Raw genomic sequence first — 144,179 nt, 5'->3', positions numbered from 1 at the left:
GCCATCTGTTTACACTCTGGATGGAGGGCTATATGTCAGCAGGGGAGTAATTCATTACACATCTCTATGCATCATACTGTGCACGTGCCTCTAGGGTCACCATGAGGGTCCGTCATGCTCTGCTTGGGCTTATTAGACCTATTTTGTCCAGCTGTAGTGTCTGATGTGAATGTGTTACAGACAATGGAAGACACTATATCCAAGTGCGTGAAACAGTTGGGTAACAACTGTGGATGTAAAGAATAATCTGAGCTAGCATCTGTGCGTCTTCAAAACTCTGTTCATTAGTTTTCTTGCTCTCCTCCTTCCATTAGCTTGTGCTGAGTCACATTGAAGTTGTGTAATTAAAGTGCAGCCTAATGGGCGACTGAGGCAGTTTCTTTTATGTGAACTGACACTAATAGAGATGTTGCAGTGGGTCGAGTTTGCAGTTTAAAGGGTGTGGACATCCACACCTAGCTTAGGCAAAGGAGGGTCATGCAGCAGTTCAATCCAGCTCGTGTTCCTAATGATAGGCCTTTGCTTTCTATTATGTCCCCATCATCAGTGAAGCCCCCAGGGAGGGAAAACAAATCTAATCCAGGGGTTTTAAGTCCTGTGTAGCATTTAGCTTTATTAAATAAAGACTTTAAGGCAAATTTGGCAACTCAATAGCACAGGAACTCTAAAGAAATTCATAGATGGGAAAGAAAAAAAAAACATTTCAGCTTTTAATAAAGAATACAGTGCTATGTCTAATTATTCAGCATCAAGGAAATGTCGGATTCAAGGTATATCTAATATTTGTTTGGGTACACTAGTGTCCCGATGTGAAATGTATTTATTTTTAGGGACACAGCCAGTATTGAGCATTTTAAAGAGTGAAATGGTAATGTCTCTTAGTAAACACAATACATAATACGACTTTATATAATATTTAGTTAACCTGACAAACAGCACTAAACAAACACATTACTTTGCAATATTATGTACAACAAAAACTCAACTGTTGTCATTCGAACTGATTCCAATGGAGTCTGCATGCGTTAGCATGTTGCTAAGCTAACTAGCCTATACGTAGTACTCTGATAGCATTGAAAATGCATAACACACGTGTCCCTTGGGAAAAATAATCCGTTTTTATTTAGACTGCTTTTGTTTTTCAGAAATAATGAAATAAAGGACTATGTATTTTTATGCTGTCTCAAGTGCACCTGTGAAACTTGTATCTTTCAGATGGGCAATCATTATTACGGTGTCAAACATTGAAGTTGGAAACCCCTTATGAAAATTAACCATGGTTTTATTGTAGTAAAAGTGTAGTACCAATTAATTTTGGCATATTGATTGTCATTTGTTTAACCACAATTTTTCTACAAATACCATGGTTAAACTATGTTTAGTGCATAAAATCTTTGCTTTTTTGTTGTTGTTTTTTTTGTTTGTTGTTTTTTTTTTGTAGTAAAACAATTATTTTGTGAAAAATAAGCGTAAATTACGAAATGATGAAATGTATGAATTTATATGACTTATATAATATAGTATTTACATTGTGTTACATAAAGCAAACAGTGGATGTCGAGTTATTAACCTCAACAACAAAACCATTGATTATAAATCACTACAGACTTTCTACTCACTGATCTCTATATAAATTACGCATATGTATATTATATGATATTATAGCTCAATATTTTCACAGCTTTTGCACTTCCCTGTCAAACCTGAGTAAATGTGAGTTCCTTCTCAGTGACACATATGTGATTTGAAATGGCCAATATGAAGTAACTTATCTTTTGGAACTTTTTTTGTTGTTGTTGAAGTTTTATAACAAAGGAAATGTCTGTAATCTGTTTCTGATCAGGGGTTTTTTTAAGTCTTAGAAATATATAAAAGTATAGGAGATATGATACAGTTATGTTCTCTTACTGAGCATTTGATATATATATATATATATATATATATATATATATATATATATATATATATATACATCATTCCCTTTCCTTTCATTATATAATTGATCATTTTATTTCTTTTTTCATTTCATTTTTATTTTAATTAAGTGTGAGGCTGTTGAGAAACATGCATGTATAATAAAACTTTAAATAACCTGCATTGTAGGAGATGATGATAAATAAATAATAAAATACAAATAATTAAACAATGTAAAATAATCTAATATAATAAACAGCATATTATGTTTCAATTAATATCTAAATTCTGCAAAATCATTGCTGTGAGGGTTAATTTCAAGTTAAAGAGAAAAAAATCATTTCCTTAGTATTAAAACAACAGAAGTCAAAGGAAAGCCCACCATGATAGAAGCACAAATGTATTGCATGTGAGTGTGTGTGTGTGTGTGTGTGTGTGTGTGTGTGTGTGTGTGTGTGTGTGTGTGTGTGTGTGTGTGTGTGTGTGTGTGTGTGTGTGTGTGTGTGTGTGTGTGTGGAAGTGCAGGTGTGTAACGTCTGTGTGGATTAACGGACAGCACCATTCCTCACAGTCACTGACATCATCCTGACATCACTAAAGGCTATAATGTTCCCATTTGTCCTGATTCATGCTGCAACAAGCTGCAGTGGAGATCTGTGATCTCTGTTTATGCTACTGAGTTGAAACCCAAGCATGTATGACCCAGGTGCATACTAACAAACATAAACTACATTACACCCAACCGTCTGCAAGCATTAGTATCAACAAACGATGGTGGTCTAGAAAGGATCTTTAAACTTTTCCTGTATCTTCTGTCAAAGACACCCCCTCCACTTCCCCTGCCAACCTTTAGGGTACGTGCAGCTTGCGGAGCATCTGTACAGCATGTTGTGCACGTAGCTGTCAGAGCAGTTGAGCAATCTGTTGAGAGATGTGTTACATTAGATTTCACATCACCGTCCATATGTGCCAGATAATAAATGTTAGAAGTGAAAGAAATGCACTTTAAAAAGAACTCCTCTGCAATCCGACGTGAATGTTGGAGCGTCGGCGCTCTGTTTTGATACATCCTTTAATTTGGGTTACTTGCAACACAATCTCTTCTTCTTCATAATTCCGGACATTTCCTGATGACATCACTCAAAGATTCCTCAACATGCTGCATCTAGTCGACTTTTGGTAACATCAGATTGCAGAACATTTGACAGATTTGATTGCTGATTTGTGTTGTTTCCAAAGACTATATGACAGTTTCCATAGTTAATATCTTGAAACTATTCTTGTGCGTTTTGGAAAATGAATATGCATGGGCATAAATCGCTCAGATGGCTTATATTTTGCAGTTGTTTTACAGTGTGCTCATGTTTCTCTGTCTATTGTTGACTTGTGGAGCTGTTGACAGTGCAGGAGAGGACTGGAGTGATAAGAGAAACGCACTGTCATCAGTCTAGTGGCCCTTCCTTTAGTCAGTCTCTTCCTCTTCTTTTGTGTTCTCAAGTGTAGTTTGTTTTCAGAGCTTTTTTTGGCACAAAATACAATGGAAGAAAATCAATTTCTGTCATTACCATACCTTTCTCCGTGCAAAGTGTTTTCAAATAAATAGTCTGTAATCATCTACTCACCATCTTGTTTTTCCAAACATAGCTTTTATGAGTTGGAATATAACACGCATCATTGGTTGTATATATTTAGGTATATATACATATTAATGCAATGCTTTAAAGTTCAATAAAAACATGTCATGTGCAAAGTGATGATGCAATATTAACATTAAGTTGCATGTTCATTTTTTTATTATTATAATTTACACTACTGTAAAAAAAGAGATTTATAATGTTACTAAAGATTTCCATCTTTAGTACAGCCAAAAATGCTGTAGTTTTTAAGTGTATAATTATCAAAGAAACACGTATCATGCTAAACAACATTAATAATAATCAATGTTATTAATAATCAACGTTTCATAATAAGAAATGTTTCTTGAGCAGCAAATCATATTAGAATGATTTCTGAAGGATCCTGAAACACTGAAGACTGGAGTTATGATGCTTTAAATTCAGCTGTGCATCACCGAAATAAATTGTGTTTTAAAATTAAAATAGAAAACAATTATTTTAAAGTGAAACTTGTTTTTGTTATTTCAAAAACATTCAAAAAAAATTCAAACCCCAAACTTTTATTACTGAAAATAATATAAGATAAAATATAATACCTAAACAAATAATGATTAAATTATTTTAGCATTTTAACAAAGGAATTATCGGCAAATAACTATAACTATTTAAAGGCTGATTAAAAAAAAAAAAAAAAAAAAGAGTGAATCAAAATTCATGAATAAAGATTTTTCTGTAGCACTGATTTTGCATATTAGTCTCAAACATTTACTTTAATCTTTCTTTCTTTCTTTTTTTACAAATTGCACTGTGTGTAGAACATATAAATATTGTAATATGATATAATGTTGGTATAACTTAATGTAAGGAATGATTTTAATTGAAGAGGTAGAACTCATGTTGTTATTTTCATAAATATCAGGTCTAGGCAAACTGTCAAAAGTCTTGGTCACACTTTTATAAAAAGAATTAAACCAATATATTGATATTTTTAAATGTTAACTTTCATATTAATTGCTTGTTCATGAATTGTTTGGTGCATAAATGTTTTTCCATTCATATTCATCTGAAAAGCATATAATAGCCTTGTCTCTTCACCTAATTTATGTATGCACACTTCCTCTTTTCACCCTTGGCTCATTTCCCTTTGTTTACTAAATCAGGAAAATCCATGTGAATAACTCCGAATGACTTGGCGGCGTGTTTGCAAAGCACTTGAAAAGCAGTAAGAAGCAGTAGCCAAAACATCTCCCAGGATGTATCTTTATATCCGTTCTCCCACTCTTGCTTCACAAGGCAGTGGAGCATGTCCCGCTGCAGACAGATAGCAGAGCAGCGAGCGAGCGAGTGTGTGTGTTTGGGGCTTTTGGGGGTTACACCGCTTCCAGCCATTAGCTCACTGCTGGTCACAGAAGGTCAGATAAAGATCAGAAACTGGCAGGAGGTCGAAGTGCTCTTTCCAAGTGGACATGTCTCGACGAGTTCCCCGGTCCTGACCCATCATCCCAGCTCCTCCAGGGCCCAGTTCACCCTTGTTGGCTTCTCCACACATAAACAACACACACAGCCGTGACGTTTGATCAGCCTGTTTCAGTTTGTTGAAGCCGAGACCCCTGAAGCTTGGCCATTGGGCGTTTGGACATCTGGTTACAATGTCATTTTCCATTTGAAACAAATTGGCTTCTTGTCAAAGTGAATCTGTGAGCAGTTAATAGATAACACTCCGTTCTTAAGCCTAAACAGGCATATAATTCAGGTTTTATTGACTTCCAGTGGCGGCCTGTAATGCTCAGCTTCATTTTAGTGTATATTGAGAACATGAACTTATAACAGTAGTATTTGTTGTCGTTGTTCTCTTTTTGAATAATTTTAATTGTAAACAAATACTGCTTATATCATCTCTCGGCACCCTTCACTGTAAGTAAATAAAAAAAGACCATAATCATAATGTAAAAATATAGTAGAATATTGTTAAATGTAAAGTCTTGGAAGTGAAAAAGAACAAGTCATCTTAAAATTTCAATTGAAAACCCATGAATTGACATTTCCAGAATCCCTTGAGGTTTTTTTTTTTTCTTCTTCCTATCAGTTATGTATACAGTATATTATAATTTTATGCTACGGCTTATGTTACATTAATAATTACTGCATTATTTTAGTGTCATGTGTCAACTTATACTTTTATTTATTAATCTGTGAAAGGCTGCTGCTGTATTTTTACAGACAGAACCAAAGGAGACAGGATCACATTTTGAGATAATTTCAGCTGATTTACACAGAAAAACGCATAATTTACCAAATTTAAAAAACTGTGACGGAAAATTATTTTAAATTATCAAATTGCATTAAAATAAAAAGTAGCGTTCGTTCTCTTAAGAAAAACTCTTATTTATGATTGTGCCCTTCTAGCCAATTTTTTTTTTTTACCAACACTGTCAGCATTGTGACTATGGTTTGTGCAGCTTTCTGTTGGTCCAAGTAACTAATACCAGAGCCATAAATTAATTTTAATGCATCTTCCTCTTTAACACAACCATCATGAATGTTTTTGTGTTTATTTAAGCCCGCCTGAAGGGCCTTGGTAAGACAAATGTCTTGAATAGATTTCATATACTGCATTATCTGTTCTTGCCCTTTTCCTTGGAATACAATAGGTCAAATGTATTTGTGCTATTTTTGCAAGAGAATACAACTGCATGAAATCGTTCCTTTAAAAGCACTCTTGTATTTAAGTCTCTAAAAACTGACCACAGAAAGTGTTAAAACAAACACACACACATGCCCTAAGATGGATTTATTCATGCATCTGCCCACCATGTCTATTTTAACCCTTCTCTTTCTTCTGTACTGAATAAAAAGAAGGATGTTGTAAAGAATACTTTGCATTTCAGGTCATTTATTGAGACGATAGCCTGAGGATAACTTATCAATGCTGGACCAACAATGCAGGTCTATAGAGGGAACCAGTACATGAAAATCACTCAGGAAAAAAGCAGCGACCATGTTTCTTTACTATGCTATAGCTCTTAACATGCAGAGACAGCTATAATTAGGCCATTTACAAACAGATTGGCAAATCAGTGGAGATTTCAATGCAGGAGTTTGAGGTGGTTTTATGTATGGCCATTCGATGGCTTATAAAGAAGTGTTCGCAAAACAGAGTCATGCACTATTTTGGCAAGTCTGTTCAGTTACTTAAGCTATAAGGGAGCCTTAAATATCTCCATCCATACTTATGTATTGTGCTCATGTAGGGAGAATTTGCTAAACAAAGAATCATTGTAACTTGACTCTAGAAGGAACTCGTTATCATGTGGGAAAGTTTGGTGTTTCAGACTCTCAAGTGTGCACTGTAGCACTGACTCATGTTTTATCACTGAAGAGTTCACTAGTATACAGTTATGTTATTTTTCCTTGGATACACTGAATACTGGGGGGATTCATTTTATACAGGCCTAAACTCTGCCCCCTAATGGCAAAGCCAATAGATTCGAACTGATGTGGCCACGCCCACGGAATGTTGAATTGGAATTTAAATGACAGAGTGAAATATTTTCAAAAAAATTGACACTCAAGCACACAGAATAATGTAATTATTGTTAAATAGCTTAAAATGTTTTGCAACACAAATAAATTAAAGAATACATTAAATAAATTAAATGCATTAGATAAATGTAATTAAAAACATAAAATATCATGCCTGGAAAAATATTTTCTTCAGAAACAGAACTAAGGATCCCTGCACATGATATGCAAGGAAGAAAAAAAAATGTGTACACAATTTACTAATTCGTTCCCTTGATATAGCTACAAAAACGTGCACACATTTATTATTTTGTTCCCTTGATTTATATAAGTTGTGTGCACAATTTAGCAAATCAAAGAAACAAATTAGTAAATCATGCGCACAATTTATAAATTGAGGGAATGAAATAATAAATTGTGCACATGATTTAGCCTACAATATATATATTTTTTTTTTCTGCATGCCATGAACGTATGGGGCTCCGTTCAAAACTATGTATTCACTGTAGTTTCCATCTTAAATGAACACTAGTGGCAGTAAAACACCACTGTTTAGCAATGTGTGTTCATGCTCATCTGTAATTAAATAACTGTTTGTCATTGTTATAGAGTTAGCTCATGTGATTTATGGTTTGCATATTTTTCTGACATGGAAAACTTGCTCGGTAGCTCACCTGGTGAAGCACTGCATCTCTTGTGAGCCCAGAAAACACAACTCATGATACATGAACAAAGAACTCAAAGATATATAAAGGTATAAAAGCTAAATTGAAATGACACAGTAGCTTTAGCAAATGCTTTTTTTTAATCTCGCGTTTGCTTTTGTTAATACTATCGCTTAGGTTTAATGTAGGTGTTAGATTATTTTCAAACGCAACAGAGCATTATTAGCGCCACTCACCGGATATTTCTTTTTCCGAACACAACCATAATTACAATAACCAATGTAATAAAATTTCATATTCATCTGTTTTAACTAGCTTTTAGTGCCACTCTCTGGATTTTTCACTTTCAATGTGCCCCAATATACAAAACATAATTAAACAAGGAATGGAAAAAAGTTCAATAATTATATATATAAATATATATAATTTATATATATAAAACTATAACTAGTAAAACTATAATTCCATGTTGCTGCTGTTTTTTAAAAACATATTTTGGGAAATAAAAACCTGAGAGAGATTTCACTTTTATCTACCTAGGACGCACATTTCTGGCTCTGTTTATTGCTGCTTGCAGGCAGCTATACGGCTAATTTAGGGTCTACAGTTTTCACCCCTCCAGCACATGTCCTGACATGTCTCTTTATTAAAACACACAAACGCCAGAACAGGCTGACTGACCTCGTCCTAATCTTGTGCTACTAACAGGTTTGTCCAAGGTCATAAACAGGGAAGAGGACTCATAGTCTAAACAATGAAAGTGTAATGGTGTTACAGCCTAGTACGAATATGGCAGAGATTTCAGATCATAAAGCATTGGGGTCCAAAATACAACCTCTTTTCTGCCTCTTTCATTCAAAGTTTAGACAATTAGAAGAAAACATCCGTGCTCCATACGGCAGGCTCGCCCCGCTCCCTTTAATCTCTGGCAGAAAAAGACCTTTCAAAAGTGTGCTGGGGAATCTGTCACGGGAGAACAAAGGCAGGGAGGAAATCATGCAGATAGTGGCACAGGGATCTGTAATTTATCACCTGTGGGCCCTGGGCAGTCTGCCGTGACAAGGGCTTTGAAGATGTGTGCACTGGGCCCCTCGAAGTGTGCATGAAGGAATGTGTGGCCAGAAGAACTTCAGAAAGAATGGAATCGACAAAGACATGCAACAAACTCTTTTATTAAGTTTTATTGAGAAAGGAAACTCTAACATCTTAATACGACACTCATCCAATACAGCAGTGATCCTCGGCTGATAAATGCATAAATTAAACATATATCAAATATACAAATAGAGCTAAATAAATTAATAAAATGTAGCCAATATTTTAATCTTTGATCAAAAATATTTATACCATGATGAAGTACAGTATGTCACTGAACCATGAACAGTTTTGATCACGTGGAGTTAGACTGCCACCGTGTGTTCATATTGCTACACTGGAGTAAGTTTTTCTAAACATCTAAACCATGTCCTGTTCATAAGAAAAAAACATAAAACATTCTCAAAATTATAATTTTTTTTTTCATTGTGACTCCCCAAATTTACACATAAAACATTTTTATTTATTGTAACAGTATGTGTAATGTATTATGGTAAATAGATAGATGCGTATATGAACTCTAGATACGTAAAAATAATAATAATAATAATAATAATAATAATAATAATAATTTCCTTATTTTGATTGTGCGGTGTATCATGACAGGATTCTTGAGACGCGTCATGACATCAGCTCAGTGTCGCGAGCACGTTGTGCACGCGCAGGTTTGTGTTGTAAAACAGGAAGCTGTGAGAGGCGTTAGCAGCAGTTAGCCTGTTGGCTACAAGTACTTCGCACAGAAACGAAACCAGAGCATAGCGTTTCTCTGAAGAAGGGGATAAAGAGTATCTTCTGCCCGGTTGATAGGTTTAATCGGTGGGACCGACATGTCAGAGACGTACGGTAATGACAGCTCATTTTTGTTGTTGTTAGCGCGTTTACAGCCAGCGAGAGGCGCGTGCGTGTGAGTGAGCGCGCGTGCTGGATCAACATCACCATCATCAGGCAGTCGGTTTCTGACTACAAATCTTAAGTAGTTAAGCAAAAAGCTGTAATTAGTGCGTGATATTACAATCATATACCTTTAGAGTCATTACTGTAATTCTGGCCTGCGCAGGTTGTGTGTAAATATGTGTGTTTTGGGTAATTTCAACACTCTCAGATGGGCCTGTCAAAACAGCATGTACTGGTGATGATGATGATATCTGAATTAATATGTGTACATAAATATGTTTGTGTATGCCGGGCAAGAGCTGCTAAACTGGTATGATAATTGATAAATATTCCATAAACTAATATATACATCGCTGTAAAACTCATTTCCTGTCTACTTAGAACTGCTGTAATTTATTTTTTTTGAATATCAACACTACACAAATAGTGTCCTTACTATAGGACTGAGAAATCACACGTTTGTTTGACAGTTCTGGGCTCTGCAGACAGCAGGAAAGATGAAAACCTTCTCTGCCTGTCAGTCATTTAAAGTGAACTGTGATTTATTTCTTTTTTTTCAGTATTGTGAGAAATAAACTCGCAATTGCAAGTTATGTCCGTATTGTAAAATATATATATATATAAATATATATATATATGTATATAAGTTATGTCGGAGTTGCGAGATATTGGCTTAGTTTAGTTTATATCTCAAAAAATGCATAATTTATAACAAATGCGAGTTATAAAGTCGGAATTGTGAGTTAAATCTCACAATTCTGAGAAAAGAATTTAGAATTCTGAGATATAAAATCGCAACTGTGAGAAATAAAGTCAGATTTGTGAGATACAAATTTAAATTTTCAAAAAGTTTAGGCCTACGTCTTGCAATTGTGAGAAGAAAGGTCATAATTGAGATATGTTAACTTGCTTTTGCAAGAAAAATAGTCAGAATTGGGAGATAAAAAGTCAGTTACCTTTTTATTTCATATTCAGTAACGGAAACAGACTTCCATACTTGAGCAACTTTTTTTCCCTCCATTTTGTCCACTCTTGGAAATGACTTCTTAATAACAATATCGTTGTGTCGTTTTATTTGTTTGGACATTAGTCATTTTAACACAATCCTAATCCCTTCTTCTCTTTCTTATTTCAAATGAGATTCGATTTCTTTTGTTCAGTCAGAAGATCCTTGTTTATCTGCAGTTTGGCTGTTTGTGTAGTTAGTTCGTGATTGACTGGTTTAGTTTGTTCAGGTTGTTCACGAATAAGTCGTTTTGTTAGCAGATCGGGTGGTTTTTGAACCGTGTGGTTGAATGGATGACTGGTGAGTTAAGTTAGCTGAAATCTCTTACAGCAGATTTAATAGAAACTTGACGCCTGTGGTTTAAGGTTAGTTTGTTTCATTGCACTGACTTTGTGCATGTGATTTCCGTCATCGACATCATGCATCTTTGCTCTGCATGAACTGTCTTGGTTTCATTTTTACACACTGAGAGAAAATCACTTCTTCTAACAAGTACCACTTGTCCTTGCTGTGGTGAGCACTGATCAGTTGAAAAGGGTATGATTACTAGAAGAGGTATTGTTTTTTTTCTTCTTCTTCTTTAATGTTAGTGTAACCACCACTACTACTAATTATTTTATTACTGATATTAATGTTTTTATGCATTTTTTGCAGTATAGCGGCAGTATTATGCACTATCCTGCATAAAATCTAATTACATTCTTAATACACTTTCCTGCTCTAATTGTTAGTTCACCAAAAAAGGAATATTTTGTCAAAATTCGATTACAAGGAAATGCCAGTGTGAGCTTTTTCAAACTGTAAAATGTTTAGTATATGTGCGAGGGGGAAAATGGTCCTTAAAGTAGGGGTGGGCGATATGGAAAAAGAATCATATCACTGTTTTTTTTTATTTTTTTAGAAATATCACAATTAAGATTTTATCACAATTCTTTGTCATGTTGATTTAACTATTTTGCAAATTGTCTGAGTATTATAGCCACACTAATTTCCCTATTATAAAGACAATGCATTTCAAGATAACAAAAAATGAATGGCAGATATTTAAAGCAACTCAATTAAATTTCTTCAGTCAAGAGCAGTGAGTGTTTTTTTTCTCTTTAATTGTTTTGTTGTTTTATTAACGTTAAAGGAATAGTTACCCCAAAATAAAAAATTCTGTCAGCTGTTTGTCAATTCTGTCAAAGTGTTTTATTTTTATACCACCATTTACTGACTCAAAAGTGGGTTTAAACCTGAATGAGTTTCTTTCTTCTCCTGAATATAAATGCTATTTTGAGGAACGTGGAAAAAGTTTCTGGTCCACAGTGACTTCCAGAGTATTTTTTTTGCTACTATCAAATTCAGTGTGGACCAGCAAATGTTTGGTTACCCACATTCTTTAAAATATCTTATTTTGTCGCTAGATTTTGCACTTTCACACTGCCAGTGACTACCAGGAATATGTGCGTGCGTTCACACACAACCCGTAAAGGTTCCGTAAAGACACGTGACATCAGGCCGTGACATGTAATGCACGAGTCGAAAATGACAAAATTTTTGTCGCAATTTTCCAGGTCTGACGTGTAGTGTGAAAGGGGCTTAATATATATGTTTTTCTCTCAACTGTTTACTTTCATTTTAGACATAACCAACTGAGTCTACATGTAAACCTTGTGTGTTTTGACAGTTTTAGCGCAAAAGGTAACTTAGTTCAATAATCAGGCGCTGTTTGACAGGCTTTAGCGCACACGCTTTGCCTATGCGGCGCTCAGAAAAAGCACAGGTCAGACCAGCACGCAAATTGAACATTTAAAAGCACATGCAAATAATGAGACCGTAACTCCTTAAAAGTTACTGAAAAAAAAATAAAAAAAGGAAGTTTTGTGAAATTTAAGTTGATCCATTGATGGATGTTCTTGCAAAGAAAACAAACGTCTGTCTTCATAAACAATGGGTCATATCTTGTCTCGTTTCTGAAACTTAGCTTTTAGGTTGATGTCACCAAGACTTTCACAGAAACAGCGCTTTTTATGATACAATCAGTTCACAATCGATAAAATCAAGTTTCTTTTGAATAGTTTCACTCAGAAATGTCACATTGTACTAAATTAAAATGTCTTGTGAAAGCAGTTGCACGTTGACTTTTTTTTCAGTGCCCTAAAGTCTGTGTTATGAATAGCATTCTGCTCTTACTGTTATCAACAGTGTATATCATTCACAGTATGCAAATGCGGTATGCAAATTCTGTACGGCATTTGCCGAAATATACAGTATAAAATGGAGCATACTGCAAGCAATAGGCCTGCTTTATCCCAGTTCATTCCAAATGATTTTCCATGTCTAGTATGATGTATAAATCAGAAATATTGTCAACCATGACTTTTAACTTCTCTTTCTCAACATGCAAATAGCAGAACAGTATATACTGTGCAGTAAGCAATAAAATGTGAATATAGCCATAAAACATGAGTGGCCCCTTTAAATCACTGGTTGAAGTCTACAGACATGTCTTTTTATCGACTGATGTATTTGTGCTGTAGATACTAAAATATTCATGTAGTTAATGTGGATAGTAGTTTCATGTTGCAGAAATCTCCCCTTCACCCTCATCTCTTCTTTCTCTCCTCCAACCCCCATCAATCCCCTGAGAAACTGAGCCCGTTCCAGTGCACATGGCCTACAAATCACTTTTCCATGCCAATAGAGAAAGAATGACCATCTTGCCCTGGCACTGTAATTGCTTTACTATGGCTCATTGATATCCTTAGCCAATCTCCAGGGGCACACTTAACGATAGTCAATCACTCGTTCAGGACACCCTACTAGACTACTGATTATCTTTTTAACATGACTTCACTCTAGCATTTGTCATGAGTGACATACAGTATGATTCATCTGTCACACAGTAGCAGATCAGGCCCCAAAGAGACTGTAAAAATCTCTTAGACTTGTTTTTCCCCCTAAATACTGCATATATTTTTTTAGATGGTAGCTGGCACATTATGTGTTATGCAACAATAAACATGGCAAACAGTAGGGCTGTAAAATCGATTAATCGTGAATAATCACTTCCAAAACAAAACAAAAATCAGGATTGCTGTTCATTTTTGTAGGGCTGCACAACTTGGCCATAAAGACAATTGTTAATATTGATATTTACTAAATAAAAATCTAAATGACTAAATCAAAACACAATACTATTATAACTATTATAGTATTTCACTGTAAAACAGAAAAAGCAAGTATAATAATACAAGAAAAAAGTTGTTTTGCATTACATTATTAATATTGTTAGTATTATTTTGCATACTAATGTATGGAAAATAATATAATGTCTTCATTTTCAAGTATTAAACCATGAAGCATTTAGTTTTAAAACTTTATATATATACATATCACGATTCCAGTTTTATTAGATTAATAGTTTTCCAGTTTTATAGATGAATTGTTGCAGTCCTGTAATGACAGATATGGTATTTCATTAATTCAGCATAGACTTTTAAAGGAAGTGAAATATGAAAGTCATTTGTTAATCACATGATCTTTTGACTTGCGTTTGCCTTGTAGCTGAGTATGGACTAACCATTATTTGGAAGTACTTCGGTCTGGCTGTCTTACTTGTGGTGTTGTGTGTCTAAACCACAGTTACATTGGTAAACATGGGCCTGAAATTTAGGCTTCAGTCCTCTTTCAGTCCACTTTTCAACACCCTTTTACTTCCCTTTAAAGATCATTAAAGGGAACTGATACATCTTGCACATGTCAGGTACAAGTAATTTAGTCTTAAACATTCGAAAACTGATGTTTAAGCTGTTTCTGTACAGTGAACATTTAGTCACCAACTGCTTTTCCATGAACACGAGCTCAAGGTCATGTTGTCAGAGTACACACACTCACATCAGAAATAGCACCCATTAGCTGACTGTCTGAGTCTCAGCCACTTCATTAAATATGATTTATTATGCCTAAATGTCATGTTGGAGTGATTGCAAAGTCATTTATCCATTGAAGGTCCTTGGCTTTTTACCCTTTTTCATTATGACAGAGTATTCATGATAGATCTGTTTGAAAACCTAGTCGTCTATCTAAACTGAATTTTCAGGCATCGTTTATTCAATGGGAAACTTATACCCTATTGTTTAAGAATTCAGAATTTTTTTTTTCTTTCATTTTTCAAAATCATTGAATTAATCATGTCAAACACTGTAGCGCGCAGCGCCACAATGCTAGCGTTTAGCTTAGCACCATTTATTCCTTACTTATCCCATCCATTCACTACTCATAACCATCTTTAAATAGGGAAAACATGGAAGTGTTTGGGGGCTTCTAAATCCATCCCTGTTTGGATCCTAAGGAATGAATGGTGCTAAGCTAAATGCTAACATAGTAGTGCTGTGTGCTACAGCGATTAAGTGCACGCACTGAGACGGGAGAGGTACGTATCAACTCGTCTAAGTTGAGGGAAAAATACGGTGGAATGTGGAAAAACGGTGGTGTTTTCCTTTAACTGCTTTCATTGATTCAACGTAACTAGGGATGTTCATTTTAACCGGATAACCGTTAACCGACCGTTAAGAATTTTGGCCGATTAATACAATGTTAAATGGTTTAAAAAGTAATTTATTTATTTATTTTCAACAGCTTATCAAAATATTTTAAAATGTTTTGCTGCATGGTTAAAATAGGGTATGCTACGCGTTTTTGCTGTTGTTTTTTTTGCTTTCCAAAACGTGACTAATAAACACACGACTACTACAATATATGGTTGATCTGAGTTTGTTTTATTATAATTTTTATTATAATAATGCAATGCTAATCGACAGCCTTTATCACTGCTTAGAATACTATGAAATATGTTATGTAAGATTCTGTGTAAGAAGCCACATTATCTCAGAGAAGGATTTATTTCAAACACTCGACTGACATTATAAAGTGAGTTTGGAGTAAAAACATGTTATTAAATGTAGTATTTTCACGTCCTTTCAGATGGAGCAGCATTTACTACACAGAGCCATCGTTTCACTGACAAGCTACGCAAACAGCTTTGATAATCGCAGAATGATTTCTTCAATTTCACAATCGCACAATTAAATTGTCAGCGATTGTTAATGCGATTTTGCGTAGCTTGTCAGTGAATTACGGCTCTGAGTAGTAAATGCTGCTTCATCTGAAAGCACGTGCTGGAGATTTACTACTAATCACAGAACCAGCTTTACTGACAAGATGCGCATGACAATCACATTAAATTAATTGTGCAGCCCTATAAATTATATTATAAAATATATAAAGTGTATAACAATTATTGGTGCTTTAAAGTGCCCCTGTTATGGGTAATGAAAGGTTCATGTTCATGATTGGTCTCATTTTCATTTTGTCATGCCTTATAAAACTGGGGAAACCGCTATTTTACCGCTTCAAAAGTGGTATCCAGTGGCACAGAATGAACTTACATTTTCATTCGGACCTACTGAAAAAGATCAACAAGTGGGCATGCAATATGCTAATGTTTCATGTTGATGTCAACATGAAACGGCTTGAGATTCATTTTAAAAGTGACTTGTTTCAATTATTCAGTCGACTCTTTCTTTGAGAGACAATACATTTATACAAGGTGCACTTTCAGATTTAAAACTTTGCAAGATGTTTTCATTCACTTAGAGCTGTGTTACACACTGCATCAAAGGTGGTAGTAATAAAAAAAATCCATAATAGGTGCACTTTAAATTCTAGTAATCTTTCATATTTATTATATATTTTTTTTTGTTACTGTTTTTACTGAATTTTTTGATCAAATAAGTGCAGCTTTGGTGAGCATATGTGAAAAACTTTCTGCTGGATTTACCTTTGGCAGAATCGGGCTTGCCGCATAATAGCATTGATATGAGCAATCTTCAGTTTAATGCATGTTTCGTCAGTTACTTGGCAACCCTTCTTGGAAGAACATTGCTTTTCAGGATGGATTTAATTGTTCAAAGAATACACTCTTCACTGACATGAGAATGGAGATCTGTAGTTCAGATCAGGATGGCCCAGTGCTCTGAACGGCATCCAAACAGACTTTAAACATGTCCTCTGTGCAATGCAACAGCGATATTGATTCTGTTTCCTTTTTCTCTCCCTCTTGGTTTCAGATTTCCTGTTTAAGTTCCTGGTGATTGGCAGCGCTGGGACTGGGAAATCATGCCTCCTTCACCAGTTCATAGAAAACAAGTGTAAGCCCATATTAATGTCACACACTCACAAAGACTTGAATTAAAACCTGACCTTTAATTCTCAGAACATTCAGCAGAGAGAATGTTAAATCTTTGTGAACTAGAGGAGCTTTATATGCTTTTGAAACATGAATAAAGGTATGTTAAGCAATGAATGCAAATCATGTTGCCAGTGAGCTTAGAAAATCCAATGCCAATCTCAATTTACAGAGAACAAATAAATAAAAGCGGTTTAATTTTTTTACATTGAATGGATTTTGAATGACTCTGTGCATTGACTTAAGGAAGTCTACATGAGTCATATGATTAAACAAATCAGATTTTATGTGGTATTTTGAAGTTCTGTGAGTGACAAAACACACTGGACTTTTGAGAACTCATTCTTTTTATATTTATTATTAGCTTATGTTGTTGGCCTGGTTCATCTTGTAAGCTTAAATACACATAAAACACAATGTTCAGTATCTGAAAAGTAGTCAGTTGCACACAATTTTCTGATGCTCCCTCATTGACTGAAAGCATGAAGTGTGACATGTAACTGTTGTGCAGGGTAAATGCATTTTGGGAATTCATATTTTTAATTTGATTGTTAATATACAACTGTTCATGAGCATTGATTGAGTCACCAGTGCACACAAATATTTATTTCAGTTTTCAGAGTAAACAAAAGGGAACTGGAGCGCTGCTGGTATCCCTTGTATCCTCTGGTGCTCATGGAAGGGTAAACTGTTCATGAAAAATCCAGGTCTAGGCACTCAGTAGGATGCAAAAGTTAAAAAGCCTTTATTATTTAAATGGGCTAAAGCATAAAACACCAACGCATATCAGCCCACTGGCCTTCATCAGGGTGAATCTAGTTGTTACCAATTGTTTCAGTGTAAAATTGAAACTGAAATAAAAATAAATTAAACCTAAACAATAATATTTAAAAAGAACAAAACTAATAATTACTCACCCTCCTGTCATTGCAAACCTCTTCAGAAGACAAATTAAGATATTTTTGATTAAATCTGTGATCTCTCTGACCCTCCATAGATATACCCTCCACGATCAATGCACAGAAACAATGACGCGCTCTCTCAATGAAGACGCGGAAATTTCAGCAAAGGATAAATGGATTTGCAGCACAAAAAAATCGCTTTCAGTAGCTCTGCTACTAAATTTATTTAAAAATGGCAATCCATATACAGCTATGACCAGCTGTTCCTGCATCTTAGCTGAGCTTTCAACGTTGTTACGGGAAAGGAGGAAGCTGAAAGTTTAGTTCTTGTCACATGACCTGCGGTGCGCTTGCGGCATTCTGAAAAGTTGAGATGTTTTTAACTCGATGCGGTGCGGACGTGCTTGGAAAAAATGGGCGCTTCCATTATGAGCGCGCATACCATGCGCCTACATTGGAAATAATGAACTTGAGCACGCAAAAGACACGATATGTGAACGGACCTTTACTCAGCAATTCTTCTCCCCAAGATTCCGTCTTTCTCCATTTTGGAGAATACCCCAGAATGTAATCAATGCAATCAGCGTCGTTTACGTTCAGTAGACAGCATGCGCATGCTGATTACGTTGATTACGTTCTGGGGTATTCTCCAAAATGGCGGAAGATGGAAACTTGGGGAGAAGAATTGCTGAATAAATTGTTTTTATTGTTTTCTTTGATCGTGGTAATATTCTTGCTGTCTATGGGAGGGTCAGAGAGCTCTCGGAATGCATCAGAAATATCTTAATTTGTGTTCCGAAGATGAACAGAGGTCTTTTTTTGGTGAATTATCCATTCAACTAAAATTAAAATTAAAACTAAAAATGTAAAAATTAATTCTGATTAATCTTTAAAAAAAAAAACTGTAATAGTTCAAAGAATACAAAAACAACACTGCTGGCATCAGACATCAATGAAACAATCTCTTTAAGCAGTTTTTCAGTTCCGCTTCTAACCAATCATCTTCTTTCACAGTCAAACAGGACTCCAACCACACCATCGGCGTTGAGTTTGGCTCCAGGGTTGTTAACGTTGGCGGCAAAACGGTCAAATTGCAGATCTGGGACACAGCTGGACAGGAGCGCTTTAGGTACTTGCCTGTGATTGGCTCGTTAGCACATCCTCACTGCTCTTGTGCTTACTCTGATTGGTTGAGGTAATTCTCCGCTTGTGTCTTCCAGGTCGGTGACCCGCAGTTACTACCGGGGAGCAGCAGGGGCTCTTCTCGTGTATGACATCACAAGGTAAGGCAGCTGTGGGGTCACCCGACCGCAAAGATACATTTTGTTATGAAATGGAAAAAAATTAATCTTTTAGCTGCAGGGAATGAACTAAAACAGAGGCACATGGAGAGAATGACTGCCGCATTGAATTGAATGAGCTCCAGGTTGCCATGCAGCTGTCCTGGTAATAGAGACAAAGACAATGGAATAATAAAGACTGACAGCGCTGTAATAAAATGTCATCTTCTGACGAGCGGCAACTATCGGTCCATTAGATGGGATGTGAGCACAGTGAGCGAGAAACATGAACAGAGTGATGGATTGTGTGTGTGTGTGTGTGTGATGAGAGTCGTCCTTCAGCACTGCACTCTCGTCGCTTTACCCTCAAACACATTCACCATGCTCCCTTTCTTCTGTTGCTCTGGAGACCAGTGACTCAAACAAAACAAGATTCCTTGAAAGCGTGACGAATGCACAGTGAGGAAATGTGAAGGACGGCATTATGAGTCATGTATTGTCTCACTGTTTCTCGAAGCACTCAGAGGTCGTCACAGTCATTGACTTCTGAGAAGAGGCATTACAGTGAAGCATGTTAAGTGTTCGCTGTTATTGAGTCACAAAAGCAGTTTCTCTGGTACCGATTTTAAATGGTGGAACTCGGGGTAAATATTGACTCCGAAAATTAGTAGCACACTTGGCAATTATAGTCAACATGTTATAAAAAAAAAAAAAAGGTTGACTTCTGGTATCACTATGCAATTAAGCACAATTTATCTGTGTAGGTTTTCAAATATTTGTGTTCGTAATTGTTATTAAAATGCAAACCTTTGATGTCACTTAGGCTCCCCAGGCTATTGGTTAAGGCTTATCAATAGCTATTTAGGCATTATGAAATCCTTTTTATTTTTTCCAAATTCAATTTTTTTGATGTCAGTTTTTCTGGATTGTTTTTTGTTTTATATTCATTTACATTTTTCTAGACTCAGTTTTAATGGGTAAATTAAATATTATCCATCAAAAAGCATGTCTTATACTCATGTAAAGCATTATATGTACTGTATGTACAGTATCTCCATCTATATCCGCATACATACATGATATCGCATGGGGTAATATATACTGTGTTGCAGATCGCAGCTGATTGAATGTATTGTTGCAAAACTATATTATCGGCCTGGCTCTAATTCGCTAAATGCAATGATAAGACATGGAGATATTAAGATATTATATACATTAACATCATGATTTTCTGTAAAGCTGCTTTGAAACTGTGTATTATGGAGAAAGAGAAAGTGATATCTAAATTAATTTGTCTTTGTGTTCGTCTTTGTTCTCTAGTCGGGAGACCTACAATGCTCTGACTAACTGGCTGACGGATGCACGGACACTGGCCAGCCCTAACATCGTCATCATCCTCTGCGGGAATAAGAAGGATCTGGATGCGGACCGTGAGGTCACCTTCCTAGAAGCGTCTCGTTTTGCCCAAGAGAACGGTTAGAGCTGCTCTTTAGGCATAACACATTTATAGCTATAGTCCAAAATTACTCTTGCTTCTGGCACCTGTTTGTCATATATCTAGAGAGATCTGTTTGTATTCATAATTCATAATTGGCCAAACAGATGTGTGCCGCTGCAGAGAGTGTCCTTCTCTTCCTCTCTCTCTTTTTGTTATTTTTTATGAGCGGCTCATTTACGAGTTCTTCTGTATTGGTCACAGGAGTGCTGTAGACATGGCTAAAGACCGTAAGATGGTTCGGTTGCGGATGATCTCTTCACACTAAAGCACCCTCATTTAACTGACGCTTAGCATGCTTGATAACAGGTGTCCATATGGACCTTTTCAACACGAGAGCATTTGTAGGGTGAGCAGATGATTGATTCTGATGTGCTAGCCTGACTCTGTCCTCCCTCAGAGCTGATGTTTTTGGAGACGAGTGCTTTAACCGGGGAGAACGTAGAGGAAGGCTTTCTCAAATGTGCTCGCACCATCCTCAGTAAGATTGAGTCAGGTAAGTGAACGCTGCACTGCCAAGACATTTTCGTATTAGTTTTTTACTATGTATATATTACTATGGCTCATAAAGTATGATATAGGAGAATAATACAGCCCATATTTGAGATAGGAAAAGACAACTCATTTTTATTCAGAGGCCCAAACGGTCACACTTTTAAGGTCGATTTCTCGCAATTAACAAACCATTTACTATGACTTTTGCCTCAATACATTTCCTAATTTGCTGCTTATTTATTATTAGTAAGGTACAGTAGTTAAGTTTATGTATTGGGCAGGATTAGGGATGTGGAATATTGTCATGCAGAATATGTGCTTTATAAGTAATAAAAAAGAGCCAATATGTTATTATTTGGCATGCTAATAAGCAAGTAGTTAATAGTGAGAATTGGTCCCTGTACTAAAGTTTTACTGTCCAAATTGAGGAAAATATACAATTTGATGCAAATTATATTTTTATAGCCAAAAAGAGGAAATTCTAATAGTTTGTAACTCAATTAGATCTTTATAACTGACAACTTGCATAAATGCATAGAAATATTTGTTGTCACCAGGGCTCGAACGAAACTAAAGTCAGAAGCAAACCAAATTTTGACAGGTCCAGAACAAGAACCCACCAAAACAAAATAAAATGTTATCATTCTGAACAGAAACTAAAAATTTGAAATAACCATTAACTGGTTAATAATGGTATTTTATTGTTCTATTTCATATTTGAAATGTTAAGCTTCCATAAAAGGAATAGCCTATATTGGCCTATACACTAAAAGTTCACGGAAAGGAAAACGAGACGGCAGAAAGTAGCTAGTTTTCATTATTTTGCAAAAGCTTTACGGTGTTATTTATTTTGGAAAAGCTTGACAGTTTTTAATGATGTGTCTTGCTTCTGTCTGTGTGACCAACCAGTGTTGGTGTGGCCATATCGCGCCGGCTCCTCACGTCACACAGACAACATATTTTGTGAGATTGCAGCCTGTTTGTTATCAAAATGAAATACAGTTAAAGAAACGTATAAGAAGTTACACCGCTCCGTTGTACAATCTGTTGCGTTCAGTATGACCACTGCCTCACTGTGCAGTTTACAAAAACCTGATGCGAAGGATGATGTTTGCGTCAATGCGAGTATAGTACAAAGCCTATAATTAATAATAATATAATTAAGTGTGCCTGTAGCTCAATTGGTAGAGCATTGTTCTATCAAGCGCAAGGTTGGGGGTTCGATTCCTAGACAACACATGATAGGTAAAAATTGATAGCCTGAATGCACTGTAAGTCGCTTTGGATAAAAGCATCTGCTAAATGCATAAATTTACTTTAGTCTAAAATTTAATTAATAATATTTTAGCTTCCAGATACATTGTGAATATGGAAACATTTGGATTCATGCCAAATGAGAGAGGTAGCCATTAGTTTCACTTTAAATTGATTTGGTTTTGGATTGATGTTTTTAAACACACAGCCTCACTTTAGAGGATTGTTGTGGAGAGAAGGAAACTGATAACAATGTTTATCATCGATATGTATATGCTGTTTATAATGTTTGTAAAAATTTTCTTTACTCACATTATTGCCTAGGCTACATTATTTCTGAATGTAATAAAAAATAAAGCGACACAAGCTTACGCGACTTATGTTTCTTTTCCTCTCAAATCGCATTTTTATAAGTAGTGTTTTTGACAATGCAGCAAACATTTTTAAATATCTTTAAAAAAAGTAAAATGTTAACAGATTTTCTTATGTTTAGTAGCCTACATTTGGTCAAAATCTAGAAAAGATGATGATGTTTTGGCTGTGATACCAGATCTCTTTTTTTCTTTTGGACTTTATTATTATTACTATAGATTAAAAAGTAGAAAAAAAGAAAAAAAACATTATTAACCGTTATTTTTTTCTGCTGAAACCGGTTTTGGAACAGAGGAATGCAAAAACAGAAACGTTAAAATATCGATTCTGCTTCAAGCCCTGGTTGTCAATCTATATTTCCCAGTAATATGTCTTAAAAAGATTATATTTAAATACTATGGTCAAAAGCTCTGTAGGTTTTTGTTTGTTTGTTTGGTCGTCTGTAAAACATATAATGCAAGTATGATAAACATTCCTCAAAAGCCTGTTGTATCATATTCAATACTTTAACATTTTACTGAAAAATTATATATGAGTGATCTAGTAGATCTAAGTTGCTTCATTCCAGTAAGTGTTTAACACGATCTAAAGGTGGACATTTTGAAATTATAGTAAGATGCCTTATAAAGAGTCATTTAAAGGGATGGTTCACCCAAAAATGTAAATTCTGTCGTTAATTCCTAACCCTCATGTCGTTCCAAACCCATTAGACCTTCATTTTTCTTCGAAACACAAATTAAGATATTTTTGATGAAATCTGAGAGCTTTCTGACACCGCATAGACAGCAATGCAACTGAAAGGTTCAAGGCCCAGAAAGGTAGTAAGGACAGGGTTAAAATAGTCCATGTGACATCAGTGATTCAACTGTAATTTATGAAGCTATGAGAATACTTTTTGTGCAGAAAGAAAACAAAAACAACTTTATTCAACAATTCTCTTCTGCTTCAGAATTTTCCTTTTTAGTTGAACAATCCCTTTAATGAGATGGCAGAAGGCATGTACTGAAGTAGATTGTATACAGGTTTTTTAGCAAAGCTTTGATTATTTAGAAGCCATGGAAATGTGTTTATCAAATATGATACAGTAGGTTAAGCTTTGTGTTCTCTATACTGATACAGGCGAGTTGGATCCGGAGCGGATGGGTTCTGGGATCCAGTACGGCGACGCGTCCCTGCGGCAGCTCAGACAGCCCCGGGGCTCTGCTGCACAAGCCAAGCAGCAGTGTAACTGTTAGGGGCCCGGACACCCTGACCGCTAACAGACATCTGACCATACACACACAACCTCCCCCTCAGGTCAGTGCAGTGTGACTGGCTACAGTAGAGTTTCTTCCTATGACAGATTTAGAGGAAGGTTCTGGGAAAAAAGGTCGACATTCCCTGATATAATAATATGTTTACTGTGGAAACCTATGGGGCCTATGTTATGTTACACCATTGTAATTGTTAAAAAACACTATTATGAAAGCATAATTAAGATTTAAACATTGTGTTCATTAAGTTCATCCACATTGCAGTTAAAAGGAAATATAAAGTAATATATAATACACAAGTCATATTTTGCTACAAATGCGTCCATTTTCTTGATCATAAAAACAGAAAAACCTGTAATATTGTCAAATACTATTACAAGTTAAAATGCGTGTTTACTATTTTAATATACATTAAACTGTATCTATTTCTGTGACGCAAAGCTGGATTTTCAGCATCATTACTAAAGCCTTCAGTGTCACATGATCCTTTAGAAATCTTTCTAATTTGATAATTTGACTAGACCATTATATATATTTTTCAGGGTTTTTGATGAATAGGTTCAAAAGAACATAATTTATTTATGGGGGAAATTATCTTTTGTAACATTATAAATGTGTTTAGTGTTAGTTTTGATCCGTTGAATGTGTCCTCCTTTTTATTTTATTTTTTTTTATTTTACTGACCCCAGACATTTTAATGATAATGTCATATATCATATTATATATTTTTTATTTAATTCAGATTGTCTACGGGTAATTGAGCATACATCGCAGATAAAACTTAAGTTTTGTTGTAAAGAATAATACGTTTTTTTAAATTTGTGAACTCTTTCTTTCAGCTCCGGGTGTCTCTGGGTATTGACACACCCCTTACCCCTCTCCCAAATGTGACCCTTCCACACCCAGACACATCTGGATCATATCTTATGATGAAGTCCATCTGCCAACTTTGACCTCTGACCTCAGAAAGCTGTTCACCTAGGATTCACAGATCTCCCTGACTGCTTCGCCCCGAGTGAGGGGCACGGGCAGTAGAAGTGAATCAAGACCCGACTGAGAGACTGTGTGTGTGTGTATACCTTCTCCTGTGATCCTTACACACACACACACACACACACACACACACAGTTCCCTCTTCTAAAGTAACCCGCCGTCACTAGACTGGGACAAACCATTCAGCAGCAGCAGTGGATCAAACATGACTAGGTCTTGAATCATTTTATACATTGTGACATATCAGTTATTCGTTGGTGTTAAACTGAACGTCCCCTTGATTTTGTTTTGACATTCCTAGAAATGACAAATAAGCATATGAGCGTCCGTGTGCCGTCACTTATTACCAAGACTGCTTTTTACCTGCGTAAATATGGCCAGAAATGAAACATTGATCTTCTGAGAGAACGTAAAGCTCTTAAAACCCCATATACACTGATATTTACACTGTTGCATTGGTTGGGTATTTAAAGTGCTTCTAAAAGCACAAAGAAGGGGAAGAGGAAAAAGAAACATCCATTCGGTCGGCACTATCTGGTGCATATCAGATGTATACCGCCATCCCTGTCTGGCTTGGGTTAGAGGTTATCTTCGAACTTAACCTCACCCGTCTATCTGCACAGACCTCCTACCTTCAGATTTAGTGAAATCAAGGACAACAAACCTTGTTCATTTAGTTGTTTACATTTTGCATTTTTTTGGCAGAAATATCAATGTTTGGTGGTTTAAAAAAAGAAAAGAAAAAAAAAACATTAAATTCTCCTAAAAACTCAAGAACATGTTCAAATCATGTATATATCAATAATGAAACTAAAGATCAAATGTTTCCTAAAGAAAATAAAGGTTACTTTAGGACAGTTAAGATTTTAAGCACATTTCCTCCTAAATTTTCACAAAAATAAATTATGCTGATTTTAACATTTTATTATTAGATTATAGTAATGCAAATAGGATTTTTAATGCTTAATTTCAAATAAAAAAAGTCACAATGCATAAAAAAATTCAACTCTGTTATTACGGAGTTAAAGTCATGTTAAAGTGTACACTGTTAGAATGGAAGAATATTTCCGTGCAGCAACCAGCTCAGACCCTTTAGACTGCAACAGGATTGATCTTCCACTGTAGCTGTGGTGTTTAGTCCTGCATGTTTTGGGTTGATTTGTCCGTTGTTTGCTCTGGTTACCCATAACGGGGAGATCTAGAGGTTTTGAGCAGCACAGTGCCCTGTTCCCTCAGTGACATCATCATTATGCACCACAGAAAGACCTGTTTTGATCTGTGTTTTAAATACTGTCTACGTGATGCGTGGGTTTCCCTTCCTTTATCTTTTTTTTTTCTTCTCTGCAAGTGCACTTTTTTTGACTGTTTATATACTGTACCTATAGAATTGTAAAATTTATAGTAATTTAATGATATTAAATGAGAGAATATTGTTTGAGGAGTGATCATTCCTAACTAAAGAGCAACTAAGACTAGTCCAACACCATTTCAGCAGTAAGAAGTCGTCTTGCCACCTCAGCTGTGGACAAGAACACTCTGTTAGTTGTAAGTGTGGGGTGTGTGATCGGCTCGCCACATCTTCTAGTTCAAACACAGCCTTAACTGACTAACCACATGATTGTTCTACAGTACGTCATTCAAGAGGCTGCATCATGCTCTCATAATCATCCAAGCTCTTAAAATACACTTAAACTGTTATGGTTTTATTTTTATTTTATTTTACGAAATGTTATGTTTGAGTGAATTAAACCATTTTTATCCATCAAAATTTTGACTCAAAGGACCATTCCAGTGTAAACAGATGTTAAGTTAAGCTGCAGTCACACTAGACTTTGAGCGTGCAAAATTTGAACGGTTACTGCAGTGTTGGTAATATGACGTCACACTCATTCATCAAAAAATTCTATCTATTCCAATTTACTGCAATGCCATCTTCTGGTCAAATGCAATAATTCGGTGCATTATGGGTATTCTCTAGCTGTTTAGTGAAAATCGTCTGACACTTTTTCATTGCGGTGCATTATGGAATTAAATGAGTGCACTCGATTACGCCTAATTTGGTTTCAGACACCACAACAGATGGCTGTCAGCACAAATAGTGACCTATTTAAGGGTATAGGGGGTGATTTCGGACACAGCCCTAGTACATTGTTTCTTTTAATATAGCTAAGAGTTCATGGGTGATGCGAGTCTTCTATTTGTCACATGTGATGATATTCATGTGATATGAATTTGTAGAACAGAGTTCACCAAACTTGAAGTGAAATTCGCATGCACTTCCATTTTCTGTTTTCCGCATTCACATGCTTAATTTGTTGTAACATTTAATGTCAAATTTTCGCAGGTGAGATCCTGTCAATTTAAAAAGAATTCACGCAGTTGTGCATTTCACACAAGGGAGATTTACCCCACGCTGATTTGGCAACCGGTTCAGATTGGCTATGCAAACTTACCACACTAACAAACCGAAAGCTTAATTTTTAAGAGTTAAAATTTTTATACATTGCTCTATTATTGACCAGAATTTCACTAATGTGACTGCATCTTCATCGGCGGAAGTCAATGGAATGAAAATTGTAGTGTGACTGCACTGCTTTCCAGAAAATGATTTCAGTTTTATGCACTCAAAGTACAGTCACATTTATCGTTGCGCGGTGAAATTTCACTCGCAAATTCCATGAATTTCAACAGGAAACTGTGCAATTGAGTTTCATGCAAGTGCAAAAAAAGTCCCCCCAAGTAGATCCAAGTTGGTCATGTGAGTTCGGCATGCTGACCAACAGATAACTGCTTTGTGAACTCTGCTTTATACAAAAGGACCGTTTACGCAAAATTGTGGTCCAAAAATTGGTCCATTTTCCATTTAAGCGTTGTTGTTTTTCTACATGATTAACCGACTGCATGTCACTGATGCTGCCCAATGTATTTACCTGGAATATTCTTTATGGTGGTGATATTAGTGGGTTTTAAACTTGTTAAACCCTTAAATTTACAGGGCAATGCCTAATGGTCCCATTGAAATGTGGTACACGATGTTAAGAAGGATGAACACAATTATCGTTGTTTATCTAGATTTAATTCTGTTTATTTTAGTTTATTTAATTGCCTTTTTTTGACAATTTCAAAATGTACTGTTCAGATTTTCTTCTTCTCTCTGTGTGGGCGAAATCCATTCATCTGAATTGGAATCCACTCTATCGGGAATTTCACATGATGGTGATCGATTTCCCCACAGATTTCACAACTGCTTCAAGCTGTGTATTTTGAAAGTGACTCCGAATGTGAGCACCAATGACAGCAGACAACGGATGTTCACTAATGTGAGCGCACTTTTACAACAGCACCACTACTTGAGCCGGGAGAAATTCAATGACTCCGCTCATGTGGAGTTTGGGTGCATTTCATAACCAAATATCAATATGGAGTGCAATTGAAGAGTAGTTCAAAATACTGCATGAAACCAGTTGTTGTTTGGTAACCATTGTGATTTTTTCATTCATATATAGCCTACTGTATATCTGAGTCATCTGTGCTGTAAATAAGATTGGATTTGTTTATCGGAGTGTTTGGGGGGAGGCTGCTTGTTCATTTTAAAGATTAAAGTTTGCTTGTTTTTTATGTTCTGTGAATGTCGTCTTTCAGTGGTGTCTGTTTTGTGTGGGAGTGTGTGACTGTGAGCAAGTTGCTTTCACTTTTTTGTTCTTTGACAAATTCGTTTTTTTTTTTTTTATTAGTATCCAGTTATATCTATTTCTATGGTGACAGATGCATAAAACGTGACATTCACAAGAGATTGAAATGCTCCCAACCCTGAACATGTAACTATTTTAAGAGGTGGTGATTTCATGTTCATATGATGCGAGTTTTATGCAAACAGGATTTCTGTATGAAAAAAAGCAAGCAAACACCCATAAATCATTTTGGTTACCAAGTTTTTGATATTGGTTATTATTAAGCAATACAACTCGTTGACCAAGACCAAAAATACATCAGTACCAACCAGTGGCGAGGTCAGAAATTTTAAACTGAGTGGACCTTGGTGGAATAGGGTGGACCTGAATGACTACTCTCAAATTACACAAATTTTACAATATAGGATAAAATCACTATACAGTTCAGATAAGTTAAATGTAATTGATTGTTAGCCAACAAATTCATGAATATACAACAAAATACTTTTACAAGCAGCTACAAGGAAGACAAATATAGATATTGTACTGCTATATGACCACTGTAGCAAGACATCAGTGTTCAGTAATTGTGTTCATTTTAAACTGGAATAACCTGGTTCACTAACTTACTGTGCCACGGCCAAATTTCTGACAGCATTATACTTTGAGAGCGATCAGATGTTGCTTACATTCAGGTGCGTAACCATCTTTTCAAACGTGGGGGATATATATATATATATATATATATATATATATATATATATATATATATATATATATATATATATATATATATATATATATAAAACATTACAATATAACATTTCTGTAATCTATATAGCCTACCAGTCAACAGTTTTTGAAGAGTAAGATTTTTAATGTTTTTATAGAAGTCTCATCTGCTCACCAAGCCTGCATTTATTTGATCCAAAGTACAGCTAAAAAAAAAGGTAATATTGTGAAATATTTTTACTATTTAAAATAACTTTTCAATTCGAATATATTTTACCATTTTTCCTGTGATCAAAGGTGAATTTTCAGCATCATTACATCATTACAGTTTTCTGTGTCACATCCTTCAAAAATCAAATCATTCTAATATCCTGATTACCAATATTTAAAACAGTTAAAACAGACTAAATTTTTTTAGTGTTCTTTGATGAATAGAAGGATCCAAAGATCAGCATTTATGTGAAATAAAAAGACTTTGCAACATCATACAGTGTATCATTCAAAATCTTAGAGTCAGTATAATTTATATTTTTTGGAAAAGAAATTATAGAAATGAATACTTTTATTTAGGAAGGATTCTTTAAATTGATCAAAAGTGATGATAAAGACATCATTTTACAAAATTATTATATTTCAGATAAATGCCGTTCTTCTGAACTTTCTATTCATCAAAGAAACCTGAAAAAAAATCTACCCAGCTGTTTTCAACATTATCATTATTATTATTTTATTTTTTTGAGTAGCAAATCAGAATATCAGAATTATTTCTGAAGGATAGTGTGACTGGAGAAATGATGCTAAAAAAATCAGCTTTGAAATCTCAATAAATTACATTTTGAAATATATTCAAATAGAAAACATTAAATATTCTAGTAAAAATATTTCACAATTTTACTGTTTTGCTGTACTTTTGATCAAATAAATACAGTCTTGGTGAACAGAAGAGACTTGACGGGTAGTGGATATGCGCATTGATAATTGGCTTAGAAATCTATAACTACGGGACAATAACAAATAATAATGTTTTTTTATATACTACAAACGCTTTTTTTCACATAAGCTATAATAGTTTCTATACTGTAATAAATGCTATGTCAATTAGCACTGCATTGTTCATATACTTTATCACCTGCTGGAGATGAGTTGAAAAACCATATATTGTTGCAGTCGTATGTTAAATGTCTTCGTGTTTCCAAAAGTGTCTGTTTTTCTGTGAAAATAACTGTTTTCATACAGCGATAGCTGGACGCTGTTGTCCATATTAGGAGTTTCCTGTTATGACTTTTAGCGCGAGAGCGCGCTCCAGCTTCGAGCATGAATTAAACACACATTGCAGGAGAGCTTAGCTTTCAGTGATGTTCATATCGCCTTCTGAAAAGGTGCGGGGGACGAATTTCAATGATATTAAAAGTGTGGGGGACACGTCAAAACTTTGTGTACCAATTAGCAGCAAAAGACTAGACTTGCAGTTTATTTTTCGCGAAAACTGGCGTAAAAGCAATATTACTCCGTAAATAGGGCAGAGCAGGTGGTTCATCAAGTGTGGATAAATCAGCTGGTTTCAGACGATTAGCCCGGGTTGATGTTGATGTTTCAGGTTATGTTCTTGTTTTTTTATATATATATTTAATTAAAGATGTCTGTTTCGACATGCTCATCTTGTGTAATGCGTGTTAAAAGTTTACTTCACTAGCAGACGTAAACTCATCTTCCCACCCCCCAACAATACGCGATTGGCTAAACAGTGCTAATAAGCTTATTGATTGGCTGTTGCAGTAAGGCAATTATATGAAAAGGTTTTCGCTCTACAGTAGTTATTTTTATGAAACTTCATGTACGTGTTTAAGTGTTTAGTATGTCACATATGCATGATTTTTTTTTCGGCTTTCCCACATTTTTTTTTTTTTGTCTGTTCTGATTGGGTGGGCCAGCCGTCAGTTTGAGTGGGCCAGTGCCACCCTGGCCCTTATGTAGCCTCGCCCCTGGTACCAACGAACTAGTGACCTCGTCAAATCCTTGCATAATCGTCAGTATCCGGCAGATGGCGCTATAGTACATGAAAAAAAAAATGATTTCACTGATCGGTGTTCAACGCAATGACTATATGAAATACACACATTTTAAGTAGTTGTAATATATTTTATTTACCTGCATTGATATATATATACACTGACAGCAACACACGTGAGAGTAACACCACTTACATCATCTTTTACTCTGCAATCTCACAGGGACAAACAGGCAGATCTAGAATAATCTTAGGCAGAAGGGACACATACACACAAAATGAAGACAGAGTCTCATAGTAACTCATTAATCGATCTGTAAGGGAATGATTCAAGGCCGAGCAGTTGCTATAGAGCTGCTGGCACGAGGGACCCGGCGCCACAAAAGAGAAAATTAAAAGTAGAACATCTTTTGTCCTTTTCCCTCTGTGCTCCATTCTTCCACTCAGCCTTGTTCTCTAAAGCGCTCGCTAATCGCTGGCTCGAGTTCTCCATAAAACCAAGACAACAGTCTTCAATGCAATTACAACGAGCAGAAACTGAGTGTTTTAGATGCCTGGAATGACTGGTTAGTTCATAACATTTACATTTTAAAATAGATGCATATATAACGTAGCTATATGTACACGATACAAAAAACAACCTTCACAGATTCTTACCATTTGATTTGAATATTTCATTATTTATTTGATTTATTTGATAAAATCAAGTTTTATATGTTGGTGCAGCCCATGGATTTGGGTTTAGAGGACCGATGGCAGATTTTGGCCGGTGTGACGCTGTGATCTGTGTTAGTGTTAATGAATGGGCTTGGAGACACTGAAGTCTACTGTGCTGTAAAATTGCTGAAGTATTCAACTCTGGCAATGCCAAAGAATAATTAGGTCAATAACCAGGGAGGTTTTATAAATGTGAAATGTGTAAAATGTTATAAACTTGCGGATGTGAAAAGAATGGCAACGTCCTTCATCGTGGACGTGGATTTTAAAGAGAAGGTGAAATGTTGGCGGATGTATTTCAGCAAGACAAATAATATGGCTTGGCTGCAGCAGGGGTGGGCGGAGCCTGCAGTAATGGTGGTTGATTGATTGACAGGCTCGTTACTCTAAAGACTGCAGCATGAGGAGCTGCTTGAGCACCTTCGTCTGGCTGGTCTCTCTGATCTCTCCTGCCAGAAACATCTCGTCCACCACTGTGTACACCTGAAACACCAGCGCAACAGGTTCGTTTTAAAACAATTCATTCATGAGCGTAATTATATTTGATATGCAAAACCTCAAAGTTATAAACATGACCTGAACTTCCTGAAAAAAAAAAACAGTTTTATTCAATCTACACGCCTTCTGTCATCTGAATGATAGTTTAGACTTTTTAGCAAGTAAACAGACTTTTAGCTCACGTCTTTTTCCTGCGAAATCATTACCCATATTGAAATATATTGTTAGTAATAACCTCATACTTCATGTTCACTTGATTATCCACAATAAAAACTATATAGAGCTTTGATCATAAACTAAACATTAGAATATCATCTTATGACTAAATATTAGTTATATGCTAAAACTACATAAATAGCCTGTTATACTATTATAAGGATTGCACTAATTATAATGACAAGCAATCAGAATTTCATGCTTTTTTTGGTGATATTAATATCAGCGACTGCATCGAATTGAATTTTTCTTCTCAGTTTGGGTCTCTGAATAAAAATTGTGCTTTTGTCCCACTTACAGTAAATAAGATGTCCATATTGTACTCGAAGCCATAAAAGCCTGATGTATCATATTATATTTGTACATATTTTGTCTAAAGTTTCAATAAATTGTTCCATTTCAAAAAGCTGATATTTCTGAATATTATTTCATAAAGTAGATTTCCCAGGGTTAACACAGATCAAATCTCATCAGCGTGGCTTTGGTGTGGGCCGAGGTGGGATCAGAAATACAGCAGGTAATTAGCAGAGCAGAAATCAAATGCAATTAACTTTTTTTCTATAATTACTCCTGGTTTTCCTTCCTCTCTCTCGTGCTGAATGGATGTGGATGTTCCTAACTGTATGACTGTTGCCATGGAGCTGCATTGCTGCTGAAACAGAGCTAATTACATCTTTTTCTCTCACTAGATTTTGCTGCTCGGGCTCTTTTTCAGCTCTTCTTAATGCTCCTCTAACTGAAAAACACACACACACAATTTTTTCATAATGTTCAATTCTCCACTTACCTTGTAGAAATTGAAGACCAGATCTAATTCACACACATTGTGGAAATACTCATTCAAAACCTGTGAAAAAAAGAAAAATACAGATCAGTTCCAATGAATTCAACATCTTCTCAGGATACACTTAACCACAAAACAAGAGGTGCACGTAAAAATCTGTTCATATATGAATCGCGATTCTGTCTTCTAACAATTCTACTGGATTCACAAGTTTGATAATTAATGTTCTAAAGTAGCGGTTCTCAATCCTGTTCCTCGGGTCGCCCTGCTCCGCATCTCTGGCTCGCTCTCAGATCATCAGCTCAGCTCCAACAATGAACTGTTCCAATTATACACTTATTTTCACATAGTTATGAGACACGTCACACATGGTGAGTGTGTGTTAGCTGTACTGTATTAAAGCATTAACTAGAATAAAACAGTCTATTAAGTGCTAACAGAAGCAGTAGCATGTACAAACAACAGCCTATCTAAAAGTATGACACAACAACAAACAAAAAAAACGCAGCATTAAGAGCTGTGCTTTAACAGGTTCTGCACGATCCTCTTCACTAATATCCACCAAAATTACCCGGAACAATTGTACCTGGAACTTTTATTTTCCCAGGAACTATTTTCCGCCAGACCTGTTGCTTTCTGTGTTTCCACCATGGTCAAAAGTACGGTGAAGATAAGCAAAATGTCTGGTGATGTAGGTCTGTGCGCGTTTCTCAATACGAAGTACACAAATTTCGGATTTGCATCGTCGGTAGTTCGGACTTTATGAGTTCGACTCAGGAGTGTGATCTCCCTCGGACGGGACGACGCAAGTCCAGTAATTCTGCAAACAGCAGCGTACTTGATAACATCCGTCAGCTCGCCTTGGCTACTGTTATATTCCCCTCTGTATATTTACAATAAAACGAAAAAGGATATCAAATACCACTGCCTCCTTTCCTTTTCATTTAACCATAATACCAGCTGCAGAAATGTACTTGGTTCAGGGAAATATGTATATTATGTACAGCCATTACAATGAAACGAAATATCAACTGCCTCTTTTTATTTTCATTGTAACATGTTAATGGATTAATTGAATAAAGACCAAAGATGACCTGTAACAGATTCCAATAACAGTAATATTTAGAAAATTATCCGAATAAATGGTGGTTGAAATCACAATGCTGCGTGAACTCAACCAATCAGCATGTTTAGTGCCTAAGTCCCGCCCCCGAAAGTTCCAGAACTTTGAAAAAGCACTACCTGGCCAGTAGGGACTTTCTGAGGGGCATTTTTTTAGATCCTGGTTCGGGTGGTGGAAACACACCGAGTACCAGGCCAAAGTCCCTAGTTCCTGGGTAAAGTTCCAGTGGTGAAAACGCGGCTATAAATAAAATTATTCTTCCTTGTTTCCATTTAATAGAAATAAAAGCCTGGAAAACATGCTTGATTGCTCTCAATTTTTTTCATTTTTAACATACTTTAAGCATTTTGAATCTGCTTGATAACTGTGACTGTTTGGTCAAAATGATTCTTCTTATTGGAGGTCCGGAGTGAATTACTCTTAATCCAATCTTACAGTATTTCTTTTCATGTATAAATGCTTATGCTGCTATTTGTGTTATTTGAGGAAGAACAAGCAGGCAATCACTTTTAAAAACCAATGCAAAGCACATTTATCATGCCGAACATTAGACCTTCATTAAAAGTTAATCTCCTGACGACGTCTCAAAGCTAACAGCCCACACTTCCCTTAAGAGTCTGCATATCTCATTTTGATTAACGGTTAATAAAAGTGCATTTAAGAGAGGTTTTTTAATTATGGATTCTGCGCAGCGTAATCAATTTATTACTCAGGAAGCGTGCTGATTACACCATTTAGCTGCTCAACTGAATGCAGAACACATTAGATGATGTTATTTTGTGGGAGCTGAATATATACACTATATATATATATTAGGGGTGTAACGGTACGCAAAAATCACGGTTCGGTACATACCATGGTTTTAAAGTCACGGTTCGGTTCATCTTCAGTTCTCTCTTCACAAAAGTTCAGTCGGTGTACTGTTTGAGTAAATGAATTACTTCATAATATTGGTTTATTTTGAGTCCGAGGGAGTGTTGGCCATGTTAAAAAAGTAAATAAATTGTGGATTAATGCTTACTGGAGACGCGAACCGGTTCAAACGATTCAGTCTGAATTGGTGAACTGGTTCAACCGGTTCACTAAGAAGAACCGGTCATATCAAACGATTCATTCGCGAAACAGACATCACTAGTACAAAGGGAAGAGATATTGATACGTAGTCTATTAAATCTGTGCGTTAGTTTAATGAGCCTTTACTTTGAACAGCTTTTCTTTGAACACCTCAGTTACTGTGCGCTCTTGAAGAGAGTTTCATTGTTTTGACTGTAATCTGAACGCAACACGCTGTTTAAACACTGAATGGAGGATGACAGAACAGCCGCAGCGGAGAGAAGAGTTTATGTGAAGTTGAATTTAATGACTTCAATATTAATCTGTACCTATGGAACAGCTTCAGAACACTTGAATTATGTTCTTGAAAACGTTTTGGTGCTTTATAATGTTTTTGTGCCTTCCGTGTGACTCAACAATAACAGAGAATAGTATGCGCACAATATTGGATTTGGATCAGTCTGGTCTGTCCGATACCCGATCCGCAGAAAATGCCAGGATTGGAACCGATACCGAGCATCGGATCGATGCATCCCTAGTGTATATATGTGTGTGTATATATATATATATATATATATATATATATATATGTATGCATGTATGTATGTATGTATGTATGTATGTATATGTGTGTATATATGTGTATGTATATGTGTATATATATATATATATGCCATATATATATATATATATATATATGTGTGTATATGTATATGCCATGGAATTTGCAACAACATGCAGTTATTACTACAACAATATATATATAAAATATAATCATATTCACTGCTGAGGATCCATCGATGAGCAAGCGAAGTAATGCTACATTTATCCAAACATGCAAACTCAAATTCATTTTTGGCTGAACTATTTGTTTAAAGCTAGCTCCTCATTTACCTCAACAAAGTTGTGAATAGCTTCCAGGTAAGCCAGGTTATTGTCCGTCACATCCACACAGATGCAGAAGTACAGGCCCGCGTACCGCCTGTAAATGATCTTGAAGTTTCTGAACTGCAGAAGAAAATAATGTTAAACATGCAAGACACCACCATTTGTAATTTACAGGATAAGACCTTTAAAATAACAATGTAAACATGTAATCATATTTTTACCAATCCTATAAGAAATATACTCATATTTTAAAAATGAAAAGTGAGTGAAACTGTTAAAAGTGAGTGTTGTACCTCTACAAAGTTGGTGTGTTTGGCATCACGGACTGTCACTACGGCATGAACCTCTTCAATCAGCTTCTGCTTCTCATCATCATCAAACTGCATGTACCACTTGGCCAGCCGGGTCTTCCCGGCCCGGTTTTGGATCAGGATGAAGCGGATCTGCACGAGAACAACAGAAGGAAAGTTTAGATTGAATTCTCAGAAAAAATCAAATATCATCCAGAGGATATGCTTTTATGTATGAATAATGGCATCGCATTGAACTAATATAATATGCATACGTATAATATAAAAGTATGTCATTATAAATGTATTATGTACTGTATTATTTAAATGTAAATACATTATTGATATGTAACAGAAATTATACAGAGCTTCCATAAGATAACTAACGTTTGGTTAGCCATGAGCATTTAGCTTCAATCATTCAGCGTTATTTCTATTCTGACCCGAGAGAGAATAATGGCTATTATTTTTATTTTTTTTCTCTACTGGATACTATGTTCAACACTAAATGTCTATATAGTTTAATATGACCTTGTGTCGTGTTGTTATAATTGACATATTTCACACTAGCCTGATAGCAGAGAAAAACAGACAGTCGAACTAACTCAAAATAAGTTATTGTAACAAGCAAAAATAGGCATGTACACTTACCATTATGCTTGGTATTTATCGTTCACGGTGGCCTGAATTATTTAAATCAATGTTTAATGGATTTAATTACGAAATACAGCAGCCTCAGACTGGGTTAGGTTCTGTAACCGCCCGCTATCTTCACCGGACAGGATGCGAGCCGAGGCCGTTGGTGCTAGGAATGATGGGTAATGTAGTTTTCTAAGCTAGCTGATAACATACAAGCGTATCAGCAGAATGTACCGTTCCGTACTACAATTACAATCTTACACCGGGGTTGAAGTGTCAAGGATAGCGCATGACTTAAAGTTTGTTTTTTTTTTTTTGTTTTTTTTTTTTTACTTAAAGATAAGATTAAACGATAACAGATGCTTGATATGACTGTTGCTTTAGGTTAGTTTATAAATAATATATATTTATCATAAAAACTTAATGATTAATGGAAGACCTGCAAATCGTAAAATTAATATCGATGACAGGTTTTATGAACATTAACCTCGGGGGATTCAATTATAACAGAATCAGGGATACATAATAGCTTTAAAATGAATATATAATTATTGCCCCACATTTGACAGTTTGAAAGATTATATAAAAGATATATATATATATATATATATATATATATATATATATATATATATGTATATATATATATTTATATATACACACACACACACTCACACACACACACACACAAACACACAAAATGTATTTACAATAATGTTATTTATTATTAGGGTATTGTTATTACTTTTTATATAAGAAGAAGAGTTTTACCTTACTATAATAAGTTATAATAAATTATAATACTATAATTTTTTGTGAGGCTCACTCCAACAGTTTGTCTATAAATAATACACAAACATGCATCATATCCTTTTACGCGTTTCTTGCCATATTTCTGGATACATCATATAAAATGGAGAATCGGATCTGTGTTACATCACCACTCCTCTGTTCTGTAATTTCATCTTTTTTAAGGGTAGTAAGTTTGTCTACTGCAGAACACTGTCCAGATAATAAGGGTCTCTGCTCATAGTCAGAAGGGGGCTGGGGCTCTGATTGTTCAGAGATTGCACCACTGTGAGAGTGAAGAATGTGGTGGCCTTTGGGACATAAAAATATTTCAGCTGCACTCCAGAGGTGGGAGCAGAGACCTTCGCAGTTTCTACACTTCAACACAAGCACTGTGTGGAAGGCCGCTGTTTTATTTTTTTAATGGTGTCATGATAAATACTATGATTAACTGCAAATCACTGGATTTAGCTTTTGTTTCTGTAATATTAAAACCACACTGCATATATAGTTTTGTAGGACTATTTATAGCTAAAAACAGAAAGCATGAGAACTTTTATTAAACTTTTACCCCAAATGACTCTCTCTGGTTGAACTCACAATATGATGGTGAGAACATAAGAACTGAACAGAAACACAGTAACAGAAATTGGATGCAACAATAGTTTAAAGCTGAGGGAAAATTATGTTGGGGCAAGTTGTCACAATGGACCCTGCCATTAAATAGCATATGTTTGACTTTTCATAAAATTTTAAACAGTAAAACAATTTAATGTGTCCAAACATGTGACAACCAACATTATTTTAGTATTATTTATATAGGGCTGCTGTATAATGTAGTATTATAGTTTTGTATTATTTCTGTAATGCTTATATTTTATTCGTTTTTATTTTTTTTATTAAAACCAGTCATTAGCTTTGATATGTTTTTTGTCTTTTTTTTCTCTTTTAAATGTTTACTAGTTTTTATTTAATATATGTTATATTTTATTTACTGTTATTACTTTTAGTGCTTCAACTTAAACATTTTTTTTTTACATTTTCTTAGTGTTTTCATGTAATATTTCATTTAGTTTTATTTCAGATTTATTTCCTTTAACATTTTTAGTTTAGTTTTATTAAATTATAATTACCATGGTGAAATAACTTTATGGTTTATTTATTGTTATGAAAAATACCCTTGTCCTGGGAACGTTTCAGTTAAAAACCAACCAACTAAATTAATTTAAATAAATAAATAAATCATTTAATTATATACTTTTGTAAAAAAAAAAAAAAAACGAAAGAAAGAAAACCTTTTCTAATTACTTGATTTTATCTTTTATTTGATTTATTATTTACATTTGGAGGCTGATTGCCTGGACTTTTGACTCAAACCTTGTACAGTTCTGAGATTGAGCCCTTGTGGCAACTCTCCAATCCTCTCCTCTGTGGAGAATGTTTGTTACTGACTAGCATCTTATTTGTTTTCATAAGAAAAAGCAACAATTATAACACCAGTCCTAATTCCACCCTGATAACAGCATATTTAGTTACGTATGCTGGCCTTATAATACTAATAATAATAATAACCGTGTGTGAGCTCCCGCGCCCGTGTGTGTGTGTGTGTGTGTGTGTGCGGTAATTGTGTCCATGCGCGAGACTACAGAGGAGGGAGGAGAGACCGAAAACAGGAGAAGGGCCGCCATTATTGGGAAGCCGAAAAAACACATTAACACACACATTCACACGCGCTCCGTCACTGAATCTCGCCTGTATGCTGGGAGAAGTCTTTTTCTTTCCGCTGGAGACTCGCGCTGTTCCGCACAGACCGCGTGCCGACGGCGGAAATGTGTGATAAACATATGGACAACTCGAGATGTTTTGGACACAACAAAGGAAATTATAAGTGCTCAAACAACGTGGTGAACCCAAGGGAAGACACAACGACACAAGGCTGTTTTTCCCTCTCTGTCCTTCAACGCCCCCTCCTTTCCATTAAGAAACAGTGATCTGATATTCCTGTCTGGGTTTTCCTCGATGCTTTTTTGTCTTTTGTGCTGCGTTCGGGAAGAGAACCACAGACCAGATTGTTGAAAACTTTCAGAATACAATCAGTCACTGAAAGAAGAGATTGCATTGCGATCGGACAGCTGCAGAAGCGAAAGGCCGATGTTTATGGGACTAGTATTATTGTTATTCCTCATCTTGATGAATTTCTGAGCCGGTTACTGCTGCAGATAAAGGAGTCCAAGAGAAGAGAGAGGGAGGCGTGCTGTGGTATGCGCCAGTCTTTTTCTTTTCCTTCATCTACATTTCCCAATTCTGGGATCCTGTAAGGCTATGCAAACTTGAACTATTTATTGAGAGGAAACTAGAGGAGCGTATGTAGATTTGTTATTCTGTTTAAGCAAAACTGGTTTGCATGTGATATTTTGTGATTGGTTTCATATTCCTTCACCTAGATCAGGAGTTTGTTATACATTTGGCTTTAAACATGCTCTCACATCCGTGCTCAGATACACAGCCTTACAGCTGACAGGCAGTATGTGGCAAATGAAAGGTTCAGAAGAGTCTTTACACATTTAAAAATAATTTCTGGTAAATTGGTTTAAGACAACCAAAGCCTGTAAGATCATAATCGTTGCTGGGTTTTGTGTAAACTGAGATGGGTGAACGATTGTCTGGCATCACACAAATGAAGCACGGATACTTTGACTTAAATCTGATACGGTGCTTTATATGTATTCTGAATTTGATTATATTCTGTTTATTTAAGACTCATGTTAACATTAGAATAAATCACATAACTGGATTACGCCAAAATTCCGGTTAATTAAACAATTTTGAGTCACTTATTCGGAATATACAACAAAATCTTCACATCCACAAAAAATGTATTTTTTGGAAATATCACATTTTTTATTTGTTAAAATCACTTTTTTTGTAATGGAAATATTTAATTAATTGATTACTGTCTAAAATGACTACAATAGTAAATGGCCTGTCAAATATTTTTGTAAAAGAATACGCTTGACTTGATTTGGATTATGATGTTTACATTATAAACACCTATTTCAGAATAAAGCATTGACCAAAATAGCCTTAATCGACCAAAATAGACCTTAATCGGAAAATGCTGTGCATGTATAAGTGTTCGTTTATAATTAATCTTGAGCCTAAGAGAATAGAGTTTTTTTAGGAAGGTTTGACTTTGGTTGAATAATCCTCTAGCTGGTGACGTTCCAAAAACAGCTGGTAGTGACCTATTCCCTGTACATTCACAACAGGCTGGGGAACTGGTTTGAAGCCCATTCCTGACCTATTGCACTGTAGTTCAACATGACCAGAGAAGCATATACTGAACTTTTCATAAAAAGCAGTCCAAATCTGTTATGTTCATTTATGTCATCTATATCGTCGTGGGCTGAAGTTGCATCAAATTGAGTAAGATGCAGACCCCTAGGATTTCAGACTCCAGATGTTACAGTGTTTTGCAGTAGGAACTAGCTTATTCCATATTGTAAGGCACTCAATTAGCCAATATTCAATGCTTAAAGATTATTGGCATGGCTGATATCTGGCTGATTTATAGATGAAGTAGAAGTAGCTGATTCATTTGATAATTCAAAAAATTCTTATAGTGAATTTGAGTTAATATTGTCTAGAATAATGATGCTTGCATTACTTATATTATACATACATCCCAATGCAGATGTCAGAATTACAAAATATCCTATAAATTGACCTGGCTGATGTATTGATATCAGTACACATGATACGCTTACCAATCCTTTTCAGATTATTGTTTATCGAGCTGTTGTAAATTTCTGCCTAGATTTGATCTGACACAGTCCATGTTGTTGTAATATGTTGTAAATATGTCAAACTGTTGTTTGTGTGCTTGATGACCTCAACATCAGATGTGCAATAGATTAGACTGTTGTCCTTAGCTGAAACCTTTTAGTGATGTGTTGACTTCCTGTGTTCAGGGGAATCAGTTTTAACCCCCTCTTGGCAACGTTATATCAATTGAATCATATTGATATTGCTTCAGGGAAGACTTGATGCAGCTTGGAAGATACACAAGAATATCAGTGAGTGCGCAGGTCAGACGGTGAGGAATTTGTTGACTGTGCTTGATTGAGTAACAATGAGTCGGTGTTCCTCAGATAAAGTCATGCAGATGAAAGTTCATCAAACCAGGAATGAACGATAAGGGCTGGAATGTCTGTTCAGTCAAACTCTGGGGCCATTCCCCATCCGACTGTTGGCAGAAAAACTCATTTCAGTTATTATTTGGCACTTTTACAGGACAGTTAAAGGGATAGTTTACGCTAAAATTAAAATGTTGTCATCATTTACTCACAATCATGTCATTCTTTCGTTTGTGTAACACAAACGGTGATATTTCAACACACTCCAAATGCCATTCGTAACTGTTTTACGTTTTTACATTTAGTACATCTAATTTGTACGACAGTTACATTTAGAGGTGCTCCTTCATGCTTTTTTTTTTTCAAAAAAATTATACATATGATACAAATGACTTTGTACGAAATCAGCATCTCCAAATAGTGGACTGAATAGTTAGGTTTTCTCACGAGTTTAGGTTGGATAGTTTGAAATGAAAGCCAGTGCGATTCAATGATGTTTGGACCCTATCATTCTTTAAAATAGCTTTTTGTCTTTTTCTGTCAGGCAGTCATACAGGTTTGGATTTAAATAAAAGTGAGTAAATGACAGAATTCTTGGGTGAACTAACCCTTTTAGGTATTTGTGCCAGATAAACTGCCAAAAAGAGTCAGTAGATGAGACATTCTGTTGTCTGTGAGTAAAATCTCACTCATGAGTGCTTATCAGAATTGGCAATTGATTCTCTTTTGGTGGCTTGTGGAAGTACATTCCTCTAAACAGTGTCCTTGGATGGCATGTGCTTGTATTCCTGTACATGCTTAATTAAGCTCATACTTGTTACACTGGCTTTCTGTTACAAAACCAGAACTTTAGAGACTCTAAATTGTTCAAGGGAAGCATGTGTTCTTTCCTATGATCTTTCTTTTCTGAACGCAGACCCCACGACTGAAATGTGAAGAATGCAGGAGGATTCAACGTAATCAAACTCTTCGGGCTTCAAACACAACCGCCATGTTTCTCCTCTCCTTGCATGTGCTCTAAGTAAAGGTTAAAAGTTGAGTCGGGTAATGGTTTTACAGTGAGTGTTTTTTTTTAAAGGGAAAGATCAACCAAAAGTATAATTCTGTCATTTATTTACCTTCATATCATTTTAAATGTTTCCTTTATGGTTAGGCTACAAACTTTCATTGAATGGAAAAGAGCAGACTGGAAATTCTTCTATAACTGCTTCGCTGGAGACGTGAATGTTTGGAAAAACACGAGTGTGATAATGATGACCGAATTGTAATTTTTGGGAGTTTCCCCCATGACTGCTTTGGAATTCAGTGCAGAATCTGAAGTGATTTGTTGTTGTGTATTGTCTCCAAAACTTTGAACAGGTAGACAGAAGGCAGAGAGACGTGATTGCAATCTTTTGTAGGAGCAGCTTTGCTTTCCCAGAAATTCACAAACAATTTTGAGACAGGCGATGGAAACGCTTGATAAACGTCATGGGCTTAAGAGAGTTTAATCTCTAATTCCTCAGCCCCGTTCACCTTATCTCGCATATATATTTCAGCTAACGTGAGCCTGTCACGTCTATGCAGTCCAGTCCAGGCATCGTATGTGCTATTTTGGAGCCGCAGCAGTAGATTTGGCCATAATAAGCATGAAATTGAGTCATTTGTACTTTGTATTAGTATTAATAGGGACATTTGCTGGACAAGCACATCTTCTAAATGCTTTCCACCTTTACTAATATATGTGTGATTTGCGAACAGAAGCATCTGTGATCTATCTAAGCCCTTTTGCTGTGCCTACAGTGCTAGCCACTGTTCATCTGCCAAATGTCTGGCCCATAAGACCTGTCCACTTGCCAAACATTGCAGAAAGGGTGATTGGTAATTTAATCCTTCTCATTTATTTTTCCAGTTCCATTTTCTCTTTGAATTCAGCATGTCACGACTGAATAATTAGTTGTGCTTGCTAAGGCAAGCATCACTATTGCTCATACTCATAGGGTTGGGATTTAAACAAACCTTTAGCCTTAGCAACCACCCTGAAACAATGTTGGGTGTATAGTTTTGCTACAAATAGCAAAGATCCGTTTCTCAGTAGTAGCATTGATAGTTTCGAAATAATGTAGGTTTTTAGTGGTAGACCTATTTTAGTAATTATTAGGCCTAAGTATTTAAACATTTAGTGTGATAGTTTTCATTTTATCAAGCAATATTTACTAAATCAAGTGCATTTTTTTCTGTCAGCTGTTAGTAAATGGAACTAGTCTTGTCTGATTTGAGAATTAATACTTTTTTCTTTGTCAGTTCTTTTCAATAAATAAATTTGTTTTGAACAACACATGAACAACATGAAGTTTACATGTAGAAAGTTACTTTTGCCACGTGTTTTGTTTTGTAACTAGGTACTTTCTTTAAGTCAAGCCAAAGTTTGTTTAAGACAGTTCATGTAACTCCGTGGCCATCTTTAAAACGCTTCTCGGGCGTGCAAATGCAGCTCCTATCTCTTTGCATGGGAAACATCAAATTCTCTTAAAATGTTCACCAAGCTTATGATTAAATTTCGTATTTGAAATCACCAAGGATATCTGACAGCAACTGAATCATAATTGTTGTTTATTTTGCTCAAATTGCATTAAAAAAGCGTATTGTTCAGGCTAGAGCAGCCAGTCGGCATCCCAATCAAAATCGCGCATCTCAAAATGCCTACTGTTTCTATGGCAACCGGGACTTCTAATGCAGTGATGTGCTGACTTTGCTGATTAGGGATTGGCTCTTTTGCTCAGAAGGCGGAGCTTCGTTCAATAGTGCGGCCATATTGAGCATTGCATTTTTCCCATTCAAAAAAAATGTCACGTCTTGGGTATTCTATAGTCTTTGGTTAAGCTTTCTTTTAACTTTGCTAATTTTTCAACCAATCTGAACACCTTAGTAACCGCATAACAAAACCTTCTCAATAACTATGGACCAAAATAAAATGTAACAAAATTAAAGTTTTTATTATGTCTATAATTTAATCTAAAATTAATGTTTTCCTGAACCCGAAAATTACATTTTGTTTGCTTTTCTTTTGGCCAAATACATTTGGTTTGCTGATGTTTCACTACATGGCAAACTACCTCAACTTCCTCCCCAACTTCTAATGTAAAAGTGTAGTCATGTCCTTGTCTTAATTATATCCTAAGATTGTTTATCGTAAACAGTATTTGTTTCAGATGTCTGCTCTCTTACACAGGAATCTGAGCTTTATTTAGGCTGCAGAGTCTTTATGTTTGTATGGAAAAACAAGCAGATGGCTGAGATGTGGGCGCCCGCTAAAAGCATTGACCAGCTATGGCACTGTGACACAATCTTAGTTTCCACAGGATTGTTATGTTTCTTGGAGTGACCTGAAAGTCATATTAACACAGGCAGACGTTGTCTTTGACACATGAATGAAACCCTGAACACAGTTTGAGTAAAAAGTGGAAAAAAACTTTTTAAGGAAAAAGTGAGCATGAATTGAATGGAGAATTGGGTTGTGTTTGATAATGTAAAGAGCTAATTATAGCTGGTTTAACATGCATTCCCTAGATTACACCACTTCTGCTCTGAATTGCTGCCTTGTTTGAGTCGGCATTACAAGGAAAGGAAACTGGCATTTTCTAATGAGTATCTGAATTTCCATGAGGAAATCTGCTCCTAACACCCCCCCCCCACCCCCTTGTTATTTTTCTTGACATGATGCATTTGATCATAGTGGGCAACAACGAGAGATTCTCTGTGTGGTAAGAAATGCTGCATTAAACATGGTTGCAAATTACCCAGAAGCCCCCAGTAGTGTCTAGATGTCCTGGAATTGATAAGAAAATGACTCTGATTAGAAGTTTCATTTGCGTTCGGGAGAAATGCACACATTACCATGAGTTTTAAGAGGGGGTGGCAACCCTCACATCAACAGCGGGCAGCTTTCTATTGTCAGAGGGTTTCGAATCGCCCGCTAAAGCACTTTACAACAATTGCCTGACACATTGTTTTAAAGAATGGTGTCCATGGCGAAGAAGTTCCTGGAGGCTCTTTGGGTGTGACCTTTGCTATCAGCATTTCTGCTTTAGTTTCCTAGGCTTTGTCCTAAATTGAATCTCCCTGGCAAGTTTGCATTAACAATTTGGGAAGTCGTAATAATGATATACAATGAGTTTGGTCTGTGCAAGATGGCTATGTACCTTTTCTACAACAGATTCAATGTTTCTTAATTCTACTTCTACAAATTCATAAAGAATGTGCATCTTTTTATGCTTTTATTTAATTTATGAATGTGCTGTTTATCCAGTTATATTGTATCATAATTTACTCATGCAATTTAGCTAGTTGGATTGTCCATTTAAAAACAAATTGCACTTCATTTATGGAATTATTGTGGTGGCATTCATGTGTTTTGAGCTCATACATACAATACAGTTTTTCATATACAGAAACATATCAGTAAAATAAATATTTCCAACACGACTTGAACGTGACATATGAATGTAATAATGAATGTCATGTTATCATTGTCATGTGACCTACCCACTTCAGTTACGTCACTTCAGTGCCATTCACAACTCCTCTACTGTGGGATAGTAAAGTGTCCATTGATGAGCACTTTAGAATCTGACTGAAAATAACAGGTAATTCGGGAATTTTTCGCCTGCTGTTTTAAGAATACTGTGAATTCAGATTTACTACTGTTTTGCTATCTAGTAAGGAAGTGTGCAATTTTGGATGCAGCCCAAGTGTAGGCATCAATGTACAAAAGCTCTCATGAAATGGTTTGGTAGCGTTATACATTCATAAAGCAGCCTCCCAACCCTTTCCCTGGTGCCTGTTCCCAGAAACTGCATTGGCTCGTGCGAATCAGCAATGTGCATTCTGTCAATAATCAGTCTCTCTGCTGTCTCCAGCCACTCCTGTGGCCTTGAGTGCAGCTCTCAGTGACTCGGCATTTTACCTTCAGATGAGAGCATCTGCGAAACGAAAGAGAGACAGGCAGAAACCGAGCAAAGATGGCCCACAGGAAGAACTTTCTGTAACCTTCAGGAATTTCACCTCCCACAGACGTGGCGTCCTCCCGCCAAACTGAAGCTATTTCTCTTTGCGTCTGTATTTCTGGGCTTTGGGTATGTGAGTATTTGGTTCACACCAAGCCAGAGAAATACGAGTGGATTGTCGCCACAGCCTCCTGCCCTCCTCCCACTCACCACAGTTTTTTGGGATTTATGACATGTTTTGGTGTTTCCAGTGTTTGCTGTTTTTATATCATAGGGAAGAAAACACTCGGAATGTGACTTCCATAAAATACTTTTTTTTTCAGTCACCCTTCTTTGTTTGACTTTTCAGCCTCCGTTTCCTCTGGAGTTGCCCTTGCAGTTTTTGTCGCTACTTTGCGATTGTTGGGATTCCCCTCTTTCCTTTAGCCGCACTCTGTTTCCTGCAGGATGTCCATCAGAGATGCCCCTGGTAGGAGGTAAGTGAAAAAACAAGGAGAGAAGGGTTGTAGACTGCCATATGAAAGGGCTTAGCTGGATGTTAGGCCTCTCTGTGGGGGATGAACATTATTACATACCTCTGTTCCTTCGGCTATAATTTGCTAACGGTCAACGGTTCATCAAAATTAAAAATGTGTGCTTCGTTTGGCATCCATTTTATGGGTCAACGACTTGCTTTTCTTTCTCAGATCGGTCAGTTTATTTAAAAATGTAGTAAAAATGCAATTTACACTATTGCTTAAATACAACCTTCTATAATGAACATGTGGTTTGTCTCTGTATTATAGAATCGCATATGTCAGGGTGGTGCAACTGATATGCTTAAGAAATAATGTTATTAAAAGAACGTAAACCTGAGGTGGTTTAAGTAGGCTTACTCTCTTATTATTAATTTGAAAAAAACTACCTGGAGTCATTTGGTGTGACCAACAAAGTCATGTGGTCCAACCTACATGCAGAATATAAAAGTCTCTGTCAAGGTCAGTAATGCTCTTAAAATATATAATTTTCACGTCGTTATATAAACCTTTTATTCAGCAAGGACACTTTACATTCATGAAATGTGACACTAAAGTATTTTATACCAATATAGTTTTCTTTTTTTTATTAATGTTGCAAAATATTCTTTAAAATGCATGCAGTTCTATTGAACTTTATTTATGATTTGTTATTAAATGCATCCCGATTTCCACAAATAAATTAAGAAGCACAACTTTCAGCATTTATAATAATGTTTATATAATTAGAAATGTTTCTTAATATTAGTCATATTAGAATAATCAGCATATAAAAATGATAACTTTAATGGTTGCACTACATAATATTAACTTTTCAAAACTTTAAAGTTTTTCATTTTCTTAAAGCTTAAAAAAAAATACTAGATTTTTTTTAAAAGATTTTTTTCTTTTTACTTGGCATTCTAGTACGTCATTGATGTGTGCAAGTAGAGCTCCAAAGACTACAAGTAGTCTTCTTGATTATGACTTTTTCCAGATAAAAATAAATTAAATTTCATTTGCCGTTTAGAAACTCTTTTATAGCTTAAACTGTGACTCGCATTTCCACCTGCCAGGCAGAAATGGAGGAAGAAAGTCACTGCAGTGTAACGTATAATTAGATATGGCAGGTTTAATCATGAGAAGATGAGCAGTCATGAGAGAAGGGGGTTTGAAAATGCCCAAATGTGTGAACGAGTGAAGGCATTATATTATCATGAGTTCCTGCAGTGGTCCTCTAATCTCAGTTCCCTCTTCCCATCTCTTTACGTCTGTGCTTTAACTCCGGCAGGCGCCCGGGGTGCCAGCAGGCCAGCACCTTGTCAGAAGCTGTTAGATGAGGCTGTCTGCTCGCAGAAACTTCGTTACGATTGCAGTGGCCTTTAACACTGCCCAGTGCTTACTGAGCGAATTCAGTCACCACAAGGGTGGAGTGAAGCAATTGGCCGACTTGAAATGACCTCGGAGGCAGACAGTGTTTGAATAAAATTAGGGTTGGAAAAAGAAGAAGCAGTCTGAGTAATAATCACAACTGTTGCACAGGTCTCTAGGGTGCCTTGATTTCGGTCTGATTTAATGTTGTTCGGCAAATTTTTGTGGTCGAAATCCAGACATTTTAACAGAAATGCGTGCATGAGGGCGAAAGACCATTATAGCCTGCAAAATTTTGCCTAAATTTTACTAATGGGACTACATATTTACTGTAATTGTAATATAATTACAGAACATTACATTTACATTTAGGTGACGCTTTTATCCAAAGCGACTTACAATTGCTATATATGTCAGAGGTCGCAAATCTCTGGAGCAACTAGGTGTTAAGTGTCTTGCTCAGGGACACATTGGTGTCTCACAGTGGATTCGAACCCGTGTCTCTCACACCAAGTGCATTTGTCTTATCCACTGCGCCATCACCACCCCTGAACTACATAGCAATATCAACAAGTCTGTGGTGTACAAACTAGTTTTAAGGTCTTAAGGAGGTCCTGTTCGTTTAGGGATGGATCATGATAGTCAGCTAGACAGCTGAATAGTTGACAAGTGTAGCCATTTTATTATAATATTTTTTTTACATTTTAATTTTTAGCTTTGATATTTTAGCAGCGACACTTTAATTAGCAGCCGAACAACCTGATGTGCTTAGATTGCACCATAAATTCTTAATTAAAATGTTTAGAAAGCACCACCACTGGACAGCTGTGGCATTTAACTGTGACATTTCAAGCTAGTTTTGAGCATTGTTATTTTAGTGTTATTTATACACTTTTATTGTATATATATTTTAAATCTGAATATATTTTTATATTATTTTTTGTTTGTTTTGTTGCTACATTTTATTGTGCTTTTGTTATCCGTGTTTGTTTATTTGTTTCTTCAGATTTTCAAGCATTCATTTAGCTTAAAATTTTTGTCATTTTATTACTACGACTTAAACTTATTAAAGTTATTTCAGTTTGCTGTTAAGGCAATATTTCTAATTAACACTTTATTTATTTTAGCTTTATTTCAGTGGAAGAAATTAATTTGAATGGTTTTAGTTAACGATAAGTTAAAGTTCATCTAATATTTATATTTTATTTGATTTCAGCTTAATTTTAATTCGTTTTAGTTAACAATAAGAGCACTTGTGTCAAGCTATAAGCAGTGAACTCTTTAGAAACTGACATATTTAACAAAAAAACAAAATCACGGTTCTGTGATTAGTAGTAAATCTCCTTCACATGCTTCACACTACACTGAGCCGCAGTTCACTGAAAAGCTATGCAATATCACGTCTATAATCTTAGGTGATCCATCTGCTGACCAACACATCTCCTTACATCATGCGATAAGAGAACCATTTGGGAGCATTTTTTTTTATCTGGCCAGCTCTTTCCTTATCTGGCGACAGTGCCGGCCGGCCGCTCGCTCATGAGTAAGTGCTGCGTTGCTTAAAGGTGCTGGGCCTGGTGTTATCGAGCGCCCCTGCAACGGCTTGTCATCTTGGTCACACTTAGCTATCGCCGGCAAGTGGGAAAGGAGCTATAAAACGAGCAGCGTCATGGCTGGGAAGATGGATGAGATTCATATGAGACAGCAAGTCAAGTGCTTCTCAGGCTGGCGGAAAAGGGCTTTCGCTTTATTTCAGCACTTCCATATGGCTTCTCACAAGAGGGAATAGATTTGTGTTTATTTAGTTCTACTTCCAGTTCCTAAACGGTTATCTGTGCAATCTGGCTGGAAATTGAAAGCTCCAGAGCTGTCATATAACTATAACACATTTTCAAAATGTTAGCTGCTTTTGTACAGCGAGAGCTTGATTTGTTGCCTCTTTGGGTTCTGTTTCTGATATTTTTAACTCTTGCTCCAAGTGTAGCATTTAAAAAAACAATTGTAGTCGGCCTTGGTGTCAAGCAGATGGCTTGTCAGGATCCAAGGCGACACACAGGAACGTCACGACCTTTGCCTCAGGGACTACTAGACCACAAAGAACAATTACTTCAAATGTCAGGAGCACTCTCAACCTCACTCCCACTGTAATAATAGTTATTACATTTAAGACATGTGACGGGAGAGTTATTGCACCTTTTGTTGGATCTATATGTAACTTAAATCAATTTTTAGGGCCTTGTTTTATGTTGGCTTAGAGCTTGAGCTTTATCTGGAGAATCAGCTGTGAAGTGCAGGCAAAATTAAAAACTGTTCAGAAGGGAAATGAGTGTCTATAAACCAAAAACCCACCCTTAGATGACAAGCTTTGTTGAAAACCAATAAGAGGTTCCCTGCATGATGAGTCCTGATCTATTGATTTACTCTTCTATGATCAACTTTTCTCATGTAAAATATATTTTTTGTGGTATTAAGTCAAAAATATCAGAGTGATGCAATTATCATGCTAAAAGGAAGAAAAGGCTGAGAAAAAGGTTGAAAAATACTTCAGTAATAATAACCATCTTTATTGTATTTTTCTTTGGCAAATCAAAGTCATGTGGTTTAACTGAACAAAAACGGGAACAAATGTAAAAGAGGAAATTATATCATAAACCCTATTCGGACGGGACTAGTTTTACAGGGGGTCGTTAGAGAAATCTGTGTTTCACAGGCGTAATTGGTGATTTTAATCCCGTCCGAATCTGCCACGTCTGTGTTTTTCTCACACAACCTCTGTGATAATTCCAGAGCAAATTACCTACAGTTTTTCAGCATACTCAGTAATCCTCTGAGAAAACTAATCCATCCGAATGCGAATGTCTGTGATGGCGGTGATATTTTATTTCACAACGCGTTTCCCTGTGTGTTTTGGCCAACGTGAATTACCGTAGATGCTCTTACCCTGCGCATGTTTGATATATTTGCTTACCGGCAAATAAATAATAATAAAAAAATAATACAAATAATAAAATCAATAGCAAGATCACCTGATGTTTCAATTACATATGTACCTTTATGAAAATTAAACATACGGTAGGTTTAGCCTACTACACAAAAAAGGAAAACAAGTTAAACTAAAGGAACCACACATTAACATGTTTTTGCTATTCTAGCCATTTAAGTTAGTATTTATTGTGTAATAATACTAATGGCAATCATTCTGAATGAATGCAATGCACGCATACGGAGCGCGTGATCTCTGTGACGCCCAGATGCACAAATCAGACCCTCCCACTTCTGTAATAAACACCGAGATGTTAGTCCCGTCCGAATTGGTACATGAAAATCTCAGACGACAGGTGGTAAGAATTGAAACTCAAACGTAGTTTAGAAAACTAGTCCCGTCCGAATAGGGCTATAGAGAGGACCCCTGCAGACCCTCATAACTGTGTCAAGGGCAAAAAAATATTTAAAATATTAAAATATTTTATTTTTATTTTTATTTTAAAATTCTTAAAACCTTTTAAAGGCGAGGTTAGTTCAAGGTGTTAATTGTCAGATGCAACTGCCCTGAAACATAATGCACATTTATGCATTAATATTTTGACCCCCCCCCCATAAAAAAAAAATAACCTTATATTGAAAAATCTAATTCAAAAACTTAATTTTGAAAATAATGTTTAAGATTTACAGTCACTTGTTTTCATGGTGTAATGAAAAAAAAAAATTACTTTTATCTTGGTGGTTACCGGTGTTATGGAATTATTTATATACAACTGTATTACTGTTTTTAATTAGATTTTTTTTTTTTTTGAATGTAACCATTTTTGATTTGCTTTTGTTTTACTTTTTATATTTCTGTGTCGCTATATATATATATATATATATATATATATATATATATATATATATATTAGTATTATTATTATTATTATTAGTACTTCAGCTTAAACCTATTTTATATCATTAAATTACCAAGGCAACATTTCTAATTATCATTTAAATTTTTCATCTAATATTTTTATATTTTATTTCAGCTTTATTTCAACCAAGGAACAAGATTTTTTTTTGGTTTAGTTAACAATAACAACACTGGTGGTTAGGTCTGTCACTTTTGTGATAAAATCATTTTCGATTTTTAAGACATAAGTGTTCGTTGAATTGATTGTAAAATCGATTTTCCATGTCTCAAAAAAAAGACGTTTCCTTTTTCAACGCCGAATAACGGACGAACGTAAAAAGAGCACTGGAAACGCAAAAGTCAGCAATATTTCTTATTTGTTGGCATGAAGTGCAGAATAACAAACCGCAACAGGAGTGCAACATTCTCGAAAAAAGATATATGCAGAGGGGACGGCTGCCATAACAAAAGAAAAACATCACTGCAGGCTTCAACCCGGCTGCATTTATGATTTAGGCAAGTCAAAAATCTCCAAGATTATTTTAAATAATGATTCAATCCATTTTCAAACCGACACTTAGGCTAGGCGGCACTAGGCAGGCATATTGAAATGCGCAAAAAGTTACAAATTTATTGGACAGGAAAACAAGTCGATCAACATTTTCGGGGTCCAGAGCATTTTCATTTTCGGGGTTTATTCACTGTATGTCCAGCTGTTGAGAAGACGCGCTCCGACCGCACTGATGTCCCAGGGACACTCCGGTACAGCTGCGCAAGGTGGGGGTATTACTGCCAATTTTCCACCACAAAAGCCGGTCGCTGTCAGCTTGCAATAGTCCTTTTCATAACTCAGAATCTCCTATAACTAGATGCACGAATGAGGTGAATTCACGTCTACCACGCTGCGAGACCTCCAGACGCGCGTAAACGCATCTTTACATTGACTTAACATTGAAATCATTTGCGCCAGGCGCTCTATTCGCGTTTGGTGTGAACGCAGCATAAGAGGTCGCTTTCGACGTCACTGGGTCTTATAGGCGCGTAAAATTGCTGGTATTTTCTGTCTAGTTTTCACAAGGCATACTGCACTTTCGGATTTCTTTATTTTCTTTTTCTGCTTGTTTGTGAGTTTTTTTACATGTATATTTTTTATTGTTTAATTATTTTAAAATTAATAGTGTACATATTTGGTTAAAATCGATTCCCTATTTTCATTTTCGAAACTTTTTTTGGTTGGTCCGATCGATTGTGCAATCGATTTTCGAACTAAAAGTGACAGCCCTACTGGTGGTTACACCACATGACACTCAATTCATTAAATGATTTTCAAAACCATATGAAACCAACATGAATACATGTTTTAAAGTTGTCCTTATCCTCGACACTCATTGACAGTAGAACTCAAAACACCGTCAGGGTTGTGCAGCAACATACTAGCTGTACTAGACACAATATGTTGTCGTCAAGAGAAGTTCTCTAAATAAGAATGAAGAATGATAGTTTGTGGTTTTGATGAATTTCAGGGGAATGCATGTACCTTGTCATGTAAAAACACATTAGTGGTGGAATGCAGTTGGTCCGGTACGGCCCAGCTCTTGTTGCGTTTCTATGCTGCATATGTGATACAAGAGCTGCAATAAGAGGGGCGTGCAAAAGAGGGACGGGTCTCTGCGCCGCCCACTCTTTCTGTTGATATAACCGGTCCAGATTGGATGAGTCACCATGCGAAGGCTCTGAGACTTGTTGTCAACATGCATTTCTCCTCATTACATTTGTGACTAGCCTCCGTGTAAGCCAAACAAACAAGGATGTTTGAAAGAGGGCAAAAACAGACTGTAATCACGCATTTCCTGCAGTGTCCCATGGAGCAGGCTTTGTGCAAATCTAACCAAGCAAATCCAAAACCCCCTTCTCTCTCTTGCTCACCGTAGGGGCAGGGGTGAGAGGAACCCTGATCTGGAGTGGTCGAGGGGAGAAGTGAGTCTGCATTGGGTTTAGTGCAGTTCAGGAGGAAACCAGTCCTGGTGTTCTGTTTTTGTTTGTTGTTGGTTTTTTTTTTCACATCACTGCTAAAAGACAGACACAGGATCTGTGCGGTTTGGCTGTTGGATCCTGTCTAGGTCCTGGGGGAGCGTGGGCCTTTTGTTTGTTAACGATTCCCTGTGGTGTGGGCAAAGCTTACAAAAATGTACCTTTGGATTTGCTGCGATGCCTTGACCTTTAAAATGTCGAGTGCAGCTGTCATGCCAGTTTTCTCTGAAAATCACAGCCCTCTGATGTCATGCCTCCATTCCTTCGGCTGTGTAGCTGCTTTACACCCCATTTTGTCAATTATTAGTGGTGTTTGCTAAGGCGGGCATCACTGCTTCTATCACCTATATGTTTTTATAACACTAAATGTTAGACTTTTCAGAGTGTACCTTGTCCTGCACCATTTGAGCTACAGACGTGAATGATGCCCTATATTATGTGATGAGAGGCATGCTATTATTTTTTGTGTATGTACGATTTATGCCTGTCCATTAATACATCCATATCTGGGCACCAGAATATCATAATGACTTCTGGCTCATTTGACTATTTATATGCTATTATTGTTAATAATAATAATTTGAAATAGATTTATTGCTGATATTAATTTAAATTTACTATAATTAATGAAAGGTAATTTTGTTATGTGGTTTTGCCTATTTTTATTAGTTTGTTAGGTATCTTTTTATTTTAAAGGGGTCATATGACGTTGCTAAAAATAACATTATTTGGTGTAATGAAATGGGTTCATGCAGTTTAAGGTTCAAAAACTGTACATTATTGTTGCTCGTCTAATCCCTGCCTTTCTGAAACGCACTGATTTTCACAAAGCTCATAGGTCAGAAAAGCGAGGTGTGCTCTGATTGGCCAGCTGTCCAGTGAATTGTGATTGGCCGAATACTTCAAGTGTGTGACAGCACGACTGGACAAAACCTATAAAACCAATTTCAAACTAGGCCTGGGCGATATATATATATATATATATATATATATATATATATATATATATATATATATATATATATATATATATATATATATATATATATATATATATATTTTTTTTTTTTTATACAAGTTTTTAGCTAAGAACACAAGTCTGTCTACTGTCTCTGGTTTAAGAGAAGCTCTGTGGCATGAAACTATGTTCCCACTGCCACTAAAAACCTACTACTGTGTGTAGTAAACAAAACTAGTAAAAAAAAAAAAAAAAAAGGTGCATCTACACAGACATTCAGAACATACAGGATTTATATTTGTGCTGTGCAGTGATCTGATATAAGTGAACTGATCTAATTTTAATTTTTTCATCCAAAATTTGGCAATTTCTGTCACATTCCGTGTTATACAAAAAATTAAATTATGACTGGATTCCATTATTGCCCTATTTCTAGCTGTAATGCTGTATTCACACCAAACGCGAATAGAGTGTCAAATTCGCGTCTACCGCGTCTAGTTTGCCACTTGAACATTTTGAGATAATTTGCGCGTGAAATTCACAACAGACGCGAATTCGTGTCATGGGGGGGCTTCTGCAAGCTGAGTTCACGCAGCATTTTCAACCACTATTTTTATTCTGATAATTTTCTAAATATTACTGTTATCATGTCATGAAATGTAGTTTTAAAAGTATTTCAGGCGAGAATGTAGTTGTTTTAAACTCAAATATACAGTAGATGAACTCCATGCGATCAGCGGGAGCTCTGTGATCATGTATCCACCGGGAGCAGCCTCACCTCGGCTAGACCTTCTGACATTTGCCGCTGGCTCTGATGTCTCTTTAGTGGTTCAAGATAAAATATAATTTGTTTGGGGTAAAGCGAAACGTTTCTTATCTTTGGCCTTTATTCAATTAATCTATTAATATGTTTTATATATATAGGTCCTTTTTATTCCTGTCTCTATAGAAATATGAACTTTTGTCATATAGCTCCGGTTGACTGCTCACTGACAACACCAGTCGTTCCTCCATGTTGAATGAGTGCCTAGCAGGCTCCTGATTGGATAACGCAGCGCGAATTGATGCCAAAGTTCAAATTTTTCAACTCGGGCGGCAGATGCGAATTTGCGTCAAATGCTTAAATGAGCAAAAAGCACCATTCGCGCATAATGCGTGTATCGTGCGAAATGCTCAATTCTCGTAATTCGCGCGTCAATTCGCATCATTCGCGCAAACAAGCGTCTTCCGCGCCGCGCTAAATGCCTCATTCGCGCTGCGAGATCTCCAGACGCTCCCTTTGCATTGACTTAACATTGAAATAATTCGCGCCAGACGCTCTATTCGCGTTTGGTGTGAACACAGCATAAGGCCTTTAAACCCCAATCCTTTTTACATTCTACCACCTAGTGCCTTTAAAAAAAAACAGATAAATAATATCCCCTTTTTCAAATCAAGCTGTTTTCAGATTATTGGCTGTGTGATGTCACACAGACCCAGGCTCCTCCCACGATTGTTGATTCACACTGGTGTTTTACCTTAGACCCGCCCTGAGTGAGCTGTCATCAGTCCGCCATTGTTTTGATGACGGAGCAGATGTAGACAATGACTCTTAAGCATTTGTGGGAGCATAGCAGTCATCATTTACTCCCAACATCTGATCCACTGAAGTGGATTATGGTTGCTTCTGAAGTGAATGCATCCCCCGATCTACCTAAAAGCATTTATGTTCACGCAAATCATTTGTGATTCAGCACAAGTGAGTATACGTTTTTTTTAATGAATATTGCAAATCGCCTTCCTAATAATGTGGTAGTTAGCAAGTTTCACGATGAATGTGGCTTAAGTTTACAGTCTCTCAGAGAACTGGGTATCACCCCGTGAAACAGAGGGGCGGGGTCAGCAGAGCTCATTAGCATTTAAAGGGAAAAGCACTGTAACGGGCTGTTTTTTTACACTACCATTGAGAAATTTTAACCAATGTTATAGACTTTTCATTAAGATCCTAAAGAATAAATTCAAATTGTGAAAAATGGGTTTCCTTTTAAAAAAAACGATTAAACTACTGGATACACTACTGCTTAACACTACCAGTGAGCAACCAGCTAGCACTGTACCAACATAGCAATCACATAACACAGCATTATGACAGTGAGCAGCATTGGTAAGTGCCGCTCACTTTTTGTCAGAAAATGTCAGAATTGAGCTTCTTTTATTGGAGAACATTTCCGAGGGCCTGGTTTCTGGTCGTTATTTGTTTGAAACGACATGTCCAGATCTGTTTGTCAATGAGCGAGACTCTGCCTCGGGGAGAATTTGACATTGACTGAGGAAAAATTGCAGAAATCCTGCACACAGAGAGGATTGCGGAGATGGTTTTGATAGGCATTATGGGTACTTGACTACCTGCAGGGTGGAACAAGGTAACCAAACAAACCAACGAACATAACCAGGATCAAAAGAGGAAGAGGTGCGAGCGCAAGCGATTACAAACAGCAGATCTTCAGATCACACACTCAACAGTCTGCCGCTCTCCTGGAGGGAAACACAAGAATAATGGTGTTCGGTTTAATCTCCTAGTTTAAAAAAAAAATTATTGTTGTTTGATTAGAAGAGGTAGCCTAGAGTCAGCGCAGAGAGACGGCCTGTGATTGGCTGTGTTAAAGCCGGGCTCTGGCTGAGTCATTTAATCTCACACAGATCTGGACTGATGGGCTTTGGGAGAATCGGTTTGGTAAAATACTGTTGCAGGGTAGGACAAATCCCCTCTTATCTGATGTTCTCTCTCTCCTTCTGTTCGGTTCTCTCGTGTCGTCAGCGCTGTGCTTTGCAGATGTGCTGCTTTGTGACCGGGTCGACTGTAGGCCCAGGGGAGTGTGTGAGTCTATGATGGTCTCGCTCGGCGCTGCGGGCTGTGTCTTCATTGGAATGGAGCGAGGTTATGAACTGTGCTCAGCATCCGTCCACTGATCTGACAAATTGGCATAAGCCCTGATGCATGAATGTGCAAATCATTACAGATCCTGTTTGCTTTCTCTTGTCTTCCTCCCTCCCTTCCTCAGTCTATTCCTGCTCGTCCATCATCTCAAACCCTTGTTTGCTCTGTGTCCCGGTGTTTTGTGTAGTTGAAGCTCCTGTCTAACTTATTTACTCAGAGTTACATTAACATGTTTTATTACCTGCAGTTCAGAGCTGGTCTCAAACCACTCTGAAAGATTACTCTGTGAGTGAGCTGTTTGAATGTTTCGTTTTTTTACTGAAAATCGCATTACTTGATTACTTGACTTATAATTTACCATACGTGTTAGTTTGCTGTATTCAAGATGTATAGAAAATGTTAATGGTTACACCATTTTTAAATATAAACTTCCTGAAGTTTGCATCAAAGTCTTTAAAAAGCCTATGAAACATGAACACATCTTGGCACATGTGTTTTAAAGTACATTTTTCCTTTGCTTTATCTTGCATGTCTCTGACCCGAGGATGTTGTTTCATTTTTAGCTCACACTGTAGCTCCTTATCTGATTGAATGGCTCACAGTGATCGGTATAATGGGGGAAAACCGAGAATACTGATGGTGTAGGAAGCATTATTCTCACTTGTGTGGATTAACCGGACAGACCGGTTCACAGGAAGCTGCTACTCCTGGTTTCAGAAGGGCTGGGTGATGTTAACAGGTATCGTCCTACTTGAAACACTATGGCTTCTGCATTTGGGGGGGTCTCTGCGTGCCTCACCTCGCCTTGCCCTGCCTTGGAGTGAGGAATCTCTCTTAGCACTGCAAACAGACTCCAAACCGCTGACAGAGCGCTGTCAAAGAACGTGAAGCGGAGGCATAAAACCGCCATGATTTTGTGTCTGGGTTAAACTACGACAACTGGCGCAAGAGGTGCCCCACGCTTTCCCGCCTCTGCTGTCACAAGGTGCACCTTTTACTGCCTCCCATTTAATTGATGTAATTACAGACAAGCTCTTCCTCAGGGTCTTTTGAATTCACCTGTTGTTGTCTGTAAATACCACCTTAGTCTAGCATTAGCATTAGAGCTCGGTGAAGTCTTTGGTATGTTAACTTCATTCAGTGATGAACTCAGATTGGCTGTGCATCTCACATACTCTGGTCTTGGGCTCTTTGATATCCCTGATTCGGAAAATGCATTAAATAGTCATTAAATTGGAATTTACAAATTCTTCATCTGTTTAATTTGAACAGTAAAACTTAGTTGAGTAGCACTTTGTTTGTCAAAAAAATTAAAGAATTATTTTCATTTAACTTGATTGCATTTTAAAAGATAATTTTTTTATGCGTTTATTTAATTAACTCATTTCTTTTTGAAAATTTTGTATTTAAAGTGCCTCTATTATAGGTAATGAAAGGACATATTTTGGTTTTGGGAGTCCTGAACAACAGGTTGACAGGCATGCAAGGTCAAAAACACTTTAACTGTCTTATAATATGCATTTATTTCTACCTTACTTGCTCAGTGACTCCCAAACAACAATTCATTTTTCCAAACCCCTCCTTTTACTTAGAGCTGTGTTACACACTGCATGAAAAATTATTTTCAAAAATCCATAATAGGGGCACTTTAAGTCAGAAGTGTAATATCTGAAAAATGACATTTCAAAGGGAACTGTTATTGTAATATTTTAATAAATTATTAAACTAGGTTTTTTTAATTCAACACATTTTTATTACAATGTAATTAAACTATTAAAAGGGAATCCAACATAATTAAAAATGAGGAAAAAAATGAATTACAGGAGAAAAAAGAGAAAGAAACAGATAAAAAAACTAAAGTATTTTATTTATTACTATTTTTACTATTATTTTATTTATTTTATAAATTAAATGTTATATTTTTAGTAATTGCATTTTAAATAAATAATTAAAAACTGAATCCATAAAAATGTAAATGGGAAAACACTGAATCTAATTAAGAAAAAAAAACAAAGATAAATTTGTTTTATTTGTTACATTTTTATTATTTAATTGTTTAGACATCCTTTTTGATAATTACATTTTAATTAAGCCATTAAAATGGAATACAAATAAATAAAATAAAATGGGCAACACGGATTTTCCATGAGAAAAAAGGAATTTTGAAAAAAAACAAAGATTCATTAATTTTGGTAAAGCATTATGAATTAAATTGCTTAGACATCTCTTTTGATAATTTTTTTTCTTGTGATAAGACAGTTGTGATATGACAGAAAGCAAGTGGGGTAGAGAGAGAGGGGAACAGGAATCGGGAAAGGTCCACAAGGTGGGATTCAAACTTGGGATACCCAAAGCACAACTGCGCCGTATGTTGGCATGCTGTCCACAAGACTATCGCCAGATAATTACATTTTTACCATTATAAACAGAATCCATAATTTAAATGAAAAAATACTATATAATAAAAAAAAATGTAGAAAATTATTTTTTTTTGCATTTATTTAATATTAAAGTTTTATAAATTAGAATTTAGAAAAAATGAGTTAATTTTATGTTAAAGTGCCCCTATTATGCCATTTTTAAGGTTCCTAATATTGATTTGGGAGTCTCCTAGAATGACTCTTCAGTAGAATGACATGTTTGTGGGCGGGGTCAAGTTGTTCTAACATAGGCGTGCATTATGCAGATGTGTTACCCCATGACATGTAACCGTCACAGAAGTGCGTTTCGAATTACAACTTGTTTAGGCTATAGAGAGTCGATTCTTTATTTTGAGAGACAGTAATTGTATTTATCATGCACTTTCAGCTTTACAACTTTGCTGATTTTTTTTACATTCACATAGAGCCACATTACACACTGTATGAAAGGCAATATTGTGAATGGCATAATAGGGGCTCTTTTTGAAGTTTTATAAAATGATTAGACACCTTTTTTGATAATTTCAGTTTTATTTTTCCAATTATAAAACGGAATAAAAAAAGAGAATGAAAAAAAAAACATGCACAAAAACATAACAGATTTCATAGGTCCCTATAGTCTCTTAGCCAAGCGGCTTGATTCAGTGTTCTTTTTCTTTCTTAACAGACCATATCATAGCATACAAGAGAAACTCCGGCACACAAAGCAGCTCACATCTCCACCTCGGAGGCACAAGCGTTCAGCCAAGTTAAAGCGTCCATTCCAGCTGGTTGTGTTGCAGCCGCTTGTGTGTGTCAAGCTAATCTTTGGGCAACAAAGGACGCGGAGAGGAGGAATTTGTGTCGAGCGTGTTAAGGAAAGAAAAGATGATGGGAGTGAAATCTTTTTAGCGTGTTGACAGATAAGACTCTTCTTTTCTGTGTAGTGGTGTTTAAGCCACAGTAAGCTGATTAATTAGTCATAATCTATGGGCCCCAGACTGAGGCGTAGCTAATGAAGTTAAGCCCAAATCCCATCTCACTATTTCTCTGCATGGAATCGGATGATGATGGAGACGATGGGCAGTCTTAAGTATGTCTCTCTGATGGAGGATGTATAGGATGTGCAGAATGAATGGAGGATGTGGGTGAAGTGCAGAAATTAGGAGGTTTTCTGACGGTTTTTGAGGGGAGTTTAGGAGGTCTGTGATTTCTCCTTGTTTTAGAATGCATTAGCGGTTCGCTAGTTTTGGCAGTTTGGGACTGTATGGCAATGGCAGGACAGTGGGCCATGTTTTCCCAGACGCTTCACCAGGGCTGTGCAGGGCAGCGGTTTTGAATGCATATTAAAAATGATTGTGTGAAAAGACCAATTTTAACCATTGCAGTGCACTTGCATTGGGAAAATGAGCTAATGTAATCTTCTGAGAGAGTTGGATTTGATTACTTGACTGTGCTTGTATGTGATTTGCAATGTCAAGGATTGAGGTAGTGTTCGTTCTGTGTTGCATATAGCGTGACATTTCTGATCGACAGTTTTCAGTTGCATGCAAAAAAAAAAAACAAAAAAAAAAAACGATCTACAGAAACTGAGGTAAAAGGATGAAGAATCTTATATTCAACTTCTGTTTTTGAATCACAGCTTTATTCTCCAGTGGGGTATCTTTACAAAATAAAGATGTAAATATATTTGTGAATAGATAAACGTAAATAAAATTAATTAGTTTTTAAAAATAATAATAATACAAGACTTTGTATAATGGGCTATTAAAGTGTATAATGCATTATAAGTATTCATAATGTGCATTGTAGTACCTTATATTTTGTATAAATAATTATAAGGATGGTTGTCTTCTCTGGTGGCACGAATTATGAAATTTCTATGGTATCAAAAATTTTGATATCATAAAGACTAAACCAAAAATAACTGTATAGTGATATATACATATATATCGTTACAGTGAAATAAAATGAAATAAAATTAATCGTATTAAGATTTTGTCAACTTGCCTACCCCTAATAACAGATTTAAAAATGCATATTATGTAAATTGATGAGTGTTATAATGTATTAACTGTGGCTGCAATTATTCATGAGATTGTATAGTGCATCATAAGATGCATTGCAAGGCATGATTTATGCATTAAAATTACTTTTATAATGCATTATACATAAAGCGTTTAAGTAGAATATCTTTACTCAAATTGTTGTTTTCTTTTTGAATACACTGTTTTTTTTTGTTGTTGTTGTTGTTTTTTGCTCTACACTTATAAGTTCTTTAGTTTTCTTTACAAAAACAGGGACTGACATGGCTTAGAGAAAGTGTTATTATTAATATTATTATTATTATTATGTTTAGAGTTTGACCGATATTGGATTTTGCCGATACCGATAGCAAGGTTGCCGATACCGATTAATTAACCGATAGTTTTTAAAATGGATACTGAAAAAAAAAAACTAAAATAGTGCTTTATTTACAAAAAATACTAATAGTAGTAGTAGTAGTAGTAGTATTAATAATAATAATAATAGTAATAGTAAATGTTGAAATTACAACACTCTAATCGGGCCCTGTGAAATCTGTTAAATTTTCTCCTAAATTCCATTTTATTTATTTCCAAATTCTGTTGTTAAATTTTCTGGATTCAGTTTTTTCCATTTTAATTTCACTCCACTCCTTTTTAATAGTTAAATTAAAGTGTATTAATCAAGCTAATCAAGTCTAATTAAATAAAATCATGAAACTTATACATTTTCAAATCAATTTAATAAAAGTTTAACAAAAATTACATGATTAGGGCCCTATGAAATGTTTTATTTTTTCTCACTATATTTTTTTATGGTTACCCAATTCTGTTTTAGCATGTCTAATTATCTGAACGCATAAAACAACTTAATTTATTTAACTATTAATAAACATTTGCTGAATTACTGTTGGTATCTGTTAATCAGCTGATCCTTTCGCACCACTTTTAAGTTGCTGATGAAAGTGAAGAGTTGTTTTTCTGTCGACCCTTGCATGAACCCCAGCCTGTATCTGTTTCACCAGATTCCCTTCTTGGTTTCCTATTGTGCTTTTAATTCCTAGTTTGCCTGTTCGTTCTCTCCCTCTATCGTCTTGCTCTCTATTTTTCACTTTCGCTGACACACTATTGCTCCAGTTAGCTGCAGTTGACCCATCCCCCCTGAATTTTACCCACATTCCTCAGTTCCTGCAGCCTGGAGCCATCCCAGTGCCCTTGTATGTGCATAACCTAGGCTATGCGCTCGCTCACGGAGCAGTGGGGGGTGTGGATATGTGTAGATGTTCCACCCTTGAGACCCCAGGTTGATTTTTGTGCTTCTGGAATGCTCACTCTTATGGTAATGACATTCAGCAGGCCTATCAAACACTCTCTTGACCACTTAGAAAGTGTTATAGTGTGAATCCAGATTCTTCATTGACTCACGCCTTTCCAGACATCCGTATTTAGATGTGCCTGCTGTAAGGCACACGTCAGTAATGTTGTTGCTCATACTTGGGGATTTGGATATGACGACCATGCTTTTCATTTCTTTAAAAATTCAAAATGAATAAAATTAATTTTGACATTGGCCTTTTGATGGCATAGAAATAAAAACGTCAGGGTGGTACAACTTTTCTGATTTCATGAAGAAAAAAAAGCATCATTAAAAAGTTTGGTATAATCTTTTAGTATTACTTCCTTGAAGAAAAATATTTTTACTTTACAAAACTTCTTATGAATAATCGGTTATGTGGTGTAACTAGGTCTGTCACTTTTGTGAAAAAGTCATTTTCGATTTTTAAGACATAAGTGTTCATTGAATTGATTGTAAAATTGATTTTCCATGTCTAAAAAAAAGACATTTCCTTTTTCAACGTCAAATAATGGACGAACGTAAAGAGAGCGCTGGAAACACACAAGTCAGCAATATTTCTTATTTATTGGCATGAAGTTTCGTGCAGGATAACAAACAGCAAAAAATATATGTGCAGAGGGGACGGCTGCCATAACAAAAGAAAAACATCACTGCATGGCTTCAACCCGGCTGCATTTATGATTTAGGCAATTCAAAAATTGGTTAAAATCGATTCCCTATTTTCATTTTCGAAACTTTTTTTGGTTGGTCAGATCGATTGTGCAATCGATTTTCGAACTAAAAGTGACAGCCCTAGATGTAACCTACATGCAGAACAAAAAAAGTAAGTAAAAAATAATGTCTGACTGTTAGTACGTCTCTTAAAATATCTAAACGATATTTTAAGAGCAAAGCTTAATGATATTCATGAATAATTCATGATGTTTTTTATCATGAATAAATCACTTTTATTTCCTTTTTGCCTTGAAAAAATCTTTTTAAAAATGAAAATGTAATCTGAATGATTAAGATGCGCTCTGATAATATTGTTATATTAACAATATATACAACCAATTAAAGTTTATGTAAATAGTATAACATTTTTAAATTAGCACTTTTTAGTAGATTTTTAAAAGAAAAACAATTGTCACCTGCCCATATAACTTTTCCGTTTGTTTTTTTTTTTGGCATGGTGGCTGATAAAACTGACATTTGTCAGAGTCATCAACAGGTTCTTCTTCTCACCACATCATTACACACTGCTTTGCCTTGTTCCACTTTTCTTATGGGTAATTATGTGTACCACAATTACATTATGCCCTATTTAACCCTGCACAGCTTTGTTTAATTATCTCGCAACTCCTCTGTTAGCTTCATCTCGCTCAAGTTTCACAGGCTAAATTAGCAGAAGCCACAGACAAAGTTATGGTCTACGCAAGCAGCGATGCACAAAGTTCTTGTGTTATTGGAACCCTGGGTGGTTCAATGAGGCAGGCATTGCACTGCTGTTTAATCGATTGGCCGCTGTGGGTTAGATGATTCCTTAATTCAAAACATAAGTGGCCTTGGTTAATTGCAGTCGCCCGTTTGCTTGTTACATCAGGGTCTCGCTTGGGCAAAGCGTTTGTTTAAGGTAAAATGAGCTCTTAATGTTAATGGCTCCTCTCTCTCTCTCTCTCTCTCCCGCAACTTCCTTCCTTTTCCCGAAACCTCAAATCACCAGCTTTGTTCTTTTTAACCGTCTGTCTGCTTTCTATTGCACTCTTTCTCACCTGAAGCTTTTGTTTGCAAGCCCGTCTGTCTCTCCAACCTGTTTCCTCTCTTTCCTACGCAAAATTTCTTTGTGCCTGTCCAACTGCAGGGAGTCTGGAAGTGTGATAGCTGGCTGGGTGGAAGTTGTTGATTAGACTCCAGAGTGCTCTGGGCTGTTTTGTTTGGCCGCGAGCTTGGGAAGAGTCGCGGTTCAAAGAGAGCTTGGAGAAAGTGACCTCTTGTCTCAGAGTCCGAGGAATGAGCTGAATTTCCAAATACAGACACCTTATCAAGAAACAGAGCGCCGGCGGTTTAGGATAAATAGAAAAAGTGAGTTGCAATTATGTTTCTAGAAACCGTAATTTCTAGTATTTAATCGATAAACTAATGTGGGGAAAAGGTGCTACAGACCTGTATGAATTAAATGGTTTTATGGTTTTTCTCCTAAAGTAATCCTCGAAAAGTCATAATACATGCTGGAGGAGTCATGCTGTATGTGCATTTTTTTTTTCAAGTATTGATGTTAAACTCTGTTTTTCTATTGCGATTAGAGACCATTCGTCTCTCAGTGCTGCTCATGACCCTGACCGCCCTGTTTAATCAGAATTACAACATGTTTGCTTGTGGCTTTGACCACCTGCTCAGGTTAATATGTATTAGCTGGATAAGTTAATATGTATTAGCTGGATCTGCCGCGTGTGTGTTTGGCCTTGACTAGGGCTGTAGCTATCGAATATTTCAGTAATGGAGTATTCTACGAAAAATTCCATCGATTAATTGAGTAATCGGATAAAATATGTTTTTGCTTAATTAAAGTGCAATATTGTTTATGCAAAAGAAAATAAGACTCCTGGGTCTTGTGACGGTCACGGAGGGACCGCACGTTCAACATGGACGTTAATATGCACACATACAGTTACACTGTTGTAGGTTTAACGGTTTTACTTTATATTTATAGTTTAATACCATAATTTAACTGATATATTATTAATATACGAACTTATTGAAATCTGTTTTGTACCTTTGTATTACACTGGTAACCACCAAAAGCAGGTGGTGATGAGAGAGTCATGTGGTGAAACAAAGCCCATCACAAGCAGCTTTTAAATAATAAGATACATAGAAGGTGCACGGTCATTCACACAAGCACTAAACACCATCATGGTGAGACTCATTAAACTGAAATATGCAATAAACATTAATTTTACAACATTTTATGTAACATACAAACCTAATAAACATAACAGATGAGAAAAAATTAAGAAGAAACATAGTTATCTCAAAGAAAAAACATCAAATTCACACAAAATTTGAAATGCAACGCAGAGAATTCTGGGAACATAAGTTTACAGTTTTTCCCTGTAAAGTTTACAGGAAATTACCGCTAACCAGTAAACAGGTTTGTACTGTAGCATTTTCACAGTTTTTTACCGTTAAAATAACAGTCATTTTTTACAGTGTAGCGTTTCCCGCGTGATTTTTAGAGTCCTGGTAAGAAACAATGGCAGGAATTATTGGTTCCGCTTAGGGTGGGAATCTACCATGTATTAATTGAGCGTGGGGGTTTCAGGGGCAACGTGGCCGAGTTGTTGCTGTTATTTCCTGTTTAATGTGAACAAATTAATAACATCAAAGTAGATTTATTAAGTAGAACATCATGCCAATATGTTTCTTTCAGACTCTGTGTATTTAAGGGAACATGTGTAAAGTGTTTTCTGTGAGTTTGTCCCTCCACATGTGGTCATGGTGCTGGCCACCCGTATTAATGTGAATGTCTTTGTAATGGAAGGTAGTCTGTGTGTTTGTTTCTGCAGTGGAGAGTGTGGCCTGAGGGTTGCAGGTATTTTATTCACTCTCTGATCAATAATTACAATAAACTCTTGTATCACCAAACAGTCTCGTTGTGTGTTTGTGCGTATTAACGTCAATGTTGAACGAGCAGTCCCTCCGAGACCGTCACAGGCCTCTTAAAATGAACAATTAAGTTTCCTTTTTTAGAAAAAAATATATTTTTATTTTTTTAAAATGCATAGAATGCAATGCATACATCAAAAATAAACATTTAATTATCACCCATTTTTCTCTGTCTGTACTTGTACTGTGAACAATGACAAGAAAGTTGACAGATGAATTAAGTGCATTTAAGTGCCATTCAGTTGGGGTTTTAAATTAAGCATTTTCTGAGATGCACATTAAACATTAAACACATAAAACATTAATTTAATTTATCTTTTAATTATTGATTATTAACTTAACTTTTTGGTAAACAAATGGGATTTACAATTAAATATAAAACATGGAAGAAATGTTGTGTGATTAAACCTTAAAAAAAAAATAATGTTTTATTTTTTTATTTTTTATTTTATTTTTAGTGGTAGGCTATGTACATTCTGCTGAACAATAGTCTTTAATCGGACTTTTATTTTGACGGGTTGACGTACCTTTACAGTTCTGTGTATGTGATGTGACGTTAGTTTACTCAAATCAAACGGTCAAATGCTCATGAAGTGACTGTCAGAGCAGTTTTGGAGATGTTGTTCATGTGTTCACGCCTTTATTTAGTGAGACAGCAGAAGCTGAAATCACCGGATCGTCACACGCACTTCAGTGTGTGTGATAAAGGAACTCGCGCTTCTGCTCCATTCATTAACAGAGACACGCAGAACATGCAGTATTCATATTTAAATAGACTGCTCCGGCTTAATATTTACAGATATTAGTCCATATCGTGATTTGATGTAAGTGCAATGACCTATTTTTGATTAATTCATTCAAAATTTGGCAAATTCCGTGCCATTCTGCGTTAAACTGTAAATTCCGTTTTTATGACTGGATTCTTCGATTCCCTCCGCGTTTTCTGCATCGCGGAAATCATAGGGCCCTAGTTGTGGTATGCCAGATCTATCTTGCAATGGACACACCACTACGTTCTCTTTACGTTTTCCCTCAAATCAAAACACTGCTGACTCCTTGCAGTATGAGATTTCGGACGCAGCGCTTGTGTCTCCTTCCGCTTTGTAAGTGACGTAAATGCGTTGTCACATTAAAAAAAATCATTGCGAAAGAACCTGACGTGAGATTTTAAATAAATTAAAAGAGGCTTCGAGGCAGAGAAATTTGCCTCGATCATTTTTTGTTATCGAGTTACTCGAGGAATCGTTTCAGCCCAAGCCTTGACCAATTTGATCAAATTCTCAGAGCAAACTTTGTGCAACACTGCAGCTCTGATTCTAGTGGACTTAGCTGGACCATGACCAGGAATATAATGCACGTTCACAGAATTAGGGGGTGTTCACGAAGAAGAGAGTGAACTGAAAAGAACAGCAGGTCTGGAGACACGTTTTTTAAAAGTTGAACAACTTCAAATTCAGCTCAGTGTTTTTTTACTTGCAATTTGCAATGCTATATCATCCGCAACCCTCTATAAAAGATGTATGGCATAAGCCCAATGGTCAAACACATCCATACACATCATGCTTGCATAGAATATCAATGTACAGCATAGTGGAATGCAGCAGTGTGAGAGATAAAGAGTTTAGAAGCGGGGGGAAAAATGGAAGGTGTCTACCTTATTTTTAACGCAAGAGCAGTTGCAGCCATTTGTAATTTTAATATGCAAGGCTTTCGTTGTCATTCACTTCCAGTTATTCCAGCATGCACATTCCTTTTGCATTTTGAAAAATTTATTTTATGGCACTCAGGTATGCAATTGTTTTGATAGAGGGAAACAAGATACATTTCTAGTTTCAACATTATTTGTTCTTCAGACCTTTCTCTTAAAAAAAAGAAAAAAAAAGTACCAGCTGAATGCAAAGTGACCCACATTTGGTATTTGACCACTGAAAATGCATACAGTTTAACGATTTACTCATGGCGCCATGTTGAGATCCCAATATCTCTGGAAGTGAACCATAGAGGGCCTTAAAATGCCACAAGTTTAAGACCCAAGATCTAAAAGGGCATTATGTAGGGATGGGCGATAAGATCTTGAAAATATATCACAATATTTCTGGTATTCATTACGATAACTATATCAATGATGATAATTGAGGGAATCCTGTTTCTTTACAGAAAACTATTATCTTTCCTGTTTTTACCCAAAATAGGCTAGTGTGCCCATTACTGAGTATACATGTAATGTATTGGCTGTTTAATTCATCAATTCAATCCGGAGGTCAACCTTGTGCAGAAAGAAGTTCATTTGGAGAAAAAGCATGTCAGATTATATCTTTGTTGGACAAAAGGTTTGTAAACGGGCTCATACACATGCAAAACTGTATTGCACACATGCAACTGTAGTTCATTAATTCAGACTGATTTTTGGAACCAAACCAGTTCCAGATTGTAGGAGCTCCTCATTTAGGATAGACTACTCCTCAATTTCACGTCCACCTCCTGCTATATCACTCCACACTGTCGCATGCAGAAATATGTCAACAGCTAGACTTTATGGCAGGAAGGCTTATTCTTATCTTGGGAAGATTTTATACTGGTATATCACAAACGATAAGATATCGCCCATCCCTAGCATTATGATATCTTTGATGCTTCTTGAGTTACAGCTATCCACACTTGGGAGGAAAATAAAAACGCTTTTTCAACAATCAACACTGGCATATAATTCTAATTTTACTACTAGACCAGGGGTAGGCAAGTTCGGTCCTAGAGAGCCGCAGACCTGCAGAGTTCAGTTTCAACCCTGATCAAACACACCTGAACAAACTCATCAATGCACTCAGGATTACTAAAGGTGCGTTCCATTCGACCGTAAGTGTACTGCGAAGTGGACTTCACAGGGTATTCCGCCATTTTAAGTGAGATTTCAATCCGAAGGGAGCGAACATGTTCAGTTCGAAGGGCAATGCGCACGGCACAGGGAATAAGGGAACATTGATACATCACTTCACAGGAAGTGGAGAGCGATTGTCCCCAACTGTCATTGCGCGCAGCACGTCATCACCAGTCAGAACGGCCGTCTTCGCGGTCTTCATTCATATTCATTACGATGAAGTATGATAATGTAAAAGCGACTAGAAGCAGATGAGGTTCTGCCATTTTTCTTTATTTTACTTTATTTACCCCTTTACTATACGGCTGTGCGCGGGAAGAAGGCGCATGAGACCGCTATGCAATTATATGACCATTTATTAAAAACACACATATATACACAGTTAACCAAATAAAAGTTTATTTTCATATTTGCATGACAGTTACAGCAGGGCTTCAATTCTGTTAATAGTCAAGTAATAGCAGCAATAGTCAATTAAAGTGTATAATAAACATACGTTTTTCATTATATAGTACTCAATGTTTTTTCTTTTTTATTGTATAGTGTACATATTTTAAATGTGATTGTAAATAAAAATTAAAATATTAATGTAGTCCTATATATTTATGTTATATCATAATCTGCGCGACCCCATCGTTAACTTTCTTTGACGTTTGCAGGGCGTTCCAAATGAGCGGTTATTGTCAGTGAAGTCCACTTCAACTGAAAAAAATCCTTAGCTACTGGTATGGTTCCTACCGCTCTGAAAAGGGCAGTTGTCACCCCTCTCCTCAAAAAACCTTCATTGGACACGTCGGTGTTAAATAATTTCCGGCCAATTTCTGTGCTCCCATTTGTTTCTAAGGTGTTAGAAAAGCTGGTCTTAACTCAACTTCAGTTATTTCTCAGCACTAACCAAATTCCTGAACGCTTTCAGTCCGGCTTTAAACCTCTCCATAGCACTGAATCAGCTTTACTGAGAGTTTTTAATGATATTTTAGTTACAACTGATTCAGGGGACTCTTTAATCTTAGTTCTCCTAGACTTAACAGCTGCTTTCGACACCATTGATCATCAGGTGCTTCTATGGAGACTAAAATCCCTAGTGGGGTTAAATGGTTATGTCCTGGAGTGGTTCAAATCTTACCTAACTGACCGCTACTTCTCAATAAAAATTGGAAACTACTCCTCCTCTGCTGCGCGTCTCGAATTTGGCCTCCCTCAGGGTTCGATCTTATCCCCTCTGCTTTTCTCTCTCTATATGTTGCCGCTAGGATCGATTATGAGAAAGCTTGGAGTTCAATATCATCTGTATGCTGATGATACCCAAATCTACCTACCTATAAAAAGAGACAATCCTCTTTCTGTCACTTCGCTATTTTCCTGCCTCGACGAGATTAAAATCTGGCTGGCAAATAATTTTTTATCCCTTAACAACTCAAAGACAGAGGTTATTGTGTTTAACTCCTCAAATGTCTCCAAAATTGATACCTCTTTTCTAGATGACCTGGCAGTTCACCAAACAAAATGTGTTAAGAATCTTGGTGTCTTGTTGGACTGTCAGCTCACTCTAGACAAACACATCTCCTCAGTAGTTGCGTCAAGTTTTTTCCAGCTCCGTCTGTTATCAAAAATCAAACACGCATTGCCTGTTAGCTCGCTCGAGACAGTAGTCCACGCCTTTATTGTTTCACGGCTGGACTACTGTAATTCTTTATACAGCGTTATTTCAAAAAGGCAACTAGATCGGCTTCAATTAGTCCAAAATGCTGCTGCGAAATTTCTAAAAAATGGCCGTAAATATGACCACTCCACCCCTCTACTCCGAGCCCTTCACTGGTTACCAATCCAGTACCGAGTAAATTTTAAAATAATTTTATTCGTTTACAAATGTGTGCACGATCTGGCCCCAAGCTATCTATCTGAACTCATCTCCCCATACAATCCCACTCGAGAGCTCCGCTCTGTAAATCAAAAGCTGCTCAAGATCCCTTCTTCCAGACTTAAACGCAGAGGTGACAGAGCTTTCTCTATCGCAGGCCCGAGATTGTGCAACAACCTACCAAGCCACATCAGAACTGCTCCTTCACTAGATATTTTTAAATCTCTTTTAAAAACTCATCTGTTCTCCCTTGCCTTTTTGGATTGACAGGGATAGTTTTTATTACGTTCATTAGTTACAGGTAGTCGTGTGTGAAAACATAATATTTGTGATAAAGTGCTAGACATACTGTCTACTGGAATGCAAATTTTCACACTTGGCGTCTTTAAATATTATATACCTTCAAATGCTCAATGGAAGCTATACATTCCTTTACTTGGACTGCCGTGTAACATATTCTAGTGTTGTCAAATTCTATCTGCTTTATTTTTATATGTCATGCATTTTATTTTGTACAGCACATTGGTCAGTCGGGTGACTGTGTAAAGTGGTGCTTTATAAATAAACAAACTTGAACTTGAACTTGATATACCGTGCTCAGGGAGTAGGGAGCAGTGAACACTGCGTAGGGACCCTGTCGAATGGAACGCACCTTAAAGAAGAACTCCGGGCAATTTTTAAGTTAATCTTGATCGTTAAACCTTTGTGAGTACTGTCTATAGAAAAAAAAACGAACCGGATCGGAGCTTGCAACACGGAGATATTACAGCTAATGCCCAGAGCTCCCACTCAGCTAAAACGGCAGTTATGGGGGCATATACGATAAAGAGTGTATTTGTGCCTCTTAACAGACACAAAATGCAATTAAAATGTCTGTCCAACATGAACAGGGCCCTTACATGACAACAAGATGCATTTAGCAAACTAGCCATTGTTTAAATTCACCTAAATAGCGTTTTAGACGGCTAGCTGTAGTCTCGCGCTGAAGTCCCGTGGGAACTCACTTGTAGCCGGAAAAAGGTAAATAGCAGCGCGCAGCATTACCTCCACAGTGCTTGCATCGTCTTCGTTCTGTTGCCACAATTCGGAACGGCACAAACGCGAACCATTTCTTCTTCACTTGTGAGCAACACCGATCATCACTCGTCACACACTATGCTCCTCCCACCTGTGCACTGCTATTTACCCTTTTCCGGCTACAAGTGAGTTCCCACGGGACTTCAGCGCGAGACTACAGCTAGCCATCTAAAACACTATTTAGGTGAATTTAAACAATGGCTAGGTTGCTAAATGCATCTTGTTGTCATGTAAGGGCCCTGTTCATGTTGGACAGACATTTTAATTGCATTTTGTGTCTGTTAAGAGGCACAAATACACTCTTTATCGTATATGCCCCCATAACTGCCGTTTTAGCTGAGTGGGAGCTCTGGGCATTAGCTGTAATATATCCGTGTTGCAAGCTCCGATCCGGTTCGTTTTTTTTTACTCACAAAGGTTTAACGATCAAGATTAACTTAAAAATTGCCCGGAGTTCTCCTTTAAGATACAGGCAGGTGAGGGTTTTTTCAGGGTTGGAGCTGAACTGTGCAGGACTGCGGCTCTCTAGGACCGAACTTGCCTAACCCTGTACTAGACCTACCAATCTCTGTGTAAAATGAATGTAAGCTAATGATGCTGCAAGCTTTTTAAAGTAATTTCTACCTTTCTGTAATTTGGCTCCAAATCTTCGATCTTTTTTTTTTATTAATTAACTAATATATCTCTGAATATATATCTATGACATTTATTATTTGGGCCTTCAAAAGTCCATCTAACACATTTCATGGAAAAGCTGCATATTGAAATGTAAACCCAAATTCTTTATGAAATGTCCCTTTGAATGCCCAATGCTCAAGAAGCACTGCACATTGGTCGTTTGTGTGGTTTTTTTTTTGGCAGATTTGATTGGGCTTTTAGTTACATAAAGAGTGTAGTTGATACGAGTGTAGCTTTCTCAGCTCTGTTTAACCCATAATACCATTTTTAAATCCATAATTTCCCATCAAAATCAGTAACTCGAGACCGTAAACATTAGACAACCAGCATTCAAGTTTAATCAGGAGTGTTGTAGGCCTAAAAGTACACAAAATGACTCTTTTCTGAGCTTCTCTTGGCCTAGAAGCACCATTAGCTCCTCCACCTCTTCTTCAATCCTCCCTTAACGTATCCCATCATCCCCTGGATTACTGTCCTTCACCCAGACTCACTTTAAGACCACTACAAATCCCGCCATCTCTGCTCAGCTGTACTTACGATTTCTAGATTGTTTTTGCCCCACAGAACCTTCTCTGAACCGAGCCAAGATCAGCACGGCCTCTCAGTCAGTACTCCTCCTCAGGCTCACGCACAGAAATTGAACCGTGGTGCCATTTTCGAGAAAGCTACGATGAATTGGCGTTTGTCCCTGCTGCTCTCAATAACTGTTGGCGCTAGCAGCAGACTTGGCAGCAGAAATCGTACCCTATTTTGATTATGGATGACAGTAAATGCCAGGCATAATGCATTAGTACGGTTCCTTAAAGATCGCTTGAACTCTCTTGATGTGTGCAGTTCATGTGTGCAGTGTGTTTTTGGTTTCAAATAGCTAATAGGTTTAATGTGTTGTTGTGCAAGATACTGCCCCCTTGAACAGAGTGATTCCTTTGACTGAAACAACCATTTTGATGTGTGCTTTATATAAATAAACCTAAATAAAAAATTTCCCTTTGTTTGTATTTTGCCTACTAGATTAGCATAGCATTAACTGGTCCAGTAAAGCTCTTTTGATTAGCTAGAACAAGATTTGTTGAGATGCACCCACAGTTTAACCATGGTATTTGTGGTAAAACTGTGGTTATATAAATGGTAATCAATCTGACTAAAAAACATGGTTAATATTATTTTTTTTTTTTTTTACAAAATTACATCACTTTAAATTACCAAATCAAAGTGGTCAATTTAAATATTTGCCTTTTGTCTTTTTAGCTAGTTCAATTAACAAGCTATCCGTTTAGTCTATTGATTTGTAAATGTTTAAGAAAAAGGTCTATTGGTTAGCTAAAACCAAGTTTTTTTTTTTCACTTTAAATAACATTATCAGTGCTAAAATTCAATAATTTACTTATATTTCTTCCAAGGACAAAGCTCTGCCTACTAGCTTAGCATAATTAACAGGTTAAATTAAAGCAATTTTTATTTGCTAGAGCAAGATGTCACAATAATGTGCGAAATGTAGATAAGATCTTGGCGTGATGCATAATGGCTACACACTATAATCTGCTACTTGCCAGTCAGTAGGAGGTGGAATTAGTGGGAGGGACTTTTTCACTCTAGAGAGCATTTGATTGGACAATAATCTGTCTAGTGCAGGATGAGATTTCAATATTTTTGGTCTGTTTTCCTGAAAGAGTAATTCAGTAAACTTTAGCGTCTAACTGTACTACTTGCTTATTTTGTTAACTTTTAGAGTTGATGTATACCACTAAATGATTTCATAACTATCAGACCAGTACTGAAAATCACAGATTTCAAAGTTCTGGTATGAAACTTGGTATGAAACTTTAGATGGTGCAGTCCAATAGGTCAAACTCAATCTGACATAATGACATCATTGTCATATGGTGCTACTGATTAGTTCTTCTTTTATTCTTCTTTTAAAGAATAATTGTAAAAATATATATTTTTGAATGTACAAAGTCACACATGGAGACTCATGTCTCAGTGTGCAATGATCTGATTGACTTGACATTATAGGAGGTATGTAGTAACAAACATATCAGTTGATTAAGACATCAAGTAGGATAATAAATGATTTTTTTCTTTTTATAATCTGATCTCAAAAAATGGAAGTGTGCTTAATGGGTACGTGAGCTGAGTACATTTACCCTACTTGGATAGCGCTTGCTGTAGCAGTTGCAGCACGCTTTAGAAACCCTCCTCCTTCCCCAGCTCCACCTGTATAGATTAGCTACAGTGTGACTTCATGTATGTTATATATGGGGGTTGTTTCATATATTATATGTGCAGCAGCAGTATTTCCTACATGCTCACAGCAGCATGTCTCTGGATGTATTGGCAGTAGCAAGTCTCTTTACTTTCTCTGCCACAGCAGCAGTGTAGTTGATCTATGTCTGCCAAGACCAAACACATTAACCATTGCCATGTACATTTACATCCCCCCGAGAGTTGTCATGACAGAACTCGAATTTTGATTTCTACAAAGAGAGTTTCTGCTCTTTAAGAAAACGTTCGCCTTGCATTCGCTTTGGTCAGTTAGCCGCAGAGCTGCTTAGCTTTTGTTTACGTCAGTCACAGTCTCCTTGTGCATTCTAGGTCCGAACACACACACACCCGTCCAATCATTGCCTACAGCATGTCCTATGTTAGGCCCGAAACGCATCTCTCTTCCATCGTTCTTTCTGTGTCACTCACATATACATAGTTGAAAGAAAGAAGCCCTTATCTTCCTCACCAGAGACACTTAGTTCATGTGTCTGCTTGCAAATGAATAAATATTCAGTGTCCGCTCACTTCCTCACACACACACACACACACACACACACACACACTCAGCCGGATAGAAGAGCATTAATGTGTGTGTGAGGAGGGAGGTGCTGTCAGGCAGACATGCCATGGCTGATAAATGCCGCAGCTGTGTTGTCACTGCAGTCAGGTTTGAGCTCTTTTGTGCTCTGCGTGTAGCGCCTGCACCTCACACAATGCAGCCGCCAGATGCCCAGAACTCCATGCGGGTGTGTGTTTGTGTTTTCTTCGCTATATCTTTGTTTGTTTATGCCTGGGCAAGACTGTTTAGATAGAGCAATCATTCCGCCCTCCGCCGCTAACGCCTGTAGCCACATTGGTTCGATCTGATAAAACCTTATGTTCATTTGCCTGTGAAATTCTTTCCTTCCTGCACTTCCCTTGCTTTTCTTACTTCACACAACATTGAGATGCGAGGGCTCAGTTGTTCATAAAGCATGCCTCATATATTGTTCGCTGCGCTGCTCCGCTAGGTGATTTTTGTGGTAATCTTTTGGATGGGTTTATGAATCCATAATTAGTTTGGGTCTTGTCTCATATGCAATGTCTTAAGTGTACGTGCACACAAATACTTGCTGAATGCTTATTTCACTTCATGGAGAAAATGGTGGGTCAAAAATCTAAAAACTTCTGATGCAGCTGTGGCATTTATGAGTTTCTGACTAGTCTCAAGAACTGTAGCAAGATGTTGCTATAGTAATAAAGGGTATTAATGTAAAGCTGAAGTCTTTTGCTGTGGTCAACAACAAAGCTGCAGATGGATTTATTTGGTGTTATGAGTGTTGCCATAGAAACAAATCATTTCTGAATCCAAGGACAAGATCAGTTCAGAGTAGAATCTTGTTTCTGTCGTCTTATGAATGTTATTTCTGACACAGGATAAACTTGAACTGTAGGGTTCCTTTAGAATGATTTCACTCTAAAACTTTGTCACTTTCATTAAAATAGTGTTTAAATATAAAAAGGTAATATTTTTTTTTTTTTTTTTTATGCGGTACTTTTGAACTTTTTCTATTCATCAAATACATCAAACATATCATGTTTTCCACAAAAATGTTAAACCGTTTTAAACACTGATAATAATAAATGTTTCTTGAGCAGCAAATCAGCATAATAGAATGATTTCTGATGGATCATGTGACAATAAAGAATGGCTGAATAAATAAAATGCATTTTGAAATATATCATTACATTGTAATTATTAAATAGTATTGCATATTTTCCAATTTTGCTGTATTTTTGATCATTTCCATAATGACCAGCACAATCTACCAAAAGCAACACAAATTATAACTTGCTTTAAAAGATGCTTCTTTTGGCCGTTAAATAATGCCGCAAATACCTTTTATTTGACGAGCGCAAACTTTAGGTAAATCATTTTAATTTAGTGATTCATTTTCATACTCGGCTCCCATAAATTTTGTGTCTGAAAGGGAAACTCCTATAAATGCATATTCAATGAGGTCAGGCACAAAAAGAACTGTTTACACCTTTTCAGCGCTAATCCTTCACTGCACGTCTTTAGTAAATTCTGACAGTACTATTTTAACGCCAAAAGACGGTTTGCGCTGGTGCAAGCTGTTACTAAATCTGGCCATTAGGCTTAGAGGTTAAATAATTATGAGCAACAGTATTGCAACAGTGATGCTTTCCTCAGCAGATGTGTTATTACTGGTTAATGGAATAAACGGAATTGAATATTTTGGTGTAATTTACTCCAATATTGTAAATATTTTAATATTTAACCCAAGATTTGAGAAGACCAGGTGTGTTGTCACCTAAATACTTTAACTGATACAGTGCCCCCAAAAAACTATATTGGTTGTATTTGTTTACATGTGTAGTTTAAGATTGATGCATTCAATCTTCAACAACCGGTATGATGGCGAAATAGGAGCAGGTGTGTACACGCACATTTGAGTTTGAGCAGTCGAACAGGATCAGCTGTATAAAACTGGAGAGGCCCCTGAGGAATTCCTAACATCTCTCAGAAACACAGCAACGCTTGTGCTTTAGCTGCAAAAACAGAGAGACTGAGCCTGCGTCACTGTCCTCACCGAATCCTCTAGTTCAGCTTCACTAAACCACAAACACTCCAGATCACTGATATTGATAAATGATTGGCGGATGTTTAAGAGGACAATTTCAGCGGGTGCTGTTGTCTGTCTCACACAATTAGCTGAGTAATAGGGTGTGTTCTTGGTGCACAATAGGGTCACCTGAATCAGCCTAAGCTTGCATAGCAACAGCAGAATCTCTAATGTCAATTTACTGATTCTTAATGAAAAACAACAGCTTTTTTTGGAAAAATTAACATTTCAGTTCCTGTATCTTTAGAGATGTTCTTGGTAATGGACCCCATGAATTGTGGGTCATGGCATTGACCACAATCTAGAGTAGTCGTCTCACTCTATCCTGCCTACTAAATAGTCAGTTTAATCGTTTAGCTGTCTGAATGACTAGTAGTCAGTTTAATCGTTTAGCTGTCTGAATGACTAGTTGACTAATCAGCTTTATGAACGCCCCATATAATCAGCCTGTTCTTATGTTCACCTGAACATGAATTAGACACGTTCATTAGAAGGTGTTCAACCACCGGTTCAAAAGTTTGGGGTCGGTAAGATGTTTTTAATATTTTTGAAAGCCATTTATGATCTCAGAGGATGTATTTTTGTGATTAAACATGCAGTAATAGTGTGAAATATCACAATTTGAAACAATTGTATTCTATTTTAAGATATTTTTATATATTATATAATATATTTAATATATTGTTTGGTGTGTTCTATAAAAATAGAAAATAGATTGAGCACAGTGAAATTTAAAATAGCAAAACATGAAATTTCAATAAAAATTTCATTGAAATCAATAAAGCACAGATGCTGAAAATAGAAATTTTAAAACAATTTATAGAAAAATAATTATAAATAGCACACAAAATTTGAGTTGTTAGCTTTTTTAAATCAATACTTTTGAGTATGATATGAGTTATGCATATATTATAATCAATTATTTTGCATCAACAATCATCATATTTCTTTTCATAACTCAAAATAGGACAATTAGGGTATGTGCTGCAATATTTTTTATAAGTATGGCTAAGGTATCTTAAAAGGTAGCATAAGATGGTTGCCCGTTTTCTAAAACAACACATAAAAAGTGCACCAATAGGCTATATAAGTAGCTTTCTAGGTTTTAGAATAGGGTTTATGTAACCAGTCTCTTTCCTTTTATTTAAACCTTTATCACAGACATTATTCTTTATAAAGTCTTATCAAGGCTTTAACCACAAATCCGAAATCTAAATGACATTAGGGTTGTGCCGATAAACGATAGTATCGTGTATCGACGATAGTCAGAGATATCGACATAAGCAGATTTCTCTGTCGATAATCAAGACGATATTAGGCTCATTTTCCTATTAATGTATTAGATTATAATAATAATAATTAACTATTTTTATTTTTATTAGGCGGCTTATTATAATTTGGCTATCTAACTGCCCAACTATTTCACTTCAACATAGTATTATACACACACACACACACACACACACCGCGGGCGCGCGAGCGCAGGAGGATTAGAGCCTGTAGTCGCTGAAGTGGTCCACTTTGACTCGGATAACTTGTTAAATCCATGAAATGAAAGAGATAGAAAACGAGGAGTTGGTCTCCCACACATTTAATGGCTGGTACACGACAACGTGCTCTTTTCAAACATGAGAGATTAACTCTTTCTTGGCGTTACAAATGAAGTAAAGATAAAATAATAACAAGACGGCAGAGCGAAACTTATCATCCACATGTAAAATTCATAGTTTTGGCCATTACAAAGTCTCCATCCACAAACAGACGTACATTGTCTGCAGATATAAGGTATAACATTGCACTTTAACAAGTAATCTGAACGGCCTATATATGTGCAAAATTTTAAAGAGCCCTCACTAACTGAGTTTAATGCCACAGTTATGTTAGAATGCATCTCATTCTTGTTTCTGTGGCGGTGCGTTGGTCTCCTCATGAGGCGCGCGGACCGGAGCGCTGTATGACTGATGCATCAGTTCAATTCAACTTTCTCCAAATAAATGAACTTACCTTTTATAAATACTTTATATTTAACGTGTTCGTTTATGCCCAATATTAGTGTTAAACTGCTGGACTTTAAATGAAATCTACTATTGATTTTCACCATTGACTGATTTTGCAGAACATTTAGACTGATAACTTCCGTGCGCAGATGTGGTAAATTTGTCTCAGGACACGCGATATGACAGTTGCGTCCGACTAAATATGAACTAGCTGTTTTAAATACAGTATTTTTATATTTAACATTAGTTTATCAGTATGTTTTAAAGTATATTTTTTCAATTATTGGTGATTCCATAGGCTCTCTCTCTCACACCTGTGTGGTTTAAAACATCAAATAGTTATGCTATGACAAGAACAAAGAGTCTCTCTCTTGCTCCACCCATGCACGAAAATATCGTGTATCGTCGATCTCACAGGCTGTCGATATGACTATTTGAAAAATTACTGTATTGCCCAACACTAAATGACATAAGGGAATTCATAATTGTAAAACCATATGTCCTTGTACCCAATGCTATAGGAAAGTAAACACAATGGAAAATTCAGTGGTCACCTCTCCTTCCACTTTACAGTAGCTTTATGCCTTGAGTCTATGCCAGTCTCATTCAAACCACTAGAGTTTTTTTTTTTAAAGTGATGTTGAATAGAGCAATTACAGTTTGCCTGACAAGCAGAAAGAAGCTTATTAGAGTATGTGGAGGAGTAGAATCGTTAATCAAGATTGGATCCGCTGCTATATTCATAGAGCGTTTGAGTGGATAAATTGGACAAGCTCATAGGGGATATGGGTATTTAGCTCAAAGAGATGTCTGGATATCAAGTGCGGCCTGTTTAGTGGTGCTTTCTAAATGCAGACATCATTCATTGCCGCAAAGCTCTTAATCTTAAAGTATTAACCCTCAGAGTTTAACTCGTCCCACACAGTTTGCTCTATGGACATGAGTGTTACGGCGAATTGTCCAACTCGTTGAGCAGAGGTGTGCTGGTATTTTATTTTTTTTAATAAGTGATCAGATGTTAAAACAGGCATGAAACCCATAGACTTTTATTAAAGGGGGAAGGCGAATCATATCTAGGGTTCAGAATCACAACTTTATTAAAACATGGTAAACAAGCAACCTGGCAACCCAAGCATCTAGAGTGTCAAAGCAAAGCAAATTTATATATAATTACTTTTTTGTTGTTTGTTGGACTAATAATGTAGACTAAAAATGTGTCAAATTAATGATGAAACAAGTTGCACTCAGAAATTGCTAGTAAATTTCACAAATAATTTCAAGAAGTATGTATGTAAAAGACTGAAATAGTATTATCTTGTAAAATGTAAGTTAATATTGTCATGTAAACCATAAAAAAATCACATTATAGTTCTTACTAATCCATATTTTAAGTGTTTAAGAAGGTTCCATCCACTTCTTTTTGCAGTCTTTTTCATCTAGTTTTTTCTTTTGTTGTTGCTTATTAATGCTGAAAACTTGAGCTTAAAGTGTTTTCCTGCCTCAAGCCTGATTTTTCTGTAATTGAGGCAATACAGATCTAGCAAACGCTCCAGGCTTGTCGATCAGACCTCTGAAAATAATTTCTGACTCAACATATAGTGAACGGTTCATTATTAAGGCCTTTGTAGTTGTAAAAGATTTGGTTCTGAGAAATTCCTCTCTGTGCAAGCCTATATTTTGTCCATTTCCTTCAACCTTCACATTATTGTTGTGTCGTTTCTCTAAAGTTCCTCATTTGTGCTGCTGGATGCAGTAATGGATGAAAGTGCACTTAGGGCTCTGCTCCTCTCGTTCTCTACCCATTTCTGCAATAGCGTTTGCTCACAAAGTGTAGTCAGAGCAGTGGGTTATCTGGCCTAATTCGTTTATTCCTTTCTCTCCGGCCCTTACTTTTCCCTTGTCTGAGAGTAGATTTTCATCACAGCCCACTCCGTTCCCCTCTTGTTTACTGGACATTATGAATTAACCCCGCTGTAGGTCGTTTGGTCAGCATGCCTGTCTGAGTCTCAAGAGCTTGAGCATAATTTGAGCGTAATCTTGCAGGAAAATCTAGGACCTGTCAGGTCGCCCTCCACCTTTTGCCTCTGTTGTCAAAGCTTGTGTTAAATGCTTATATAGCACTCAAATATATCTCCACAACGAATAACTGTGCATAGTCAGTCAACAGATCTCTTGTGGTAATCAATGGATGTCAGGCAGGCTGAGGGAGAGGAAGGCAGGTTAACAAATGAAACCAGATTGAGGGGTAGAGATGAGGATTACATGCAGATGTTGGGCTGTCTGAAAATTCAATAGTTGATACTAATGCAGATGACATTTTTCATTTTTACAATATCTATTTCAATGCCATAGCCAAAATTATTATGCTATTGAACATAACTTTTTGAATTAATGGTAAAATTTCAAAGAATTTATATAAAACAATGGATTGTGCTTTCAGTCAGCAATAAAGAATAAATAAATTGAATACACAATCAATTTAAAAGTAGAAACAAATAATTAAAAGTTATAATTCACACAAAAATGAAAATTCTGTCATTATTTACTTACCATAATGTTGTTCCAAACCCATAAGACCTTTGTTCGTCTTTGAAACACAAATTAAGATATTTGGGATGAAATCCAAAAGCTTTCTGACCACTAATGTTACATGGAGCTCTCAGATTTCATAAAAAGTATCTTAATTTGTGTTCCAAAGATGAACAAAGGTCTTGTAGGTTTGGAACGACATAAGGGTGAGTAATTAATGGCACAATTTTCATATTTTGGATGAACTTTCCCTTTAAGAATTTAAATATTCTAAGTATAGAAATTGTTTAAAAATCATTCAACAAAGTTAATTAGATTAAAACTATGATTTGTACCCTTCAGTGAGTAATAAAGAGCAAAGAAACTAATTACAAGCAATAGATCAAATAAACAAATAGTTTTTTTTCATGAAGCATTGTAAAAATTAAAGTTTACAAAGCATTCAACAAAGTTAATTACATTTAAAACAATGATATGAAGCGTTTTTCATGTGATTATTAGAAATATAAAGAGCTTAGATGCAAATAAAGTCAACAGTTATCTAACAGAATTATTGGATGTTCAAATAAACATTCAAAAAGTTAAAAAGAAAAATTGCAAAAGGTCAGAAAGTAGTGCCACTCTATTTTCCCCTTGAAATTACTGTGATTTTTGCAATAGACAAAACCTAATATATTTTATTGCAGCTAGCTTGACCCAGGTGACCACATCCGGGTACCAATCTGATTCACTTCTGTTGCTTTCGGATGATTGTTATTGTGTGCGTGTGTGTATATATTACATTTTACTCTTGACTTTTCAACAACAGAGTTCAGTATTTTTGCTAACAGTCAGCCGGCATTTTTCTCTCACTTTATCACAAAAAACTTAACTAGATTGCTATGAAAATGTGTAGTTTTGCTCGTACTTAAGTCTAATGTAGCCTCTTATTCCATTTTCAAAGAAAGGACTAGGGCTGGGACAACGCGTCGAGGTCATCGATAACGTCGACGCAAAAAATACGTCGACGCAAAATATGCGCATCGATTCGTCGACCTATTTTTATTTCTCTAAAAAACGTTTGCAAAACGTTTACCTTATGTGCGCTGAATATACGCGATGGCCGGATCAACATTCTGTTCAACGTTATATAACCAATCCAGGGTTTTTTCTGCATTGATCTTTTTTTTGGCGGCTGTCAAAGCCTTATTTGATCGGTGAGTGATGTAGAATAGGATGTCTGCTGCGCCTGACAGGGCGCGTACGAGAGAGAGCCCCGGCTGCGCTCGCAAACTCAGTCTTCAAACAACACGAGCGCTTCTTACTCTCTCTCCCTTGTGCATATTAATCAAAATAATTAAACACGATAGAAAAAGGGCGAAACACCAAAGTTTCACGTGCGCTCGCGCACTCACAGTCTTCAAACTACACGAGCGCTCTCTCTCTCTCTCTCCCTCCCTCCCTCGTGCATATTAACCAAAATCATTAGACACGATAGAAAAAGGGCGGAACGCCAAAGTTTCACGTGGAGCATTCGGAGATTTTTTTTTCTGTATGACAGGCTGCTGGCTCCCACTGTTATTTTTTTTTATTTATTTTTTTTTTTTTGGAAAAGCACTCTCTGTATTAGCTTAAAGCCCTCAAGTTTGCATTGGTTACTGTATTCTTTCAATTGCTCTAAACAAGTATTTTGGGTGACCTTTTTTATTGAATGCTAAACATCAAGTTGTTGTTATTTTCATCTGAAAGAAGAACTTTTTTTCAGTAAACTAGGCCCTATGTGTTCAGTAAGCTTGTTTCAGTAAGCTATGTGTTTTCAAGGCTTCAAGGTTTTATTGAATGCTATCTCTATACAAGTGCAAAGTAATGCATTCTTAGTCTGTCTTTTATTTTGTAATTTTAAGAGCAATAAACATATATTGCAATGTTAAGGAATTCATTTTTTTTCATTCAGATATGTAAATCAACATGTATAAATTGTAAGTAGTCAATTAATGGGGAGATAATCGAAATCGAATCGGCCTGAAAAAATTAATCGTTAGATTAATCGATGCATCGGAAAAAATTATCGCTAGATTAATCGTTTAAAAAATAGTCGTTTATCCCAGCCCTAGTAAGGACCTTTACTCACTCTGTAGTGCACTACAGCAAAAAGTAGTGAGAATAGTGAGGGTTTCTCTGTGCAGAGAGTGGAAAAGATGTCACAGTGCCACAACTGCATGTTGAATAATGATTGGTAAAGTTGCAGGAGGTTTGTTCGAACTCCAACCTAAGAGGGCCTGGGAAAAGTGGCGCCAGTGAGAGGCTGTGCCAGTCATGAGGTTGCGTAAACTCACGTTGGGTGGGGTGGAGATGAAAGCGGAGGATATCAGGAGCATCAAGCAGAGCGAAACAGGAGGGTGGCTAAAACACTCTGATTAACACAAGCTAAATGTTTTCATTCACCTTTTTGGAACACAGACGTATGCATGAATGCTTGACTTTTTCTTGTAGAACTACACTGGCAGACACTTCCGAGGTCCCTTCGCAATCTGGCCAGCGGAGCCCTTGCTAACACTTTCAGCCTCCGTAGCCCTTCAAGCTGCTGTTTATTCTTCTGCTTGGCTGCACTGTTGCCAGAGGGTATCATTGCACTGTGAATGTGTGAGGACTTCTTGCGTACAGCTAGTTTCCTCCAACTGCTTTCATGCTGTTTGGGACTGGAACAGAACATTAGAGACAGTGTTGTGTCCCTGCCACCTGTAGTGCATCGGATAGCACACTACCTTCAAAGGGTAGATGAGGGATAGTGGGGTGCTTTGCTTTCTGCAAAGCATCTCATATTGAACTCTAGATGATTTTGGCACCTGATGGCCTTGAACACCATTCATCATTTGCCACTCATTTACTGAAAACCTTGACATCCATCCTAGCTCTACTCAGTTAGAAGAGTTGCAGTGAATGATGCATAAACAAATCACTCTTTTGAGTTGGATTTTTAAATGGTTCTTGACTCAAAGGTCAGGTCACAACAGGATAGTTGACCAAAAATGTCAAATTATTTACCATTATCATTTACACTTATGCTGATCCAAACCCATTAGACCTATCTTTGTAACACAAATGAAGGCATTTTTGAAACTGAGAAATTTCCGTTTCTCCATTGAAAGTTTGTTTCTTACAAAAGTTTATAAAGAGATCATAAGAGATGTATATGATTTTTTTTTCCCATTTCACACAGGGCTGCACGATTAATCGAAATTAAAAAGCAAAGGTCGATAAATCGTGATTAGGCAAAAGCTGCGATTGTCATGCGTATCTTTCAGTGAAGCACGGTTCTGTGATCAGCAGTAAATCTCCATCCGAAGGCCAGAGGGCGCTCTCGCGCTGAAAACCCAAATACACGTCGCGGAAGAAACCCAGGAAATCTCTATAGCGGTTGCAGAATAAACCGAAGATTTAACCGTTTTCATTGATTCAGCGTGACTAATAAACACATGACTACTACAATATATGGCTTATCTGAGTTTGTCTTATTATAAGTTTTATCACTGCTTAGAATACTATGAAATATGTTGTGTGCATTATTCTGTTTAAGCCACATCATCTCACAAAAGGATGTATTTCAAACACTTGACTGATTATTAAATGTAGTATTTTCACGTGCTTTCAGATGGAGCAGCTTTTACTACACAGAGCCATGGTTCACTGACAAGCTACGCAAACAGCTTTCATAATCGCAGAATGATTTCTTCAATTTCATAATGGCACAATTAAATCATCTGCGATTATAAATGCGATTTTGCATAGCTTCTCAGTGAATTATGGCTCTGAGTAGTAAATGCTGCTTCATCTGAAAGCACGTGCTGGAGATTTACTACTAATCACAGAACCAGCTTTACTGACAAGATGCGCATGACAATGACGTGGCAATTTCACGCAAGTGACCAATCAGGTTTATTCTCGTGATTCTAACAACTAACGCTATAACAGCTCTAACAAGTGTAGATTTTCAGTGGAAAAGGGTATGAAGTTTAGTCTATTCAAGTTGAGTTATGGTAATTTTACATCCTTTTTAATCCTTAAAAATAATTTCAGTTTTTCCCATTTTTGGGTGAAGTTTTCATTATATCTGCATAATGTTTTCAAAACCAAGCTGATCAACTAGGCTAGTTGTAAATGCCAAACAATTCAGCCCATATGATTGGCTGCAAATATTTGAATAGTTCATTCTACAGTTTTATGGTCCTTTATGCACATATGATGTATTTCATAGGAACTCCCATTAAGATTATTGCTAATACTAACTAATAGCTTTCTCCGGGTGTTGTTGATAACCTTGTTCTAATTAAACACCTTGCAGTTCTGTTTGGTACATCTTGTGGCCCCGGAAATTACATGCTGTAGCTTTAAATGTGTTGGTGTAATAGTCGATTGGTTCCTCAGGTATAACCGAGATGGCCTGCACATTAAGAGCAAGGTTGTCGACTGCTGTTCTGAGGAGTCTGTGAGGTTACTGCTGCTCATCGCTGAGTCAGTGCAGGCAGGATGGGGCTAATGACATTCCCCGTCTGAATGCCCATTTAAAATGGACGAGCAAGCACAAAACCTTCCAACCTCTGGCTGCCTCAGGGCTGTTTTCGCTACTGCCAAATCCAGCGGCGTGTCTGATCGAGCAAAAAAACTTACACATACTCTCTCGCTTGTTTGTGCAGCCTCTTTTTTTTTTTTGATTTCCTTTGGTATCTGGTTGACAAAACAGAAAGCGATGACATATTACAGAAATTGTTAGGCCATGCAATTAGCATGAATGTGGACCACAGCTTTTAAAATTAAGAAAGAATGCAAAAAATTTACTTTGAAATCTATTTATCTCATTCTTACAATTTTTTTTTTGTGATTAATAGACTGAAATTTAAGTCATTATTCACTGATAATCTTCCTCTCCAATGAACTGAACAAGTCAGTGAGTTAAACTCTCTAACTCGAATGCTTTTCAATTTAGTTTTGTAAACCAGATTAACAAATTAATTGTAAATATACTGTAGACAACGATTTGTTCTAGTGACATGCCAGATTTCTTCATTCATTTAGTCCACTTAAACCCTTCTGATGGATAGAACAAGTCCAAGGTTTCTATTTTTTTCTTTTTCTGTTTAAATCGTTTCACTCTGAAGCTACTTCAGTGTATTTATAGTTAAATACACTTTATAGTGGTGTATTTGTGTCAATTGTGGAGCTTGAAAGCCTCAATAGCCTTGTAATTGTATGAAAACAATGGCCAGTACATTCTTCAATATTTGACCCTCTATGTTCCATGAAAGTCAATAAGTCATATGGAATGAGTAAAATTCATTTTTGATTGAACTGATCCTTTAAAAAGACTGAAAGTATTTTATTCTTTTGGTCTTCTGAGTTGCCCTCCCTGAAGAAAACAAGTAGAAAAAAAACAACCACAGCCATCTGCCAGTGCTGCAAGAGCTAGTTACTGTGGCAACAAGTAAAAAGTCATTATCTCTAATTGACACCATGGCAGGTTCAGGTGTTTTCATAGTTTCCTTTCACTCTCTAGAGAGTGAGTCAGATGTCTTGTGCTTGCCTAACATTTGTTTTTTTTTCTCTCAACCTTCTACTCAGACTCTCATCCACTGCCTTAAGTTGTTAATTTTGAATGATTTATTTCTTCTGTCCCTTTCTTCCACATTGAGAGCTTCCACCCTATATTTTCAACAGTGTAATTAACCAGAAGGGGAAAGTGCACCATCATCAACTGCTTCAGGTGCTAGAAGCATGTCTGGGCATATATGAGAATTTTACAACACTCTGATAAGTGAATGTGGCCCATTATTGAACTGCTGCTGCTACCAAGCCCTGGTAACTCCCTGTAAGATCATTGTATTCTTCTGTAAAGTCCTTTTTTGTCTTTCTCTCTCACTTCGTCTTGTTGGTTCACGTCTGTTGTATCAGGACTGGAATTTTTTTATTACTCTGGCGTTAAAATGTAGATTACCATATTGAAGGCTTCTCTCTCTGGTTATCAGCAGAACTGCCAACTGACAGAAAGTACTAAAACTGTGGCATGAAAATGTGGCACACAGGCCCATGTCAGGCAGGGAAAGAACAAGAAAACTTAAAAAAATAAAATAAAATAAAACTTAAAAAATTAAATTCTACCTTCATTTGCAGTCTCTCAAACCAGTATGATAATTCATAGCATTGATATTGGTTATTCATTCATACAGATTATATTTGAGCCGCTCCTATAAGCTGTTGTATGAGACTCACACCTGCTATGAAATACAGTTGTAAATCCCAAACCCTGACTGTGAATGTAGCCAATGAAATGTAGGATCTCTCACATGAAGCTCTCACACAGTGATCTTGTCATTTTTTTTAATTGGTGTCATAATCCAGTAGTGCAAGAGCACATTTATCTTGCCTTCATCAAAGAAGAAAGTGTTTTAATGTTATAGACTCATTTAAAGAGACCAAACTGGTTAATGTGTGTGTGAGTATTAGAGACTTTGACGCTTTCTATCATTGCAAGACCAGATGGTACATTATAAGTGTAGCGTAGAACCATCTGTTTAAAAGAGAGTAACCCTTCTGTGCTGGTGTCCCATAGGTTATGGTGTTTGCATATAACACATACTATATATCACTACACATAAAACAACAGGGATCCCACGATTATGGAAAACCTGAAAATATCCGGAAGTTTCAAGGCCCGGAAAAGTCATGGATTAATTATTGTTTGACCTTATAAGCCATAAAACAACTTAAACTATTCTTTAGACTGTTTTTTTTTTTTCAATGAATTCGTCAAACCAGTTCACAAATTGCTCTGAATGATTCATTAGTGAATCACTCTCCAATGGAATGATTTCTAAAATCCTTACCCAGTATTCATAAACAGCTAAAAAGTTCATGGAGAAGTCATGAAAATTCATTAGTCAAAAAATATGGAAACTCTATTCCAGGCTCCTCCAACAGAGATATTACCTATTCTCTAGTTACACAACATTGGGGTTTTAAACAAAGCTGGTTTCCCTCAAGCAAAGTGTCTGTATTTGGTTCATGGTTTGAAATTGACCTAAGGTCTCTCAAGGCTTGGCCGACCTTCTTTGTACCTCCAGCCCCCAACACCTGTGCCTTACTTCAATTAACCTGCCAATTAGCCTGTAAATCTCTGCTGTTAGTTGGATAAATTGGCAGCTGGGAAGGGAGTGTTGGACCCTGAAGGAAAGCGACATAGTGTAATTATATTTGCCTCTTTGTTTAGTAGCATTGTGTACATTTGCACTTGACTTTTTATGCAAGGGTGTGTTTTTCACATTTTAGTGTTTGAATGTATACATTTTTACTGTAGTGTTGATTGGTTGTTGTATTAAATTAAGTCCCTATAAGGTTTCTTCCTCAACCAATGGTTGAATGTTGTTTACATTACAGTACTGCTCTTAGAGGGTCATCACTTAAGATGCAACCTGCTTCAACACACTGCTTCAAGTTTCATGTAATCCTGAAGACTGTGATTTTGGTATGGTGAGGTATGCTAAAGATTCTGCAGATTGATCAAACCTGTCCTTAATGATGCATTCACACTGCCAGCAGTGACAAAAATGACCATTAACTTTGTTGGCTGTTTGCCGTACAATATGTTGAGCAAACACAGTTAGAGAAATCGGCTAAGTTATAGCAACTACTACCAACCAAGTGTAGAGTGTCTTGGTGACCTTGAGCAATTTAATTGTTAAATCACTTTAAGGACACTTAAACTCTACAGTTTAAAAGAATGCTGCAAGTGGTGCACTGGATTTAATATACTTCATTTCAAATTGGTGCATTAAACCCCTCCAGAAGACACTTCATTAATAAATCCATTGGTACTAGATTTCAAACATACTCACCTTTCCGCAAACCCTTCCCTCATGCCTTCAGAATGGATCATAACAACAGAAAATGCATTTTTATTTGTCAGCCACACTGTCAACATGTGTGCCTCCTTGCAACAGATTTAGACAAAGGTTTTATGTTCCTGCCCATGCTCTTGAGTGAGGGAAGCCACAGAATATATAGCCAACAAAAGAGAACCAGTCCCCAAACGACACTGTCCATTCTGAACACCTGCTACAGCTGTGGTCTTGCCAGAGTTTTTTGGCCTCTTGTCAACTGCCCTAAGGTAGGAAGAGGCACATGTTGAGAAGAGTAACTCCAGAAGAGTAGAGTTGAATGAAGGTCATCTGTCTTTGCAAAGGCTGTGCAGTAGTTTGGATTGTGATGTTTGGCGTGTGCTGCTGTGTTGGTGTGTGGCTGAAAAGAGGGAGCCCCTATCACTGTCAGACCTGCCACCATGCCTGCTGGTGTGAGGAATTAATAGCTGTCATCATGCATGGCTCCCTGTTGAGAAATATTTAGAGTCTTTATCTTGAGAGAGTCATGGTGTTAGAAATGAGTTACAGCAGCTAACCTCAACTATTTCTAGTCGCCCTACACTTTTTCCTTTAAACAGATCATTTTTTTCTATTTTGTTGTTTACCTTTTTCTCTTCAGCCCTCCATTTCTGATACATACCCTCTCTTTTCCTTCTCCCTATTTACTAAACCAGACCGCCGTTCCAAGTTTCAGGCTGTGAAAAGTGTTCGTGTGTGTGTTGAGAGCGAGAGAAGGTGTCCTGCAGATCGGTCATGATCATAATCTTGCTTCAAGGGCTACGTTTACATGCAACCAAATAATCAGTTTGTAATCAGATTGATGGCTCAGTTGGACTGAAAAGCCTTCATGTAAACACCTTAATCGATCCGATTGAGTATACAAAACGAGGTTGTCCTGCTCCATTTCACAGTTGCAGAGTGAAGGGAGAGTTTTATAATGACGGGACATGCATTTATACAACACTTTATTCTAAAGGAAGAGCCATTCATTCCACGCATCATACGGCATTACGTATTAGAAGAGGAATAAACCACCCCCTTCAATCCAATCAAAATCATATTGTTGAATAAATGCGTGTCCTGTCATTATAAAACTCTCCTTTCACTCGGCAACTGTGAAGTGGAACAGGACAACCTTGTTTTGGATACTCATCTACAGGCAACCCATTTGGGCACAGGAGTTTTTTTTTTTTTGCGTGTGATAAATATGAGCAGCACAGCACAGCCATAAATGGATAAATATTAATTATGCTGTTAAAACAAATAAAGAAACCGTGTAGGAGAGTGGTTATTATGTGTAAACAGTGAGAAACTCTATATTTGTGCAGTGCATGTATGTAAAAACAAATTCTGATTTGAAGCTTGTGACATAAACGGGCATATCAACTTTATTTAGCGTTCCTGTAAACACTACAATTAGATTCATCAATTGGAATGAATTCAGTCCGATTGAACCAAAAATTGTGCATGTAAACGTAGCCAATGAGAAATCAAGGCACAATGAAGCAAAACCCTGCAACCGAAAGGTCGTTTTTAAAGTGAAGCAGAGGAGGATGATATTTGCAGTGGTTAAACAAGTCAATAACGGATTTTGACAGCGAAATGGGGCAGTGTGTTAGGATCTAGGTCAGGGGCTTTATGGTTGCAATGCTTTCTTTTTGTGTGTGTATGCGTGTGTGTGGTTAACTGCATTATATCATGCCTGAAGAGCCAGTCATCCTGGAAATAGGAAGATGCAGAGAGTGCCATGTTAATCCAGAGAAATCCGGTGAATTCTGCATGCAAACCATTGCTGGCCATGGTGAGATTATAATCTCTGAGTAGTGGCCTTGCAGTTTATGATGCATGAGCTTTGAGTCATGGGTTTGTCTAAATTTGTTACTACAGTAGTGTACAACTACATGACAAGTACAATGCAAGGGTGAACTGCCTCCTTTGTTGATTAACCTGGGACAGTATAGCCAAAGGATTTTCAAATCGGGTGTGTCCACTACTGGAAACATCCCAAATGTGCCGTTCTTAGGAGCCTCTAAATTTTTTATTTCTTGGTTTATACCAGTAATATTATACCACACTTGTACTATAGGATGGTAGCTCTTCAGGAGCAGTATTGTGCACCCCTGGTTTAAACATTCTTACAATTATCAACTATGAAATTGTCTGTTGGGTGTATCAGTGTAAGTAATGCACTGTGTATGTGATTGAAGCTAGTACATTCACTTTGAGGGGATTTATATGTAAGAGATGTCTTTTTTCTGACATCTTGGTCAGTGCACATTTTATGCCTATTTGATTACCCATTTTACAGCAGCAGAGCAACACATTTACTCTAGCTTCTCAGTTCTGGATACCGAGAATATGGTCTCTCCCCCTCTCTGGCCATTCTAGCTTAATATTTTATACATCTTCATTCCCCTTTGTTCATCTTCCCATCCTTGTACGTCTCTCTCTCTCTCTCTCTCTCTCTCTCTCTCTCTCTTGTGCTTTCCACTGCAGCATTAGACTGTCTCCCCATACAGGAAGTGTGGTCCATGCAAAGACTCAGTTCCTCAGTGCCCCAGGCAGTGCTCTAATGGAGTCCAGGTCTCAAGAGGGACTGGGAGAGGGACCAGGGGTGGGGGGGAAATGGATGAGTAGACTATCTGCTCTTACGACCATATTAGTGCTGATTCGGTTGGAGGAATGGGTTTGCGAGTAGCATCAGTCAAACTAAATCGTGTTTATTCCGCTCGTGCCTTGCTTTTTTGTTATCGCCAGCTCTGTCATGTAAGTCTTTTCTGAAATGTGGCATTGACGAAGACAGTACAGAAATGGAAGGGACCTAAGCACCGGCCCTACGGGACACTGTATATATGGCCTCTCATTTTCTAAGCTGCGTGGACTTCAGCTCCAGTAAAGATAACACACTAGAGGAGTAGAATTATTTTTTATATAATGCAGATGGCTGGACAAATATCTCTTCTTATAATTTTAGTGTTGAAGCACGTCATTAGGAATAATACGTGCACCAGCACATTATTGTCACATGGTCTTAATATACACAATACACATCTCTGATTTACTGATGTTCTGCGACATTTTCAATCTCTGCTTCTTTTGAAGGGAATATAAAAGGCTGATTGATCTACGAGAGTGTAAGTGGATGTTTACAGCTTGTCGGCCTGATTATGTGTGTGACTGTCTGTTTAGACAGGCTTTTTCACAGTAGTTTGACAGGAAACAAATTGTAGTTTTCATTTCTGTTGGTATTAATTATAGTCTTTAAAATTTCTTTTGTCTGCTGCATTTTACTGTCCTAAGACCCATTCAGAGGGGGCTCTGTGTGGTTGTTTTCTAGCTTGATTGTGTTGGCAATGGAATTGTTCATTACTGGAGGATGATGGGACTTAAACAGTCAGCCAACAATGGGCATTTTTCAGATCATCTTATATGTGATGTCTTAGAAATCTAAACGGCAACTTTTTTGTGCATAGCTTAAGAGATGTTTGGCTTTATCCAACATCCTAACCTGTATTTTCATTGTCTTCTGAGTCTTGCTTATCTAAAGGTCAGAGATTTTGCTAGCACTCAAACAACAAAAAGGCATACTGTACAAATGTCGTCTTTTAAAACACAGCGTCCTTATCTAATGCAGCCATATGACATTTTAAAAAACAGTCCTGAAAAGCTTAACACAGGATATCACTCAGACTTTAGTGTATGGATTCGTTCCTCTGATCAGCTTTGCCCCTGCAATTTTAACAGTATTCTTAGCTGATGTACAGGTCAGGTCCAAGGCCGGTGGAATGGGACCTATTTTTAACAGTAGCCTAAAGCTCAGAATGCTTGTTTAAAACTTGACAGTCCCTTAAAAGACTAAACTGCCCTTTAACAAAACTTTGGAATGCTCTGATCACTTATGATTGAACCCTCTCGCTGAGTTAACTGGAACTCAACCCTAACAAGCAAGTGTGACCTTCAAGCACTTTCAGCCACTAAATGCTATTTTAGGTTTAGCTGGCGTCTATCTCTTAGATGATGTTTCTTAAACCCACTAGCCAGACTCCCTGCACCCTCTTTCACTCCTCTAATCATTATATAGGCAAGTGGGCCATGCATGAGGGCAAGTCCAGGCATATCCTCATCTATTAGTGACTGTGTTCTGACACGAAGGGTAGGATGAAGTCGTCAAGCCTGCAGGCTACATGCTAGCCTAGCTTTGGTTTGATGGACTAGTGTTGCCAAAAGACCCGGTACTTCGGTACCAAGTCGGTACTAAAAGAATGAAAATGTGACGGTACCAGGTTTCTTTAAGTATTGGTGGTACCGAGTACCCGGTCAACCCGGTTCTTGACGCACACAGCTGAAGTGCACGACGCTTGCAGTAATATCAGCATCTGCTGTTTCAATGAGGACATAAACAGCATCACCAGAACTGTTCTGAGTCACAAGCATTTTACCGTTTCATTTGAGTAGTGTCAATTTAAAGGTATTCATGGCAACCCGTCAAAACAACCCTCTACTTTGAGAGTAAATCACTCGCATGTGTGACTAAATTTGACTCTGGGCAACTAAATTATGTCTATTGTTAGCCATTGGCTAATAAATTCTTAGATTTTACTCTAAGAGTCTGTGTGTGTGTTCGAGGCTATTATAAGATTAGCACAGATATATTTTCACTCGCTGAACACTGACTGAGCGCTTCAGAGTTTTGCTCTCCTTCAATCGATCTGTACTTTTTCAGTTCATCTCAATGGACGCACAGCGCATCTGTATTTACCGAACTGTTTTGCTGAAAGCACTGTTTCTCACACATGCAAAGAGAGAGAGCGAGAGACTTACCACGCTGAATCAACACGCTACATGTAAACTATATTCTTTGATGTCTTCTCCTGTCAAAATAATGGAGTTCATTTAGAATCATTCAACTTTTTTGAACAAGCAGAAGATATGCCAGTTTCTCCGGTAGTGGGCTGAGCTAATGCGCAAATGGCAGTTTCATTGGCTGGTGCTCATCTGTTTTGATTTCAGCGAATCAGTTCGACTGAACGCAGACAACGTGATTAATATTAATGAACCCAGCAGCTCATCAATCCGAAGTGCATTGTATATTTTTAGTAAGGTAGTAGAATTAGTAGCAGTATTATCTTTTAATAATAATATGATCTATTACTATTTTTTTTTTCTTTTTTCACAGAAACCGTCAATGACCAAAAATATTTTAACAATCACCACCAGTCTTAAGTTCATTTAAAATGACAAATATGCATTCATACATGGTTATCAAGTTTTAGTTCTGATCACTAAAGTTCTATCATTAAATAGTGCTTAATACCATAATATACTGTAATGCTTGACTGATTAAAAAGATAATCTGATTGGAATCATATATATATATATATACATATATATATATATATATATATATATATATATATATATATATGTATGTATGTGTGTGTGTGTGTGTGTGTGTGTGTGTGTGTGTGTGTGTGTAAAATAATATATCAGTCTGGCGAGTAAACTAAAAATTTTACTAAAAAATGGCGATTATATTGCCAAGGTGTGCATAGAGGGTTGCAAAATAAAAGTCAAATGTTTAGATAAAGGCATTGTGCTATTTAGTAAAATGTATGTGATATTGCTACTACTGTTGAAAAAATTAATAAAACTATATTTTTTTTAAGAAATAAATCACACACGTAAACTTTGGGTGAAACTTGTTTACTGTTTTTCATAATTATATTACTTGTAGAAAAACTTTAAACACAATTGTAAAATAAGTATAATGAATGGCATTGGTTTTATTTTTAGTGATAAAAAGTTTTTTTTTTTTTTTTGCATATTTTTGTGTTTTGCTTTAGTACCGAAATTGGTACCAAGAACCGTGGATTTTCACTGGTATCGGTTTCCGAATACTGAAATTTTGGTACCGTGACAACACTATGATGGACTGTATAATGTATTATACAAACATGGTCATGGGTGTGCTTGTATCACACTTCTGATTGGTGGATGCTGGAACATCTTGCTTTTGCCATCTGTTGGATGATAACTTAGCAGTGGTCCCTTCTTTTTTTTTTTTTTTTTTGATGTGCTGTGGGTGTCTCATTCCATTTTATATTTTTGGTTTCAGAAGGGCACCTCATCTACTATGCATCCTCAATGCCCACTTTTTTAATTCATACTGATCCAGACTTTATAGTGGACAAAGGAGGATTGCAAGATTTAGGTTGGCATTTGAGATGGGACTTACTTGAACATTCAAGTAGCCAGTAGTGTAATGCAATTTGCATATGAACATTTGGTCCATCAGAAAAGTTTTTAATTTCATTTTAAATTATAGTTGTTAAATTTACAAATATGAGCAGTTGTTTTACAAGAAGTGTTTAGAATTGCAGATGGACATGATCAGTTATTTAGTGCTTGAATGTCTGCTTTTATTTTCATTAGCTGATTTTGTATCGGCTATCCTACCCATCTGTTTACATGTTTTTGATATATATGATTTGTTTGTTGCTGCATTAGTTCATCAGGGGAAAAACACAGGCTGATTTGGTTCTCATCTTTAGCTGTTGTTAATTTCATTTCATTTTATAGCACTGATATTATGCCGAACATAGAAAGACAAAGCAATACACAATGGAATTACACAGCTGGGTCAGATCAAGCAGATGTGGCTTTTGCGCTGGCAACAACGTGTGAGTTTCAGAGAGCTAGGTCATGAAGAGCTTAAGAATAATGATCACTTCCTTAATTAGACTAATGACTTTCACAATTGGTCATGAACCAGCAAGCATTGGGCCTCTTGTCATGTTGGTGACCCAACAAAATAGATGCACTGATCTTTTTTTCTTTTAGTACCAAAAAGTGGAGTCACCACCTGATTGGGTATGTGTGCGACATGTGGGTCATAGCTGATCTGTAGCCAGGCAGCTGTCATTGTTATTTGTTAATGATTTCTTTTTCCTTGAGAGCTCTCAAGTGTTTCTCTGCTAAAATGAATTTTCAAGCAACAAAATGCATTCTCGCATCATTTCTTCCTCATTGTAACATCTTGGAATTTAATATTGAAAGCATTACCATGGGTGGCACTTAGAGCAACCTGTTCTTGAGCATAATTACATAATTACCTGCCCTCTATCAGCATGAATGATATTATTACTCCCTCATAGCTTACAAACTGATAACCCCCTCTGAGGGGCACAAGAGAGAAAAAAATATTATTTGAAGTCTTATTGGATGAATACAATAAAAATATATCCAGGTTACATTTCATATATGATTTTGATAAGTTCTTGAGTAGTGCAGGTGTAGTATTTAACATAAAATGGAGATGATGTTTCTGTGTTATGTTAGGGGGAGCTGGTCAATGGTTACACAATCATAATACTGCCACACCCACAGCATGCATTGCTCTCCACTTTGTTTTAACTATAGTGGAGGAGTAGAATAACAAATTCATTCTTGACATTTCATTTTCTAGCTAAACCAGGGTACCTCACTTTTGTGTTTGGTATATTGCTAATGTCCAGTGATTGCTGGCAAATCGTACTGTAGCAAAATATGTTTTTAATAGAGTTATACGAACACTGGTCTTATCACTAAAGTGTCAGAAATTCAAATAAAATGTTGAAACTCTTACATGTTTTGTGATTTCAAGAATGTTGTCTGTTACATAGAAGCTATTTCACAGAGCAAATTTGCCACAGCATAATCATTACATTTGGCCCAGACCATGACAGTGACATCTGCAACTGCAATCATGTGTCGCTTGTGATTGCTAGATGTAGTGCCTTGAGAGCTGTTGTCAGCACATTACATAGTCTTGCCTCCAAGGTGCTGCTGTTGATTAGGCAGACGGAAGTCTGTGGCTTTTGAATTGCCTGTCCTTAGCATAGGCCAGTGCCTATATATAAAAATTCTACAAAAAGAAAATATAAATGTATATATAGTAGGGCTGTGTATTGGCAAGAATTTGGCGATACGATATGTATCTTGATACATGGATTGCGATACGATATCTTGGATTTCACAGGTTTGTCAGTTTGTATTTATGTTCTGCATTGAATCAGCGAGATTGTGATGCTAGCACCGCCCCAACTGCACAAAACGCCTCCACCATGAGAGAAAGCTGCAGCTGCCTGCCTCCACAAAGGTTCTTCACATGGGACGTGAAAAGTGGCAAAACCGAGGTGCCACCCGCACCAGAGCGCACCATTAGCGGATGTTACCACAAAAGCCCAAATGACGCCACACTTCAGCTTTGTACACCAAAACGGGAACTGGAACAATTCTTTCATCCTCCATTACTGGCAGAAAACTATTTTTATGCTAATGATAGAGGCGTGCCCTAATGCTAGTATTTCCTGTCACTGTTGAAGTTCAGAGATGAAGACTGCTTTCTAGCGGTCGGTATATGAACTTAAAACGAAACAACTGCCATGAATCTTCTCCTCTGAGCTCTTGTCATATGTTGTCTAGAGGGTTCTGTTCTTTTTGTAGATTTCCACAGGCCTTGACTTAGTTTGTTTTTGTATCCATATGCTTTCATCGCTCAATTTATACAATCATGCAGTTCCTGTCATGAATTTGTTTCTTGCAGTTATGTTAATGCAGTTGTAATTTTTTGTTAAAGCAAAAACCTTTTGAAAATAATTTTTGAGACTGTGGAAAGCAGCCAATGTGCAGGGCTTCCTATTAAGAGCCGTTTTGGGTTTCCCTGGTTGCCCAATTAAAACTGAATCTCTGGTGCACTTATCACAGCTTTCATCTGTGTGTATATGTTTGTGTGTGTTTGGGGATTAGAATGTAATGCCTTGAAGGGTTGAATCAATTTAAAAATGTTGGCTTTGGTATGATACCAGCCTCTTATACCTTGGTATTGATACCTTTAGGTTACGCATAAACAACCCTGGGCAACTGATGAAATAAAACAGGAACTGGTGGTGCCAAAATAATCAAATTCCTTGTGACTTTGCACTTACTTAGCCCTTACTGTACTGGGGTAAATTTGAAAAGCCAATATAAAGTCATTCATCTTGATGTGAAAGCTTATAGCTTTATAGTTATATTTGGTCAAATTTGAACAAAATTATTTATCCTCCAAGTAGTCTTAGATATTTAATAAATGAAAATGTGATGGATAAATTATTATCTTTATCTTTTTTGTAGTAACTTTCTAATTGTAATGTCTCTTTTATTTGTTGCAGGGTGAGATCCAGGTTGGGTGAACCTGAAAACTACAGTATTTCTGTGTCAGAGTGCCCCTAAAGAGAGGAGATGGACTGGAATAATACCACCTGCTGCACACCTGCCTAAGTCGACAGGGACTCCTCTCCCCCACCCTCAAACCTATTCCCTTCTTCCCCTTCTAAACCTCTGCCAAAATCGTGAATGGCCAAATGACTGCGGATTTAAAATTTGATCATTAATGGGATTGGATATACAGGCTCTGCATGGGGGAAAAAAAAACCTAAAGTGACTTTCAGAAATTTTTTAAAGCATTTGGATGGAACATCAGCCCAGCAGCTTTCAAACTAGAGCTTCTGGGAATGGCAAAATGAGTGCTGTCATACGATGATGATGGCAAAAAAACAAGATGCCCGGGCACCAATCTACAATCTTGTTGTGCTAGGTTTGTCCGGGACTGAAAAGGAAAAGGGGCAGTGTGGGGTAGGAAAGTCCTGCCTTTGTAATCGCTTTGTTCGCCCCAGTGCTGATGATTTTTATTTGGACCACACATCTGTTTTAAGCACAAGTGACTTTGGTGGTAGAGTGGTAAACAATGACCACTTCCTGTTTTGGGGCGAGGCGGTACGAATGTTGGAGGAGGGCGCTGAGTGCCGAATGCATGTGGTGGAACAGACCGAGTTCATTGATGACCAAACGTTTCAGCCACATCGAAGTACTGCATTACAGCCCTATATCAAGCGGGCAGCTTCCACCAAACTAGCCTCTGCTGAGAAGCTTATGTATTTCTGCACAGATCAGCTAGGACTAGAGCAAGACTTTGAGCAGAAGCAAATGCCTGAAGGCAAGATTTTAGTGGATGGATTCTTACTCTGTGTAGATGTGAGCAGGGGAATGAACCGAAATTTTGATGACCAGATCAAGTTTGTGACCAATCTCTATAACCAGCTAGCTAAGACCAAGAAGCCAGTTGTACTTGTGCTGACCAAGTGTGATGAAGGAGTTGAGCGGTACATCAAAGACTCACACACCTTTGCCTTGGCCAAGAAGAATTTGCAGGTTGTTGAAACCTCGGCACGCTCTAACGTTAATGTTGACCTTGCCTTTCTTACCTTGGTGCAGTTGATAGATAAGAGTAGAGGGAAGCCCAAGATCATTCCATATTTTGAAGCACTCAAGCAGCAGAGTCAGCAGATAGCATCCTCTAAGGATCGCTATGAGTGGCTGGTAAGCCGCATTGTGAAGAACCATAATGAAACATGGCCCAACATCAACCGCAGAATGCAGACATCCCCTGAATACAAAGAGTACGTCTTCCTCGAGGGTACTTCCAAGGCCAAAAAACTATTCCAGCAGCATGTGCACAGGCTCAAGCAAGAGCATATAGAAAAACGGCGTAAAATCTATCTCAGCACACTCCCACAGGCTCTCAATTCCTTGGTTCCAGCCCTGGATGAGATTGATCACCTGAGCTGGTCAGGAGTACAGAAAGTTCTCGAGACTAAGCGGGAATTCTCCCACTGGTTTGTAGTGCTGGATGACACACCTTGGGAAATTACACCACACATTGACAACATGGCAGATGAACGCATTCCTCAGGATCTTTTGGAAACCCCTGCAGCAGAGCAAATCTATGAGACTCACTTAGAACACCTGCGCAATGAGCGAAAGCGGGCAGAAATGCAATGGGAGTTCAAAGAGAAACTTGCGTCTTCGCCATTTGTTACACCTGGCAAACCCTGGGAGGAAGCTCGTAGCTTCATCATGAATGAGGAGTTCTATCAGTGGCTGGAGGAGCCTGAGTACCTTGATATCTATAACAAATACCAGAAGATTATTATTGACCAAGCCAAGGAGGACTTCCAAGAACTTTTACTGGAGTATTCTGAGTTGTTCTATGAGCTTGAAGTTGATGCTAAGCCCAGTAAAGAAAAAATGGGTGCCATCCAGGAGGTTCTTGGAGAGGAGCAGAGGTTCAAGGCCCTGCAAAAGCTTCAAGCTGAAAGAGATGCCCTAGTGCTCAAGCATATTCATTTTGTCTACCACCCTACTAAGGAAACCTGTCCTAGCAGTCCTCAATGTGTGGATGGCAAAATCGAGCAACTCTTAGCCCTTCGTTTTCCCACTCGATATTGCTTAGATGGGAGCTCAAAATCACAATTTGGTGAGGGAAAGGTAGACAGAATTAATCTTGTGATCCTTGGCAAAGATGGACTTGCAAGAGAGTTAGCAAATGAGATCAGAGCCCTGTGCACCAATGATGAACGGTATGTGGTAGATGGAAGGACTTATGAACTGGCTCTTCGACCTATAGAGGGAAATGTACGCCTTCCAGTGAACTCCTTCCATACCCCCACTTTTGCCCCACACGGTTGCCTCTGCCTCTACAATTCAAAGGAATCCTTATCTTATGTTGTTGATAGTATTGAGAAATTACGAGAGTCAACCATAAGTCGAAGGGATCCCAATCTAGTTCAGTTTCCCTTGTCTCTTCTGTTGGTCACCAAAAGAGGTGTTGGTTCAATTTCTGACATTGGAGGTGAAACGGCACAAAGCCTGATCCAACAAGGTCAACAAGTGGCTGGCAAATTTCAGTGCGGTTATTTAGAGCCTGCTTCTCCAGGTGTGGGCTATGGTCGCAATATAAATGAAAAACATTTAAACCAGATACTCAAAGGTCTGTTAGACACACGAAGACCCTCAGTTAGTCTTGGCAGTAGCTCCCCACCTTCGCTACCTGCATTTGCAGGTTACAGAGACTCTCAGCAGAGCACAGAGGGTGACTTGCGAATCGTAATGTGTCTGATGTGTGGAGATACTTATGATGTTGACCAGCTTCTTTCACCATTCTTGTTGCCCCAGCACTGTCGCCCCTCTTCCAGTCTGTCCAGTGGAACATCAGTTGTGTTGGATTTATCCATTGGTGGCCAAAGGCAAAGCATTGATCTTACCTTTCTATCTTACCACTCATCTTTTTCCTTGCGTAAAAGCAGATTAGTGCATGGTTACATAGCAGTGTACTCAGCCAAAAGGAAGGCTTCCATGGAAACCCTTTGTGCCTTCCTTTGTGAGGTCCAAGATATTATTCCAGTGCAATTGCTTGCTGTTGCAGAGACTCAATCAGAACTTGCAGACTCTGAGGCAGTCCGGGAGCAGCTTGGCCAAGGGGAAGAACTGGCCCATGAAATTGACGCCCGATTCAACTCTGTAATCTGTGGACCTGGTGGGGTGGTGGGAGGCTTGCATCGGATAGACCACTTCCAGCCATTCTTTAAGGAGGTAGTGGAGAAGAAAACCATTGTAGAGGCAACATATATGTATGACAATGTTGCAGACAATGTCACCAATGAAAATGTTTCTTCACCTCGATGTGGCTCCCCAAGCATCACATTGCTGGACTCAGAGGATGACATCGAGCCCTCCCCACCTTATCCCACCCTAAGGGAAGATGGCACTTTGGCCCATGGTGGAGGTTTTAAGCTCCCAGATATGGAGGGTGATGCCTTCTCGCTCATCTCTGACATCACAACTTTTGAAAACAAGCTTAACAACAAAGTCCCACCTCAGGTGCGACCAAAGCCCAATGTCACCTTTGACATTCCCAAACCCTCAAACATCAGTTCATACATGGACCTGAGCCTACATGGACCTAACAGGCGCTCATTACCGTCAGTCACCTGGCCACCAGCAACTGAAGGGGGTTATGATCCTTCTGACTATGCTGAGCCCATGGATGCAGTAGCAAAGCCCCGTTCCACAGAGGAGGAAAATATTTATTCTGTACCACATGACAGCACACAGGGCAAGATCATCACTATTCGCAATGCAAACAAGAGCCATTCTAATGGTGCAGGAAATGGATCAGACAGTGAGGCTGATAGCAGTTCATTGGAACGTAGACGGAAACTATCTGCTCTTGGAGTTAAACCTCGGCTGTATCGTGATCGGTCCAAACGTCTTGGAAAGTTCAGCAACTACCGCTCAAGCTTCATTGGCAGTGATGATGAACTTGGAGGTCTCCCCAAGACTAAAGAAGATGAGCTTGCTGCACAGAAAGGGGACAGTTCCTTGAATGAAGAAGGCGAGGACCCGAAGAGGAGGAATATCTTGAGAAGTCTGCGAAGAAATACCAAGGTAAATTTTTGAGGCTTTCTTTTTGTTAAATATATTCATTGTACTTCAGATCACATTTATATAGGCTAATTTTCTTTAAGATTGCCATAATTTGTTTCATTTTTATTTATATATGATTCTGAAGTGTGCAATTTATGGTGTTTTTGTTTTAGACTACACTTGTGTATTGTGTTGTCAAATGGTTGTCAGTGTTTGACAGACTCTTTTGGGTCTGTCAAAAGACAAATGTAGAGGAATGGTTGCATGCCCTTGTTTGTTTCTTGCATTTAGCTTCATCCAGGATTAGGGGAAGTCTTTGACCCATTATCTACATGCAAATTACAGTCTTGGAGCAATAGCCTGATAGGATATGTTTTACTTAATTTTCAGAAAGTCGATCCACTGAGAAAAGACCCAGCTGTTTTTTTTTTTTTTTTGTCATGGATGCACAGGCTTTAGTTTATCCCTATCCTTTAGTTTATCCTTTAGTTTATCGCGATACCTGTGTGCCAAACTTCGATCAAGGTTGATTTTTGGTTATGCTGTGGTGTACGTCCATTTTTAAAAGTGTTTAAGTCAGACAAAACAGATTATTTTTTAAGTCTGAATCTTTTGCAAGGCGGTTGGGTGCTGTTCACTTGCAGTTGTCTGCTTTTTGCTAAATAGTTGTCAAATCTAAATTGTTTTTAGCTTGGAGTACTGTTATAGCCATCACTTCCATAATACACTGTATTCACACAAGCAGAAATTTCAGACACTGCTGTTCTCCTAGAGCATGTGACAGCCTGAGGGCATATGAAAGGATTGAGCCACCAGTCCTTCTCATTGCACAGCAGTGTCTTTATTACTTCAGTGGGGTTAGAATGAGGCCATCGGGTTAAATCACCTTGCTTGCATCAATTGCCTTATGGGACTGATCCATAAAGCAGCCCATTAGCCCCAGGGGTCTATATTGGTTTAAGCTCTGTTCAACAAAGTCTGTCCCCTTCTGATGTTAAAGGAGTTCGAATAAGCCTTTCCTGTTTCTGTGTACTGTCCCATCTGTGCTCTCTCTCTTTCTCAGTATGTTTGGATGGCAAAGCCGGAAATGTTCACTCAGCCTTTTAAAATCTCCTCACTCATCAAGTGGAATGTTTTAAATTCCACCATCACCTAGTTCCTTTCTAATGCCCCCTTTAACTTTGCACCAGCAACTGGCAAGTGAATGGTTGCATGGTGGAGATACCAGGGGACTGGTTTCAATGTAAAGTTTTCTACCGCTTGCAAATACTTTGTGCATAGATTGTGAGGTTAGTGAGGCATAACACAGCCAAACATTGGATTAATTCACACTGTAACACTAGTATCCGGTCATGTCTGAAGTTGCAAATGGGTGGAGTAGCAGTTACAAACATGATGTAGCTGGTATTCTTTGTGTGCCTTGGTCTGGGTAGCTGTGCGACCTGCATTGCAGGGTGAGCACATAACATTTGCATAACATTGCCATCCCAGTAATACTCCCTGTGAACTGTAATTGGAGCACAGATTCTTTACCGAGAGATTGGAGAGGGGAGGGAGGTAATTATGTAAACATCTATTGAGTGGAGCCAGTGGGGATTTAGGTAAAATCTGAAAATAAGAAATGAGTAAGCAGTGGGAAATGTAAGGAGAAGCAGAGAGAGAGAGAGAGAGAGAGAGAGAGAGAGAGAGGGAGGCAAATGTGGCATGGTTCCTAAATGTGTGAGAAGCAGAGCTTTGACCTGCAGATGTACCAGGAAGCCAGCTTGCCTTCTAGCTATAGAGCAGACAGATTCTGGCCTAATAAGCTTCATAGCTTTTTCTCTTGTCTGACAGTACTACAGACATACTAGCCATTGAGCCATGATGCCCGATGCAGAGCATTATGGGAAAGCAGGAGGTGCGGAGGGAGGTCTGAATAATGTATCCTCCTGCTCTAAACGCAAAAGTCAAACCCAGTGTACTTTAGTATATACTGTCAAATTGCTGGAACAATGTGAATGATTTGACTGCCTTTAGGGTGGTCTGATGCACAGTATTTGGACTCCAGTATGACTTAAAAATATGAATTTCTTTGCATAAGATGCTAAATATAAAATTAAGTGTCTACAAATGATTTTAAACCTTGTCTTAGAATTTATTTATTTTTAATCAACTGATATGAAGGGGTTTTCAGTGGATTTATGCATTCAGTTCACTAAAGAATCACTGCATTTAATTATGTTCCAGTAACATTTGACATTAAGATGTTAAAATACATTTAATTTTAATATTATAATTATTGTTTGTCAAAACCTGTTGATGTATTTTATATTAAACCTGTCGAGACATTGTTTGTGCTTAATTGTGGCTCAAACTTAGGTATTGTTATTGTACCAACAAATAATGTCTTCGTCTTCTTCAGAAAACGCGGCAAAAGGCTCGTCAGTCATCGTTGTCCAAACCTTTGGAAAGTAACTACTTCGGTGTTCCTTTGGCAAACGTTGTCTCACCAGAGCGGCCCATTCCACTCTTCATTGAAAAGTGTATCCGTTACATTGAGGCTACAGGTAAGCAGCACATTTGTATTTTGTATGGTTACTTTGGAGTGAAGTATTGAAGTTAGTCAGATGCTGAAATCAAAGAGTATGTGACAAGTCTGTAGTGTGAAGATGTCTTTTTATGAAACAGCAGTGTTTTCCAAGCTGGTTTTCAAATAAATTCAAAAAGACTGTTGAGTACATATATTTTGTGTACAGTACTTTATTTGGTGGATGGATGCAATTAAATATTATAAAAGTGTCTATTTGCTTGTAGTTATGGTAACAACTTTCTTGTTAGTCTGCTCGCCTCACATGCCATCTGATGCTGATTTGAATCCCATTAACACTGGTGCCATGACTATTTACACCTTCACTCCTCTGCCCTTAAAAGATTGGTTGACCTAAAAATGAAAATGTGTTGAAAATTTACTAACCCTTGGGCCATTGAAATTGTAGATGAGCTTGTTTTTTCATCGGAATAGATTTGGAGAAATTAAGCATTACATCACTTGCTCACCAGTGGATCATCTGCAGTGAATGGGTGCCGTTAGAATGAGAGTACAAACAGCTGATAAAAACATCACAATGATCCACAAGTAATCCACACTTCTCCAGTCCATCAATTAATGTCTTGTGAAGTGAAAAGCTGAGTGTTTGCGATAAATTAATCATTAAGATGTTTTTAACCATTAAGAATAAGAGTCCTCTGTCTATATTATTGCGTTCCCAAGTTAAATCTGAATCAGGAGTGAAATATGCTCAGATCAAGCACACTTTACAAATGAAAACAGTCCAAGACAGTTCTTAACAAATGTGTTGGAGGATGTTGATGTAAAATGACAACAGGTGATGGACTTTTTTTCACTGGAGGAAGTCTCTGTTTGGACTCTCATTCTGATGGCACCCATTCACAGGATCCATTCATAGGTGAACAATCGATGTAATGCTAAATTGTTCTGATGAAGAAACAAACTCATCTATATCTTGGATGGTCTGAGGGTGAGTAAACTATAAGCAAATTTAGATTTTTGGGTAAACTATTCCTTTAAAACGCATGCCAGTAAACGAAACTTGAGGCTGAAGTTCTGGCTGAAGTGTGTGATTTGATTTGGCTCGGTAGCATTAGCGCCATTAGCTTCCATGGATTAAGCTCATCAACTAAGAGCATGTGCATTTTGCTCCGGCTGGGGTTTTCTTTAATACTGAGTGTTGGAGAACACGTCAGGATTCCCTGTGGGATGCATCTGTCCATCTGTAGTTCAGATGAAGACAATCCTGCACAACTTACTGTACAATGAGCCCCTGTTAGTCAAATGTTGGCGTGTTCACGGATCCAGATCTCAAAATTGCGTTGCTTTGTGCACTTCTGGATTATCACTCAAGTGATTTGACTGGTCCTCACTATATGCTTTTATGTATTACAAACATAGTTGAAGTGTATCCATTAAGATAGCACTCAACCCTACCCTTTAGATTAAATGTGTGAACCACTAGGGGGCAGAGCGGAGTCAATGGCAGTGCCATTAATGGTTTTCTTGATTCAGCTCCTGATCTTTGTCCCTCGTTTCCATTTCCTCTTCCCCCCCCGCCCTTCTCCCGCCTTTTTTATGTTTCATTGTGTATGTGTGTAAGCTGCCAAACCCCTTGCGGTAATTTTCTGCCTGATAACTCCCTCATTGAGATCGATATCACATAGCAGAAATGGTGAACAATCTTTCACGCTCAGCTCTTTTTTTGTGCTCTGTGGGTGGAACTGGATTCTACAACAGCCTACAGCATGATTTTCTGATAGCACCCTCAGCATAAACACATGAGAATACACATTCACTCGCTCACTTACTCACTCACAGTGCCTTACCCATCAAAACAATACAACCTTATCAGAATTACACCAAATGCTTAGTCATTGCGGCTTAGAATTGTACATATGGCAACACTGTGTATCTCAGGGCCTCGTAAAAGCTAAATTTACTTCTAGCTGTATAAATTAGGGACTGGTCACTGTAGTCATATGAAAACGGCTAGTCGGTTTATAAGGTCAGCTATATATATATATATAGCTCTTTTATTGCTGAATGCAAATTCAAAAAAGTTTATATTAATTAAAGGGGTTATATGATGCTTTTTAAAGATCATTATTTTGTGTATTTGGTGTAACAGAATATGTTGACATGCTTTAATGTAAAAAAAAAAAAAAAACTATTTTTCAAATACTGTACATTATTGTAGGTCCTCTCTGCCCTGCCTCTCTCAAATGCATCGTTTTCAATTGTATGTATCCTTGCTAAGTAAAAGTATCTATTTTTATTGACCCCCAAAGCCTTTGGATGATAGAGCATGTAGCACATATCTAGTCTAAATCACTTAATTCATTAAATAAATGAATCCAGAAACCATCAAAACATTCAGTCATTCTTTATTCACCCACGTATCCTTATGTACTATACTTGTATGAAACTTCTGTGGTATTTTGTAAATGCTTCAGGCCAAATTCATTGTTGAGTAACCATCACATTTTCTCCCAATTCTTTTTTGTGTTCGATGGGGCAGAAATGAAAACACAGATTTATACAGTATACAGTAGTTTCTATAGGGATCCATTTCTGTCCCTTCCGTAATGCCCTCTGGACCAAAAATACTTGCGTTGTCCTATTGTTCGTCTCATTTCCTGTTCATTCTTCTAGGTAAACCTGTCTTTCATTTAACTTTTCTTTCCCGTCACTCTCTATCTGTCAGTCCTTTTCTCACTGTAGCAATGGGATGGTATGATAAATGAGTGTTGGTTGTTTTAGGGCCATTGGGGTCACACACTCCACATTATTCACTTCTTTTCATAGCAGCAGGACCTGTTCCAGAATCAGTCCAGTGCTACACAGTATGGGAACAGGAGATACAGTATATAGTCTCAGCCTAGAGGCCACCAACTGTTACCCATCAATCAGACCCTATTTTTAATATGAATCAAATAATGAAATGGCTCTATAGAAACAGCCCTAGTTATTGAGACAGGGAAGGAAGGAATGTGACAGACGTTGGAGGAGAAGAAATGCTGAATTGGCTGATACTGGACCCTGGAGGATATGCTGAAGATGATGGCAGGAAGCGGCGGGGGTTTGTTTGGACATGTTGCAGGGTTATCTGTGCATTAGGAGGGCTTTAAGCAAAAAGTTCACGGTGAGTTTCCTTTAGAGAAGCCCATGAGACTCAAAGTGCTCTGTTTTTATTTTATTTTTTTTAAATGTCTTAACATGACGTTCTCTTGACTATTCTAATGGACTGAGCTCTCATTTTGAAGGCCAATAGATTGAGAGTGATGGACATGAAATGACATGAGAGAAATTATATAATGAACTGGAAATATGGCGGCTTCCTTGTATTGTCCTTGACTGTCCTCCAGAGGATGTTTCTCTTTCTCCCTCATGCATTCCTGAGGCTTCTGTTCTGTTTGAACGTTTCCTTTAGGAGTCTTTGGTTTGTGATTGTGAATTTGGTTTAAGCTGTGAATGGATAGTCTTGAGTCCTTTTGTACGATTTGTTAGTTGGAAAGCTCATCTGAATTAAATTCATTAAGGTTCATTTGAAGAACTGGCTTATAAAATGGGCATCAAAACTTTTGTTTTAGTACATAGTAGTGTATTCTTGTCTGGTATGATTTAAAATTTAGGGCAATTCAGTGGACAGACAGAAAAACATATACCATAGTAATATACCATAGAATACCATTCGTATTCATGTCATATTTGAGCCTATTTTTAAAAGAAACTTTGAAATGATTGGTATACCAGGTGGATCCTGTGTGGATTTCTCACACATCAAAAGTAGAGTTTTATGATCAGTACAAATCTTAACGCATTATGAATCTTGATCTTCCAGTCTTTTTCTAGCCTTTTTTCTTTCCTTTTCTTTTTTCCCTCATGTTATTACCCTTGGCCATAAACACACTCTTCCTCTCTACACACATTTCCCTTCCGGCAGCTCCACAGAAAAGCTTTTATGGATAATTGATCAGGAGAGGTGAGGCAATCAATGCGGTCTGCCTCGGCAACGCGCCGACTCATTTCCGAGAGTGTCTCTCTGCCTCTCGCTCTGTCTTCCTCTTTATCGATGTACTTGTTTTCTCTCTGCTTGGGTGAGATGGGCCATGTGGAGCCGTGCTCTGGCTCTTGCATCTGCGGGGCACAAAACGCAAGCTGCTCTCTTCCTGTGGCAGCCCTCATGCTTCATGTACGACTGATAAGTCAAACAGTGAAGATCTGACAGTCGGAGTGTGGTCGCACAATTAGCAACCTCAGATATAAATTAAATATGTGTAATGCATTGTACTTTCTGAGCTGGAGATAACATCATTTTGTTGGCCTTTATCAAACTCTGAGACTGTGCAAAAGGAATGGAGTGCAAAACTCATTAATTAATGTCAGCTCTCTCTCTCTCTCTCTCACAGGGTTGAGCACAGAGGGGATCTACAGGGTGAGTGGAAATAAGGCCGAAATGGAAAGCATGCAGCGGCAGTTTGACCAAGGTGAGTCACTTGACCTGTTTGCCTTTCTTTTGATCTCTCTTTTCAGTTAACCGTTTTGTGTGCTTCATTGGCATGGCAGATACATACAAATAGAACAAAATGTAGTGCAGCTACATGCACCAATATTTGATTTAAAAAGAAACAGTACGGTTGAACATAAATTGAAATGGCAAGGAATGGAATTAGTAGGGGTAAATTGAAACGATTCAGTGCTGGGAATGTTTAAAGTCAGGCAGACACAAATAATGCATTTAAATGCTAATCGGTCGCAGTCAACAAAATCACATTTTACCTCTGCTGCATCTTGCAGTGTGAATTGAATGTAATGAGAAGTCCATAGACCACAAAATAATCGCATTGTCTTTGTTAGATGCACTTGCGTCCAATAATGCTAATGGAGTCCAGATTGTGAACAAATGAGCAGATTAGTTTAATGAAAACATAAAACATTATAATACCATGGTGCTGTTCCAAAAGTAAGCCTTAGGGTGCTTTCACACCTGCCTCATTTATTTTGGTTGAATCGTACCAGAGTTCGTTTCCCCCTTTGGTGCGGTTCGTTTGGGCAGGTGTGAAAGCAGCAATCACACTCGGGTGTGCACCAAAAGCGGACCAAACAAGCGTACCGAGACCTGCTTGAAGAGGTGGTCTCGGTACGCTTTCAAACGAACTCTGGATCGGTTCGTTTGTGGTGAGAACGTGATCCGACCTCAAACAGACCCAACTGCCAAAAGTACTGATCATTTTTGGACTAAACCAGCTGCCGTAGACAGCTGCGCTGTGCATTATGGGATGAGGAAGTGTTTGTTGACAGTTTCCACTTTAGCATGGCAGCTCGTGGACAAACTTGGAGTAGTGAGGAGGCGCGGAGCCTCATAGAAATTTGGTCAGATGACCATGAGCATGTCAGAGTTAAGAAGAATTAAGGCATGCCTCCGCTTGAAGTTACGAGCGATGTCTGCTCGCCGTTTGCAGTGCATTAGAAGTGCGTTGCAGTGCGTTGTTTTCAAGCCGCATCCGCGCTTCATTATAGAAATGTATTGTTTGCATATTGTGGTGTATACAAACAATGTACTAGATTATGGCCAGGGACAAAACCAGCCCGCGCAGTCGTCTCTCCATAGTTGTGTTGTCTCTGTGTTGTTTGCTGGCTTTCCCTCTTCTTATGTTGGAATATTCCCACACGTAAATTCTGACCAATCAAAAAGCAGTTAAGTAAATATGTCATGGCCAATGAGTGATGTTGTCATGTGACTGCATTTTGGTTCGTTTCAACTGGTTCGGACCAAAGCAATCAGTGTGGTGTGAAAAGGAACCAAAAAAGCTGAAAAATGCTACAATGTATAATTGTTTGCCCTTGGTTCGGACCAAATGAACCGAACTAGAGATGTGAAAGCACCCTTAAAAAGCTTCTAAATCTAAGAACATCACTAAAGTATAACAAGAGCAATGACTCCCACCACCTGGTTTCTCTCTCTCTCTGTCTCTCTCTCTGCTTGTCTGGCCTCCATGAACTTCCATGCTCTCACATTACCCTGCTGTTGTAGGAGCATAATCTAAAGACATCTCATGGATATCATGGTACATACAGAACTCTGTTACTCATATTTGCCTTGGGGAAGAGTTTGAGTGGGCCAGTCACAGCAGACCCGGCTGACCTCGCTGCTTTCAAAGAAATGGCTGCTATTCCTCGGTGCATGGATCACATTTCTGACAATGAGCACATTGTAGAGCAGAGAAGCTCAATTAACCGGGACTGATCCACAACTATTGATCCGGCTCACCGAGGGCCATTATGAAAGCATAATGTCAGAGCGCATAGAATATGTTTGTATTATGTGCATACTTGTGAAGAGACGGCACAGCGTCTGTTTTCGTTTGCTTATTTTTAATGGTGGTAAGACCATTATATATATAGTTACTATATATATATATAGTTCAGACTAGTATATTTATTTGTATTTGTGTGTATATGTATGTATAAGTATGTATAACTTAATACATACATAAAACTTCATAACTATTTTACATACAATACCAGTCAAAAGTTTTTAAACAATACGATTTTATTTGATTTTTTTAAAGAATTATCTTCTGCTCACCAAGCCTGGATTTGTTTGATCCGAGAGAGATGATATATATATATACAGTTTAACTGTTTTTTTTATTTAAAAAATGCAGCCTTGGTTAGCACAAAAGACTTCTTTCAAAAACATATTTACTGTCAGTGATAGCGTATTTCAAATTTGACCAATTTATCACATTTTAACCTTTTTTTCCCATCTAGAACAGAATATAACATTTATAAATAAAAAATGCATTTATATCCAAATATTATGTAATATAAAAATAATTAATAAAATATGCTATTTTTATACATATTTAATTTATATTTTTGAATATTTATTAATATTTACGTAAATATTCATGTGCTTTATTAGTTAATAGACATGGACTAAAATCCACAAATCTCTCATTTTTATTTCATTTAACTCTCTAAAGAAACTGTTGTGTACTGTGTGTGTGTGTGTGTGTGTGTGTGTGTGTGTGTGTGTGTGTGTGTGTGTGTGTGTGTGTGTGTGTGTGTGTGTGTTTGTGTGTGTGCATCACCACAGTGCCGCCCTGTGTGTGTGTGTTTGTGCCGGAAGAGAAGGTCAGTTAATTACCAGCAGATTGGTTTGGGTAATGAACCGCGAGCGCACACGCTCCACTGATCTGGCCGGGCCCGGTTCGGATCGGCGTGAGCTAATAGAAGGCGAAGGCTCGTGTCTGATCGATCAGAACCCCGCACAGCCAGGTGACAATACAATTACGGCAGAAATTACTGCTCAGGTATGTGCTCAGCAGCATCCCGGCCAACTCTGGTGAAATGTCAGACACTTCACAATCAGGTGCTACACAGCCGTTATTGATCTCTGATGAAAGACAATCAGGACGGCTAGAGTAACTGCTCCGGTGTCAACTGGATTTAACATGCTGGTCTGAAAGATTACAGTTGTAATACGAATGTGGAGTGCTTGTCTGTTTGTAGCTTTAGCTCAGTCATATTAGCTGAAGCGGAGATCAAAATTGTTTTGTGATTTTAATCGGCGCTTGTTTTGTTTGCGGCTCGTAAGCTCTCACCCTCTCCTATGCACTCATTTCACGCCTGCATGCTGAGCATATATTATCCAGTTAGATGCAGATTTCACTGGATCAGAAGAGAGATCAGAGATGCATCCAGACAGCAAGAGTGGACAGGTTTGATTATAAGGGGCTTGTGCTTTCAGAAAGACCTCTTGTGTGAACAAAGAAACCGCGTTTGGAAGAAGCTGGCTGTCAGGGATGTTCACATGATCCTGTGTCTCTGATTTTACGAAACGGATTGTTTACTGTTAAGTCAGATCAAGGACTTGTGTCCATTTGCCTTCCCATTCATTTGAGTGCCAGCTTCTTGGTACAAAATGTATTTCAGGGTCGGAGTGACTCAAAATTATAGTGCAGATCACAGTGTCTCTTCAGTTATTGGCACTTTTGGCCCTGTGCAGTTTTTTTTATTTTTTTATTTTTTTATAAATGCATTCCAAACTCAGTTAATTTGTAATTTATTTTCCGACAGTGAAAAAATACAAATGAATATATTGTTCAACAGCATTTTGATGCAAATGCCATTTTAATCATTTTTGGAATAAAATGACTCCTTTGTCTTCTAAAGGCCAATTTAACATGTTATATTTAATGTGTCCTAAATAAATGTAATGCATTCAAAATTTTTGCTTTGGAAGGGATGCAAAACATATTCTGAACATAAATTGTTTATTTAGATTTCTGATATTCATCTCAAGCTCTGCACTGACACAGTTATTGTGCTTGATAGTCAAGCACACTACATTTATGGAAAATGTTATGTATATATTTAATTTTATTAATAATAATAATAAAATTATATATATATATATATATATATATATAATTATTATTATTTCTTTTAAAGAACATAAAAGTCCCCCTGCAGTCACTGATTTTATCCCTTAAAACTCACATTTGATAGTCAGAGTTGCAACTTTACCTCATTTAGTACACACAGGCTATTATATATATAAATGTATGTATGTGTGTGTGTGTAGGTATATATATGTATTTATACATGTGTGTATATATATATATAATCTCAAATAAATGCTTTTCTTATAACTTTCCAAAAAAATATAGGTTAGCTGTTTTCAAGCAGCAAATCAGTATATTAGAATGATCACTGAAAGATCATGTTACACTGAAGACTGGAGTAATGATGCTGAAAATTCAGCTTAGCATCACAGAAATAAATAACCTTTCAAAATATAATAAAATAGAAACACTTCTTTCCAAAACATTAAGAATATAAAACCTAAACTTTTGAATTCACAGTACATTTTGAAATGGTTCATTGTTTAGATTATTAAATTAATCCATCTTCAAAATATTAATTATTTTCATAGTTTTAGATTGAAGGTCTGAGACCAGGGATTAAACTAAATTTAAACATAAAATGCAAAGTGAAAAGTAACAAAAATGCTTTTCACATGCCTGGTAAAGTTTGTAAAATCACTATAATGTGATCATACTGAAATATGTTGGTTTATGTCAGCACATTAAGGAAAAACCCATTAGAAGGATAATGTACGTTTTTTTTGTTTTTTTTTTTTACTTTTTAGACTGTAATTTAACAACTTTATATTGCTAATATTTTGAGAAGCTGGAATGATTAAACTTCCGTTTAAAAGTCTAACCGAATTCTCTCTCTCTTTCTGTACATTATAGACCCTAACATTGACCTGATCGAGAAGGACATGTCTGTGAACACGGTGGCAGGAGCGATGAAGAGCTTCTTCTCAGAGCTGCCCGATCCTCTGGTACCCTACAGCATGCAGACGGAGCTGGTGGAGGCCTTCAGTGAGTATCAGCACGACCCTCACAATCAATAAAAACACTGATACAGGGAAGATTTTCCATGGCCAGATGTTTACTGTCAGAAAGCAGAGTGCTTGGTTGTAGTCCTCTGAGGTTAGTGTGCTCTGGAGAGAAATCTTGTATGTGAAGCTGGGAGAAAACGAAAAGCAAGGGATAAGCCAGCGAGTAGAAATGGATTGAGTTTCTGCAGTGTTTTCCTGTTGCGGTATGATAGACTTCTCTCCCTGTTCTTCAATACACACACTCTCTCTCTCTCTCAGCCTGAAGTTTAGCATTGTCTGCTCTGGGCATCGCTCCAAGCCAGCAGCACACAAGCAATGAGACTTAAGCCTAAGATTGCCGTTAGTCCTTCACTCCAGACTGTTTCTCAATAAACAAGCCCTCTCAAGTCCTGCCATGCTTTAAATAGTTTGACAAACAGCAGGCCTGATTCAGCGTAACACCCAAACCTGCACTGGTGGAGTAAAGCACAAAAGAGGGGATTTGATTGGTTAAATTGTTCAGGCATTTTGGAAGTGTAAAAATGTTGGTATATAAATTTGATATACCAGAATAAAATCTTAGTACTTTTCAAATGGCCATAGAAAATGATCATTTGAGTCAGTTACATCTTTTTTTGTGAATTTAATCTATCAAACACCAACATAATCAGATATAAATTTGAGCCATTGTGTTTAAAAAAAAATCTAAAATACATGTGTATGTTTTGTGCTGATAATGTTAGGGGGATCTTGCCTGTGCAGCTTTTGACATAATTATGCTCTGAGTGTTTTAGGTGGTTGCTTGGGCGTTGCTCTTTGGTTGCTAATCTGTTCAGAGTGGTGTTTGATGTGTGGGACAAGTTCCGCGGCAAAGATTAAAGGAGTAGTTCACCCTAATTTAATTTTGTCATTATTCGCGCACAGTCGTTCCAAACGTGTTCGAGTTTGTTTCTTCTGGGAAACACAACAGAACATGTTTGGAAAAATGTCACCGTTCGTTTTGTCCATACGATGCAATTTAACGGTAAAACTATTTGGTTACCAACATTCTTCCAAATATCTTCTTTCGTGTTCCTCAGAAGAAAGAAAGTGGGTCGTGGAAACTCTTAATCCTAAATATAAGCAACCACTTGTTAATAACTATACTTTTAACCAGACACTATGTAATGCAAGAACATTACAGAAGCCAATTGAGAGTAAGAAGGAAGGGATCATGGAGGGAGAGGACAGTTGGCAGGTCACCTGACCGTCGTGTCACTCTCCACAGGAGGTGGGCGGGGCTTCGCTCTGATCCGTCTGTTACTGGACGCCATGGCAAGAGCCCAGCAGGCTTGTTCTGTTTTAGTCTCTGAAAACACAGGAAGCACCTGCACGGCTTTAAGGCCTTCTGAATAATCCCTTGCTTTGTTGATCTGCCATCTATTAGACGTCTCAATAGTATATTTAAATTAATGGATTTTCTGACTGGCGGTGGCGGTGGTGGTTTATTCATTAGATGATATTTGCATATTCGGTCTCAAAATAAACAGTGTCTGGCTAGGTTTTAAATACACTTATGTCCTGATGTTTTGAGAGCATTATTTCTACTACTGATACTACAGGTCATGGTTTCACTCAAGTACCTAATCCTAAGTATTAAGCCCAAAACATACTTAAGTTTTGACCTGAACACTTAGATATGCATACAGCTGAACCTTTTTAAAACAAACAAATGTTTGTACTTGAATGCACTTAATATGCATGTTCTAAAATAACAGTCTGTGTTTGTAAATTTTGTGCGTTATATATGGAAAAATTCCAAGCACATGTGTGAGATGAGCATGCCGAATATGTGTGGTTAGAAGAATCAGGCTTTGCCTGTATAGTACTGATGACAAAATATGCGCTTATGAATACCCAAGCATGCCCACAAAACCTGAAGTATAATTTGGTCCCATAGAATTCTTTTGGCTTTGATTCAAACTTGCTAAGTATACGCCATCTGACAGTTGCTTGACATTTGCGCTCTATAAAGTTTCATCCTTTTCTAGTGTTTGCGCTATTTCTCTCTTGAGCACTATTCGCACAGGATTAGTATTATCTGGGGAGCTCATGTGATTTAGAAATTACCCCCCACATCTGAATTTGAAATGAAGCCTGGAATTTTACTCAAATTTGTTGACTTGTCTCCCGGATATGATGTCAAGGCTTTGTGTAATGTTATATATCATAAAAGTAAAAGGGTTCTTACATTTAAGTCTAATCAGTCTCTTTCTGCAAATTGTGTAGTTGTATGGTGTATAGCGCCATGACCCAGCATATTTGACCCTAACAAATCCTGGCCAATTACAGAGATAAAGATTCGTAGGGGACTAATATTATCACAGAATCTCTGTCTTCGGTGAAATATGGTAGGTCCTTTGTTGGGGAACATTTACATGACAAATCACAGACATGTCCGCAATTATTACACATGACTAGAGGTCACCACGTAATACTAATCCTATGCGAATAGGGCTTCAGAGTTATAACTGATAAAAAATGTTGTGTTCTGGAACCTGATGGTGAGTTAGTAGCAATGACGCAGAACACTCCAGAAACACTGCCCTAAAAATCACCCTAGCTAGCTATCATATAGCAACAAACTGGCATTATAGTGGTTCTGCACATTTTCCTTCGAGTTACTGCAGTAATTCTGCATCTGGGGCTACGATGCATAATGCTGGTGTGTGTGTGTGTGTGTGTGTGTGTGTGTGTGTGTGTGTGTGTGTGTGTGCAACACTGACATCAGAGTGTGTGTGTGACTAGGGAGGAACACATCTGCCGTAGTGGTCACATGTTCTGACACAAGGCTCACAGCGTTAAGGGCTGATGTAAGCCGTTCTGACTCACCGCAACCATCAAGCTCGCTGCACCCAGGGCGTGTGTGTGACTGCACACACTACTCAATTATTTCTGTACATGTACTGTTTGTGTGTGTGAGACACTGTGCTTCATTGAAAAATCCCTCGGTCACCCCAGTTGAGACTGATGGGAAGGCACACACATGCAACACAGATATGCAAACACTCACCTTTCCACAGTTACTCCTCCCTAGAGTTGTTGTTTATTGATTTTAGGTGGAGTGTGCTGCTTCCTTTGTGCATATTAGAACTCATTATTCCTGAATTACTTCCTCAAGCATCGCTTCCAAGCAATCTGAGGTCCCAAAGCCAAACATGGATAGAGTTTTAGGGAAGAGTCTCCACTCACATTTCATCTGGAGTAAATAGAGTGATTCAGTTTCTACACACACATTCAATCAAAGTCTCAATTAGTGTTCAGCTTTGTCTGATTATTATTTATTTTTTTACAAATTTGGTGCACAGTTATGGAGCATTATGAGTCAGTTTACTATTTTGTTTTTTTATTTAACTTTTAAATTGGTATTTTTGAATTACAATTATAAATAAATTTGACTTTATTTTATTGAACAGTAAACACGGGAATTAAAGAGTTTCTTATCTATTATTTTGCCCATTTAAAATCTGATTTGTTTTCTTTTTTTTAATATTTATACTTCTGGTACTTTATACAACAGAGTGCATACATCTCTTTGAAAATATTCATTTAAAAAAAATTTACACTTATATTGAAGTTTTCCACCCTATCACTCTATTACAAATATGTGCGAGTTTAAATCTAAAATACAGTTTAAAGCTATTCAAATGTTGTTTCATATATTAATTTAGCAGCTGTTAAAAAGGTGGTACAGACACTCCAGTCAGAAATGAATGAAGTCTTTGGTTAAAGGTTCTATTAAAATATACTGGGAAATAAACCCGAATAGGTAACAGTTGCAGAATTGCTTGAATTACGATGTCACTTGGCATGGACAAGCTAGTTTGCAACCAAATGTACTGTAGTCTTAAAGCATTTACATTTTTGATACATTTTTATTTCCTCTACAGTATATTATTTGCAACATTCAACCCTGTTGTCAGGACTTGGGTGACAGGGTTGAAAGTTAACCCTGACGAATGCAGTCAAATCTACAATTTGTGTAGAAACCACAAAAAATGTAATCATCTACTTGTATTCCCAGTAAAAAGGGTGTACTTTTTTGCTTCCAAAATGTTACAGTTTAAGGAAACTTAAGGAATGGATCATTATGATAACAGGGTTGAACATGTTGTTTAATATTGGGTTTATGGTACATACATTTGTTAATAATTAAAAAAAAATATCTGTATATATTTAATAGCTTGGGGTCTGTGCCTTTTGTTACTTTAAAGGATCGAATAGGACACGATGACATTACAGAAACACAGTGGTCTTGAAGGTCCTCGAGCATCGAAGCCATCGTCAAGACTGACTCCGATCTAATTGTGTGAACACCTGTGAAGCATAAAGAAAATAAATGGGTTTGTGTCTCATTCCGTGTTCCCTCTCTGCCCCCTGCAGAAATCAATGATCGAGAGCAGCGCCTCCACACCATGAAGGACGTGCTCCGCAGGTTCCCTCGAGAAAACTACGAGGTCTTCAAATACGTCATCACGCACCTGAACAAGTGAGAATCGGAGCCATCCCCAGGGCAAGACACGATCAAACTCGCTCACGCGAATGTTTCTCGTTCTCACTGTTTCTCTCTTTCTCTCAGGGTGAGTCAAAACAGCCGCCTGAACCTGATGACCAGCGAGAACTTGTCCATCTGTTTCTGGCCGACACTGATGCGGCCCGATTTCACCACCATGGACGCGCTGACAGCCACACGCACCTACCAGACAGTCATCGAGACCTTTATCCACCAGTGTGCTTTCTTCTTCTACAATCAGCCCTTGGCCGACACACCCAGTGGCTTGCCCGGACAACCCGCCTCGCCTACCACCGCCTTGTCTTCTGCCTCCTCTATACCAGGCTCCACCTACTCTGCCTGTTACACCCCATTACAACCTGTAGCCTCGCCCTTCGGCGCCGCCCAACAATCCCCGCCCCATTCTCCACCCTCAATCCAGAGCCTGCTGCCTTCGCTCCACCCCCATCACACCCCTACAGAACAACACATGCTGTGAAGCCGTAGAGGAGGCGGAGAACTTTGGGAGCACTGAAAGAGATCAATCGAATGGAAGAAACTTCCGAAGAGATTGCACGGCCGTGCCTGACTTATCACAAGCAGCAGAGGAACGGGAAAGAAAGAGGTCAAGAGTACATGAGCTACGTCAACCACACTTCATCGCCCTCTTTCTGCATCAAGCTCCTCTATAAATTGCTCTGTTCTTGGCCCTTTATGCTCCTCACACACATTTAGACGACTGCACATGAAGTGTGGTAACCCCAAACCCAGATCTTTAATGGGTTCATCTGATGTAGATGTCACACTCTTGCTGTTCCGGCATTGTCTTCGTCAATCGGCGACCAATGGGAGATTGGATGTTTGAAGCCCACCTCATATTCGGGTGGCCACTGACTGAACGCATCCTCCTTGAAATAAGGTTAAAGCAGGCCAACAGGGTGGCCTATATATTCACCAGATTATTGTTATAACTCTAGACCACTGTTATAAATTACAAAAAAAATAAATGCTTTTTTTTCCCCAACACAGCAACACGACCATATTCCTCGCCTTTATTTATCCTGAAACCACTTTTTAAAGAGAGACACAAATCAAAAGACAAAACTTGTCGAACTGGATCTAGTTTGGCTGGCAAGGATGCGTGTGGCACAGCATTCTGGGATTTGAAGTCTTTTCCTCCCCTTTATCCCCGTCACATGAGCCTCCAGAACATGCTGGAAGACTAATGCCTCTTTTATTGCAGAATGTCCACACAACCCTCGGTTTCCTGCTCCACGAGGATCTTGTGATCGCTGTCTGTTCATTTGGGAGCTGTATTATTATTCATATTACACGTTTGCAGGAAGTTTCCTCATGTTAGATCTGTGGACTACTTTTTGCGCACATTATGGGTGAACCATTAAGTGATGAGTTCTAAGGGATGGGTTAGGCTGTGGTCCTCCTGGGTTTTAGAGGAGAGAGGTATGCACTAAATCAAGAGTTACCTCACGGTTCTGGAAGGTAAAGGAAGTTTGCACTAGAGGAGACACTGTGCTGTATCTATTCTGATGGCATTGAATCAGGGGAGCTTTGGAAGCCTAGAAGATGAGAGTGAAGATAGTGGCATAGCTGTTAAGGCATTCGGAAAAGATAAAGTCTTCAGTGTGTTTGAAAACAGCATGTGGTGCGTTATCAGAGAATATGAGCTTTTTGTCAAGACTGACTAAATGTCTCTACTTCAGAGTTGAGCTCAGTAGGATGAAATTGTTTATAAAATGCCAGACTTTAAAAAAAATAAAAAGATTAGGAGAAAAAAACTCGGCGAACGCTGAAGTTAATGTGGTAGCTTGTGAGTAGACTTCCGTTTGTGGGCTCTTGGAGCGCCACCCAGTGGGGAAAGCAGGTATTGCATGTTGAAACTCTGCTCGTATTCACGTTAATGTTACATTTTTGTTTTGCCAGAAAATGCTGGATACGTTCACAATCACATGGTTTAAATAAAAAAGCTGCCATTTAGCTTTCAAGCTTGTATCAATATTCCCCTTCATAAGTTGCTTACTTCAGATTAGATAATGCATCATTTTCTGTGGCTTTTGTGTTTATTTGAACTCGAAGAGAGTCAGGTTTGTTTTGAGCCGTGGTTTCCAAGCAGGCAGTGAGTGACGCTGTGAAACTGTGAAACAATCACATTTATGGAGAAAAAAATAAATAAAAAAATGTATCCCACAGCAGATTTCATTTCATTTTTTGTGCATATCTCTCTCTGGAAAACATTAAGTGAACCACACCTGCCCTGTCCCTCTTTAACTTCAATCCACATCTACTCTGACTTCTGATTGGCTGTGATGAGCTGCAACTCTTTAATCATTCTTGCTTAAACACTATGTCTTTTCCCCTCAGAGAGCAGGAGTAATGGTATATTTTGGGAAATCGGGAGCTGTGTGGCCTATAAGGCCCTGGTACTTTGTATGAATGCTGCATTCTCTGTGTATTTCAATGTACTATTTCAGAGCCGACTGTCCTTCGCAGCAAAAGACTGTGCAAAAAATAAATAAAAATAGGGAGGGGGAAGACAACTAAAAGCGACGCAACGTGTATTAAAAATGTGACTTTGTTTTTGGCTGCATCACTTTATTGTTTTTCTTTTTTCAACAGTGGTGACAGATTGTCTGTTAAGTTAAAGGAGAAAGGAGCAAAACTATATTCAGAATTGTTGTTTATTTGTACGTTAGGGGGTCTGACACTTTGCCCTGTAGTCAATGGTGATAGAAAAGGTGTTCTTTTTATGTTTTATTTTTAATAATTAAAAAGTGAGAGCGCATTTTTAAGTCCTTTTTTTTTGTGAATGATGTAAAGGCCACAATGATGTAGTGCATGATTGAAGATCAGGTCAGGGAGAGAGGTCTGCCACTCTCAGTATTAAAAAAGGAAGAAAAAATTGAATGGGGGAAAAAAAATTAAATAAATGAAGTTAGATCAACAAAAATACATGTCATTATTTGCCATGAAGTTGGTAATTAGTCTCAATGGGAATGGTGTATAAACAGTAAGGCCTTCTGTGACCTGTATTATAGTTAATAAAATAAATCTTGTAGAATCAGTCTCTTGTCTTTATTTTATAGTTGCAGAATGTGCATAAAATCCATTACATCTGTGCTTTTGCTATTTACTAATTCTACTTTTTTTCATTTATGTAATCCAAGTTATTTTAAGAGAAATGTATTTTATTAAGCATTGACGTTGCAGTTGGTTATGACGGTAATTAATTTTACATTGTTGGAAAGAAATTCTATTTTAAATACTTTCTGTTCATCACAGAATCCTGGAGGAAAATGTATCATGGTGTCCACAAAAATATCAAGAAGCACAACTGTTTTCAGCATTGATAATAATCAGAAATGTGTCTTGAGCAGCATCTTAGAATGATTTCTAAAGGATCATGTGACGCTGAACATTCAGCTTTATCATCACGGACATAAATGACATCCTAAAATGGAAAACTGATATTTTAATATTTCACAAGAAAAACATAATGAAAATGTACTCGGTTACTAACGTAACCTCGGTTCTCTCTAGAAGAGGGAACGAGTACTGCGTCTTAGCTAAGACGCTACAGGAAAAGTCTCTTTTCACGAAATACTGAAGCAAAAAATTATCCTTAATTTTTAATTTTTGTAAAGCGCATTTGCAGCAGTACACAGCCATAGTCGAGACGGCTCGCTCGCTCATTGGCTGCTCTGCAGCAAGTGCACAGCCTATCGAGCGCAGGCTGATGCAATATCAGACCAATAAGGGCGCTTCGCGCCCATCACGCCACTTCCCGCCGAAACGGGTGTGGCCCAACCCTATAAAAGGAGCTCGAAAAGGCTGACTCACCTGATTTATTTCATCGCCGAAGCGAACCAGAGTGAATCGTACGCACGGCAGAGAACGCAGTACTCGTTCCCTCTTCTAGAGAGAACCGAGGTTACGTTAGTAACTGAGTACGTTCTCTTACGAGAGTTCTCTCGTACTGCGTCTTAGCTAAGACGCTACGGGAACCCCATGTAAAACGCAGTGCGCGCAGGAATCACACACCAATAAACCTGAAGCAACGCCCAGGATTTACAGTGCACAGTCACCCGAGGGACTCACAGAGAGTCCAGGACAGGATAGCGGGGGGAGCCCTCCGTCCCATATCTAGTAGCATCCGTAGATGCGGCAATACAACATCACACAGTCGAGGCAAGGCCTGACCAATGTGGCAATGCGGGTCTTACGCAATACTGCCCATATAACAGTCGGCAGCGCATAACGCTCACGAACTCAGAATTCCCATCAGGACCCTGATTCGGCTATACCGACAGCAGCCTTGCTTGCAAGGCGGGAACCTCCAGGTTATATAACCTGATAAATGTAGACGGCGAGGCCCAACCTACCGCCATACATATATCCTGCAAGGAGATCCCAGTAGACCACGCCCACGATGAGGCGACGCCCCTCGTGGAGTGTGCTCTGATGCCCAGTGGGCACTTAAGGCCCCTGCAAGCGTAAGCTAACGCTATGGCGTCAACTATCCATCTGGATAGAGTCTGTCTCGAAACAGCCATTCCCTTGGAACGTCCACTGAACGAGACAAACAGCTGCTCAGTCTGTCGAAAGACAGCGGAGCGAGACACATAAGCTCTTAAAACCCTAACAGGGCAAAGAAGACTCGAGTCTCCATCCTCTCCTGACACCAACAGGGAAGACAGGGCAATAACCTGAGCCCGAAACAGCGTGTTGAGGGACTTTGGCACATAACCGTGCCTAGGTTTGAGTATGACCCTTGAGTCATTAGGCCCAAACTCCAAGCACGACTGGCTCACCGAGAGCGCATGCAGGTCACCCACACGCTTCACTGAAGCGAGAGCCAACAAGAATACCGTCTTGAACGACAGATGCTGGAGGCTAATCGATTGGATAGGCTCAAAAGGGGGACCCTTCATGGCCTTCAAAACCGCCGCGAGGTCCCATATAGGGACTGACGGAGGTCTGGGAGGATTCAGCCTCCTAGCTCCTCTAAGGAAGCGGATGACCAAATCGTTCCTTCCTATTGACCGACCGAGCGCTGTTTGAGAAAACTCTGCGATGGCCGCCACATAAACTTTGAGCGTGGATGGGGCCCTGCCCTTATCCAACAGCTCCTGTAGGAAGAAGAGAACTTCCGTCACCTCACAACTAAGGGGTGAACATCCCCGAGCTGTACACCAGCTGGAGAACACCGACCACTTCGAGGCATACAGCCGTCGTGTCGACGGGGCTCTAGCCTGAGTGATGGTATTTAGCGCTCCCACTGAGAGATCAGCGGGTAACTGTTGAGCGCCCACACATGGAGGGACCACATCTCCGGTTGAGGGTGCCAAATCGAGCCCCTGGCACTGGCCACGGGGCGATGTCTGCTAACCGCATCAAATCTGGGAACCACGGTTGGTTCTTCCAAAAAGGTGCTACAAGCAGTATTGAACATCTCGTTTCTCTCACCCGTTCTATCACCTGCGGAAGGAGGGAGACGGGAGGGAAAGCATAAAGCGAGCACCACGGCCATCTCCGTGACAGCGCGCTTTCGTTCTTGGAAAAGAACGCGGGGCAGTGAGCATTTTCGTGGGACGCGAAGAGGTCCACCTCCGCCCTGCCAAATCTCTCCCACAACAGCCGGACTGTTTGCGGGTGTAGAGACCATTCACCCGTGGGAATGTTGTTTCTGGACAGCCTGTCTGGACCCAGATTCTGTAGCCCAGGCACATGAACTGCCCTCAGCGAGCGCAAGTTGCGCTGAGCCAAAACCAGGAGGCGTTCCGTCAGCCTGTACAGGTTTCGGGACCCGAGACTGCCCTGGCGATTTATGTAGGACACCACAGACATGTTGTCCGAACGGACTAAGACGTGGCGGCCCTTGATTCGGGGACAAAAGCGCATCAGCGCGTTCTCCACTGACAGCATTTCCAGACAGTTGATATGTTGGAGCTTTTCCCATTCTGACCACAGGCCAAAGGACGGTCTGCCCTCGAGCAGCGCTCCCCATCCCGAAGTGGAGGTGTCCGTCGACACCATCTTCACTTTCGAGGAAGTCCCCAGGTTTACACCTGATTGGTACCAGTCGTTTGCTGTCCAGGGTTTCAGGGCTGTAACGCAGCCCTGATTGACCTTGAGACGCACTCGACCAGATACCCACGCTCCGCACGGTACCCGCGCTTTCAGCCAGAACTGCAGGGGGCGCATGCGGAGCAGGCCCAACTGCAGAACCAAAGATGCCGAGGCCATGAGACCCAGCATCCTCTGACATTCTCTGAGCGAAACAGTCGCGCCGCAGCGGAGAGAACTCGCCGCATGCTGTGGTGACAGCCGCGCCATCATGGAACGTGAGTCCAGAGCTAAACCCAAAAACAGTATCGTCTGACTGAGGTTCAGAGAACTCTTTGCCCAGTTGACACTGAGACCGAGTTTCTCGAGGTGATCGAGTAAAACGGCCCTGTGCTCCACGAGCCAGAATCAGCCAGTCGTCCAAATAGTTCAGCACTCGCATGCCTCTGAGTCTGAGAGGAGCGAGCGCTGCGTCCATGCACCTCGTAAACGTACGAGGAGCTACGGACAAGCCGAACGGCAGGACTGTAAACTGGTATGCCTGGCCCTCGAAGGCGAATCTCAAATATCGCCTGTGATTTGACGCTATCTGTATTTGAAAATACGCGTCCTTCAGATCTATTGACATGAACCAGTCTCCTCTGCGAATATGCGTGAGGAGCTTCCTGGTCGTAAGCATTCTGAAATTGCGTTTCACCAATGCCTTGTTCAGCTGTCTTAGATCCAGTATGGGCCTGAGACCCCCGTCTCTCTTGGGCACCAGAAAGTATCTGCTGTACAGCCCCCCCTCGCTTTGAGCTTGAGACACAGGCTCTACAGCCCCTTTGCTCAACAGTTTTGATATTTCGGCCCGAAGTAGGTGTGCTACTTCTGTTTTGACTGTGGTTTCGATGCGCGCTAAAAAGCGCGGAGGGCGTTGAAAAAACTGTAGCGAGTAGCCTCTCTTTATAATGCCTAGCACCCAATCCGAAACCCCTGGAAGCGCTGACCATGCATCCGCATGAATGGCTAAGGGCTGGATGCGAAGCGCGCTCAGTTGCCTGGGCAACGGCGGCGCTTCGGTGTGCTGTAACATGGGCGTTACGCCTGTGGCATTTGAAGTGGGGAGCGCGCTGATCACAGCGGGCAGATCGCTCCTCCTCGACTCCGTCTCGGCGCTTAACCGATTGAGGGAGGGCTGAGCGGGTCCCATGGGACTCGTGATGTCTGCGAGTAACTGTGGGCTGCAAATGTGCACATTTACTGCTTTTGACTCTCTGTCTGCCTGGGCAGAGCGTACATGCACGGGTTTCGTTTTTACAGAAACCACGCGCCGTGTGTGAGATAGTGTTTGTGGGCACTGAGGAGTGGGCACGTTTACTATGTGGTGCGCGTGACCGATCTGAGTCGATCTTATAGGCGCGAGCCCTGTGTGCAGGGCTGTGCTTACATGTGGAGATGGGCACTGAGGAGTGGGCATCGTCACTACATTTATAGCACCATCGGAACACCAGAAATAACACTCTTTTTGGGAAATATCTGGGTAGCCGTGATAACGGCTTTTGTGTGCAGGCAAGCGGGCACTCGTGCAGGCTTGCATGTTACAGAAGACGCTGAGACAGTCACAATTCTTGGAACTGCAACAGCGGCGCGCTTGGGTGAGAGCTCGGCCGCAGCGGAACTCGTACACCGGCGCTTTCCTAGCAGTGCTAGGATGCCTTCGGGGCTTCCGGCTTCACCGTAATCCTCTGCCGCGGCTCCCGCGGCACGGGCCGAAGGCTGGAAGAGCGAGAACGGGGTCCCGAGCTGCGTTGCTGACGCTGTCGCAATGACGCAGCTGGAGGCGGTGGGCGTGACTGAGAGCTTTGTGGGGCCGGCTTCGGAGAGATCCGAAGCACTCCTCAGATCCGCAAGACAGATCGCTTCAGGTCACATCTCATCCAGCTTGCGGAGGAGATCGCCCTGGAAAATCTGCAGCGTGGCCATGGTGTGCAGCGCAGACGCAGCCTGCCCAGCAGCAGAGAAGATCCGTGCGAGCAGCGATGACGTCATGCGGCAGGCTTTCGATGGCAACGCCGCCTTAGTCTGCCGTCCAGCAGAGGGCGGGCAAAGGTGCGTTGCTATAGCCTGTTCCACCTGCGGAAGTGACAGGTAGCCTCTGTTTTAGCATCGTCCAGTGTGGAGAATGCTGGTGAAACAGATGAACGAACTCTCGCCGAGAATGGAGCGTTCCAAGCTTTCGCCACTTCTTCGTGAAACTCAGGAAGAAAAGGGGCGTGCTTTGAGCTGGGAGAAAAACGCTCATCCGGGAGAAAGCTACCATCCAGCCGGGAACGAGAAGGGGGCGCTGGTGCAGACCACTCGAGGCCAAGGCTCGCCGCGGCCAGCGTGAGCACTCGCATCAGCTCCTTATCAATATCAGCTCGTCTGCTGGGCCTCTGAGTAGAAGGCGCGAGATCCACGGAGCTCGCCCAACCCTCACTGCCCGAAGCTAGCAGAGAGCACGTGTCCTCTTCCTCCGACGCGGCCCTGAGATCCACTTCCTCGGAGGACGCGGCGGCAGACAGCGGGCGCTGACCATCGGGAAGCGATGCAGGGGAGGCCGGTGAAGCGGAGGGAACCGGCGAGCTCGGTAGAGCTGGAGGCGGTTCCGGTAGACGCTGAGAGCGGCGCTTCTTACGGCGCTGCGGAGGATGCAGTCTTTAGCCACTCAAACTCCCCTCCTCACCAGGTATTAGGGCGATATAGACACATGTCCTCTTCCAGGCAGATTCGTAACATTTTATGTTGATTGGAAATTCTTAATTATTGCCCTGATGGTGGAAATTGGAATTTTAACTGCTCTAGCTCTTTTCTTAAAGCCACTTCACTAATTTGTGAAGCTCAATTATCTTTTGCTGCACATCAGAAATATATTATTTGGTTTTTCTCATTGTGATGAATGATCAGGGGAATTTTGGCTTTGTTTTCCCTCCTATTTATATTTATTTTATCCATGGCTGGATAATTTAATGTTCATAATCACCCTGGAATACTCAAAATTGTAAATATGAATGGGAATATACTTCTGAGATATTTTACTAATATACATTTCTAGGGGTGCCAATAATTGTGTCCAACGTGTATCTGAGAAAAACATTTATTTCCCTCCATTTAAAATTCTTATTATCTAATGAAAGGTTAGCTTTTTGTGGATTTTTAAAATTAAGATCAAAAGGATTAACTTCCACAGCCTTCTTTGATCATATTTACCAAGGGTGCCAATATTTTTGGCCATGACTGTATATTAAAACAGTGAAACTAATGTTTAAAAGTTTCTTAAATTAATCGGTGGAATATCAATGTCAAAATTATGTCGTTTGATTTAATTATTGGATGGATTTTAGTAAGTAAAGACCATCAGGCCACATCATTTTATGTGGGGTAGAAACATTTGGTGTTTAAATCTAGTTGTTTTTTTTCATAGGATAATTTAGATAATAGTTTATCTAGACGATAAGACCTCACAACAAAAACATGTTGCCCCTAATACTACGCGTATACAAATATACAATATAAAAAGCCTACCGTAGGCTACGTGTGGAATGTTCCAGTAGTTGACAATGTGCCTTCAAGTGCCCTGCGACTTACACCAAAGCGTTTTCTACAACGGATTGTGTTCCGTTATTTTTAATAACCATAATTACAGGGCGAGGCTTAATGATTATTAAAAAAAATAATAATAATAATTTGAGCTGCTGTTGCGAAGTTGTAATTGTATGCGTGTGTGCGTTTTGGAGTTTCACATGTAATGACCAAAACAGGCCACTAGGTGTCTCGCTTGTCGAACTTTCAGTACCTTTGATATTCTCTCCATATGATCTGAATCACTCGGACCTCTGCTGTAGAATACGCCTGTTAACGATGATGAATTATTTTCATTAGACATAAGTGTTCATAATTTAATGGTCCACCTCATTTATTTATTTATTTTTTGAAGAATGAATGATATGAACCCATAAAATTAACAAATAGGCCTACTAAAGACTTCATCTAAACGACCTCGTGTAGCCTAATTCGCATTTAGGTGCTTATTTATATGCTATACAGAGAGTGATTGTTTGTTTCATGAATCTTTTGTCTCGGTAGAACAGAAGTCTGGCCAAAGTGTCGGTGTCTGAAGTGAATCTCCGTGTCCGTTTCAGTCGAGGCACGTATCGCTGCTCATCCGGGTCTGTCCGAGTCTGGAATTCAGATGCGTCCGACTCCAAACGATTCACACCTGTCCGAGAAGTGGAGCAGTTCTTATCAATATCAATAAACACCAGAATCCGAGATCCAGCTGTAACCATCATCCTAATTCTGACATGATCCGTGCCACAGAAAATGTAGTTCAGAGTTTCAAAACAAAACTGGTTCAAATGCTTCATTTTGTCTGTCTTTCAATTCCAGTGTCATCATCATTTTGTAATATCTCTATTAGGATAGGACCACATACAACTATTTGAAAATATGGAATCTGAGGGTGCAAAAAAAAAAAAAAACATTTTGACCCACAATGCATTGTTGGCTATTTCTACAAATATCCTCATGTGACTCATGACTTATTTTTGTGCTCCAGGGTCACATTTCTTGAATAACTAGGAAATACAATAAAGCTCCACTCTGAAATTCAGATGTAAGTCAACTAAATAGTGAAGTATTTGATCTGAAATGCCTGCAACAATGCATACAAATATCAAAATTAATTAATTGTATTTAATCAATTGTATATACAGTGTTGTAGAATTTGTGACAACTAACCCCGGTCTCTCTCATGCCAGAACAGGATAAAACCGATTCCTTAGGCCCGTGTTTGTCCTTACGACACATCGATTGTCCGGGTCACCGTGGGTGTTTCGATTCTGATACCTCGATTGATGGCAGTGCTGGGAGTAAGGATGCTGCTATTGATCATTTGATGGTCAAATTGATGATTGCTGTGGGCACTATCAGCTGAAAACAGTCAAATACAGCTAGCAACACCCAAGCCCCAGATAACTTTTTCCATCTATATATATATACAGCCGTGGCCAAACTTATTAGAACACTAGTGTTTTCACCATGAAGCTAAAACATGGTTTTAAATCAGTTATTTCTATCTTTTGCTGTAGTGTGTCAGCAAGAAATATTAGTTTGCATTTCCAAACATTCATTTAGCCATTAATTGTGATAATCCAGTGAGATCTGATCTCACCATTCTTCAGTCTGTCTGGAATAACATGAATTGTTTTTGAAAAAAGTATTTTATGTCCACCAGTCCTGCATTGAAGTACAGTAAAAATACTGTATAAATACTGTAATATGGTTTTAAATGAACGTTTTCTGTTTTCATATATTTTGAAATGCAGTTTGTTTCTGTGAGTTTTCAGCAGACATTACTTCAGACTTCAGTGTCTCATAATTCTTCAGAAATCATTTTAATATCCTGATTTGCTGCTCAAGAAACATTTGTTGAAAACAGTACAATTTTGTGGAAACTGTGCTACTTTTTTAGGGTGCTTTGATGAATTGAAGCAGTAAGAACAGTATTTATTTGTATTTTCATAAATGTCTTTACTGTCACTTTTTGAAGCATTACATTTTTTTTTATTATTTTTACACATTTTACATATACATATGTCCACCTCCAAACATTTGAGTGTTAAAATACATTTTGTGCGCACTGTAAATAGTTTCAGTTTATAATTTTCATTCTGATGAGGTGAAAAGTATATTTTTTGATATGCCAGTTGAAATCAATTTAAGTGATTTAGATTTAGCGCAGACTGATTCTGGCACTGAAGGCCTGGCAGACGGCTGGTGCAAGATTAGTTAGTCAGTTCATGGTTGAACTGATTGCGTTTTCTGATGTGGAAAAGAAATGCAATTATTATTAAGGTTATTAGCAATGTGGTTGTTTTTTTTCCTGCTCTCGTCGTCTTTTTTTCTGCTAAGATTAATTATGCTGTTTAATTCTGAGATTCACCATAGCTCTCCTGTAATTTCCCCATGGTCTTCTTGTGCGCGGGTGTTTTTTTCACTCTCATTTTGTAATAAGTCGTGAATTCAAGCGTCGAGTTCGGTTTCACCCCGGGGGGTGTCGAGTGAAGATGATTGCATTGACCATTCAGAATCAATATGGATGCCTGGCATGATTCTACAGCAAGTAGTGAGTTAAGCACATCCAGTCTTTTCACAGGCTGCTTTTTTCCACCCAAGTTCAAACTTTGAGCAGCTCCGTCTTCCATAGAATATTGAATAAGGTTACCGTGGCATGGTGAGCACGCGCGAGCGGCTCCGTGCATTGAAGCGGGCCCTGTGAATCTTCCTGCCTGGCTTTCAGAAGCCCTTCATGCGCACTTGACAGTTCCAGGTTAGCTCCTCGCCTCTCCACTTGCGCTCCCAGCGTTCCCCTAGAGGATAACGCCGAGATCCAGGCCTTTGAGCCCAAAACCCAGCCTTAATCCCCAGCATCGATTGCCCTGAGAATTTCCTCCAGAGCACAGCGGGCATCCCAGCGCTCCAGCCCCGCTGCGGCCCAGTCAGCCTCCTCTCACACTCAGTCCATCTGCATCGCCGGAGCCTTACTTCCTGAGACTGCTGAGCTAATTTCCTCTCCTTTTAGAGGTTAAAGAGGAAACAGGATTAACAGACAACATTGTGATTAGTGCAGATATTGAAAATCAGTATTTCATGGTTCTCCTTGAGCTGATGGCAAATAAGAGCTTATATGATACAAAAATTAATAATAAAAAACCTTGATTTAAATTGCATGTGGAAATGTATTTGTACTATATATAATCATACTGAATTAGATCTGTGCATCAAGGATGCATTAAACTGATTAGAAGTGTAGGTGAATAGGCCTGTATTTATAAATAGAAGCATTTCTATTTCAAATGAATAGTTTTGTTTTTAAACTTTCTATACATCAGAGAATTATGGAAAACAAAATGTGTCACATTTCCAGTTAAAATATTAAGCAACTCATGTATATCTAATAATAAGAAATGTGTCTTGAGCACCCATTTAGCATATTATGATGATTTCATGTGATTATTCAGTTTTACCATCACTGCAATAAATTACTAAATAGAAAGCAGTTATTTTAAATTGTAATACTATTTCAAATGAATTAAGTAAAACAATCATTTTCCAATACATTTTTTCAAGGCGAAAAGTATTTTTACAAATATCATAAATCGGTCATTTTTAGTTGCACCAGATGACATTTCATCATCTGAACTAACCTTGTCAGAGCGAAATTATTCAGATATTTGAAGAGACTCATTGACCGTGAGACAGTCATGAGGGTTCCTACATGTTGGTTGCACCCCATGACCTTGCTATAGTAGACAACATTTCCCCAAATGCTTATAATATTTTAACAACATGTCATCATATTATTTTTTGGTGTAAACCAGCTGCCTCCATAAGATCCATCAAGACTAGCCCAGGTCAGAAAGACTGTTTCTCTGCCCTTTTTTAAATCATAAACCCATCTGCGTGATGTGTGCTAAACGAACACATTCAAATACAGTGATTTTGGATATCATGCCCAGAAGAAGTGATGTACGATAGTTTTTATACACTTGAATATGGCCACTGTGACTGTACCTTGCCCTAATTAAATCTGCTCTCTACCACAAACTCTCCTATAGCTGCCTTATTAATTTATGGTGCTGTTATGCAGGCTGCGTGGTGCTACTAATGAAGGCTTGTATGCAGATGAGGGGCTGAGGTCGTCTCTAGAGCAACGCTGCTCTGTCTGACCCGGTGACCTCTACCATGGCTTTCTGACTGCTACAGGTCAGTGGCAGCTGTCAATCACTCTGGAGCAGACACGAATGCAACGGCGAGGTCATGCAACAAACACCCTTACATTCAAACTCTGGAGGAGAGAATGACAAACACACACCTAATGATCTGATGAATAACAATAACACAAAATATGTACAAATAATCAAAAAAAAAAAATGCTCATGAAAAACACTTAAACGCATTAACAGTATGACTTGATGATGACAATTTTTTTATGGCCCTTACAAATAGATAAACTTTTAGTTTTCAAGGTTGTCATTATCAGTTATTTATTAAATGTCATGTTTATGGCGAGTTACACCACAACATTTTTCAACCTGAACTAAACCTGCCTTGTCATAAAAAGCTCACATTACCTGATATTTTAAGAGGCTTATTGACCTTAACACATAGTCAAGAGTTTTTTTTTTTTTTAATGACCGAAAAACATTAATTCCAATAACTCAACATACAACAGCAATGCTTCACAAAACAAATATTACACCTTTAGACAAATTGACAAATCATAACACAAAACACACAAAAAAGGAAAGAAAATATATATATATCCTCCTTTTTCCTATTTAGATATTCAGAATATATATATTTTAGTGAACATAGTGGGGACATTATAGTATCAAGAATTTATTTTTTATTTTTAATTAAATTTAACATTTTCTTTAGCGATTCCATCTTGATTAAGAATAAATTACATTTAGGTATGCATTTTGCAAATTTATGTTTATGGATGTAATATTTACCATGCAAGATGTAAAAGTTCACCACAGATTCAAACATTTTGCTTCTGTGTGTGAAAGAACATCTTTAAGAGATCATTTATAATTCACATTTCTTGGGGCAAAAAGAAAAGAACTAAGGTCAGGCCAAAATTTTAAAGAAACATCACAGTTGTAAAACAAATGAGCCAAGTCTTCCTCCTGTACAGTGCAAAAAATACATTTGTTGTCAGTGTCCATGAATTTTGATAATATAGCTTTACATGGGTAGATTTTGTGAAGTATTTTAAAGTGTACCTCTTTAACTTTATTTAGCATTCAAAATTTATTTGGATTTAACCATGCTTCTTTCCATTTAATATCAGAAATTTGTGCATTCCAAAAAAAAAAATACCTCTAGGAGAAATTTTATGTTTGGATTGAAAAATTAATCAGATATTTTTATTCTTACAGGAATGAGAAAATAGTTTGATACCATCAACTATTAACTCAGGAAGTTTCCTTTCGCTACTTCCAAAAGTAAGGTGACTTTTCATCAAATGTTTTAACCCATTGGGAATAGCTTTAACAACTTGCTGAAACTCTTTAAATGGAATGGGGAAATTGTAAATAAACATTAAATCTTCATAAGACAAAACATTTCTATTTTCATCAAACAAATCCAAGACAAAACATAGTCTAGAGGGTCTGCAGGAGGTATGCTCTCTATGACATCACTTCCTGTTATTTTCTTCTTTGTTTTTTTTTGTTTTTGAATGTTGGTTGCACCACTTTTCTTTGATTTGGCTGACACATGCTTTTCAAATATTAAATATCAGAGAAGCATTTTTTTTTACTAAGGCTTATTTAAAATAAATATGTATAATATCACCTTTTTAAAAATGTTTTTGAAATCTTTATAATAAATGTATAATATGTATATAATAAAAATAGCAATAATTTAAATATTTAAATATAGTATGCATACGATGTGCATTTTGTTTATTGAAATAAAGCTCAAATAAAACCAAAAACCAAAAACCTGAAATGTAAATAAAGTATACCTAGTATTTAAAAATGGAAGAAACTAATTAAAAAAAAATGTAAAATTAAACCAAACCTGAAAATATAAAATAAAAGTTAAATAATTATTTTACTATAAATATTATAGTATATAAATAATACTAAATATAAATAAAAATATTATAGTATATAAATAACTAAAATAACACTGGCGACATCTTCAATAGAAACTGTGATGCTTCTAAACTGCCTCGTCCTTCACCTCTAATGTGGCCAGTTCTCTGATGAGTCTCGAACCCTCATTATCTTTCAATTATTCAATTGTGCATTTGAAAGTGTGTACAGGTATGTAATTTCGATCAATATATTTTTATGACTCTCGAAGTATAGTAAATAAATGTGCATCTGTGTGTAAAATATGCATAAATACTTGTGGGTGTGTGTGCTCATATCAGTCTCCATACCTCTATTAGCAGTGGGGTAGTACTGCACCCTTCATCTGCGGCTCATATCTATGCAAAGCCAAGGTCCTGCCAATCAGTTGCCCCGGTGACACGGGGCTCCACCTCTCCAATTAGACCTGACAGGGCAGGATTAGGTGCTGGGCAGGCGAGAGGCGACCTGCCGGCGTGTCAATCACGCGCAAGGCATCCGCTCGGCTGTTTACTGTCAGATCCCATCTTTGTCTGTCAGGCCGAGAGAGACGCCGGGGGAAGTGGAGGGAGAGAGAGATCTGATCAGAATTAACTATGCTTCCCCTGCAGACTGTTCTTTTAATTCATGAAAGGGGGCGAGAGGAGAGAGAGGGGGAGGAGAGCGCTTAAATCCTCCAGTTGCCCGTCTTCTGTATGTTAAGAGCTACAGCGGGTTTCCTTTCATTCTGACAGTCAACACACAAGAAACACACAGTTTTGATGTGATGCAAGCACCGCGGCCAAAATATTAATTATATATGTAGAAAAATGCTTTTGACAGAATAATACACAAACTTCTTGTTTCTGGTGTTTAATTGTTTGGCAATCAGATATAGTTTTTATACAGTACTGAGACTAATGGGTGTGTGTGTGTGTGTGTATATGTCCAGTATATATTGCATTAAATGAAAATCATAATATATTTAAACATATAAACATTTATTATCAATGTTGAAAAATGTTCTGCTGATATTATTTTAATGTGGAAACCATGATTATTTGAAAATTAAAATCTTTTGTAACATTATAAGTGTATTTAGTCTTTTTTATCAATTCAATGTGTCCTTGCTCATTAAAAATATACATTTTGTAAAAAAATAAATAAATAAAAAATAATAATATAAAAATAACTGATCCCAAACTTCTGAACAGTAGTAAATTATATTCTTTGCAAAACATCAATAAGATCAAAATACACTACAATGACCATCAAAGGGAAAATATTTTTTTGCTATCATAATGTGGTTACAAATCCAAGAGCGGCTATTGAACATAAACTCTTCTCACCAAAAAGCTAAATTTAGGATTCACAAACAGTGTTGGATCAGTTACACGCCAGCATTTAATACTTAGGGTTCTGGTTTTTTTCAGTAATAAAGTTTGAACAAAAATAATGGTGATCTTTGCCTTGGCGAGCATGCTGATAATGTCTCGTCTGAGTATCGTTTCAGTCAGCTTCTCAGAGTTCCCATCTCAGCATATATTTCTGAGCTTCCTCTCTCCAGAGGGGACGACCAACCGCCCAAGAGATGTGGTCCCGTGCCCCTCTAATCCCAGTGCAGACCCCCATCAGCGAGGATTAGAGACTGATCAGTGAGAGGGCAAACCCAGGGCCAACCGACTGCAGCACAGCAGCCAGCCAGAGCCACTAGGGAGCCTGAAACCAACACTAAGAGGAAGACCTGCAAATACAAACACAAAATGAACCTGTTATTGACCAAAAAAAGGGCAACACATACTCTGTACAAGTTATTTTAACATATAGGCTTGATTCTGAAATGCATTGGAATGCAATCCATAATGCAATTCATATATGTTTTGGCAATTTCAGTGTTTCCACAAGTGGCACTATAGTGGAAATAAATGCAAACTCATGATATTTTCTGAGCTGTTCAATATTCAAACTGACTAGGATTTATGTATTTTAGTGGCAACACTATTAGGGCCAGTTTTATCAAACAAGACAAATTAGCGCAGTTACAAAACAGCGCAGATGGGAGGGGAAATTTCTGCTAGCAATGCGCAAAATAAAGAACACAGATGGAACATCTCATTATCATATCAACCAATGAAATATACTAAGTTCAACGCAATTTTTTTGTCACACTTAAAAGATTTAGATCAAACTAATTTAAATATTAAACAAAGATAATGCAAGTAAACACAAAATGCAGTTTTAAAATGATGAAGGAAAAAAGCTGTCCAAACCTGCCTGGCCCTACGTGAAAAAGTAAGTGCCCCCTAAACCGAATAACTGGTTGTGCCATCATTTGTAGCAAAGACAGCAATGAAGCATTTGCTATAACTGGCAATGAGTCTTTAACATCACTGTGGAGGAATTTTGGCCCACTCTTCTTTGAGGAATTGTTTTAATTCAGCCACATTGGAGGGTTTTCGAGGATGAATGTACTTTATAAGGTCATGCGTCGGATTTAGTCCCAGTCCGGACTTTGACTTGGTCACTCCAAAACCTTAAAGGGTTAGTTCACCCAGTTAACAAATTTATGTCATTAATAACTTACCCTCATGTTGTTTCAAACCCTTATGACCTCCGTTTATCTTTGGAACACTTTAAGATATTTTAGATTTAGTCTGAGAGCTCTGTCCCTCCATTGAAACTGTGTGTACGCAACGTGATCTCATGAGAATACGTGTGTATTTTTACGTTAAATGTGGTTCTACCATACGTACATTTCCTTACGTTTTCATGAACATAAAAACGTACAACTTTGATGTATTTATAGCAGTAAAACGTACAAATACGTACGTGTTAGCAGCTAAAAAACTTAAATAATCTAACGTAAAGTGTGAATGTATATGAATTACCATGTATTAATATTAAAATCGTGGCTTTAATGATTTAAATCTGTTGTATTTAATGGTCATATCAATACATGTTTTTATTGAAATTATTGAAAGCAGTTTACTCATCTACTTAATGCTGCGAACTCCTTTCGGGGGATTAACGTTACATAATGTTTTCTCCTATCCAATGACTGACAATACAACCATAGATACACAAAAGCACAGCATAAAACATCACATCCATTTTATTTGTTTGCTGTACTCCATATCTTTAGAATCCAGATGTTTGCAAGGAACATATCCAAATTCAGCTCTTTATCAATCGATCTTCATCTTCATTCTCAGCAACAGCGACCGTCACAGTCAAAGCCCGCGCTCATTATGATTCGAATTTGAAAACAGCGCCAGTGCGCCACCCTCGAGAAACGTTACGACATGGTTTACTGCACTGATATCGAAATCTCATTGGTTCTAACCTAATTCGTCACAGATTGCGACATGCCGTGTTTCAGTTGATAGACATTTGAAAGCCAGCGCGCCTTCACGGAGAGAAGACAGATACATAATTTCACGGATTAATAAATTAAATTCTGCTCTGTACCCTATAAAAACTTACCTCCAGAAAGGACTGCGACTGGAACTCATTATCATTTGAACTACTTTTGGTACCACTTTTGATATTTTCGCAAAAAATAAAAGATTAACGTTACATTTGCTTGTCTGTTATTTGTTTATTTATAACAGTAACGTTATGGTATTTTAAGAAATGGTTATGGGTAGGTTTAGGTGTAGGATTAACGTTAGTGTCTCAAAAGAACGTTTTAATGTTATATTTTTGCTAAAATTGTGTTTTATTATGTTTTATTCTTTAAACATTCTTTATAAAATGGGTAGGTTAAGGTTCGGGTGGGGTTTAGGGATCTTACATTTATAAAAATAATTATAAAAAGGGAAAATATACATAAATATAAAAAAAAATAATCAGATACGCATTGAAAAGCAGCTTCATGAGCAAATTTCTATGGATAACTGACTGGTCAGAGAACATGTTCTATCTGTACGTATTTGAGGTTGTTTTTACGTAAATTTAGATACGTATCGAACCTGTAATTACGTCCAGATAATACGTAAACGACACTGTAAATACGTAAAGGCACGTACGTATTGGACAGTTTTAATTTACGTCTAAATATGTACGTTTTGATTGTGAGATCAGGCTGGTGTACGGTATACTGTCCATGTCCAGAAAGGTAAGAAAAACATAATCAAAGTAGTCCATGTGACATAAGAGGGTCAGTTAGAATTTTTTGAAGCATCGAAAATACATTTTGGTCCAAAAACAATAACTTTATTCAGCATTGTCTTCTCTTCCGTGTCTGTGGTGAGAGAGAGTTAAAAACAAAGCAGTCTGGATATCCGTTTCGCGAACGAATCATTCAGTTCACCAAATCGAACTGAATCGTTTTAAACGGTTCGCATCTCTAATACGCATTAATCCACAAATGACTTAAGCTGTTAACTTTTTTAATGTGGCTGACACTCCCTCTGAGTTCAAACAAACCAATATCCCGGAGTAATTAATTTACTCAAACAGTACACTGACTGAACTGCTGTGAAGAGAGAACTGAAGATGAACACCGAGCCCAGCCAGATTAAAAGAACCGCGGAGCTGATGATACTGCGCATGTGTGATTCAGTGTGAAGCAGACCGACACACAGGGCATCTGAACTGAACTGATTCTTTTGGTGATTGATTCTGAACTGATTCTGTGCTAGTGTTATGAGCGCGGGTAAACCGAAGGCTTGAATCAAGGGCAATCATCGCAAATGACGCCATTACGTCGAGCGCAAAAGAACCGGTGAACCGTTTTCTTCAACCGGTTTATTGAATCGAACTGTCCGAAAGAACTACTGGTGATCCGAAAACCGATGCAACCGGTTCTTCACTCGTAAACGAGTCAGTCTATTGTTTGCTATCTGGCTGGGCTCGGTGTTCATCTTCAGTTCTCTCTTCACAGCAGTTCAGTCAGTGTACTGTTTGAGTAAATGAATTACTCTGGGATATTGGTTTGTTTGAACTCAGAGGGAGTGTCAGCCACATTAAAAAAGATAACAGCTTAAGTCATTTGTGGATTAATGCTTATTGGAGAACCGTTTAAAACGATTCAGTTCGATTTGGTGAACTGAATGATTCGTTCGCGAACCGGATATCCAGCTGCTTTTTTTTGAACTCTCTCTCACAACAGACACGGAAGAGAAGACAATGCTGAATAAAGTCGTCGTTTTTGCTATTTTTGGACCAAAATGTATTTTCGATGCTTCAAAAAATTCTAACTGACCCTCTGATGTCACATGGACTACTTTGATGATGTTTTTCTTACCTTTCTGGAAATGGGACAGTAGACCGTACACACAGTTTCAATGGAGGGACTGAGAGCTCTCGGACTAAATCTAAAATATCTTAAACTGTGTTCCAAAGATAAACAGAGGTCTCACGGGTTTGAAACAACATGAGGGTAAGTTATTAATGACATAAATTTGCTATCTGGGTGAACTAACCGTTTAATTTTTTTTTCTTGAGCCATTCAGAGGTGGACTTGCTGGTGTGTTTGGGATCATTGTCCTGCTGCATAACCCAAGTGTTCTTGAGCTTAAGGTCACAAAGTGACAACTGGACATTCTCCTTCAGGATTTTCTGAGAGTGCAGAATTCATATTTCCATCAATTATGGCAACTTGTCCAGGTCCTAAAGCTGCAAAACGCCCCAGACCATCACACTACCACCAACGTGTTTGACTGCTGGTATGATGTTCTTTTTATGAAATGCTGTATTTGTTTTACGCCAGATGTAACGGGACACACACCTTCCAAAAAGTTCAACTTTTGTCTCATCAGTCTACAGAATATTTGTCCAAAAGTCTAATCAAGATATTTTTTGGCAAATGTGAGACGAGCCTTTGTGTTCTTTTTGCTCAGCAGTTGTTTTTTTCTTGGAACTCTCCCATGGATGCTGTTTTTGCCCAGTCTCGTTCTTATTGTTGAATCATGAACACTGACCTTAATTGAGGCAAGTGAGGCCTGCAGTTCTTTAGATGATGCTCTGGGTTCTTTAATGACCTCCTGGATGAGTCATCCTTGTGCTCTGGAGCTGTGGAGTAATTTTTGGTAGGTCGGCGACTCCTTGGAAGGTTCAACACTGTTTCTAGTTTTCTCCATTTGTGGATAATGGCTTTGACCGTAGTTCGTGTGAACACACCGTGAACACAAACCCGGAGCAGTGGGCAGCTATATATCCAGCGCCCGGGGAGCAACTGGGGGTTCAGTGCCTTGCTCAAGGGCACTTCAGTCATGGGTATTGAGGGTGGAAGAGAGCATTGTTCATTCACCCCCCCCCCCCCCCACAACTCCTGCCAAGACCGAACTA

General features: G+C 37.9%; 3 protein-coding genes and 2 long non-coding RNA genes across 5 annotated transcripts; 4 read left to right on the top strand and 1 right to left on the bottom strand.

The window, feature by feature from the left end:
* Positions 1-9,452: 9,452 nt before the first annotated feature.
* LOC132108190 (ras-related protein Rab-4B) lies at positions 9,453-25,131 on the top strand. Its single transcript, XM_059514805.1, has 8 exons — positions 9,453-9,655; positions 16,826-16,906; positions 18,861-18,975; positions 19,067-19,129; positions 20,447-20,601; positions 21,022-21,117; positions 23,862-24,038; positions 24,835-25,131. The coding sequence occupies exons 1-7, from the start codon at positions 9,640-9,642 to the stop codon at positions 23,975-23,977; spliced, it is 642 nt and encodes a 213-aa protein (XP_059370788.1). The 5' UTR covers positions 9,453-9,639; the 3' UTR covers positions 23,978-24,038; positions 24,835-25,131.
* Positions 25,132-25,698: 567 nt separating this feature from the next.
* Positions 25,699-26,421, top strand: LOC132108189 (uncharacterized). The gene is made up of 2 exons (XR_009424417.1): positions 25,699-26,149; positions 26,225-26,421. It is a non-coding gene; the product is annotated as an uncharacterized LOC132108189 (long non-coding RNA).
* Positions 26,422-31,847: 5,426 nt separating this feature from the next.
* LOC132108188 (AP-2 complex subunit sigma) lies at positions 31,848-37,777 on the bottom strand. The gene is made up of 5 exons (XM_059514803.1): positions 37,620-37,777; positions 36,972-37,121; positions 36,685-36,798; positions 33,618-33,677; positions 31,848-32,599 (listed from the first exon to the last, which is right to left on the bottom strand). Exons 1-5 carry the CDS (start codon positions 37,620-37,622, stop codon positions 32,498-32,500), a joined length of 429 nt encoding a protein of 142 aa, XP_059370786.1. The 5' UTR covers positions 37,623-37,777; the 3' UTR covers positions 31,848-32,497.
* Positions 37,778-40,021: 2,244 nt separating this feature from the next.
* LOC132108187 (uncharacterized) lies at positions 40,022-101,835 on the top strand. Its single transcript, XR_009424416.1, has 2 exons — positions 40,022-40,655; positions 101,586-101,835. It is a non-coding gene; the product is annotated as an uncharacterized LOC132108187 (long non-coding RNA).
* Positions 101,836-101,877: 42 nt separating this feature from the next.
* Positions 101,878-122,893, top strand: LOC132108186 (rho GTPase-activating protein 35-like). Its single transcript, XM_059514802.1, has 6 exons — positions 101,878-105,699; positions 108,080-108,224; positions 112,639-112,716; positions 117,496-117,627; positions 122,049-122,154; positions 122,245-122,893. Exons 1-6 carry the CDS (start codon positions 101,953-101,955, stop codon positions 122,654-122,656), a joined length of 4,620 nt encoding a protein of 1,539 aa, XP_059370785.1. The 5' UTR covers positions 101,878-101,952; the 3' UTR covers positions 122,657-122,893.
* Positions 122,894-144,179: the final 21,286 nt, after the last annotated feature.

The sequence above is a fragment of the Carassius carassius genome, chromosome 28 (assembly GCF_963082965.1).
Source record: "Carassius carassius chromosome 28, fCarCar2.1, whole genome shotgun sequence".
NCBI classification, from domain to species: Eukaryota; Metazoa; Chordata; class Actinopteri; order Cypriniformes; family Cyprinidae; genus Carassius; species Carassius carassius.
Note: the sequence above shows the minus strand (reverse complement) of the source record. Positions and strands in the feature narration are given on the sequence as shown.

Bases quoted from the DNA above. Each gene is read 5' to 3' on its own strand.
- LOC132108190 (XM_059514805.1), top strand. The intron at 16,907-18,860 runs GTAAGCCCATAT...CTTCTTTCACAG, and splicing joins CCAGTTCATAGAAAACAAGT to TCAAACAGGACTCCAACCAC. The intron at 18,976-19,066 runs GTACTTGCCTGT...TGTGTCTTCCAG, and splicing joins GCTGGACAGGAGCGCTTTAG to GTCGGTGACCCGCAGTTACT.
- LOC132108188 (XM_059514803.1), bottom strand. The intron at 33,678-36,684 runs GTAAATGAGGAG...TTTTTTTCACAG, and splicing joins CTATTCACAACTTTGTTGAG to GTTTTGAATGAGTATTTCCA. The intron at 32,600-33,617 runs GTAAGTGGAGAA...CTGGTGTTTCAG, and splicing joins TGGTCTTCAATTTCTACAAG to GTGTACACAGTGGTGGACGA.
- LOC132108186 (XM_059514802.1), top strand. From the start codon at position 101,953: ATGATGATGGCAAAAAAACAAGATGCCCGGGCACCAATCTACAATCTT. The intron at 117,628-122,048 runs GTGAGTATCAGC...TGCCCCCTGCAG, and splicing joins GGAGCTGGTGGAGGCCTTCA to AAATCAATGATCGAGAGCAG. The intron at 122,155-122,244 runs GTGAGAATCGGA...TCTTTCTCTCAG, and splicing joins GTCATCACGCACCTGAACAA to GGTGAGTCAAAACAGCCGCC.